Source organism: Sinohyriopsis cumingii, chromosome 10 (assembly GCF_028554795.1).
Source record: "Sinohyriopsis cumingii isolate HCF-2022 chromosome 10, ASM2855479v2, whole genome shotgun sequence".
Lineage (NCBI taxonomy): Eukaryota > Metazoa > Mollusca > Bivalvia > Unionida > Unionidae > Sinohyriopsis > Sinohyriopsis cumingii.
This window is the reverse complement of record NC_142970.1, coordinates 28,136,209-28,280,387: the sequence shown is the minus strand read 5'-3', so window position 1 is coordinate 28,280,387 and position 144,179 is coordinate 28,136,209. Positions and strand designations below refer to the sequence as shown.

Below are 144,179 nucleotides of genomic sequence, written 5' to 3'. Positions count from 1 at the left end.
ATATGGCGAGGTCAACAAATTTGCAGCCAGTGAGTGCCAGGTCAACATATTGATGGTCGAGTCAATAAACGCATGACCAATGCTTAAAAGGTCGAATATTGTTCATCACATGGGTGACCAATGATGGTAAGGTCAGCACATGGACAAACAAACGGTGATATTGTCAACATATAGCAAATAATGTTGGTCAGGGCAACACATGGGCAATCAGTGATAGTCAGTTCAACCTATGTGAATTTGATTATAGTCAGGACATCACATGGTAAACCAATTATGGTAAGATCAAAAAGTGCGCAGCCAATGATGGTTAAATTAGCACATTGATAACAAATTATAGTCAGGCCAACTGTTGGGTGACAAATGTTGGTAGGGCCAACACAGAGGCGACCAATGCTGTACGGTGAACACATCGGCAACTCAAGGTGATCAGATCAACATACGGGTAACAATGATCATCATTACTACACATGGAAAACCAATGAGGGTAAGGTCAACACATAGGCAACTAATCATAGTAAATTCAATAATAAAAGTGCTGCTAATGATAGTTTACCACATAGGCCATTAATTATTGTAAGGTAAACACATAACTGTCAGGTATTCAGATAAATACACAATGATGATCAGGTCAATAAATGTTCGACCAATGATGATCAGTTCAAAGCATGGGTTTCCATTGATGGCTAGGTCAACACATTTGCCATCGATGATTGTTAGGTCAACGCATGAGCTATCAGTGATATTCAGGCAAACATATGGGCAACAAATGTATCAAGGTTAGCATTAAAACATATTTACACAGCAGTTAAAATGAGTTATGTGTTCGAACATACGGAAGGACCATCAGACAATGCCCACATCGCTAAAATATAGGAATAATAGAGTAAACCAAGTTATTATATATTCGAACATAGTGAAACATGTCAAACCTACTGTATGGCTCACACAAGTTGATCGCATGTCTAAATTCAAGCTAAATGAAGCATTGTGTTGCAATAACTACTTTTGTGTTACATGTTATAACTTGGCATCATATGCATATACAAGGAACAGTGTTATGTTCAAAGAGCAATTTTTACATTTACAGCGGTTTTGTCCTATAAAAGGAAAGATATTTCAATCAAAATAATCACCTTTCAAGTTGCCACTGCACATGGTTTCAGTTTAGAAACAGACCCGACGATGGTGCATGTGTTACCCTCTTATCTAACTCGGCTGCGCTGGTATCGCTATTTTAATTCCATTGAAAAGACCCCAATCTCAAACCCAACTCATAAATGTTGCGCAGTAGGATATCTGGTGATAAATTTCACTTCAGAATGATTCACCTTATGACACTGTATGTTGTGTTGTGCATGAAGTGATTGTTAGCCAAACTTTATCCTATTATGTATGACAGTTCATATTCAAATACATATGATTATATTTCAAATAGGTTTCGCAGTCGATATGAAAGAGAAAATGGCGTACAAATACATTTAATTTATTCAAGGTTGAAGACAATTTCAAAGGAATACTAGATGCAATCGGGAACACTTTCGCCAAAATATCAGTCGTACAAGATTAGTTCAAATGTTTGGTTTAATATGATCACTATTTGTTTATATACATTTTGAGTCAAGTGCATTTTAGCAACAGTTGCGCATAAAATTAGTTTGGAGTGAGTTTTTTCTTTCTTTTCGAAACATGAATAGCCAAGTTTCGATATGAATTTCCATGACAATATCCTGCTTAAAACGAAAGTCAGATTTATGTTATGCAGTTATGTCAGATGTCTGATGTTAATGCACAGTTGATATACATAATACATACATAAATAAATGCATGCCTGCATACCTGCACGCACGCACACACACACACACACACGCACACACGCACGCACACACGCACACACACATACATACACACACACAGACACACACACACATACGTACATACATACATACATACGTACTTACGTTAATTTTCTCACGCATGCGACAGAGAAATCTGCTTGTTTTGCTAACCTTACTTTTTCTGTCTCAGTCTAGTCATCTCAGACTAATCGTCTCAGTCAGGGTGTCCACGCGCTCAGAACTACTTTTAAAAAAGAAACCCTTGTTGTCTTCTGCTGTGCCTGACGTAGTTGTACTAAAATCAAACAACAACAACAACACCAACAGCAACACATATATAACAAAAATATAGTAACTTAAGTTAAATCCATGTTTGAGAACACACCTTACAAAAAAATTTAGAGAGAGACAAAGACTAACGCAAATGATGTTGAGCGTTTTGGTATTATGCTTGTTCGTTCCACACAGCATGGTTAATTCAATCCTATACGCAGTCCTAGCTCAGTACAGTTTTAAATAAGCGTCATTAAATGTAGCTAAACCTATCTAACTAATTTTAAATACTTCGTGTGAAACAAAGTATATACTGTTAGCTACATTTAATGACGCTGACCTGAAAATGACTGTGCTACAGAGAAGATAAAATTCTCAATGCTGTGTGAAATAACTATAACAGAAAACACTGATCCATGCATATAGACTATAGACCAATACACTTCATAGCCTCCCAACTCTCTTAACAACTACGGAAAACTTAGTAACAGCCAGAAACGTGTTATATAAAACATGCTTTTTTTTTTAATTTTATTAAGCATCTCCATTGTGCCCCGGCTGAATCAAAAAGATACCTACACTATTTAATGACAAATAATACACTTACCAGCCAGAAGGAATCATTTATCCGTCAGCACATAATTCCATAAGCAAATTTCACTGTAGCGCTTGTCATATTTCCAGGACAGAAAAATAAATCTTCAAAGAATCCGTGAACTTGAATGTTTAGCACCTGGTTATCCGCTAGAGCACGTTTTTTGAGGGTCTATTATTATACACAGAGGTAATTTTACAATCAATATTTAGGACAACACAAGTATGTGACACACAGTTTCACCTACTCCAAAGAAAAGAATAGTTATATACGTCAGTTTCCCGTGAATAATCTAAAGAAAGATGTTACTCTTCGTTACAGCTTGTACCAAGTATAACTAGAGTAGAGCTGAGTAGCCAATATCGTTTTATTATTTACAATATAACTTTTCCAAATTGGAACTGATGAAAATAAAACAGTTTCTTGTAATAAATATTAATTATTTATTGTCAATTTCATATAACATCCATATATTAAATGTGATAATACGTCATTATTATGCGATGTTTTATGTTTTTATTTTTCTTTGCTCACGAGTATAAACTGTACTTCGGACGCAACGGTCACACCACAGCCCTCATTAACATATTTATATTAATGCGTCGCATGTAAACATTGGACGTGAACACTAGTGCAGATTTTTTTTTACTTTTAAAGGAAAATATTGGGTGAGAAAAATAATCTACGTTGAGGTTTGGACCGGACAAGGAAATCTCAGGCGCGGGTTTATATTATATGTCTCCCCACTCGGGCAAGCCTTGTGGGGAGACAAATAATATAAACCCGCGACTGAGATTTCCTTGTCTCGGCCCAAACCCCAACATAGATTCTATATATGTCAGCACCACTGTGATCGTCTGGTTAATTCTTGAGTGACATCCCCATGACAGGCTTTCTCCAATTGATCACACTGAGAGGTATCAATGTGACTTGCATCACCTTGGCGTGACTATGGTCATTTTATATAAATATCGTCGACACCGTTATGCAAGACCACTCCGGTGGCCTAGTGGTTAGAGCGTCCGACCAGTCCTAACACTAACCTCTTAATGCTGAGTGCCAAGCGAGGCAGCTGTTAGTACCATTTTTGTAAGTCTTTGGTATGACTCGGCAGGGGTTTGAACCCGCGACCTCCCGCATCCGAGGCGGACGATCTAAATACTAGGCCACCGGAGCGGACAACACGAAGGCGAATTTAGGAGAGCTAAGGATCCCATTTGGATTCTAACTACATATAAAATATCACTTTAACTACCATTAGGACAAACACATCAGGAATATGGATTGACTATCATTAACACACACACACACAATCACAAGAGGTATGTATTTTGGCTACTGTTAGCGCGAGCACACATACACAATATGTATTATCTACCATAAACAAACACATAAGGTATATATTCTAGCTTCTATTAGCATGCACATTGAAAGATTCTAATCACGCACTTAGAAACACACACATTGTTAAAATTAAAATAGTTTCATACCTCAAGAAAGTCGAATTTTGCAGTGATGGCGACATATGGTAATGTAACGATCAAACTTTTAACATAAATAAGGACTTATCAAATGCTCCCCTGAACGAAGTCAGTTATATTATTTTGGGACGATACAGGACAAATAAACAATAGACAAAACCCATTGTACTGAACCATATTATATTGCCCATGCCCTAAATTTTAAGGGTAAACGCTAAAGACTTCGGGAAGCGCGAGACACGTGGTGCCTGAAGAGTTCAGACCTTTTAAAGTTCGGTTTAAAGCCATACGCTCTGGAAAATGCGTATAATTTTACAGTGAAATACTTATGTACGCGCAAAACACTGACACACTCCAAGATACAAATATCAATGTGTTATATTTGTACTCTAAAGTACAGCTATATGCATATGGACAGGAAAACGTGGAAAAACTAAGCAAACAAAAATTCTACAACACTATTTTTGAAGTACTTTTCAGGTCCACAATAAGATGTCATTAAGTCACTAAATGTTGATCAAAATTTAATGCAAGTCGTGAACATGCGCGTTACATTGTTCTGATGATGTATATTGTTCTGACTTATTATGAACTTTTCAAAGCGCAAAATGCAATACAAAACAATGTTAATAGGCTGACAACAATACGCCATTGTTTTCCAGTCACCCCGTTTGTTAGAGGTTATAGATGTAGAGTAATTGTACTTAACGTAATGACCCCTATTTAGGGATGTGTTTTCAATTTATTTCACCATATTAATATCTCACATTTTGTTGCCTTTGTAATTCCGTCCGTTGCTTTCGAATAACTTAACAAAACATTATGAAAACAACATTAAGGCAATACATAATACACTTATATTGTTGAATGGTTGCGGCAAACTTTGGACTTTCTTCTTTATAGATTGAACTAAAGAAATACATAGCTTTAACTATGATTTAAAATAGACCAGGCCCTAACAATAAGGACTGAGGCTGACCCAGCCCTAATGATAATGACTCAGGTAGAACAGGCCCTAATAATTATTTCAATAGACTAGTCCATAATAATATCGATTCAGGTAGACAATGCCTCAAGAAAAATGACTCAGGTAGGCCGAGTCCTAATTATAATGGCTCAGGTATACCATTCCCTAACAAATAGGACAATAATACCATGATTTTCATGGCCGGTAGACCATGACCTAATAATAAACACTCATGCAGACTGGTCCATAAAAATAAGTACCCAGGAAGACCAGACCCTATTAATGAGGACTCCGGTAGACTATGTCCTAATAATAAACACTCATGCAGAATAGTCCATAATAATAAGTACCCAGGAAGACCAGGCCATATTAATGAGGACTCCGGTATACCATGTCCTAATAAAAAGGACAATACATACACACCATCATATGTATGCCTCAGGTAGACTTGGTCTTAAAAGCGATGTTAATTAAGGATCCAACGGACATATCATTCTTGTTAAAATGTAATATACAGATGAATAACAGCAAAAATAAAGGTGGTGGGGGAAGTGATATGGAGATGGTGGTTTTCCGGTGGGTCAGGGTATATCACTCGTTTTAATTGTATGCATTATGAGTATATTGAAAGAATAACACTACCCAGATATAAAAGAGATTATCAAGTGCCCGGTAGGTTAACTCTTTACATTACGGTGTTTGCTTTAATTCCATACGTTACCATATTTTTTAAATTCCTTATGTTACCGTGTTGATTATTTCCTTACGTTACCATGTTGGTTAATTCGTTATGTTACCATAGCGTGTGTGTGTGTGTGTGTGATTTGGATTTCTAACGTAGTTTTAACAATTTTTCAGTTATATTGCTACGATGTTTGCAGTGTGGCAGTTTATAGTGATGTCTAGCACTGGGGCATCATGCCGCAGACATGTAGCATGATGTCCCACCCAGTCACATTATCCTGACACCAAGCCGATCAGTCCGAACACTAACCTATTAATACTGAGCTACTAGCGAGGCAGCTTTACCATTTTTATGTCTTTGGTATGACTCTGCTGGGGTTCGAACCCGCGACATACCGTATTTGAGGATGTTACCATATTAGAGTACAACCGATGATAAGTTGTAAAATCTGTGAAATTTGATTATGACAATATGTTTAATTCATGATCTAAAATTTCTATTTTCATTTGATGATTGTCTGATCAACTCAACAATTATTTCAGTGTATTTAAATATTATTTTAAATTGAACATATAACAAATTTGAACCATTTATTTTATTTTGGCAACTAATCCTGATGTCAGGCCTTATAGCAAATTTGAACCATTTATTTTATTCTGGCCATTAATCCTGATGTCAGGCTTTATAACAAATTTGAATCATTTATTTTATTTTGTCCATTAATCCTGCTGTTAGGCCTTGAATAGAGGATTCTAAAATTAAAGGGACCATTATTAAACAATTAAATATTCTAAAGATAAATAGATTGACCCTTATGTGTCTGAACATTACGGATTTTCAATTTTAAGTTTTAGAAATGCTTAATTTTATATATTTTTTAAATGATGAACAATAATACTACGACCTTTAAGCCTTTAATCAGCCTTCTCACCCTCATTTCGAACTTCATCGATATATAGGCATTAAATTTTGCAACAAAATACAACACCTGAATGAGCAGAACGATTGGTGTCTGTTACTTTTGAATAGGCCTATTACGAATCAAATTTCCAGATATTAGTATTCAATTGCCATTACTTGTATTGCTTGTCTCTTTTTTAAGCAATGCTTGACATGGCGACGTAACCTGGATATAATATTCCTTTCTTTGACGGCATTATCGAATTTATCTAAATTACAAGTACGTGGGGTCGTCAGTTTAGTCACTGGAGAGAGAGAGAGAGAGAGAGAGAGAGAGAGAGAGAGAGAGAGTCTATACCAAATATATGGTATGCTTGTGCACGAAATCGTGCGTTTAAGAGCTATTCTTTGTGCTATATGCATAATATCGTCCTTATCAAAATAATGAGCTTGGTATATGCATTTTCTATAAACAATATGTTGCAAATAGGAACTGAGAAGGAGGTTATGTGTTCTTTGTATGATATATTCATCATCATCATTGGCGGTTCAGTCTGGTTGACCATGCGAATAGCGCCCTTGGAGTGTCGACTGTCTCTGGGATGTGGCATCGTCTGCTGTGGCTTTGCAGGCCTATGCGCGAGTGACTATCCCTGTTGCACTTGGTGCAGACATACTGGGAAGTCTGAGTTATTGGGGTTGCTACCGCGCTCTTCTTTCTCTTACGTTTCTCTGCCACCATCTGGCCTCTCCTCGCATCAGCGACTGCTATGCCCTTGCTTAGCGTCAGTCTCCAGGTGCCTCGGTCCTCGGCCAGCACTTCCCAGCCGTTGGGTGAAATGTCGCATTCCTTCATGCCCCTCTTACATACATCCTTGAAACGGAGTGAGGGGCTGCCGATTCTTCTGGTGCCAGAGGCCAGCTATAGGATGTCCTTTGGCAGCCTCTCATCCTGCATGCGTTGGACGTGTCCCAGCCATCGAAGGCAGTGTTTGCTCAGCAGGAAGTACATGCTGGGGGTACTTGCACGCTGCAGGATCTCGCTGTGTGGGACGCGGTCTTGCCAACTGCTTTCCAAGATGGAAGGAGTTGAGCCGGCGCACTTGCCTTATGTAGGTGTTCCAGGTCTCACTTCCATATAGAAGGGTGCTGTGAACCCAGGCCTGGTAGAGACTTGGATCTTGGTGTGCTTTGTCAGCGCATTGTTTTCCCACACCCTCTTCTTTAGTTGTGTCATGATGGTGTTTGCCTTTCCAAGCCTTCTGTCCAGCTCCACATCAAGCGAGAGAGTGTTGCTGATGGTTGAACCCAGGTAAGTAAAGTTGTTGCCTGCTTCCATTTTGATGGAAGGGGCAATGGTGGTATTTTGCACGCTGACTTTTGTCTTTTCCAGGCTGATGGTGAGCCCAAACTTCGGTGCGGGTCACAGGAGCCGCGTCATCTGCAGAAAGCAAACAGCATTTACCTGCTGAGCACCGACCTCCCTTTGGTCTTCTAACGCAGTCATACCAGGTTGAACAGCCTCCCGTCGGACCTGGTGTGTAGATATACGCCATCAGTGGATGAGTCGAAGACGTAGGACAGGAGCAGGGAGAAGTAGATCCTGAAAAGGGTTGCCGCCAGCACGCAGCCCTGCTTCACGCTCCTGTTGATTGGGAAGGAGGCTGAGGAGGATCCATCATACAGTTTTATTCCCTTCATATCGGCATGAAAAGAGACTACCATGCTGCGGTGTTTTGGGGGGAAACCGATTTTAATGAGAAGTTCAAAAAGGCCCTTTCTGCTGACCAGGTCAAAGGCCTTGGTGAGGTAGATGAACATCATGTAGAGTGGTTGACATTGCTCTTCTCTTGGAGTTGTCGGGGAGAGAAGATCAGGTCTCTCGTCGACCTACCTGCTCTGAAGCCGCACTTGGATTCCGGGTACACACGGTCCACTATCAACTGCAGATTGTTTGAGTATGTTACGGGCATACACTTTGCCAACGATGTTCAGGAGCTAGATCCCTCTGTAATTATTATAGTCACTGCGGTCGTCCTTGTTTTCGTTAAGGGTCACAATCGTGGCGTCGCGCATGTTTTTGGGGCCTGCTCCTTTCTCCCAGCAGAGGCAAAGTAGCTCATGCAGAGGCTGAATAAATGTTGGTTTCCCACGTTTGATAGCTTCGGGCGGGATGCTGTCACTACCTGGTGCTTTGTCGTTTGGGAGGGAGTCGATTGCTTTGCTGATTTACTCTAAGGTGGGCACTTTGTCGAGCCCCTCCACTGTGGGTAGTTTCTTTATGCTGCTAAGGGCCGCATTGGCGATTAACGTTTCTCGGGAGCATATCTCTGAGTAGTGCTCCACCCATCTGGCCATCTGTTGCTCACGGTCAATGATCTTCTCTCCCGTCAGAGATTTCAGGGGGGCGACCCCTTTCACTGTAGGGCCTAGAGCTTTCTTGAGGCCACTTTACATATCTTGAATGTTTCTGGAGTCGGCACAGCGCTGGATTCCTTCACACAGTTGTTGCTATTACTCATTCTAACGATGCGTTGGGTGTTGCTTCGGGCACTACTGAGAGCAGCATGCGTCCGTTCATTATGGCATTTTTTGTAAGCTGTAAAGGCTTTTCATTTGTCTTCGATTATTCGTTCCATCTTTGATAGATGTGCGTTGTCCTGGCTGGACCGTTCCTTCTTGCCAAACGTGGACATGGCTGTACTGTAGATGACACCCTTCATGGCGTTCCACTTCGCTCTGGCATCGTGTTTTGGCACGTCCTGGAGGGCCTGGTCCAGGGCGGACGCATACTCCTCTACTTTGGATGGGACCGACATCTGCGCAGTGTTTATGCGAGGGCGTACTTTTGGTTTTGGGCGATGTAGTGTGTGTGGCTGTAGGCTCACCATGCTGCTCACGAGGGTGTGGTCGCAGTCGCAGTCTGCACTGTGGTAGGTTCTGGTGGAGAAGACGATGTTAAGGGCAGAGCGCCTGGTGATAACCAAGTCAAGTTGGTGCCAGCGATGAAACCTGGGGTGTTTCCATGACGCTTTGTGTTGTGGCTTACACTACTCTGACATTAAAGTCGCCAACGAGAAATAGTGGTTCTTCTTTGGGGCAGCCTTTGATCTGTTCGTCCAGTTGCCCATACAACTGATCCTTTGTGTCATCTGAAGACGTGATGGTGGGGGCGTAGACACTGAAGATGTTGAGAGGACCTGCAGCAGTGTTGAGGCCGATGGACAAGAAACGCTAAGTGCCACCCCCACCCCCCGTGGGACGGTCAACCGAGGCCAGGAGGTTGTTCTTTTATGGCAAAGCCCACTCCGTGCTGGGGGGAATCCTCAGGTTCTCGACCCTTTCAGAGGAACGTGTTGTTTTCATCTCTGAGGGAGCCGCTAGAAGAGAACCTGGTTTCCTGGAGTGCAACTGTGCTGGTATTTAGTCTGGTGAGTTCTCTATCGATGATGGCCGTCTTCCTGGTGTCGTCCACCTCCCTGAAGTCGTCAGAAATGCATGTGCACATGGTGCGCACGTTCTAGCTTGCGAATCGAATGGCTGGAGTCTTCTTTATTGGTTTCTTGTTTCTTTTGTCTGGTGTGGAATGCCGTCTGCTTGTCATGCTGAGCATCACGCTGAGCTCCAGACACCCACTGGAGCGGAAAGACGATGGCAGGTCAACACCTTGCTCAATTGGGGCTTCCTGGCTTGAGGAGGGCGGTAGTCGGCCAGTGGGACACGATGATCCCTCCCACGGTCGAAGCTGATCCGTGGCGCCGTTTGCCTACGCAAATCCGGTGGGACTTATAACCCGTAAACTGCCAGCTTCCGTGTTGTTTCCTCACTCAGTAGCGAGACTGGAGTGACGTCTGAAAATAAACAGCTTGCTGACTAAATTACGGAAGCGTAGAATTTAGTAGCTACACTATTGATATAACAGGCAAGGGAACTTTGAGTGGGTTGCAAACACCGAGGCAAGATATTTATCAGGGTGGGGTCTGTAAACATTAAAAACAATTGCTAAAAAAAGAGAAAATATTTAGTGGACATGAGACATTATTAAAAATTCAACATACAAAACAACTGCTCTCTTGAAAATCTTAAAATTATTCGCAGTCTTACAAAGAAATGAATGTGCTTAACAAATTAATATATGAAATTAAATAACTAAAATAAAATACACTTTTATTCAAAGTTAGAGTTGAATATTTTACAAAATGTCCAGTTTGGCTAACACGTGACACATGTCATACACATAATACAATTATATATTTGTAATATTCAAACTTAATTTGTGTCTAGTACAACTGTTTTGTGGAAACCAAAACTAAATTTATGTATTACTGTTTTGATAAAACATTTAAACACTTTGTTAATATCATTAAATTCGTAACCAGGTTTCAAGAAAAGTTCTGTACATTAGATATTGTGGAAATTACGCACCTCTAATCGAAATATACAATATATATAACAAAAGTTTAATTCTAGAAATGTCTAAATACAACCCCATATTCGTTGTTATTTAACACGTAGACCATGTGAAACATACACATAGAATTTGGATTCATGATACAACTCATGTATTTTCCTTTTCAATTTTCCAATGAGTCAAAATATCCTATCTTTATGCATAACTGATTCAAATTAGAATATTCCCTTTTAAAACCTTCAACATCGTTTGTATTGACTTTCTGAGTTCCATAACTGAACTGGTTTGTTAGCCTTGCAGTAAACGCTGGTGAATACTTCTATTTCGCGGCAAGATTTCCAAAAAAATATTAGAAACAATATAATGAGTCAGTTGAAGGTAGGTTGTTGTATAATGGACCGTGAAGTAGTTCATATCTATATATTTCATGATAGAAAATACTGGAACCAATGTAATGAGTCACTCAGTACGGAATATTATTTAGTGGACCACCCATAGATTAAAAACTAATTGGATTGAGCCATCCAATTATGCCAGACCTTTATTGTCTTAAACACGATTGCTTGTATCCTTGTATCCCACTGAAAGTCATTATGTGGTTTACAAAAGGTATTAATTTTGCTTGTTATCCACAAACAGAATCATATCATTGCATTTATAGTAAAGATAATTGACATTTATATGTGGAGTCACTGTATTGCTATAGCTCTTTATAGGTCTCACGGTACTAATTCATTTTTCATAGTAAACCGACGCAAATACGATGATACTAAAAACTTTAGACTTCTGAATGCCCATGATCAAACCTATGCTTGACAGTATATACTCGTCCTGGACGACAGCTTCTGTTTAGAGAAAAGGATCTAACATTGCGTTATCTATACATTATGATTTTTATCTTCACCCATTTCCAGACAGGTCCCCACTTTTCCATACCATTAGTACAGTGTGTACTTGAGCTATCTCGTCTGTTGCCTACATTATTCGCCTCGCACTAGATGCACGAAGGCGTAGCGGGCCTATTTTTCGTATCTGAGACCAAATGGCTTATTGGGCCTATTCTACACGCGTGAGACAGCATGACGTATCGCATGTGTACTCTACATATCTTAGACCGCATGGCTTATCGGGCCCCTTCTTGACGTGTGAGACCGCGTGGCTTATCGGACCACTTCTACACGTGTGAAACAGCATGGCTTATCGGGCCCCTTCTACACGTGTGAGACCGCATGGTGTAACTGGCTTACTTTACTGTACATGCCTGACACCGCATGGGTTGTCTTCTAGATGTTATGTGATTACGAAAACATTTTAGACCACTCTTCATGCGACACATCACTAATGGTTCAGAATAAATATTAGAAAATATCACCATTGCCACCACAACTTCCAACACAACTATCATATGAATGTATTTATTCGTCTTAACTCCCCCAATATTTCATTTCTAGCATCGACGATATATGATCTGTAAGTACAGTATAGATGGTCCCTGCAAATTTGGATGATTACAGTCATGACTGTTTAATCGTAAACTTCAGATGAGAAGGGCAGCATATTGTGTTTCTGTGTAAGGTGTTATTTATAACTAAATGAGATACGAAACTATATACATATTTTGTCGATATAGAAATAAGGAATACATCTCCTCCAGGAAACTGCGTTAGCCTCTGTCATGAGACCATATTGTAATGAAAAATATATCTCCTTTAGGAACATCGTGAACCTCTAAAACGAGATCGTATTGTAAGGAAAAGTGAAGTTTCCAAAACAAAATTCAAAGTTGTTTTGAATATTCAAACTTAATGCTATGAAAACTATTGTCTTCACATTTGGTGTTATTATATAGACTTATATGGGGGGTCATTGAATCTTGTCAGATTATATAGACCTATATAGGAGTCATTGAATAGCCTCAGATTATATAGACCTATATAGGAGTCATTGAATCTTGTCAGATTATATAGACCTATATAGGAGTCATTGAATCTTGTCAGATTATATAGACCTTTATAGGAGTCATTGAATCTTGTCAGATTATATAGACCTTTATAGGAGTCATTGAATCTTGTCAGATTATATAGACCTATATAGGAATCATTGAATAGCCTCATATTATGTAGAAATATATAGGAGTCATTGAATAGCCTCCTATTATGTAGAAATATATAGGAGTCATTGAATCGTGTCAGATTGTATAGACCTATATAGGAGTCATTGAATCTTGTCAGATTGTATAGACCTATATAGGAGTCATTGAATCTTGTCAGATTATATAGACCTTTATAGGAGTCATTGAATCTTGTCAGATTGTATAGACCTATATAGGAGTCATTGAATCTTGTCAGATTATATAGACCTATATAGGAATCATTGAATCTTGTCAGATTATATAGACCTATATAGGAGTCATTGAATCTTGTCAGATTGTATAGACCTTTATAGGAGTCATTGAATCTTGTCAGATTATATAGACCTATATAGGAATCATTGAATCTTGTCAGATTATATAGACCTTTATAGGAGTCATTGAATAGCCTCATATTATGTAGAAATATATATGAGTCATTGAATAGCCTCCTATTATGTAGAAATATATAGGAGTCATTGAATCGTGTCAGATTATATAAACCTTTATAGGAATCATTGAATCTTGTCAGATTGTATAGACCTATATAGGAGTCATTGAATCTTGTCAGATTATATAGACCTTTATAGGAGTCATTGAATCTTGTCAGATTATATAGACCTATATAGGAGTCATTGAATCTTGTCAGATTATATAGACCTTTATAGGAGTCATTGAATCTTGTCAGATTATATAGACCATTATAGGAGTCATTGAATCTTGTCAGATTATATAGACCTATATAGGGGTCATTGAATCTTGTCCGATTATATAGACCTTTATAGGAATCATTGAATCTTGTCAGATTATATAGACCTATATAGGGGTCATTGAATCTTGTCCGATTATATAGACCTATATAGGAGTCATTGAATCTTGTCAGATTATATAGACCTTTATAGGAGTCATGGAATCTTGTCCGATTATATAGACCTATATAGGAGTCATTGAATAGCCTCATATTATGTAGAAATATATAGGAGTCATTGAATAGCCTCATATTATGTATAAATATATAGGAGTCATTGAATCGTGTCAGATTATATAAACCTTTATAGGAGTCATTGAATCTTGTCCGATTATATAGACCTATATAGGAGTCATTGAATCTTGTCCGATTATATAGACCTATATAGGAGTCATTGAATCTTGTCAGATTTATAGACCTATATAGGAGTCATTGAATCTTGTCAGATTTATAGACCTATATAGGAGTCATTGAATCTTGTCAGATTTATAGACCTATATAGGAGTCATTGAATCTTGTCAGATTATATAGACCTTTATAGGAGTCACTGAATCTTGTCAGATTTATAGACCTATATAGGAGTCATTGAATCTTGTCAGATTATATAGACCTTTATAGGAGTCACTGAATCTTGTCCGATTATATAGACCTATATAGGAGTCATTGAATAGCCTCATATTATGTAGAAATATATAGGAGTCATTGAATCGTGTCAGATTATATAAACCTTTATAGGAGTCATTGAATCTTGTCAGATTATATATACCTATATAGGAGTCATTGAATCTTGTCAGATTATATAGACCTATATAGGAGTCATTGAATCTTGTCAGATTATATAGACCTATATAGGAGTCATTGAATCGTGTCAGATTATATAAACCTTTATAGGAGTCATTGAATCTTGTCAGATTGTATAGACCTATATAGGAGTCATTGAATCTTGTCAGATTATATAGACCTATATAGGAATCATTGAATCTTGTCAGATTATATAGACCTATATAGGAGTCATTGAATCTTGTCAGATTGTATAGACCTTTATAGGAGTCATTGAATCTTGTCAGATTATATAGACCTATATAGGAATCATTGAATCTTGTCAGATTATATAGACCTTTATAGGAGTCATTGAATAGCCTCATATTATGTAGAAATATATAGGAGTCATTGAATAGCCTCCTATTATGTAGAAATATATAGGAGTCATTGAATCGTGTCAGATTATATAAACCTTTATAGGAATCATTGAATCTTGTCAGATTGTATAGACCTATATAGGAGTCATTGAATCTTGTCAGATTATATAGACCTTTATAGGAGTCATTGAATCTTGTCAGATTTATAGACCTATATAGGAATCATTGAATCTTGTCAGATTATATAGACCATTATAGGAGTCATTGAATCTTGTCAGATTATATAGACCTATATAGGGGTCATTGAATCTTGTCCGATTATATAGACCTTTATAGGAATCATTGAATCTTGTCAGATTATATAGACCTATATAGGGGTCATTGAATCTTGTCCGATTATATAGACCTATATAGGAGTCATTGAATCTTGTCAGATTATATAGACCTTTATAGGAGTCATGGAATCTTGTCCGATTATATAGACCTATATAGGAGTCATTGAATAGCCTCATATTATGTAGAAATATATAGGAGTCATTGAATAGCCTCATATTATGTAGAAATATATAGGAGTCATTGAATCGTGTCAGATTATATAAACCTTTATAGGAGTCATTGAATCTTGTCGGATTATATAGACCTATATAGGAGTCATTGAATCTTGTCGGATTATATAGACCTTTATAGGAGTCACTGAATCTTGTCAGATTTATAGACCTATATAGGAGTCATTGAATCTTGTCAGATTATATAGACCTTTATAGGAGTCACTGAATCTTGTCCGATTATATAGACCTATATAGGAGTCATTGAATAGCCTCATATTATGTAGAAATATATAGGAGTCATTGAATCGTGTCAGATTATATAAACCTTTATAGGAGTCATTGAATCTTGTCAGATTATATATACCTATATAGGAGTCATTGAATCTTGTCAGATTATATAGACCTATATAGGAGTCATTGAATCTTGTCAGATTATATAGACCTATATAGGAGTCATTGAATCGTGTCAGATTATATAAACCTTTATAGGAGTCATTGAATCTTGTCCGATTATATAGACCTTTATAGGAGTCATTGAATCTTGTCAGATTATATAGACCTATATAGGGGTCATTGAATAGCCTCTGATTATGTAGAAATATATAGGTGTACTTATTATTATTATACTTCCAAAATAAAATTCAAAACTGTATGATACATTTTTAGTTTAAATTCTTTTACAAGTATTGTCTACACAATTGACAATATTATGTTGACCTATATAGTAGTTATTGACTTGCGTCCGGGATTTTGGATATACAGTTAAGATTTGAAATTACATGGTTTTTAAATTATGTGTCAAGTACTAAACAGAATCATTGATTTCGACATGTTAGATAGGTACGACATGGGTAAAATTAATTTATAAAACAATCCGTGGTACTGTTTCAGCAAATATTCACCAGACCATATAAACATAAACATGTGCGTCGGTGGGTAGGATCGTACAACTCAAAGCGAATATCTTTCTGCAAGAATAAGTTGTCAAAAAGATCCAAATTCTTTAAATGTTTATGTCTGTTGATTTTCAAAAGACTCATAGGGACTGAATGCACTTACTGGGTAATAGTTTGTGAATTGTCTTCCATTGAACTGCTCATTACTTTTCACCACATGCTTGACACTGTAAATTTCAACTTGTATATCACATTTTCCTTCAACTGCTTAACAGACTGTATTGACATTATCAGCACCTTGCGTTAGCCTAGCCACCAGAGACAGACAGACAGACAGAGATTTAAATGTATATTATTACCTCGTAGGCTCTGTGGCAAATTAATATTAATATAGACTGTCATTGCACTATGCCAATAGCCTGTCTTTGCTTTATACCAATAGCCTATATTTGCTTTATGCCAATAGCGCATTGTTGCCTTATGACAATAGCCTGTCTTTGCGTTATGCCAATAAAATATCTTGTTTTATGCCAATAGCATGTCTTTGCTTTATGCCAATAACCTGTCTTTGCTTTATGGCATTAACCTGTCTTGGCTTACGTCAATAGCCTGTCTTTGCTTTATGTCATTAGCTTGTGTTTCCTTGCTTGTTTTTTGAAGGCTTCATACCTTACATATACAAAACAGATCAGCATATAATTTGCACGTGATGATTAATATCTGGGTGTTTTTCTTGTAAGATGATTCGATTTTAATTGATAGCAATCAATGATGCGTTGTGTACAATATTAACAGCTTCATGTGTCTTTGTCCCTTGTGTTCTACTCATTTTGTCTTCCCCTGTTATAGGTATGTGAATAAAATGTGACCGGGAGACCAATAGGATTTTGTTTTCATTCAACGGAACTTAAATTTATATAAGTTTTGTTGATAATGATAGCAGGAGACACTGGATTAAAAGAACGTCATAGAAGCCATAGGCTCACGGTTTTGACTCAAATTAAAAATTAGATTACATTTTAATAGTTGTTCTAAAATTAAATATTAAAATAGTTTAACCAAAACCTATTCAATCCTGATTGTTGAAGACTCTAAACGTTATATGACATCATAATACAGTCAATGGTAGCCAGTAATAAACTGGGACAAGAAAAGGGGACTTCAGATCTCTTATAACGAATAACAGGATATTACTATTTTGTTTTAAAACGCGCGCTGTTCTCATTGTGGCATCATAGCGCGCGACATTCGATTCGGTTTGTACCCAATCATACCATTGGAATGACCTAGCCCGAAAATGTCTATCATTGAGAAATAAAGAGAGAGAGAGAGAGAGAGAGAGAGAGAGAGAGAGAGAGAGAGAAAGAGATTATAATTTTTAACGTAGCTTTAACAATTTTTCAGTCATATCGCTACCATGTCTGCAGTGTGGCAGTTTATAGTGATGTCTAGCACTGGGGCATCATGCCGCAAACATGTAGCATGATGTCCCACCCAGTCACATTATCCTGACACTAGGGCAACCAGTCCTAACACTAACCTCTTAATGCTGAGCGCCAAGCGAGGCAACTGTTAGTACCATTTTTGTATGTCTTTGGTATGACTCGGCCGGGGTTCGAACCCACGACCTCCCGCTTCCGAAGCGGACGCTCTAACCACTAGGTCACCGGAGCGGTCCCTGACATTGAGTAGTATCGTATGTACTTGTAGAGGAATGTAAATAATGGCCTCCCAAATGAATATAAATATATGAGGATCCAAATAAGTAAATAAAAAGTGTGATTTAAATATATGTGTAATTAAATTGTAAAACACGGCAATCGTTACTGAAATGGTCGCTACTGAATGCATACATGACCTGCATGACTTACTATACATGACCTGTATGACTTTTACTATACATGACCTGTATGATTCACTATACATGACCTGTATGACTTTTACTATACATGACCTGTACGACTTTTACTTTACATGACCTTTATGACTTACTACGCATGACCTGTATGCCTTTTGCTATACATGACCTGCATGACTTACTATACATGACCTGTATGACTTTTACTATACATGACCTGTATGATTCACTATACATGACCTGTATGACTTTTACTATACATGCCCACTTCGACATTGTTATAGAAGGCACAACATATTGTAATGTATTGAAGTGTTTTTCAGTTTATATATTTAAACCTATAATAAATGTCTAAAGACGGATTAGTATGGAAATTTTAAATGTCCGATGGCCTCTCTCCCACCTCTTTGTCTCTCACTGTTTTTGTTGGTAGGCAGCATATTAATCGACCAACAAATAAATAACAAGGATGTTCAATAAAACATACACTTATGGCAAGTCTGCCAAACCCACACACCGCATCTCTCTCTCTCTCCCTCTCTCTCTCTCTCTCTCTCTCTCTGTGTTGGTTGATCTGTCAGCAAATGAGTTTTACCACAGTGTCTGATCACGTTCATTCTCCTGAGCAAGATACATGTGAATGTCCACTGAAGAACGACTGCAGAGTATTGCCAGCTATGTCATGAGTCTGGACCTATAAATGATGTTAATCAAACCGGCCAACGAAAAGGGGAAAAAGAGAAGCGGAGAATAAAAGCATTTGTATGTTCGGTAGCAATATTAATTCATGTAAAATAAAGACTATATCACCTTAAAATACATTTCAATTTCGAATTACCTCTTGTTGGTTTGTCTTTTCGCTTAGTTTATCGTTTCAAATTGCCAGCTGGAAAATGAATGACTTCCCGTTTAGTCTTCAAGACGTCTGCCATGCTTTGTTTGTAATGCTTTACTTTGTCCACTTAAACAACCCTTCGCGCTTAAATAATATGTGTGTTATGTGTATTCAATCAATATGAATGAAAATACAAGCTCAAGAAAGAATAGAAGAAGGAACATGTCATTCTGCAAAATAGAATAGTCGATAGACACAACAGGTACGGAACTACATTTTGTAACGGACAAACTAAGCATGAATGTGAAGAGCGGATTCTCTCCGTCACTGTACAATTGCCTTTAATCAATCTTAGCTCCGTTAGCAACGCAAGTATGTAAGTATGTGTATGCACATGTGATATAAATTAAATTTTCCTGTAGTAAGTATATTGTATCTTTGATGTACATTGTGAATTCAAAGGAAACTCGGCAAGCCTCGTTTCACACATACACACACACTTACAATATATATATATATATATATATATATATATATATATATATAGAGAGAGAGAGAGAGAGAGAGAGAGAGAGAGAGAGAGAGACAGACAGACAGACAGACAGACAGAGACAGACAGACAGACATACAGAGAGCTACCGAGAGAGGGGTACGCTTTTACTTTTGCCCATTACCCCCGGACACATATATATATGGATGAATATATTTGTTCAAACAACAAACTCACATAAAGTTATGAAAATATGATTTTGATCTTTGGAAAGTGTGATATTTTAGACACACAAATTCTTTCAATCATTATTGAACACAGAGGTAGAAATAATGGAATAAAACGTGGAATGCTACTTAAGAACAGCACAGTTAGCTCCCTTATCTGTAGTGCTGGTACAATGTTAACCATTTTAAAGGCACTAATAAATCATGTCACACATGTAGTACTGGTACAATGTTGACTTGTCTAACTACACATTCATAATTCATTTTACTCATATAGTGCTGGAAAAATATTAACTTGTCTAAAACACACACTCATGAATCACTTTAGCATTGTGGTACTGGTATAATGTTGACTTGTCTAAAACACACACTCATGAATCACTTTAGAAATATAGTACTGGCACAATGTTGACTTGTCTTAAACAATCATTCATAAACCACTGTAGACATGTAGGCAATGTTTGCGTACTTACACATTTTTTAACTTCACTGTCTTCTGAATTCATGGGGTAATCATCACAAAATCCATAGTCATTTTCAGGGTGGAGATCTGTGTTTAGAATTGGTTTCTACATCTATGTCCATATCTAGTACAGAATTGATCACTTCTATGTCTCCATGCAGGTTTCATGTACTGGGTTCATCGCTTTTATATCGATATGCATTATTTATGAACTGAGTTAATCATTTATGTCTCTCCGTGCATTTTTACTGTGCTCGGTTCTCTGCTTCTAAATCTCCATGCAAATTAATTGTATTGCTTTCATCACTAGATATCTCGTTAGAGGAAAACGTAAACATGTATAAAAAGAAATTGGGTGGAATGTATAGATCATCTGGTCATGACCCAGTCGTATTTATAGGACGGTCTGTCGTTTGTTATAGATCCATTTGTTATGTATCAGTCGAATTTATAGGACGGTGTGTCGTTTGTTATAGAACCATTTGTTATGTATCAGTCGAATTTATAGGACGGTGTGTCGTTTGTTATAGATCCATTTGTTATGTATCAGTCGAATTTATAGGACGGTGTGTCGTTTGTTATAGATCCATTTGTTAGCACATGATTGTTATCCGTATTCCAGCTAAACTTCTTTGAAAAATGCCATGAAACTTTATACATATTTATCTCATGGTCTATTGGTCATAAATTTAAGTGGTACCACTCGGACATTCAGTATGGCAACCACAGCGGTCATCTTTAAAGTATTGTTATCACTACTATTCTTGAATGAGAGGAGCCATGAATATCATTGTTACATCAATAAACTTTGCATGACACCTTGTAGATTGTAAATGGAGACCGTGCTGGTCCTACATACAATATGGCTACCGCAATGGCTGGTGTTGTTGCCCATGAACTGATTTTCATAGGAGATTTCACTAAAAGACTTTCAAATTATGGATACGTGTCCTAAATAAAAATATTACTAATCTGACATCCATTATATCCACATCGCCCTAAAAAAATAGCGATAATCCCACATTCATTACATGCACATCGCCCTAAAATAAATAGTGATAATCTGACATCCATTATATCCAGATTGCCCTAAAAATAGTACCAATCTGATATCCATTATATCCACATTGTCCTAGAATAAATAGCACCAATCTGACTTCCGTTATATCCATATTGCCCTAAAATAAATAGTGATAATCTGACTTAACATTATATCCACATCGCCCTAAAATAAATAGTACCAATCTGACATCACTCCTTCACTTGCAATCAGTCTTTCATTCATCAGTCCACATTCTATTCCACACGATTACCATGTAACATATCATTGAACTAGTGATAGCAACACTTGTCTATTTCAAGGACAGAAAATGCACATTTCCAAGAAAGACACAAATCTCCTCAGTCACTACACACTTCGTTAGAACTGTACCTAATATTGTACTTTACAGTTGCCTAAAAAAGAACGTTTTCCAAATTAGAACCGATGAAAGCTAAACGTTAAGCATATAAAAGATGTTCATAACTTATTGTTGTTTTCGTATGTCATCTATTGATTAAATGTGATAATATGGCAATAATATAAAATGCTTTTATGTTTCTATTTTCTCATGCGTAGAACTTGACTACTTCATGTCGACGGGTCACCCCATTGCCCGTATTAACATCATCGAATTAATGAGCGGTATTTATAAAATAATAGCAAGTTGCTTCAGACGATCATTGTGCAATAATTCCAACACAAAACAGTTATATATTTTTACTAGTGGCTGCATATATAGCCAGATTCAACCTACATAATTATTAAAAATACCTGAAGACCTTTATCAAAAGCGAGAGGCTCATTTATTCAATATGTATATGACAGCTAACTATATTGCAAAATTGCAGGGTTCTAATAATTTAATTAGAAACGAATGGGTGCGAATAAAATATATGTCGATGTTTTATCAAGGCCAGAAAATCCTAGTCGCTGGGTTACATTATTGGTCTCCCCATTCGGTAGAGCCCTTTGAGGAGATACATTATTTAACGCTTCGACGGGGATTCCTTTGTCGTGGTAGAAGCCCCAAAATATAAGGTATTGTCTAGAATCTCCGGATTTGAGATTCTTAACAGTATGTGCCATTTTTACTCTTTATTTTGCTAGTACAAACCAGTATCACGGGCAAGACCCATGTGCCATCGTACACCTTTGTCGAGTTTTACTCATCATGGAAACGGTTCATGCTGCAGGCCAGATGAAAACTCACCCGCTGCAATACTTTACAATTCTATCATATTGATGTGTTTATTTGTATGCTTGTAAGATGAGGAAGAACAATCAACCAAATGGTTGCGTGATAAACATTTTCTTCTTTCCTATCTATGCCCACCTACCTTCCACGATGAGAGAATGTCACTGAAACGCTTCACTTTCAATACCATCGCAGACTATGGTTTAACTATATAATGCAAATCACTTTAGTAGAGACTGATCGAGGGAGACTTAACTATATAACTAGAATTATGTGAGTCGAAAATAAATTTTCACTCTGGTTCCACCAATACCTTAAACGCAAAAGTTAAGCAATGTGTGTCTAATTGATGGCCGGACAAAGGTAACTATATGCCATACCAATGTGATGGTAAATCATCAACAAATACATTACTCAAGTGGACCATTCATGGTTTCTTATACTGTAAAATTACTCTATCTGAAAATCTCGAAGCAGGTGACTATACCAATGCGCTTTCATGCATAGTATACTAGGCGACTACTGAAGCCTGAGACTGCAGTGGCTCCGTAATTGGGGTGCCGGGTTTTGAACTCAAAGGGTATAGGTTCCCCTCTGGATCACCATGAGGATATAAAGTCTGTGCATGTTACAAAACTTTCATCCATGCAAGGAGAAAGCGAGACAGAGAAAGAGATGAAGTGTGTGTGTGTGTGTGTGTGTGTGATTTTGATTTTTAATGTAGCTTTAACAATTTTTCAATCATATCGCCACAATGTCTGCACTGTGGTAGTTTATAGCGATTTGTAGCACTGGAGCATCATGCAGCAGACATGTAGCATGTTGTCCCTGTTATGTATATTTGATTTAATTTATATTTGATTTAATTTAATTGTTTCTTTGTTAGTTTGTAACCTTTTTATTCCATTACATGCTATTATAATGTAACATTATTTACTGGATTTGACCTTGTTCAGAAATTCAGTTCGGTTCTGTTTGACCTGACTGTTTGTAGTAAAAACTAATAATAAAAACATTGTATCTAATGCTGACATAATTCCTGACCTTGATTCAGAACCAGTAAGAGTTGAAGTAAACAACTTTTTAATTTTTCTAAACTTCTTTCTCAGAATAAGATTAATAAAGTGGATTCGAGGCAATAATTGGAGTATGTGACAAATAACATGTATCAATTAGGTTTTTCTAGCAGACTGACCCACATCCGGGCATAGGTTTTGCGTCGTAGCTAGATTTATTATTGATGTTTTGAGAAAGAATAGTCATTACTTGCCTTAACACTGGAGATGTCCAGGTGTTTTATGTTGTGACCAGTATTTTTTGGCTAATTATTTTCTTTTTCCTCACATTATTTGGATTCCATGAGATTATGTTTCCTTGGAAGTACTTGTGCTCTTAATTAGTTCTTGAACAAAGACATGTTTCGAAATTTACACAGAATTCAAAAACAGGAATATTATGTTTTGTAGTTCAACAAAGAACTGTTGACACATCATTACAACGCTGACCACATCATACGTCATCGCCTTCCATTTTGGATTTAATTGGGATTCGAGCTATTTTTGGATTTTATTCGTGAAACCGTAGAAAAAGAGCCTAAGCAACAAACAAAGTAAATTGGGTTTCTCGTCCTTGAGGTATATTAATTTTGGCCAAAATATTTCAGAAAACTTTGTTCTTGAAATGTTTTAAATCCCAAGTTTTATTTTACATTTTAGGAATCTTAAGTGAAATCAGCAAGCTTTTTTATAATGTCATCAAAAGTGGAGATCTTTCTTTCAAATCCTACCCAGGAACAATTAGACCTTTTGAATAAAGATGAATAGATTCAACTTGCCAGAAAATATGATCTTTCTGACGCAAGGGCCTCCTTAACGAAGCAAGAAATAAAAAATATTTTGGTCCAGTATTTGGTAGAAAAGAATATTTTGGATAACATTGCTTTGGTTTCTATCTGTAAGTCTGTATCAGACTCTGACATAAAAGTAAAAGGATTAAAATTAAAATACAAGATGGAATTAGAGTTAAGAAAGCTGGAACTTCAGAAAGATAAAGAAGAAAAACAAATGCAGTTACAAGCAGAGAAAGAAGAGAGAGAAGAACAAATTCAGTTACAAGTGGAGAAAACGAAAGAGGAAGACAAATGCAGTTGCAAAAAAACCAGATGAAGTTACAAGAGAGAGAGAGAAACAAATGCAGTTACAGAAAGAGGAGAAACAGATGCAAATGCAGATACAATCGGAGAGAGAGAGAGAGAGAGATAGAGATGCAAATACAGAGAGAAGGAAGAGAGGGAATATCAGCTTAGAATAAACGAAATAGGGCTGGCAAGTGAAAAGCACATTCCCACTTTAGATATAAATGCAAGTTTTGATGTTACAAAGAATAATGTTAGTGCCCTCTTTCAGAGAAAAAGAAGAAGACAAGTATTTTCCTAATTTTGAAAAAATAGCGGAAAATTTGAAATGGCCAAGGGAGCATTGAAATCTATTTATTATTACAATGTGAACTTACCGGTAAAGCTAGTGATATTTACCATTCACTGTCACTATAGCAACGTTATGACTATGATCTGGTTAAGAAATGCATCTTAAAGGGTTATGAGGTAGTCCCTGAGGCTTATCGGCAAAAATTCAGTAACTATAAAAAAGAATCTGGACAAACTCATGTCGAATTTGCAAGAGACAAAGAGCAGTTATTTGATATATGGTGCTTAACCAAGAAAGTTGATAAAGACTGTGAAAGTCTCAAATAACTTGTATTACTTGAAGAGTTTAAGAGCTGTGTCCATAGTGATATTAAGGCTTATGTTGATGAGCATTAGGTCGACACTTTGGATACTGCTGCTCGTGCCGCTGACGGGTATTTTTTAGCTCATAAAGTTTATTTTGTAGGCAAGTCGTCCACTGCCTAATACAAGCCCTTCTAAATCTCAGTCTGTCACAACTTTTAAAAATTAAGTTTCTGTTTAGCTTGATCAAAAATCCTTGTCTCTTCCTACGTGTGCCTATTGCAAAAAGAAAGGGCGCGTTCTTTCTGACTGCTACAAAGTGAAACATAAGCATCAGAATCAAAACAGACCGATTCCAAATGCTCTTATCTCTAAGAGGTCAAGGTCACGGTCATGTATTGAAAGCAGTACATTTGTTGGGTTTGATTAACCCAACTGTGACTTTATTATGGAGAATTATGAACCATTCGTGTGGAAGGGTTCTATATCACTCTTGGGTGATTCGGCCAATCATATCCCTATTAAAATTTTACGGGACACAGGAGCTTCTCAGAGTCTTTTAATATCAGTTACTTTGTTTTTTTTTCTGAGAAGTCTTCTTCTAATGAGTGTTCTTATTCAGGGGGTAGGGTGCGGCTTTCCTAATGTTATTCTCCATTGTGTAAATTTGTCATCAAACGTAGTCTCAGGACCTGTGACAGATGGAACAGTGGCTGCTTTACCCGTTGATAGGATTCATTTATTACTATGCAACGACATAGCTGGAGATTAAGGTTGTGGTTAATCCACTTGTAAATGATCAGAAATTCGATCCTATCGAGAAAGAATTCCTTGATTTATACCCAGCTTGTGCAGTTAATAGAGCTATGGCAAAGAAAGCTCTTGAGAATGATGTTGATCAGGAAAGTAATTCTTTAGCTGATACATGTATTGGTCGAGCTTTTGATGAAGTTACTTTCACTCTTTATATAGAGCAATCAAATGGTATTGATCACAGTGAACCTCTGTTAACTAGTCATTCTCATTATTCTAATACGGTGACAAACGACAATCACTTGTGTTCGAACAGGAAAGAGATCCTCAGAACTCCTGTTTGTTTCAACGGGCCGTTAGTGAAAATGAAGCATCTGAAGTACCTATCTTTTATTTCATTAAAAATGGAATTTATATGAGAAAATGGAGACCTCCCGAGGTACCTGCTGGTGACGAGTGGTCAGGGAACTATCAAATTGTCGTTCCAAAATCTTACAGACAGGAAATACTTAGTATGGCCCATAAAACACCTTTGGCTGGTCATGTAGGGATTAATAAGACTTATCACAAGATGTTGACTCACTTACATTGGCCAACAATTGAATGTTATGCTTGTAAATACTGTAGATCTTGTCATACTTGTCAAATGGTTGAAAAACCCAATCAGAGGATACCTAAGGCTCATCTGCAACCTATTCCTGCATTTAACGAACCATTTAGCAGAGTAATGGTAGACTGTGTTGTTCTCTTGCCTAAGACCAAGTCAGGTAACCAATACTTGTTGACCATACTATGTGCGTCAACAAGGTTTCAGAGGCAATTCCTTTGAGGAATATTAAATCAAAAGCAATAATAAAAGCTTTAATAAAGTTTTTTTTAAATCAATTTGGCCTTCCCAAATCTGTCCAATCTGGTCAGGGTTTAAATTTTATATCTGGAATTTTCCAGCTAATTATGCTTGAATTTGGCATTCAGCACTTCAAGTCAAAAGTGAAATTACGGTTTGACAGAACTGCACTGGATAGAACTTTTGAGTCTGGTAATAGTGTTCTGTCTCTAGCTCATTCTTCAAAAATTTCTTCAGATTACATATTACAACCTTTCCAAAGTTGAGAAGAAAATGAATGCGTTAAATTATAATAATTGTACTCTTAATAAATAAATTAAAGGAGTCCCCGTATACTGAGAAGTTAATCATGCAATTAATTTAGTTGTACCTGTCCCACTCAGTGAAGAATTAAGTGAGGGAATACCATCAGACTCTACTGATTTTGGAGCGGCAAATCTTCGGAATTCAGAAATTACAAATGATCTGGACCAGAAACATTCACATTTGAAACAACAAGAATTGAATGAACTTAAACAGTTATTATTTGAATATAAGCACTTACTTCTAGATGTTCCTACAAGAACAAACAAAATTTCCCATGACGTTGAAATGGTAAATTCAACTCCTGTGAACCAATATCCATGCAGGATGAACCCTCTCAAACAGTAATACTTGGAAAAAGAAATTCAGTATTTGCTAGAGAATGATTTTATAGAAACCAGTAAAAGTGACTGGATTTCACCGTGTATACTTGTTCCGAAACCAGATAAAACTTTCCGTATGTGCACTGATTATAAAAGGTGAACAGTGTGACTCAAACAGATTCAATTCCGTTATCAAGAATCGATGATTGCATTGTTACAATCGGAAATGCCAAGTATGTCACCAAATTTAACATTCTGAAAGGATTTTGGCAAATTCCATCAACGGAAAGAGTAAAAGAAATTTCAGCATTTGTGACTCTAGATGGACTTTATCAATATAAAGTGATGCCGTTTGGGATGAAGAATTCGCCAAGCACTTTTCAACGTCTAATGAATATCATTACCTCTGGTCTAGATAATTGTGAGCTAACATCAATGATATCATCGGCTACAACGACACCTGGAAAGAAGATTTAGCGACAATTCGGAAATTCTTGGACAGACTAACTGATGCAAGTTTGACAATTAAATTATCCAAAAGTGAGTTCTGCCGTGATTGTGTAACATTTTGTAAGACATATCGTGGAACATGGAAAAGTTAAACCTATAGATGCTACGGTCTTTGCTATTTCTGAACTCCCTGTGCCTGTAAATAAAAAGCAACTGATGCGATGTTTAGGTATGGCTGGATACTATCGGAAAACTTTGTTTCAATTTGTCCATAATTGCTGAACACCTGATAAAGTTTTTGAGCAAGAAAAACAAGTTCTTTTGGACTGAAACAGGTCAGGAGGCTTTTGATAAGTTAAAAGCCATACTTTAAAGCGCGCCAGTTCTTACAGCTCCAAATTTCAGCCAATCATTTAAACTGTGTGTTGATGCAAGTGATGTTGTAGTTAGATCAGTATTGATTCAAAAAGACGCAAATGGTGTTGATCATGCAGTGTGCTATTTTTTCTAAAAAATTAAATAAGCACCAAGGAAATTAACCAACAATCAAGAAAGAATGTTTCGCTTTCATATTTTCATTACAACATTTTGAAGTTTACATTAATTCAGCTCCTTCTTCGAATATTGTGTTTAGTGATCACAACCTCCGTACTTTCATCAGCAAGATGAAAAATAAAAATCAAAGACTATTAAGGTAGAGTTTTGTTACAGGAATATAATATTAACATCAATCAGATCAAGGGAAAAGAAAAAAAATTAATAGCAGATGCACTCACCCGTGTATATAAATGTATTATTTTATATGAATACGTTGTATAATTCATAAGACTTATTATTTTTTTTAAACCTCATGTATAATTAATCCATGGTAAAAAGAAAGCTTTATTAGATACATCTTTCTTTTCTTTATGCAGGAAAGTGTTATGTATATTTGATTTAATATATATTAGATTTAATTTAATTGTTTGTGTGTTCGTTTTAAACTTTTTTGATTCCATTCCTCAGGCCTAGTGGTTAAAGCGTCCGCCTCGGATGCGGGAGGTCGTGGGTTCGATCCTCGACCGAGTCATACCAAAGACTTACAACAATGTTATTAACAGTTGCCTCGCTTGGCCCTCAGCATTTAGAGGTTAGTGTTAGGACTGGTCGGCCTGGTGTCAGAATAATGTGACTGGGTGGGACATCACGCTACATGTCTGCAGCATGATGCCCCAGTGCTATACATCACTATAAACTGCCATATTGTTGACATCGTAGCGATATGACTGAAAAATTGTTAAAGCTACGTTAAAAATCTAAATCACAACAACAACAACACAATTTAATTTTATTTGCTGGATTTGACATTGTCCAGAAATTGAGTTCAGTTCTCTTTGACCTGACTGTGTTTCGTAAACATCCAATAATAGAAATTGAGTATCTAATTCTGACTTAGTCCCTGACCTTGATTCAGAAACAGAAAGAGTTGAAGTACCAACTTTTTAAAATAAATTTTTCAATTCTTTCTCAGAGTAAAATTCATGAAGAGAAATCGAGGCCATATGTGGAGTACGTGACAAATAACATGTATCAATTCTGTTTTTCCAGCGGATTGACCCACATCCGGGCATCTATTTTGCGTCGTAGCTATATTTATTATTGATGTTTTGAGAAAGAATAGTCATTACCTGCCTTAACAGTGAAGAAGTCCAGGTGTTTTATATTGTGACTAGTTTTTTTGGGCGAATTATTGTATTTTTCTTAAAATGATTTTGATTTCATGAGATAATTTTTCCCTTTAAATATTTGTGCACTTAATTAATTCTTGGACAAAGACATTTATCGAAATTTACACAGAATTCAAAAACTGTAATATTATGTTATGTGATTAAACAAAGAACAGTTGACACATCAGTACGAATCTGACCAGAGCATACGTCATCACCTTCCATTTTTAATTTCATCAGGATTCGAAATCAGTTTTGTCTGGACTTTTATTACTAGGACTTCTATTTTCTATTTTTGGATTATTGTTGGATTATTTTTGGTATTTTATTCGTAAAACCGTAACTTCTTTCTCTCATTTTGACCTTGTTTCTCTGGGGAAAAAATTATTTGTTAAATTGTACAAAGCTAGTTATCTTCATTCTTTTCTTGTTACAGTTTGAAAGAGCCTAAACACGTAACACCATCAAGTCGCATTATCTTGACACCATGCAGACCAGTCCTAACACTAACCTTTTAATGCTGAAAGCTAGCGAGGCATTTGTCAGTGCTATTTTTATAAGTCTTTGGTATGACTCGACTGGGGTTCGAACCCGCGACCTTCGCATCCAAGGCTGACACTTTAAGCACTTAGCCACAGGAGGGTCAGAGATAGAGGTAGACAGAGAAGTATTTTATAATGTATAATCGACCCTAAATCACACAAAATTCATCTGATAAAGGAAAACCATTTATAATTTATATACCAGTAGTAGAACAATAGTGTAACATTATATGTTAATTAAAAAGTCAGAAAGAAAATACTTTGAGTGTATGTGTTTAATAAAATAATGTTTGAAGATAAACACTCAAAGGAAAGTACCACAAACTTTAGATGCTGTCTCCCGTTTCAAACTGGCGACGTCTGGTTTGTCAAGTGTTATACACAGAAAGAAACACAAATGCGGGTGTTTATATATCAGACTAGGTCCTAGGACAGTTATTTTAAAATAAATTTAAAAAATATATATTTAGGGATGAGCGAACTTAAAAGATAGTTGACGATAAAAATACAAAAATGTAGAACGCAAGTTTTGTGATGCTGCCGCGAGTTTCGAAGTCGCGAACTCTTTTCTGGCAAGAGTTACACACAAAAGAAAGAAAAATGTAAGTGTTTATATATAGGATAATATTTATTGAAGATAAAACGTCTATCGCAAAATATAACAACTTTTATGTCATAAAATTGCTCCCAGGGACCCAACCTGTCCCTCCACATAACATGTACAGTGGGGAACGTTTACTTAAAAATACACAATTTCGATCGAAATCATTGGTGATACATGATTTACTCATATACATATACATATTAGTCGTAGTATCACAACGACACAAAAAATTCACCTAAATTATCATATATATTTAGCAATGACCTTTCTTTTATGGCACTGTTATGCCTGTACGAATAGTGTTAAAAGCTCAACAGATAGATTTTATCTTCTACCTAAAATCTACAAACATGGAAAACCAGGGCAAACCTATTATCTCCGGTAACGGGCATCCCACAGAAAGGAGATCAGAATATTTGGATCATTTCATGAGACCACATGTTTTAAAAACATGTTTTAAAAATACCATAATAGCTTCGGGACACGACAGATTACCCCATAAAAACAAAGCAAGCCAACCATTACTGTCAGATACACTGCTTGTTTCCTTAGACGTCACATCTTTATATACTAACATACCACACAGCGAAGGTATACAGGCGTGTAGAGAAGCATGGGAAACAAGAACTATAGACAATCCACCCACTAGCTTCCTAGTCGAACTCCTGGAACTTGTCCTAAAAACTCACTAACTTTGAATTTAATGAAGAAAACAAATTCCAAATCAAGCGACCCACAATGGGTACAAAAATAGCACCTTCATATGGAAACATTTTTATGGGAAAACTGGAGGGTCAACTCGCAGCATCGGTGGACATTGCACCATAACAGTTGGTGCGCTTCATCTATGATATAGAAATGAAGTGGCAACATGCAGGAGAAAATCTGGATGATTTCATTTCAAAGGCAATCAACTTCCATCCTTCAATACAATTCACGACAGAAGTCTCCAACTCAAACCACGTTTTCCTGGACACAACAATCAGACTGGTAGTAAATAAACTCCATATAGACATACGCTCTAAACCAACCGACAAACACCTGCCATCGCAACCAGCTGCCATCCAAAATACTGCATTAGGAACATCCCATATAGCCAGGCACTGAGGATACGCAGAATTTGCTCCGACGATGAAACATTCCAAAAAACGTCTGAAGAGTTATCTACACATCTGACTTACCGAGGCTATGACAAGGACCTGATGGCGGAGGCAATCCAAAGGGCGAAACAAACAAACCGCAATGACCTACTAAAATATAGAGAGAAGAAAAAGGCTGATAGGATACCATTTATCCTGACCTACTGTCCTGAAAACCCCAAAGTTGGTAAAATCATCGGGAAACACTGGCTCATCGTGGAATCGTGTGACACACTAAAGTTGATACTCCCGAACAAACCTGTAGTAGTCTACCGGAGACCAAAAACCTAAGGACATCCTGGTCAGGGCGAAGCTAATGCCAGTCACAAACCAAGACCACACTAGTCAATCTGGCCCCTGTGGCGATAAAAAGTGCAAAACCTGCCAACATATGATAGAAACCAGGACATTTTCTAGCACAGTGACTAGAGACAAAACTGAACATACATGGTCCAAACAAAACGTGCAAAACAGAGAATGTCATTTACCTCATCACATATAATATCTGTAGCATCCAGTATGTCGGAGAAACTGAAAAACTACACAAAACCCAGTCGCGGAACACTTCCCCCCCACAACCCAAATGCAGTTCCGAAACCAGGAAAGAAAATAAATCTTACTAGATACGCCGCCTTAGAACATTGAAACCGAGCGGTTTAAACTAAGAAGACTAGAAAAAGATAGCCATTCACAAATATAATTACCTTTATACAGCCGACATGTTTTCTATTTAATAATTCTCTAAATTTGCTTATTAGTCATCCTAAAACCTATAATTACAACAATAATAATGAAATATCCGAGATATAATTTGCGCGTATATAAATTTACATAAAATAACAGATGTCGATTTCTAGGTAAATATAAAATATCTTCCAGCATCCGCAACAGGTCATAGTCACGTACAATTTTGCAAAGACTACGGTTTGTCTGTTTTATTTGTTGGTCTTGACTATGTTTTGTATTTGCCTTTGAAAAAGACTCATTAAGACTCAAAAGCGCTTAGGCTAGTTAGATACTACTTTTGCACTGTTTATATATATATATATATATATATATATATATATATATATATATATATATATATATATATATATATATGCACAAATCCGACCTTTAGGCGACAGCGTCTTAAATTGGAACCATAGAATACTGAAAGGAATATGAAAATACACGAAAAAGTGGTAAAATAAATTAAATGACAAACATACAATTTTTGTCTCCCATTTACTGTCGCCGAAAGGTAAAACTATGTACGTTCATATATAAAATCAACATTTGGGCGACCGGTCGCCGAATGGTTCATGTGTCGCCCAAAGGTTTAGTTATATCTCGCTCAGGTATAATTTATGTGCCACCTAACAGTATTGTATACAGAGTATTTCGCTATTACGATTACCAGCGAGACGGAAATAAAGTGATCGCATGCGTTGGACGGTCTGAATATCGGGGTTCTGATGTCGGCATCCATACAATATTGGCTTATGTGATCACTTCTCGTAATCAGGCGACTATTTTAGTGTACTTATTAAAAGGGAATGGAATAACTGGCCGTAATCCGGAATAGCGTAATGGTTTTAATTCGGACTGTATAAAGTTTAATTCTTAAAGATAGGCGTGGTTATTTAGATATATATCGATTTTGCAAATATTTTGTGGGAGAGATTTTTGTTTAAGTTTTTTAAGTTTTTTACTGTATATACCAATAATTATGTACATGAATTTCAGATGATTATACATATTTTTATTATATGCTAGTCTGCGAATCAGTGGATTTTCCATTTAAAATATTTTTGCGTAATTCACTGGGGTCAATTATGAATGGGTTCACGGGTGGCCGAGTGGTCTAATGGGCTCACCTTTATTATATCACTGAAACTACACTCCGTCCGCATGGGTTTGAGTCTCGACTCTACCTACGTGGGCATGCGAGAAAGCCTGCCAGTAGCTTCATGTGGGTCAATGATTCTTCCCGGGTTCTTCTTCCACCACAAATACTGGCCGCTATGTAGAGCCACATAAATTGGTGTCATACACGTACACATACCAACCAATCAACCAACCAACCAATCAAATTAAACTGTTTTTTGTCCTAATGTAATCGATACACGTTGATAACATTATGACCAAGAACATCGAAGAGTATTTTCGTAATATTCTTAGTTTAATGGTAAACATATCCACATATTACGCAGGTGTACCAGGTTGGAATCCAGCAACCTACTTTTCATTTTTCGTTTTGATTATGTGTATTCAACGCTGAGCTACGAAAGAGAACTATGTTATTACTAAGCAGTGGCTTTAGCAAACGCGGGGCTGGATTTGGATTATTTTGGCGGGACCCCTGTATTTACGCGAGGGGCCTACTGTGAGCACTGCATTTGGAAATAAACTTTCAAACAAGTTTTATACAATATCGAACTTAACATTTCTTCCATCGATTTAAAGTTATTTTCTCTCTATAGATATATTTTTAAAAATTACTAACGCGCGGGGAAGCTTGAAAGCGGGGCCCGATTGGGTCCCATCGGTCCCATCGGCCAAAAAGCAGGCTCTGTTACTACTACTATTTTCTATACAAATATCAAGAAAAACACAGGAGAAAATAAATAGTGATCAGCTGACATTATCCAGTAAGAGAGCTTCTACTTCAATTTATTATACATTTTGCTAGCCAATACGTTCGAGCGGTACATAAAGTAAAACCGGCTTGTATTGAGTGAACAACAGATATATTCCATCCACAAAAAGTGAAGTAAATGAAATATATCCATTATTCACTCGATAGAAGCAAATACCCTCTATCGATAAACAGCATACCTTTTTTATATCCATGATGGTAATTGGAGAAGTTCTCTGAACTATTTCCAAAGTTGTGCGGCATGGGGACAACCCAAAGGATATATACTATCTTTTAAAAATTTACTGATAAATAACTGATTTTTTTAAAAGTTTTGATGAAAGTTTTAGACTTGGCCGACTTCCAAAGTTTCAAATGTAGTCGTCACCGTCCAATTTATAAACAGTTTTGCTAGCTGTTACAAAAATACACCATAATAACAAGAGAAAGTTTGAATTTTTTTTTCATCAGTACGTGTCCTGATCGCAGCCGTTTCAGGCATCCTGAAATACAATTTTGTATAATGAAGTCAAAACTGCAAAGAAATACAAGAAAACTGAATTATTCGACCGTTAATTTAGCTACGATTTACCTCTTACCAAATGAAACTGGGCAAGATTGGGTCAGAACTTATAGCAATTAAACAACTCAGTTGTAGAAGACGAAGAATACAAAGCCATACTTAAAGTACTGTTGCCAACCATTTTAAATAGGGAATATTACAACCTAATCGAAGAGTTGTGGAGGGAGATTAAGAAGAAAAGTAAATCAATAACCAAAACATATTGTTAAGTCAAACAAAACATAAGACGGGGAAGGCAAGGAGAGTGCAATACAATAATAAATATTTAAATACAAAAAGAAGAGGATACAATATAAGTGATGAAAGTACGAAGCTTTATAAGATTACAAATTAACTGGCACAAAGTAACGGCAGGAGAATTCTCCGTTTTATATATTAAAGCAAGAACGATGTAAATCATGGACGAAATAAGAAAAGGAAATAGAAGGCATATGGATAAAACTGAAAAAGAAAACGTTACTATAACTAAACCAGTACACATAATGGAAGAATTATACAGCTTTTAAAAAGGCTAAACATTACACAAATATATCACATGGGGGTAATAGAAGAATACGCTGGGAATAAAGAATTGTCGCAAATCCCACAGGACTCTAGGTCTCAATGCGAAAAAAACGTATAATATCAAAAGAAATAATTGCAGCATTCAACCAACTCCATATTACCTTAACATATCTCTGAATTCAAGTATTAAAGATATTACATGGTAATATTCTATTAAATAATGAAATGACGTCCACGATGAAAGAAGGGGTAGAAACACTTATGTATAAGTGGAAAGGAGATGTAAAAGACATAACGAGTTGGATATCGATATCGTTTTTCAATGCAGACTATAAAATACGTAGCAAGATCCTTGCTAATAGAATTAAAACATGTATCGGAAACATAATTAACATTATATTCATAACAAAATTCTAACCTTAAAAACAGCGATTGATTTTTTGGAAACTATAGAAGAGGAGGGGGCCTTGATCTTATATATCAAGAAAAGGCTTTTGACAGAATAGAATATAGTTACATAGATATAGTTTCTTATATACGCACGATGAAATTTAATATAGAACGTTCCGCGAGACAGGATTATTCCTTATCGATGACATTATATGTAATAGCAATAGAAGCCCTCCGAATAAAAATAGATAACAATAAAAATATCAAGGGAATTTAACTCCCAATCCTCAGAAAGGAACTAAAAATGGTACAGCATGTTCATGACTAATTCAAATTTTATTTCCGTTGCCTACACCTTCAAACATTTAGAAAAGGAATTTATGGACTTCGGGAAAGCAATATGATCTAAAATTAGCCATGCAAAAAACTGAAATTCTGTTAATAGGTAACTGCTGGGGGAACCACCCTAGTCTCTTCCAGAACTTGTAACGACACGTGTAAAAGGTTGAGGAGTGACTTGTGTGTGTGTGTGTGTGTGTGTGTGTGGAGGGGGGGGGGGGCTAAGCGTATACAAATTCAACACAATTGAGAAAAACTTCGAACTTACTTACAAATGTAGGCACATGCAGATTTGAATATAATGGATCGAATGCAGGTCGCTCAGACATATGTATATTACCATATGGTGTATATTTAACTAGGTAGATTCAAAGGACTGTATGATATACACCTTTGACAAAGAAAAAATCCTGTTCGTATAGGGAGGGAAATTACATTACCTCCGCAGCAAAAATCATAAAATAATGATGGAGGGATGACTAAATATCCCACTTCTTAGACATTATAAATTAGAAAATACTTCAAAAGGCATTATAACAAAAAAAAAACAACTAGATAAAAAGGAGTCTGTGTGAAAAATATATATTTTTTTGTGTATACGTTGAAACAAATGCCTGGAATATACAGAAACAATAACATAACCAAATTAATAGAACCACCAACAAAAATGAGATATATCAAAAATATAGTTCTTAAATATATAGTCAGATCAAGAAAATATGGACTGATAAAACTATTTGTTTGGCTACCTGGAGATCATGTATTTAGAAGATATTTTAAACAATTACCAGTATATCACTTATGTAAAAAAGAAGTTTAAACGCAAAACATAATTCGATATTGAACTAAAAAACAAGTAAAGAGAGAAAGAAATTAACTACAAAAATAACAACTCAGCATCGTACACATCTGATAGAAAGCCCACTATACACAACGGATAAAAATAGCAAAGAGCTATACAAAGAAATAAATAAATGCATTACAGATATAATGATCAGATGTGGTAGAACATGTTTTCCGACTTGAAAGAATAAAATAACAACACGGCATTGTAGAAACCCTGGTATATCTTATACAGAAACAGCCATATTTCTCTTTCTATATGTTCCGGCTGCCAAACAAGAGGTCGCGAGTTTGAAACCTGTAGCGGCATTCGCAATATATTTTTTTCAATTACGTTTTTATATTTATCTTCAAACTTCTTTTAAACACTTACCCCCCCCCCTCATTTTATTTATTAATTATTTTAATTTGTTTCAATTCCCGTCCTAGGATGGGCAATCAACCTAGTCATATATAAACACCCACATTTGTGTTTCTGTGAAATCCAGGCTGGAAAACAAGAGGTCGCGAGTTCGAATTTTGCGGCGGTATCACAATTCTTTTAAAACTTTATTTGTATTTGTATCTTCAAACTTCTTTTAAAGTCGCTGATCTCAATTATTTTACTTTTTTATTACCGTCCTAGGATGGGTAATTGACCTAGTAAATTAATACCGATTGGGGTTTGGTACATTTCCAGAAAGGGCAGTCAGACAAACCTCTCCCAGTAGGAGAGAGGGGCCCTAAGATAGGAGCTGCATCTCTTCCCCGCCAGGAATAGGAGGAAAGAAACAGTCTGAATAACAATTTAACAAATAGAAAAGGAAAATCATGGGCTCAGGTACCCGAGTGGTCTAAGATGCTCGCCTCTAAAATCACAAAATATTTTCATCTCGCTCCCTTCGGGTGACTCGAATCTCGGGCTCGGCGAAGGTGTGTATTTGAAAAAGGTTGCCAGCAATTTCCAGTGGTTCAGTGGACCTTCCCATGGGTTTACTGAGTTCTTCCATCAACATATATACTGGCCACTATGTTTAGCCTATCATGTGCTGAAAAGCCCACAACAACAACTCCAACAACGTCGACAAGAATAGGAAAATTGCAGACCCTAGCATTAAGTAATACGAAAGCTATTTTCAGGAGTGTTCGTAAGAAATGATGGTGCTTTGTCAGTGCTACTGGCTAACGCGCGGTAGTACGGATCAAACTACATAGGCCCGTATCGTTCCTTACAATTTACCTGTCATACATGTGCTATATAACAACTAAAAGGGAAGGGAGGACACTTCCTTCCTTTCTCGCGCGACTTTTTTAAGAATAAACGCTGATATTTCAAGCTACATTTCGCGTAGCGGAATAAATTTGGTACCGATGTTTAGCTCAGGCATTCGACTTTGTATACGTATCCACAGTTTGGCTTGCTATTATACATTTAAGGAATGCCAGACCATTTTACCACGCTACTACTTGATATGGCCATGATCGCGCCCGCTTAATATTCAAGAACAGCGAGCTCAGTGGAATTCTGCCTTCTCACTGGCAAACTGAAAATAAGTTATAAATAAACGCAGGGCATTATTTTCTTTTAACCAATGAGAGGACACGATTTCATTCAGGGGATTTTACGTAGTGATATATTGCAATAAAGATTCTTAATAGAATCGTGGAGATGTATATGAAGACAGATGTGAACAATTATTTCTATTCCTATTATTGTTAAATTTGCTGCACACGAATCAAACCCGAAATAAAACACGCTGTGTGGAGTCTGATTTAATGTTTTAAAGCTGTTACAGTATAGTTGGCAAACTAGTGTTAAATTAGTTGAAATTGAATTTACAGATTGTTTTGTTTTCTGAAATTACGAATGTTGTTGACTAACACCCTTGGCTAACGTGTTTCGCATGCTATATACTACACCAACGTTAAAGCTTTGACCTAAATAAAATTGTGTGGGGAAGTTCAGGGTGGAGTGGGGAGAGGATTATGTTATATGTAAACTACTTTACTATAAAACAATCCAGTAGGTAAACTGGAAGGACTTCCGTCAAAATAGATTCAACTCAAACTCGGATAGAAGGTGATGGAATTGGAAGGTTTTGTGTTGTGGGGGGGGGGGGAGGGACGTGATTATAAAAATCGATTATACCTAAACTCAATCCCTACTCGTACCTAATCACCTTCGACTACACCCCAACAAAACCGGAGCAAACAAAAATGGCCAATTGACCAGTATCAAATATATCTGGGTTAACGTAATGAAATTAAATGCAATGTTTGTCTTGATATCTAGGTAGTACTATACAGAAATAATTGGATATGGTCACTAAGGAAGATGTTTTGGAAATTATATTGTCTCTACCCTCCGAAGATAATAGTCATATCGACATGTTTCTTTCTAACACAGCTGACATTAACAATATTTATAAATAGACTATTATTTCTCTCATTAATCTTTATTTCCTCCATTAAAAGATTTTGCATAAGGCATCGAGTAAGGTATATGACAAAAATGTTACATAGAAAAAGGTTCATGTATAAAAAAATATACACAGCACCTCCACGCCTAACAAAACAGACACAAGACGTTTCCCTTTATACATGTAGCTATGGGAGTGTACTTTTCAAACATACTCAGGGGCCCCGAGTGATCTAAAGCGCTAACCATTATGGTTCACTGCAATATCACCTCTGTCTGCGTGGGCTCGAGTCTCGGGTTCGGCCAATATGGGTATTTGAGAAAGCTTGCCAATAACATCTCGTGGGTCGGTGATTCGTTCCAGGGTTTTCCCGGGTTCTTCCTTCACCATTAATACTGGCCTCCATGTATAACGTCTCTTGTGCTGAAACAATGGCGTTAAACCCTACAACAACAGCAAAAACAACAACAACAAACATACCCCGATGGTTTCCTACATTTCGGCAATCGCTATAATGAAATACGACTATCGACGAGTGACCCTGGATGCATTTCCCCAAGGATCCGAAAACTGAATCAATTCACTTATTATAAATGAACATTAAACTGAAAATATTAGTATCATTTAAGATTGAATATATTATATATGTACAAAAACAACATATTGTTGTTCTTGTTAAAGCTACTCAGGTCAAAAATTAAGAGTCACTACCTTCTCATTGGCCAACTGAAAATAAGCTATAAATAAATACAGGACATCGTTTTATTTTAACAAATGTATTACATTGAGCGGGATCTCACATATTAAGCGGGCGTGATCACGGCCACGGCCATGTCGAGCAGTAGCGTGGGAAAATGATTTGACATTCCTTAAATGTATGATATTAAGTCAAACGTTTGATAGGGATAAACAGTTGGCTGCCTGAGCTAAATATCGGTACCATATCAGCGTGTATTCTTAAATAGATCGCGCGAGCAAGGAGACAAGTGTCCTCCCTTGTAGTTATTATATAGTACATATATGACAGGTCAATTGTAAGCAACGATGCGAGCCCTTATGGTGAAAACGAAATGTCTGACTGCAACAATATTTGTGTCATATTCATGCGCATGAAATGCTTTATATATACCGTGCCCGACGAATCAGGTGTTAGTCCTTAAGTCAAGTCTATACAAATAATAAATTTACATCAACAGTACATTGTCACTTTCTTTCGTAAAAACTTTATATTTCAGTATTAATTATGAGCCATTAAAACTAATATACTCTATGTTATGGTCACCCATTTCTAGACTGGTCCATAGTTGTGCATATAATTAGTACCGCGAATCCAATATACATGTATACCGGCTAATCGACATAATGTCATTCGGTAAAAATTGAATTTACGTTTTGATAGTGAATGTAAAGTGTAGATTCAGTTTGGATCTAATTAGGTTTTACGTAAACAATAAAACGTCTTAGCAGTATCTAAAAGCAGCTTTATGACTTTTCTTTTAACTGTATGTAAACAATCATTTCATGTCTCTTGTAGTGAAAAGTGATAGGTTTGCAGATTAGGATGTGTGTGTGTGTGTGTGTGTGTGTGTGTGTGTGTGTATGGGATTTGGAATTTTAACGTAGCTTTAACAATTATTCAGTCATATAGCTACGATGTGTGGTGGTTTACAGTGATGTCTAGCACGGAGGAAACATAACGAAGATATGCAGCATGATGTCCCACCCAGTCACATTATCCTGACACCAGGCCGACCAGTCCTAACACTAACCTCGTAATGCCGAGCGTATAGATACCGAGGCAGCCGTTTGTACCATTTTTATGTCTTTGAAATGACTCGGCCTGGGTTCGAACCCGCGACTTCCCGCATCCTAGGCGGACGCTCTAACCACTAGGCCACCAGAGCGGTCTCAGAGCAGGATGTACAAAACAGAGTCTTATAAGCTCGTTCTTCGTGTATCATGATACGTTCGGTGCTACATCATATGTCGGGTTTGCTTCATTGCAAAAAGAACTCACTAACTTTTTTAATTAGGTTTCTGAGGATTTGGCAGTTCTGCTTAATATTAAGGGGGGGATAAAGCTGAATTTGTAAATATCAGTTCGTGCGCATGATATCATATATGTATATTGTCTTGATTTATTCTCTGGTTCTTTTAGGCTAGATTAAATTATGGAATGGTATATTTACTTTGCTTTCAGACCTTTGTAGAAAAATACTTATCTTTTTTCAGTCTACGTCTATATCATGGGTTCCAAGACAACTTATCCAATATCGAGGTCATACTTTCTGGCATATAGTCATAATTGGATGTAACAAACCTGGCTGCTCGTTTTCTGGATTCTTTTCAATTTCATCGTCTAAACCCTGGGAATAGTGGTCCCGTACTATACAAGCGTATTCAAAAATATGTCTAACTCAACCTTTGTTAGAGAGTTCTTTCACATTTTATGGGCAAAATGACAAGATACGCTACGTCTTTATTGGCTTAAAGTTCGCATTAAATTTGAAGGTTCCATTTCAGATCACAAGTACTTGTGAACGTTAAATATTTTGTTTGATTGAGGTTTTCTAACATAGCATCTTCTAGTAAATACGACATATTGGTTTTATGTCACTTCTTTCTTGTTCATAAGCATTTGCTGCATTGTTAAGTTGGAATCGCATGCCACATTTTCGAACCCATCAACCAAGATTGTTTAATGTCATTTGCAATATCTTAGTATCAGGCTCTTTTTTATATCACAGTGGAAGAAAGACTAATTTTCTAATAGTACTTAGTTCTATGAGCCTTGAGTTAAAAGAAGAAATATACCAGTGAAAGAAACGTGAGTAGTTGATGTGTGGAAAAATTGTTCGACATCTGTTTATCCTTCATTGCCATTGCTAATGATCATTGTAAGGGATGAATTTGTACTTAGCTGAGACTTTTTACGGTTCTTTCTTAGGTACATGCTTTGATGAACCCGTGTAAGTAATGATAGTGGTGGCGATGGCGTGTCTGCAAATTAAAAAGCAAGGTTGATGATCAGCTGGTTGCATTTATGATTACTATTTGTATGTAATGATCATTATATCATGATGCATGCAAAGTCGAACAGAATATTTGTCATAGGCTAACCAATTGTGTCTTTGTCTCATTTTCTTTCTTCAGATGACGGTATAAATAATCAGTGGATTCTATCAAATAGAAATTGGTTAAACTGTAGGTGCGCTTTGTTCGAGATATGTTTGTTATACAAACAACTGTTAAAATGATCATGAAGTAGAGAATTGTTAAAGTAATGTTTGCTGCATTGAGCTCTCTAACTTGATCGTCAACAATGGTTGAACTCCACGATATATGACCTTTCTCGACAACGGCATGTGCAACAAACTGTGATTATCACTAATACAAATAATAAGTGCGCGTCAAGTTATGTTGTGATATATTTCGTCATTCTTGACATCATGCCGTCGAAACTTGGCGAATTAAAGGAAACATTTGGCATTGAAATAAGTAATTGATACGTCTATGCAAAAGCTTGCAATGTTTCATTTATGTGTAAATATGAGAAATCACCACTTGTGTTATTGAGATTTTCTACCATTTTTGTTGAAGTTTTGCGGCACTATAACGCATGTAGGTGTTTAGTACCAAAGCAAATGGAGCTTTGTCGAAGAACACACCAGGCTGATCCGTTGGTAGAACAAGAACCAACATCATTTCTCAAACGCCAACCAAAGCGCCACCTCAGTTCGTATGTAGGACTATATACCTAAATTATATTTTCCAAAATTACACACATTTAGTAACATGAAAGTCATCCACTGTTGTTAACATAATTGTGCATGTCATTATAATATACCGTTGAAATATAATTTGGTTGCAACAGAGATAAATTCATGTTCACCTGCATTAACATTTCTGTGCCGATTTATGATTCAAATTATCTATATAACAAAGTCTGATGTCAGAGGTAGTTCAGTCGACTCAAACCGAGCTGGCTTCTCCAAGTTTTGTTATAATCAGCATGTCAAGCAGAATCCATGTAAGCATTTTTAATTGTTCAGTATGGTAACCCATATACAGCCACACAGGTAGTTATAAATAAGTGCATCAAAATAATTGTCAGCTATTCCAAAACAGAGTGAGACATGACATTTATAGTGAGCATTCAGTCAAAAATCACACAGAATTTGTTTGACAAAGGAAATGCATTGCATTCACCAGCAGTGACATCATAATGTTAAATTATATCATATAATGGTTTATAAATTCCCTTCGTACTTCCAGGACCATGTATAGCGCAAAATATAACATCCTTAATTCATTTCATCAATCCAACCTGTATCTCCACACAACATATTTTGTGGGGAACGTTTTCATAAAAGTTAAATTTTTGGTAGGGAATCATAGATAATAAATGATATGGTCATATAATATTTCGAAATATGGGGCAATATCAAATAAACCAACAAAAACCTAGGTAAAATGTTAATTGTAATTTAGCAATGGTCTTTCTTTCATGTCACTGGTAAGGTCACACTAACAGCCAAACAAAGAAGATTTACTTCAATCGTATCCAGGCCGTACATAGTTATCATCTGTCGATAAAGACTTTAAATGAATGTTTGGGATGCACGAGAATCTATTTATATTTGGACTTATGAAATAAGTTGAAAGGTAACGCTCTGTTATTAGCACGGTTCCAATAATTGGACTTTATTCTGGTGAGTTCGTGAGTTTGATTTATTTTCACATTCAGAGAAAACATTTCTGAATCAAGCACGTGTTTTTTGGGGTAAGCGGAATGTTACAAACTGTGTCCTCGAAAAAATTGTCAGATGTAATTACTTTCAATCATCATGTTTGGCGAGCTCCAAATTGGTTTAAATGTTTTTCGCTAATAAAGCAAGGTTTCCTCGAAGGTCGAAGCATAACATTGACTATTAGTATATATAATTATAAATACCCCAGTCAGAGTGGAAAGTGCTATCCCTGGATTCTATAGAAGAATGCTTGGTAATATTAGGCATGCATAATTAATATTTGATACAAATAATGTAATAACATACAGGTTAGATTACTTTACACTCGTACTCCACAGAGTATTTGGATAATTATAATTATTTGTATTATATATATATATATATATATATATATATATATATATATATATATATATAAGAACTTGTGTAATTAATTATGTCTTCATCGCTTTTTTTCACCCTTTGAATATGTATAGCCGTATACATGAGTGCATACATTATGTTGATCCGTTAGTCAACCGCTGTAAGTACCTTCTTCCAAGCAGATGTACAAGGTTTTCTTGCCACACACACATATAGGCAGATTCTTGCATATTTGAACTGCTCTTTCTTCAGCCAACTGTAATTAAATATATGCCTCATTATAAATTTAAATAAAAAATGGATAGATACAAAATTAGTTTAACAGCTCAGTCACTGGTTTCAACATAAATAGTTATTGACTATCAACCGAAACTACAAATGGTAGAAAAAATTATTTACTATCATCGTTCTGGCATTTGGGTAGTAAACAAACATTTCAAACATTTCAGCCTAAGTATGTTACATATCTCTAAGTCCGCAAACTCAAGTTCGATTCTCAGTAAGGGACATATTATGTACGCACATTTTCATCGCAACTTTTGAAAAATCTATTTTTTAACGAGAGTTCTTTATCAGTTTGTAATCAGGAAGAAACTTTAAATGTATACTTTCCAATTGTTTCCTCCCCTTTTCTGAGACTACATTGCCTACAGAAAAAAGAGATATTGTAGGCACTGGGCGAGTTGTTTGCTTTTAGCTTTAGATTTGATAGAATCTTTCATATCCAACATCGACAATTATATCTCGCATTTTCATGCCTATTTCAGTATGTAAATTATGCTAGATATCTATATATTGCTTTTTCGATTCTCAGTAGGGGACATATTATGTACACAAATTTTCATCGCAATTTTTGAAAAATCTCTTTTTCGAACGACCTTCCTTTATCAGTTTGTAATCAGGAAGAAAACTTAAATGATTATTTTTCAATCGTTTCCTCCCCTTTTCTAAGACTACATTACCTATTGAAAAAGAGATCTTTTAGGCACTGGGAGTGTTGTTTGCTATTAGTTTTAGATTTGATATAATCTTTCATATTCAACATCGACAATTATATATCGTATTTTCATGCCTATTTCAGTATGAAAATTATGCTAAATATCTATGTATTGCTTTTCCTGTCAAACAAACTGGCTGTATTTGAACCAATCAAAAACAATATGCAGTACAACTGTATTACTCCGAATTTTTTGAAAACATTACCAGTGCTATGTAATGTAAGAAAAATTGGTGCATATACGTTCGTTGATAATTTGAAGAAAATATGAATATAAAGTAAGGAGCATGATTGTTGCAAGAAAGGTGATAATATTATTTAGGTAAGCAATAGCCAGAGGAAAAGAAATTACTCTTGTCCTTTCCAGCACATACGATTTTATGCAAAACGTTTGATCTTTGACTAGCGATCTGGTTTTCATTCTCTGTTGAGTACGAGTTATAATGTTCTAAGCTGAAGGATAATATTATTTGGCCATGAATTTCCATTGCGTTCTAATCTGCATTATCCTACAGGATCCAGTTATAACAAATTCCACTTTGTTTCATTGATGCGTGTAATTTCAAGTAATGTATTTAATTATCTTAGTGTGAAATACATAACATTTTTTGGAAATATTTTTGATTTGTGTTTGATTTCTATATCTTCATATTTAAATAAAAAAGACCCAGATATTTTTCCGTGAAACAAATGCAACATTTCCAATGATACGAGACCTCTGACACATGGAAATTAATTTTCCCCGAATTTATATGACTTGTCACAGTTTCAATCTGTACGAAGCTATGTTCCTTTAACTACCTTGACAACAAAACCCTGTATGCTGCATGATTTCGTCTATATTGCATTTGTTGTTAGATAAGGTAACCTTGTTCGCAACATTTCGAAAATGAAATCTATTGTAACATATCAGTACATCCCAGATCAACATGCCTCTCCAATCACCGATACATTTATGATAATATGCAACTGAAATTTCGATGAACTTGCTAAAAGTAGGGCGAAGGCGATGTTAGGAAAAGTGAGCTTAATCTTTGACGTTTCCTCCTAGAAACAAGTTTGGTATAACGAAACTAAAATTGTATTTTCCTTCGTTAATATTGGATCTAATATACCTAGTAAAACAAAAATATTATTCTTTTAACTCTCGTATTAATATAGGAAAGCAGCCTTGTGGGCTACAATGAGACTGTACAACATCAATGCCTACCTCATCACAGTAATAAATCACCTCTTTGACAAGGCCACCGGTGCAGTATACTTCAACGTCAGCTTAGGGGACTGGTTCAGAACGACAGTCGGGGTCAGACAAAGCTGTCTGCTCTCTCTCACACTATTCAACATCTTCCTGGAGAGAATCATGGCAGACTCGCTTGATAAGTATACAAGGACAGTCAATATCGGAAGCAGAACAATCATCAACTTACGTTTTGCCGACGGCATTTATGGACTAGCAGTACATGAGCAAGAATCAGCTAACTTCGTAGAGATCCTATACAAAATATCTGCAGCCTATGTCATAAAAATTAGTGCAGAGAAGACCAAAATTATGACCAGCAACATCAAGGGCATCATCACTTACATCAGGGTCGAAGGTGCAAAGCTAGAAACAGTCCACAACTTCAAGTGTTTTGGGGCCACTGTAACAGATGAAGGATTGAAGCCTGAATTACTTTCCAGGCATGCACAGACAAAAGCAGCGTTGACAAAACTGAGGCCCATCTGGAAGAACAGGAACATCGCACTCAGCTCAAAAGTCAGACTGTTGCACTCACTGGTGATCTCCATATTTCGCTACGCCTACGAATCACGGACCAGAACAGCTGACTTAGAGAAAAGGATAACGGCCACATATATGAGATGTTTCCGAAAGATCCTAGGCGTCACATACAAAGACCATGTCACCAATGAAGAAATACTGCAAAGGATAAGACAAGCCATTGGGTCTCACGATGACCACCTGATCACATTGAGAAAAAAAATATAAACTGCAGTGGTATGGGCATGTGCCACGATCATCAGGACTTGCTAAGACAAATCTGTAAGACACTGATGGGAAGACTTGACATTGAGTTAATCAATGAAAAAGACGGAGTTCGATATGAATATAGGAAGCTGGTTGTTAGGTTTTGTACGGTGCCCCAACGGTCGTCCAGACTACGGGACTGATGATGATGATGATGATGATGATGATGATGATGATTCTCTTTTCAGTTTTATGTTGGCTGTTAATTATCAGGATTGGCTTAAACTAAGAACATGTGCTTAAATCATTCAAACAATAAATAAAACATTTCTTGTTTGATTATATTTAAACAGCCAGTTTTCTCTCATCGGTAGGCTTGGGGATGTCAAGTAGGCTCGATACGCCTTCATGTACGTGATAATTGGCGACTACTGGAGGTTGGGACAGATGTGGCACAGACTTAGGGCAGCAAATACAGGTTCGAATCCTACCATTGGATTATCTCTGGTCTAATACCGTTTTGTGGCTTTAGGCAAGACGATATCTATCTTCCTCACTAAATGAAATCCTTTTGCTTTGGAATATGTTTGCCAATGTTTAAAAACATGAATTTCTCTCTAACGTTGTTTACGTCTAAACAGCTTTGTGGAAATGCAATTTTTTAAGTCTATTAAACTCTTATCAAAACGATCAAGCATGTTCGTAATGGTTATGAACATATCGTTTAAAATATAATGTATTTAATTTTGAAAAGAGTTTTGGGTTTTGTTTTTGAAAACCTATGTAGAACAGTAACCTTTAGAATTATATATTTCATGTATGTTACGTTTAGCTACCAGATTGCTAAAAGTGTCAATACAACATATGTCATGTTGGGTATTGCATGATAGACACAACGTTAATAGACTTCAATCCACCTACAGTTGCATAACACTTTCAGTATAAATGAATGTCACTGTGACATAGTTCTCCATTGACTGATTTTGGTTCTGTTACCTCATGACCACGTGCGTTTTGGCAAGCTAAATTCAGACTGCATAGCCTCGTGAAACATGTGATGAAGAAAATCTTTTTGATAAATAATTTGCCCTTACTTGCAAGAGAAGACCTCTCAGGCCTGTAACTAGACTGGCATTTTGTGTTTCAAGGTAACTTGTGTATGTACCGTTCATTTCAGTTATGAAGCTTGATAACTTGCTGTATATGCTTGTCCTGCATCTTACATCCAAAGGTTGTAGTAATCTGCATATTATGTTTTAAAAAACGGAACTACTTATTTATTTTTAGCTTATGATGATATAGCCATTGTGCACGATGTATGTATGTTAGTGGTCAGAGAACAGCCTTTGTAAAAGTTGGAAAATATATTAATTTAGTAGTAAAGGACTATATTGAATAAGGGCCATTTCTGCCCCTTGTTTTTATGGGGGTGGGCAATTCTTGTGAATATCACAACTATGATTCTCATTGTATTATTCGATGTATAAATCACCCTATTCAATATGAAATATGCATATACATTTTTATTTTTTGTACCTAAACATGACTTTTGAACATGGTCCGGCATGGGAAATTAAAGATAAAATGCTACCTTTGAGGAACTTGAAACTAGAAATAAGATATAAGCGCAGGCTTGATCAAAGTATTTACACTGATTGATCAATTTTGTTATTTGGTTCTCATATTAAATTACGTGTTCACGTTTGCGCTAATCACTAAAAATTAAAAAAATTCTTCAATTTTGCTATGTCTCATTATCGTTGTTTTCCCTGTTTTCGCCGTAACTGCCAATGTATCACTACGCGTAAGCAATTAGATCCGAATTTCTAGAGTGCGCTATATTATTTCCTTCATTATTATATTAAAAAAATTTCCCTGAATAATAACTATTCAGATATTTTTAAAACAACGTTATCCATTCATTTCTCTCTTTCTTCATTATTTCTAAATTGCCTTGGGAATAAGATTTTTCGAAGAGGCGCTGAAGGGGCATTTGGAATATATGTAAACAAAGACTACGTGGAGTAAACATTAAATGTATTTTTACTTTGCCAATTTGTTTTAAAAAGGAAGATGTAAATAATAGGGCAAGTACATATATATCATTTATTTTATACATTAATAACAGGTTCGTCACCTTTTTCCCTTTCATTTCTTTTTCTTTTTAAGAATTAATATCCATAATATCAACAGCAGTCAATTTAGAGGTTGTAAATAAAATTAGTAACAGCTCAGTTTTCAAAACCAACAAAAAATAATGCACAATTTGCAAATCATTTTAGTTTTATGTCATGCAAGGTAACATTTTTGTCAGTATGTTATTCATCTAAAATGGAACATTACAAGGGTGGCCAATCACGTCTGCATCAGAAAATAAGGGTAGTGGAACCCGTTTTGTGAAGCGGTTATTTTTCCCTTATTATAAAGTATAACTATCATACAAGTATATTTATATTCTTCTTTTTTTCATACTGAATTTTGATCACATTTTCTGGTGCACTCGCCCACATTAAGAATGATTGTTTTAAGACTGGCATAAAAAATTTAAACTTACTTACTACATCAATGATGTTACTAACAATTACTAAAATTAGAAACCATTCCAAAATAAAGCTTTTCTTTCTTATTAATGTCCATATTATATCTTTATTGATAATATATAGTTTATAAATAAAATATAGTTTGACTATAGGCTACCTCAATGGTTGTGGAAGACAATTTATTTTTTTCTTCTTCTAAAGATAGAAATACAGTAGTGTATGTATTATATAGCCAAGAAAATATAAGGATAAAAGTACATCAATAAATAAAGAACACTTCTCATTTCCAGTGAAGGTAACAAACCCATGTATTCGGCGAAGAAGTATACGTAGAGGCTCCTGTTACTGCCTCCTTTACAGTCATATTCAATACTATCTAAAACTCATTTAAACGATTCAAAAATATTAAAAATCATTCATTAATGTTAAACAATACTTTATTGAGGAACAGTTTTTGTATTTTATGATTAATTACCTTTGTGTCAACGTATTTTAGAAACAGTTTTCAGTTGACGTATAGTTCGATATTCTATTTATGTCTACGATGGACCATTTTAGAATAGTTTTAGAAACTAAACTTTATATACATATATATATGTAACTAGACTATATATATTTATATATATATATATATATATATATATAGCTTTATAACGTAAAATAATACAAATGCATATGCAGATTTGAAACTGAGTGAATAGCTCATGGTAAATTAGTATCAATGAGAAGTAAATGGGTACGATGGCTAATTTTCATGTCTTTTTTGTAGTGTTTTGACACCCTGTAACCATGGCAACGGACACGTGAACACAAAACTGATGTCAGAAATAAATGTTAACCACCTCATATATAAAGTATACATAATATAAAGACATTTGGAGAGAGAGCAGAAATGGCCCTTATAACAATACAGTCCTTTGTCATTTTCATAACTAGAGATACAGACTTAATAGGTTACTGTTATGTACAATATGGATAGTAAAAAAAATTGCGTATATATTAGAAAATTGGCATGTATTTATTTTAGCTGCAGGGATAACTGTTGTTAACAAGAATTATCAGAGAACGAAACAAAATATTAACAAACTCAGAAGACATTATTATAAAGATAGTACCTTTTGTTTTTGATCTAATTTGTTTTAAAGGTCAATTCATGCAGGCTATTTAGATCGATTGAAACAAAATATATACACTTGAGGTGATGACCTGTCTTACAAAGAACGCACACTAGGGGTAGTAACATTATTGTTACTCTTCTTAACCGACAGAATTGTACAAGTTAAGAATCAGACTATAAGTTACCTGTTTGTCTTTTGATATTAAGATTGTTTGCCGTAAATCGCCTTACGCTGTGTGACAGATGATACAGTTTTATGAGACGCACCTTCATAGTTCATGCTAATGGAAGTAAACTCAAAAGTGGCATTAGAAATTGTTCATCTATTTTATTGACATCATAATTTAGTCAGTATTCGAAAAGTCTAAAGACTGAACACATTCTATCTACACGAAGGAACCAAACCACGTGATTCATATTCTTTAAGGGTAAAGCGTGGGAAGGAGATTGTGTAGTTTGCTCAGATTGCATTTCTCCAGACAACTGTCACTAAACATATATGATGGGAAGCGACATTATGGTAGATTGATTGATAGGGTGTGTATATGTATGTATGTATGTGGTGATTTTGATTGTTGACATAGCCTTGACAATATTTCAGTCCTATCGCTACGATGTCTGCAGTGTGGCCGTTTCTAGTGATGTCTTGAATTGGAGACATTATGCTGCAGATATGTAACATCATGTCCCACTCATTCACATTCTAACATTAACCTCTTAAAGCTGAGCGCCGAGCGACTCGACCGAGTTTCGAACTCGCTACCTCCCTCATCATAGGCGGACGCTCAAACAGCTAGGCAACGGAAGCAGTCAACTATACTTAATAATAAGGACTTAGGTTTGTAGATGGAGTAATACTGGATTTTATGACATGTGATACATATAACTATCTCACGTCTAGGAAATTGGTTCAAATTATATCTATTATTACGATGAATTTTTGATCTTTTACAAGAGTTAATCATTCAACAGGTTCCATCAATTTGAATTGAAGTACGCACTAGAATAACATCCTTCCAGTGTTCTTATCATTATTGTACATTTCATTATACGCCATTAGCGAAATACACCTTGCTAACAAATTAGACAGCTTCTTCTTCACCAAATCAGATTCTTGGCTCATTGTATGACTCAACTATCTCTGATACACAGAACAAGGACAAAGGTAGTTCAATCGACCAAACTGAGCTAACTGCTTCAAGTTCTGTTATGATCTCATTGTCAAACAGGATACATTTCTGCTGTCCTGAGCATTTTTCTCAGTTAATATCGAAACCAGATACCTCCACATGCAGATATAAAGTATGTATATGCTAACAGGTTTAGGCGTTTAAAGGCAGAGTGATATATCAAATTTTTAATGTGTTTTCATCCTAATTAATACAGTGAGAAAGAGAATTTATAATATGTATTCAGTCCTAATTAACACAGAATCAGTTTGATAAAGGAAAGCAACTTGAAAGTGCATATACCAACATTAGCACCATAGTGTATATTATATCATAGAATATTTAAAATTTCACTAATGCTTCCAGTAACAACTCTAACGCAAAATATATCTGCTTTATTTCATCCTAAGAGCCAAACAGGTATCTCCAAGCAACAACTGGTCTCAGCACACAACAATCGGTCTCTCCAAATAACACAGACAGTGGCGAACATTTTCAACCAATTAATCTATTCCAACGGAATCAGTGGTCATAAATGATGCGCTTATATGCATATATGTTGCATAATGAGACCATATCACAAAAACCTCACAGAATTTCACTTAAAATGTGGTATATATATATATATATATATATATATATATATATATATATATATATATATATATATATATATATATATGGCCTTTCAAAACATGTTACTGTTGTGACCAGGTGAAAACTAGTAATAGTTCAACAAAGAAGATTTACTTCAATCTTAAATTTATATAATCTGTTTATTAATTTTTGAAACGATGTCTGTGAAACACGATATTTGTATTTGGCGTCTCGTTCGTGTCAAATATTTCACATTTTTGAACTGCCGTCCATATTAGGCTTTGACATCAGCAATACTATGTAATCATTCACTTTATGAAATACGTCGAAGGTAACCCAAAGTTAATTGTACATTTACAGCAAATTGGTCCTTTTCTGGTGAGTTCATGAGTGATTTACATTCAGTGGCAACATTTCTGAATAAATCGCTGGTTCGTTGTGAGCAAAAGGTCACAAACACTGTCCTCGAATTGATTGGTATCTGTAATTAGTGTCAATTATCCTGTCTGACGAGCTCCCAAATTTGACTCTCGCAAAAGAAAAAGAATTTCTGAACATAGCACGGCCTCCTCGAAGATAGGAGCAACATTTTGATCATTATCTGTAAAGGAAAATGTACAGACTGAACGTAAAGATATATATATATATATATATATATATATATATATATATATATATATATATATATATATATGTGTGTGTGTGTGTGTGTGCGTTTGTTTGTGTGTCTGTGTGTGTTTGTGTCTGTGTGTGCGTGTGTCCTTTTCATGTGCTTTAAAGAACCATAATATGCATTCATTTCATTTGGCGAATTTGATAACATTATCCTTCTTGGATCGAATACATCACATGATTGTTTCAATTTTATTTATTTTAATATATGTAGTTTTGATCAAGATAGAACAATATTGGGTGTATTTTGACTTAATATACGAATATTCAAATACCCATGAAATAAAAAGATCTCAAGATCCTTTTAATTAAAAATTAATTTGAGTATATTTTTATATTTGTATTAGAAATTGTATTCATTAAACGAAACGTTACCAAAGAATGCAAAATTCACAAAAAATCACACGAATATGGAATAATTGTTATGTCCTTGCCGAAAATGTTCATTACTCGGGCATATAACATGCGTTACCTCATTAAGCCAACCAGGATTTCCATCGCTGGTGAGATCTTGGTTTTAGTAAAACAATTGCATTTTCATTATCCACATATTGTCTTCTCAAGCGAAATATTTTGAAACAATATGCGTTGTATTGCTATCCAAGCGAAATACATTGATAACTAATGAGGTTAAGTTGGTTTAAGCAAAATACGCTGACATGGCATATGCTTTACTGTTGTTCCATGAGGTCCAGTTTAACACAAATGTAGCAGAAAGTCCGTTCGGATTTCTTGAGATTTGCACTAACTATAACTCTCTAGTAAAGCAATCATATTTTCCGGTCATAACTTAGCGCCCAATTAGCTTTTACACACACACTACCTGAACCCTTTCTTTAATTTTGTTTACGTTTTGTTATTTTTTCATTAGAACCTGTATTTATATTATTTTCATTAGAACCTGCATTTATATTATTCGTCCAGTAATATTTTGCATCTTTGTAGAGGTAATTCTCAGGTATTGACGGCTCTTACATGAATTTGGCTCCTATCCATGATGAGTATTAATATTAGTAGTAGTATTAGTAGCAGTAGTAGAAAGTGTTTAATTCGTTTAATCCATATTTATCTGAAAAACTGTGTCAAATGCAATTAAAATATATGCTTTTTTGGCATTCGGTAGAGAGCTCTGTCTCCACAAGGTAACAACAATATAACATCAGGGACCTAGAAGCCGGTACTAAAAAGAGGAATAGAGCAAGAATTATTTTCTCAATTTCAACACTTCATTCAAGAAATCTAGTTAACATGGGGCATTTATCATTATACACAAATATCAAGTACTCCACGTTCATAGTCACTGCACTATTTCCCGATATTACTCTAACTGGAAAAAGGATGCTTATGACCTGTGTTTGCGAAGGTTTTGTGTTTGAGAACACTTTGTAATATCAGTCATCATTTACCTGAATTCGATGATGTGCACAATAATGTTCCGACGTACTCTTTCTAGCACACTGCTACTGTTCCGGTAATGACGAATGGACACGCGATTTTGTAAATGGAGTGAGACCTTTTCAATTTAGGTACCCGTTTTTCTTCTTTATGTTCTTTATCTGCATGGAGCAAATCGGCTTCACCCAATCATGTGGTAAATGACATTTGCATTGTGCAACATAAACTTGTAAACACAATATAGAAATTAAATGCAGCGATCCATACAGACACACCAAACCACATCTAAATCATCCCAAACTTTCGAATCATCCCAGTCTACCAGAAACCATCGAGTCACCCAAATCTTCAAGTTACATGTACTTCTAAATATAATTTAAAAAATACTTTTTATTTACCGAATTAACTGGAATTGACCAGCATACGGAATATAGTTCCAGCTTTACGATTTCATTAAACCGCGGCATATTAAGGTCTACGGCATATAGTTTCCTGTATTTTTAATTAATACGAAATGATCAGAAACATAGTTGTAGGTGCGTTATGCAACGTCAGATATCCAGGCTAAAGGTTGGTTGGTTGTAGGTTATAATGACGTTTGTTGCGTTATATTATAGCGTATAACAGCTTCGGATTTCACTTGAGCTTTTCCATTTAATCAAATCACGCCTCTGCTGTGGGCTAAAATCTCTTAACCCGAAGTAGCAAAGGCACACACTGAGAATCTTTGACCAATATCTGACGTATAACTATTCAGTAGCTTTACTGTATGTTCGAGGAGCCAGGCAGGTTTTAAATCAGCCAGAAGTTGGCTACGGATTCCTGTTGCCTTGCTCAATGAGGCTGGTTCAGAACTAATGTCCATTAAGCAAAATTTAGCTATTTCCTACAAACATGTTCTTCACACTCTTAGGTAGAAACCAAATTTAGGATAAATGTATTCTTAGCCACAATTTGGCCAGTGTCTGTAATGCCCCTTAGTATAACCCACATGTCTGGTTGTACAAAACCAAAATCAAGGTAACTTTGATTAGCCCAAACTTGGAGTAATGTTTTATGACTGATATGTTGCGAAAGTGTTTCAAATCGCATTTAGTATTCTTTGAAATTGTCGTCTAATTTGAATAAATTAAATGTATCTGTATGCCTCTCTTCTTCATATATGCTGCGAAACATATTCAAAATATAATAAAATGTAGTTGAAAAAGATCTGTCATACATACTAGGATAATTCCAATTTTTATAAATGAAAGGGATTTGCTGCAATACGATTGGCTGTAATTGGTCACATGACACTGATCTGGATTTTTTAAACATCGATAAAGTCTGGGTCTGTTTTCAGTTCTTGTACTTTTTACAATATAAACATTGCAGAAACGCCATTGTAAAATGAATGTTTCATCTTTTAAATTTTTTTATTCAACAAATAAAAATAAATTATACCCTTTTTATACTTTTTCAAATATTATTTGATTGAACTGCATAGTTTACAATTGGGCGTTCGTCTGCTACATAGTCGCGCAAAATAACCGATTACGATAATTTTTCAGTGCAATTTTCTGCTGAGGTTTTTGAACAATTAGTTGACAAGCAGTTAAAAGAAATATCAGCGATTGACGCAGATGAAGATGGATTTGACTATAATGTGATGGATATTACAAACGCATAAAATGAAACAGAACAACAGAGATTGATGAATTCTCTCACATAGCACACAATGACCTCGTTCACCCTAGCCATACACAACAATAACAATAATAACGTGAGAACTAGGTCAGTCAATTTTGAGGCCGCTGAGGGATACAAATCAAGATTCGAGAAATTATCTGAGAAGGACTGAAAAGCTATAGAAATAATCAATACTTAGAGGCTACTAAAGGAAACACGAAATGGGGTATTGGCCTTTTTAATGGTATTTTGTTTCAAAAACATTATTCTCATTTTGTTTGCTTATAAAAAAAACGTGAAACGTGTGTGGATGTTGGTGGTTTGGTTGAATATGACCACGTACACACCAATAAAAACAAATATATATGAGCCCATTTTCAAAGACTGAAAAAAGGTTTTAAATGGTTAAACTACATGTCCCCCAATGTGCCTTAACACTATTGAAAAATGTATATAATAATCCATAAAGGTGATGGTTTTGCTAATTTAAATTATTTTGTATGTGTAGTAATTAATTCCTTCCAGCACTCCTGTACTCAACTATCCAACAAAACAAAACATATGGCTGGTTTTGTAAGCAACTATACATTTACCAACTGCACTATTAATTTCAGATTAGATAACTGAAAGGGTTTTGTTAAGTATTAACGCTGACGAAAAAGATATAAAATGGTATTCCTGTATAGGACATACTACAATAAAAAAGGAATGCTATTTTTGATATAAAAAGAAATGTGCTGACACCACGGGTAGTCATTGACTAATATGTAAAGCATGAAGTTGCCGAATAAACGTAACTGTGACAGTAGTTACATTTCATTTGACATTTGATCACTGAACGGGTCTTCACAAGTGTTAACGCTTTTGAAAATGATATAAAATGTTATTTCTGTATACAATTTATTTAATTGTTAACTTTATGCTCGTAAGGGGTAGCATAATTTTGTTCATATTTCCATGTTGTTCATTGATAAAATCCATTATGATTTAAGGTATGATTGGAAATTTGATCTAGCAAATTAGTACATTCCATATCAGTTGTTATTATGTAAGGTCAAAGTCATCTGATGTAGCAGATGGGACTGACTAAAACTGAACAAGAATGTTGCAAATGAACTAAATATGTTGGAACTATCGGTAGCCCTTGCCTAAGATGTCAAACATGAAGTTTTTGAATAAACGTAACTGTGATAGTAGTCAGTATGTTCATGTGATTATGTACATGTTGTTGTTGTTGTTGTTGTTGGGTTTAACGCCATTTTTCAGCACACGATAGGCTATGCATGGCGGCCAGTATTAATGGTGGAGGAAGAACCCGGGAAAACTCCGGGAAGAACCACCGACCCACGAGAAGTTACTGGCATGCTTTCTCACATACCCACATTAGCCGAATCCTAGACTCGAACCCACGCAGACAGAGGTGAGATGGCAGTGATCCGTAACGGAGAGCGCTTTAGACCAATCGGCCAGATTATGTACATGTTATGGCGAATGAGAGGAAAGTACGCGCTATTTAAATTGTTGATGGAATAAGTTGATTAGACAAAGAAAGGACAAAATTGGAATTATAATGATTAAAGGACCATGGTTGGGTATTTATTGATGTGTAAATGTGACCTAATCACTCACAAAGTTAACATAAATTCATTCGGACTTTAGTTACTTTGTGAGTGATTAGGTAAAGTTTACACATCGATAAATTCCCAACCATGATCATTTAATCCTATAATAAATTCAGGCAAGCGAACGTTTCATGCATAACACAGCATATGATGTCACAGAGTGAGTCATTTCGAAGTGAAATGTACCACCAGGTTTCCTATTTTGCAATATTTATGAGTGGGGATTGAGATTGTGGTATTTGTATTGAAATTAGAATAGCGATACAGGTGCAGTCGACTTAGATAAGAGGGTAGTGCATGTACCATAGTCGGGTCTGTTACTAAACTGTCACCATGTGCAATGGCAACTTGAAAGGTGATTATTTTGATTAAAATATCTTTCCTTTTATAGAACAAAACCGCTGTTATTGTTAACAATGCTCTTTGATCACAACACTATTCCTTGTATATGCATATGGTAATAAGATATAACATTTAACACAAAAGTATTTATTGCAAAGTAAAGCTTCCTTTAGCTTGAATTGAGACTTGCTATCTTTTTGGGTGTGCCATGATATGTTTCACTGTGTTCTAATCTATAATAAATTGTTTTACTCCATTCTTCGCAGGCTTTAGAGATGCTGTGTAAATATTTTTTTTGTTGCTAAACTGGAAACATATATCGCCCATATGTTTGCCTGAATATCATCGATTGCTCATGCGTTAACCTAACAACCATTGACGGAAAATGTGTTGCCTAACCATCAATGGAAGTCCATGATTTGAACTGACCATCATTGGTTGCAGATTTGATGACCTGAGCATCATTGTGTACTTATCTGATGACCTGACAATTATCCGTTGACCTCACACGATGCCCATGTGGTAAAATATCACTAGCGGCACTTTTATTGTTGAACTTACCATGACTGTTTGCCCATGTGTTGAACTTACCTTCATTGGGTTTCTTTGTGTTGACATGAGCATTATTGGTTGCCCATCACCTTGGGTTGTCGATGTGTTGACCCTATCATCATTGGTCGCCTATATGTTGACCGTACCTACATTGTGCACCCTAAAGTTGGCCCGACTATCATTTATTACCAATGTGCTAACCTAACCATCATTGGCTGCGAACTTTTTGATCTTACCATAATTGGTTTACCATGTGGTGTCCTGATTATAATCAAACTCATCTAGGTTGAACTGACTATCACTGACTGCCCATGTGCTGACCTGAACATCATTGGTTGCTATATGTTGACCTTATCACCATTTGTTTGTCCATGTGCTGACCTCACCATCATTTGTTGCCCATGTGATGAACAGTCGACATTATAATCATTGGTCATGTGTTTATTGTCTCGACCGTCAATCTGTTGACCTGGTACTCACCGGCTGCTAATTTGTTTACCTCACCATCTTAGTTTTCCATGTGTTGACCTGACCACCATGGTTTGCTATATGCTGACCTTATCACCCTTTGCCTGTCCATATGCTGACTTCACCATCATTGATCGCCCATGTGATGAACAATAGTCGACCTTACTATCATTGGTCATCCGTTTATTGACCTGACCATCATAGGTTACAAAATGTGTTGACCTGATACTAACTGGCTGCAAGTTTGTTGACCTCACCATATTGTTTTTCAATGGGTTGATCTGACCATAACCCTTTGTCCATATGTTGACGTGACGATCCTTGGTTGTTAGGTGTTGATTGTATAATCATTTATTGTCTATGTGTTGATCTGAACATCATTAGTTGCCATGTGTTACCCTTACTACAATTGATGTCAATGCGTTTTCGTGACAATCGTTGGCTGCTATGTTTTGACCCTGCAATCATTGGTTGTTATATGTTGACATGGCATCAGTGGTTGAGCATGTGCTGACCTGACACTCACTGGTTGTCCGTTTGACGCTTGCCAACATTGGTTGCCAATTTGACAATCTTACTATAATTGACGACCCATGCATTGAAATTGCTATCAATGGTTGATCTTGTAAATATTGTCCATCTGTGAGAGGTATATGACTACTTTTTCTTTCCGCTGTGGTAACTGGCAAGGAAACAACAGTAGACTATACTAAACGTGCAAAAAGGCGTGGTATATTTGAATATGCTTTTATAAATCTTTCTGGTTATACTTAGCAGGACTCATAAGATGAAAGGGAGATCTAGTTAGATGGGGACATATTATAAAACGTTAGTAAATCTTAATTTTTCTTCAGTATGAGGGCACTGTTGATGCGGGACCCATATCAATCATGCCCATGTATGTTGCACGACCCAATCACCGATCATATTTAGCGAACGTAAGGGAATGGACACAAAAGCAAGTGAACGCTTGGCTTGATAAGTACTACTTGTCTAAATGAGACAATACTTTTTAACTTACGTTTGACATTGCTATTTAAACTTTAGCACTTGATATAGCCTTGATTCATTGGTTGATACCGCATTTGTCTACGTAGCATTTCCTATTTATATTAAATTCTTCCCAAAGGATGTAACGAAACAATTATTTCCTATATATCATGGACTATTTTAACCCGATAGAAAATGCAACGAGAATTATAATGTTGTGATTGTTTGATCGTGGTTCATTGTGAAATATCTGTCTTTTCGGAGTTTATTTCATACAAGAAGCTAGGTAAATAAGACAATAAAAAGACTATCGATAGGCCTAAAACAACGATCATGATTCTGAATACGTTATTTTCAGTGAATCTCTTAAGTATATTTCAAAATTATTTCTAGCTTAGTTCTTTTCTCACCACTGTATGTTCAATCATGAATTTCGTATTGAGTATTTACCTTCGTGGACATTACTAGACATCGTCATATTAAGGTTACAGTGAACCTTATGTCAAGCTCAACTGACAACGAAAAGTTGAAAACTAGTATCTAACTAGCCTCAGCCTCTTTTTCAGTATATATATATATATATTACAATCAACGCATAATTTGATGAAATTGGTTTAACATGATTTTTAGTTTATAGCAGGAAAGTAGTTGGACACGACCGGGAAAGACCTTGCAGCTCTGGTTAAAATGAAAGACAAGGTAAACGAAATTGCTATAGCATGTATAATTTATATTTCTGTATATTCTTTATCTTTTTCGTGATTAGAGTAATATATTCTACTGAGTTACACTTGTGCGTATATTAGCAAAAGTTAGTTTTAAGTCTTGTTCTTTTGCTATCGCAGCTAACGGCATAACGATTGAAACAATGCCATAAAAAATAAAAACACCCTGAACAATTTCCATGTGTTCTTTCCACTTTTTGTTCAGCAAAAATAATATGCGTGAATCCAAGCAAACATGCAGTCTGCCTACGTCCTTGCTGCTAGAGTATGTTTTCAACTTATGATATCCTCTGTTATTCTTCCTGTCCTACTCGCTTAATTCCCTTTGTAGTTCCTCCTGTCCTACTGAATTAATTCCCTTTGTAAATTGTCCTGTCCTACTGGCTCAGTTCCCAAATTTAGATTTAAATTGGTATATCCAGCTATGTAACAGTATATGGGTTTATTTATTTGTTTCATTTCTTTGTTTCAGTCTTCTGAGTTTTTCTATAGACGTTTGGAAAAGAAGTTAAGGCTAGAAAGTTTGTCAACGATGGACACGTTCATATTTGCCCTTGAGCATATAGAACTATTCCCTTCACCTACCTGCGCGTGTCTAGTTTTCACCAAGATGACAGTTAAAATTGGTAAGATAAGAATAATCAAACTTTTAACAATTGAAGTACGATTATTTGAATCAAAATACAAAGGTATATTGATGGCCAGAGATAGAATCAAACTTGTATGTTGACATATATTCTGTCTATATTTTACATCATATTCATATATATATATATATATATATATATATATATATATATATATATATATATATATATATATATATATATATATATTAAAAATAACACTGTTCTTAACGTGTTTATATAAATCATTTTGATATACCATTATTATTCGTATATGAAAATGTGATCCGCCCATGAGGTAACAATACGCAATAAACATTCATCCCACAGTATGAGATTGATTCTAGATAAATCATGAATATCCACTCATTAACAATTGACGTATGGATATACAGATAGAAAACATGAACAATCCTCGTTCTAAATGAATTTAATATGGAATACAATTTCATTTAAATCCTTTCCACTTCCGTACCCCCTCTCATTCATAAGGAACAAAATACATACAAATAGGGAATGCGAGTGAAAACGAATTTGGGTTTGATTAAAACTTTGAAACTGAATTTATATCAAGTAACCTTAAATAATACGGTTCATTGTAACGGTATGTGTACATTGTCCTTGTGATTTATCTACAGTGTTTATATAATCAATCGTACACAGTTGCAATAGGTTGTCGATAAGAGCCAGCAAATTTCTTGGTTAGACGGCACACATACTGTAATGTATTTTAATGTTTTATCTTTGTTGTCATTGTTGTTTCTATTACCTATTCTAATATTCTAGAAATCGGTTAGCATTAATTAAATCTCTCTCTCTCTCTCTCTCTCTCTCTCTCTCTGGACCATTTTATCTAGATACAATTGAACATCGATGTAAGACGAGCGTTGAGGATTATTGCTTGGATTTTTCCTTGTGTCACACGAAGATGTCGCTGGAGAGAGAGAGAATTTTAAGGTCGGTAAAAATGTTAATTAAAGCAGAATAATGATTTTGATAAACTGTAAGTATATTAAATATTAAATATATTTTTGTTACCCCTTATTGGTTTGTCATTTCGCTTACTTTCAACTCCACACTTATTTCCGTGCACCGGTAAGTGAATGATTGGGAGTTAAGTGTTGTAGTGCTCTACTTTTTTCCTTAAAAACAAATTACATGTTTAAATCGTATGTGTTCCTTATATTGATTCAATCAATGTGAATAAAAATAGAAACTCAAAAAAACAAATCAACCTACTTATCAATATGAAAAGGTGATGGTGAATAGCAACATACGTCACAAAGCTACATTTTTGTATCAGACACACTCGACAAGGCTGTGAGGAGTTTATTCGCTCGATCATTACACATTGGTCTGTAGCTAATCTTCGCTAGGTTCAAAGGGAAAATACGTGTATTTGTATCTGATATAAATAGAATATATGTATCAAAGATATGCAAGGTAAGTACTCTGTATCAATGATATAGCACTCGTTTAATAAATATTTCACTAAAAGGAAACTCGTTAAGCATCGTTCAATTTTAATGGAATATTTATACATTTGGTGGTATATCATTGATAAAGCTTACATTATATATATATATATATATATATATATATATATACATATATATATATATATATATATATATATATATATATATATATATATATATATATATATATATATATATATATATATATATATATCCCCGGAGCCATACATGTAATTTCCCTCTTTTGTAAGCATCATGTGGCAAATGTAAACAACCTATTCATCCAGGTAACGTGGGAAAGCTGTTGCTAAGTATAATTTGCAGAAGATATATTTTCCTGCTTCTGAACAATGTTTTGAATATGAAGAACTTTGTGTTTAACGATGAATATTGTCTTCAAGTCTAATGTACAGCAATGGGCGCAAAAATGAGACCCTTGTATGTGAACATGTATATGGAAATGCATATTATCAATTTTTGAGTTAACGTGGCATCAATGTATTCTTTAAACCTCTCAAATCATCTTCAAGTCAGTGGTGTAGCGTGGAACACAAATATGGTACATTCATATGCAAACGTACGTATGGAAATTAATAACTTCCTAATTACCCCCACAAACTCCATAGCTGGTGTTGATTTATTAATAACATGGAAACAATTGGCTCTAATACATCATTTGCTGACATTATCCACTCCACCATCACAAGATGGAGTAATCATATAAATCCAACAAATAACAATGTAATCGATCCATTGAATGCGAAAGGAACATTGAAACTTACCTGTAATGATAAAATGACTGATTCCCGTCATTATCTTTTTTCTACAAACCTTCATATATGAAACTTATCATCAAAAGCCTTCCCTTCGGTCTATGTGCTCACGTAAAATGTATTTCCTAAACTACATTTCATATAAATTAATGCATCTTATTTGACCACCAGATGAGATTCTGTCGAACCCAACGTGCTGAACGAAAGCAGGGAATACATATGCCAGGACAACCATTTGTAATACTACTTTTGAAATGCCTGTCATCACGAGTCACTAAAATGGCAGCTAATAGTTAGGATCTAAAAATCACAACTGCATTTACGTCCTGATGGTAATACGATTGGTGCCCTCCCAGATTATATAAAAACAGCTGACTTTAGATGATGAATGGACAGTCATATCACTCATACTTGTCAAACGTCAAACTTGTCAACTATTTCAGCTGACAATCTTACTCATTGCATCAAGGCACATATGGACTGACCTAACAATGCCTTATGGACACTGCGTATACGTACGCAAATAAATTATGACTTAAATAAAAAACAAGTTCAAAAGTGCCTATTATTCCAACGTGCGTCATTTACTTTCCTGCCAGTTTCATATCAGCCTCACTCTCCGCTACTGAGACCATGTTAGTAGTAATAGTAGTAATAGTAGTGGTACAAAAGCATAAGCATAACAACCAGTTCTTATGAAACTAATTACAACTATTTTGCATAACACTCAACATAAATATTTGAAAGAGAAAGAGTTCTCGTAACAAGAACAAGCAGGTTTAAGGGAATTCAACAATTGATAATAAGTTTAAATCATTATACCTTAAAATGTAAGAATGAATGGAATTGACGTTGTACATTATACGCTGTTTTTAGTGATTTAAAGAGGTTTATAATTGTGTGGAAACAAGCAATTTTATCATAAACTGATAAAAGATAATATTATTATAAATATACGTAAGCCGTGTTACAAGAACGTGATATTCAGATATTTAAATATTGGTTTCGAATATCAAAAAGGCATCTAATGTATGCCAGAAATAACGTTACTAACGGGCTGAATTCTGTGTGTGATAGGTAAATACTTACATATCCCGAACCCGATACCTGAACGAACACAGACAGAGGAGATATGACAGAGATCTTTACAGAAGTTCGCTGTAGTAAACTCGGTCACAAGAAATTAAGAAGCAAAATTACTGATATGGACAAATCACATTTTCAAAAGCGCACGACATGTGATTTTAATGTCAAACTTACTGAGACAGTTTAGACGATAGATAGTAAAAAAGAAACCATGGTAACTATGTAATGATAAGCTAGATAAGAGAAAATAGAGGATAAATCGAGTAAAATTGTTTTGATGATATATGAAAATAATATAATGTAATGCTGAAATTGAGAACGAATATCAACTTATTAGAACTTGTTCCATCGTTGTTGAACATAGCAAATAGTTTGTATCTTCATATGTAAATACAAATCCAAATATTAAAACAGTTTGATCCAGATATGGTAATGTCAAAATCAGGAACTGTAATTGGTAAAGTCTTGGAAGTTAGAAAGAATTTGAAAGACGTACTTCAAATCTTCCAAGTTAATGCTGTTTATTTTAATATACATGAGTTTTTTGTTTATCGTACTAAAACTTTATAGTTATGTGTCACTGTCACTACCAATAATCGAGAAAGTTTGTATTTACATTTCATTATCTTCTTGTATGCTTCAGTTTTAGGCATATTCATTTCTCTTATGTTGTACCGTATGCTAAGTTTCTATCAAATTTGGGTCGATGACCTGCATTACCAATGAAAAGTATTATTATTATTATTATTATTATTATTATTGTTGTTGTTGTTGTTGTTGTTGTTGTTATTATTATTATTATTGTTGTTGCTGTTATTATTATTATTATTATTATTATTATTATCAATTTTTCTACCGCCGTCTATTTAATAACTTATTTTTAAATCACCGTTTTTCGTAATAGAAATTACATCCTGGGTGTCACGTTTTAAGTTAAAAATAATTATCCGCTACAGGTTACGCACTGATTGTCATCAGCTAGCAATGAGGTACCCTGTATGGTGCTATAATGCTGCTAGCTTGAATAGAAAATTGCTGCATCTTATTAACAGATTATACATTCTATTCTATACATGAGCTATTTCAGGTTATATTTTTTTGTTTGTACCTCATCATTCTGAGTACCGCGTCCCACAAAAATGGAAAACGTATAGTTATTGCTTTTATTATGTCGCTCATATGTTTATGTTCACTATTTTTCCGCACCGCTTTCGATCTTATGCTAAATCACTCAACTATAATAAGAAGCACACAAAAAATAACAGGAACTTTTTTGACCCCTGTTATAATCATATATAGCGATACCTGTTAATTATGTCGGCGTTAATAATAATAAAAATAATAATGATAATAATAATAATAATCAAAAATTATATTTGCTATCGTTTTCTTGTTGTACATATGTATTTAATGAGGTTAGAAATTATGCTGTCATTTTGCACAAAAGGTAATTTTTGGGTCGAATCCAACACAATGTGTATGATGCAAACAGTTCTAATTCTTTAGTAAGTTCTTTACAATATCAAAATGATTGGAAAAACTGAAATAGCATAGAAGAAAACTAAGAATACTGACAATACAATGGCAATTTGGATTATGTTATTACTTATACGAGTGCAGAAGTCAAGTTTGTGAAATATAACAGTGCCATATGCTGAAGACTCGCATGGTATTGCTAATCCAGACATAAGATATATAACTCGTTTTGAACAAAACGTGTACACATTGTCAGGTAACTGGGTTAAGGATCACTTATGGTAGCCTTGGATCATATAAAGGTATGGAAGAATTGACATGTATTCGTGGTGACTCGGCCTTGGCAATATATTACATTTTGCTTGACGTACAGCTTTAACAAACTATATCGTCCTTTGACAAAGACAATATGCTGGAATATATACATATGTCCAATGTATTTTCCCTTGATTGAATGGGCGGATTCGAGCAGAAATTTGCAAGTAACTATGGAGGTAAAATAATATAACTACATATTGAACAAAAAGAAAAAGGACTAGTGTTTATGAGAAAATATCTGGTATTTCAAAATATGGATGCGATATTAAACGATATTAATTACAACAAACTGAATTATTGTGTAGATACAATTTCAGGCATATATCATGACGCAAAAAAGCAGCAGAAAATAATCAATATGGGGCCATCAATTTACGTACGTAAAAGAATGGGAACGCTTGACCCATCCCCCTTCCCTGCACACATTCGTACTTTGTTTACACCCCCACCTGCGTGCGTATGCTTGACGCACCCGCACCCATGAACTATATAGAACGGAGTATACTTAATCGACGCAGAAACGATCAAGGATTAATAATTTTAACATATTTAATAAAACAGATAGTCCACCGACGTTGAATGTCTGGATGCATCAAAGAAATAAGCTGCATAACTTTAAAATGTTTATCTAGTGTCAGAAATAATTCAAATCCCGGCTGGACCCAGTGGAACAGGTTACGCATTAGACGAATTATTATCGAGGTTTCACTAACACCCCCCCTCCGTTTCCTTAGCGTATGTACATTATCATTTGACCCGCCATACGCAAATGCATGTATTTGGATTAACGCAATCTCTCTCTCTCTCCATGCGTACGTACTAAATGGATGGCCCCTTTAAAGAAAATTAAAACTGACTTTAAAACGAAAACGTCATAGTGGTCAACTTTGGTTCAGAAGTTATTGTATATCAGCTAAAAACATATCCTTATGATATCTGCTACGGTCAGAATGCAAGACGCACAAAAATCACTTCTAGATTATACATTTTAGATGAATATTTATGAATCTCTACAACTAGCATGTGAAGGTAGTATGATATGGAACGTAACGTAACCTGTAATCTGCAGCATAGTCTAAAACTACATAGCTTTTTATCTACCTTTTTACGAATGGCATTGCTCGTATGGAGGGCAATATATCATCTGCGCTTTGGAATGAATATTTTGCAGAATAGTTCAGTGCTTCTTCCACCGTTGATTTGATACATTACGCTTCAATATTCCTAATGTTCCTAATACTTTGGATTTAATTGTTCCTGTTAATAAAATCCGCTTTGCACTGAGGGAACTGAAACATGGCATAGCAAAGCAGAGTGGATGCCTTATCATGTGATTAGTATTATATCCGTGCTTCGCAGTTGTAATAATGGTACTAATATTCCTTAATAAACTATTCGATATTGGAGATTATCCAGAACTATGCCCATGTCTTTAATTCCCCTATGGTCCTGATGTTTTTGTGGTGTTATGATGTCAACGAAATTGATAAAGTTAATTTGTCATTTTGTTGTATCCAAGTATACTCTAAAGGAATTGTTTTATAATAAATTAGGAGCAATTCATATGCAGCATATATAATAAGAACGTATGAAAATGACAAAAGACAGATATACTGAATAGTATTACAATGTACCAGTAAGATGAGAAAGTTGAGATTGCTGGGATAACAATGTTAAAATGATTAAATTATTTTGAAAGATGAATGATGAAACTATATGACGTAAAATGTTTATTCTTGTATATGAAACTATTTTGTAAGTTTTTTCCTTGTGTTCAGATTCGACCAGTGGGAAGACCGCCAGAAGACAGTATTCTAAATACTGTTACAATGTACAAGTAAAATGAAAACACTGAGATTGCCGGGGGTAACACTGTTAACATTATTACGATGAAAATATATTCTTAAAATGTTTAGTCTCGTATATGAAACTATTGTCAATTTGTTTCGTTGAGATTCAACCAGTGGGAAGTCTCCATTTCCGTTGGTCATTGAGAAGTTAATTCGCTTATCAAAACTATCAAGAATCGTTAGGAGATAGAGAATGTCATTAATAATAATTCTGAAAATAGGTAATCTGCAAATTATAGGTAATACAGGAATATGTGGAATTATTTGTTTTGAAGAATGATTTGCGTTTAAAACTATTTCATTGTATTACTGCTTTTCAGTTAAAAACGGAGTTTCTGAGTAAATATTTACCCTCCTGTTTTTTATAAAATTCCAGCAGTACAAAAATTTAAGACTTTATTAAAAATCATAATAAAAGAATGCAGATGACTAATTTAGCAATGCTTGCTATGAAAGCCTTAATACTGAGAAAAATGTTTTACTGTCAACTCCTGTTGCAATGATTTTATAAATCGTGATATTCATTTCACCAGACTTAACGTAATGTTGCGTAAGATGCATAAAAATATTCTTAATACGTGTATCCAGTTACTAATAATACAATAATTTGTAAATATTTGACAAAGTTCGGACTTTTTCAATTTGGACAGGTCGGTCAGGGTGACATTTTAGGATAATTATGTTAAATCCTATTGGATGGGTTAAATCATATTAGTTCTTATACGATGTTCGATTATAATAACGCCATTTTGACCTTTCAGGACAGTTGGGCATCGAATATATTCGTGGTTCTGAAGTGTATACAGGACCGTTCATTCTTTTGAACTTTAACATAGCCATTCCATGACTAATTTGGATGAAACATATAATACTGTAACTTCCTCTTAAATTTTTATTATATAACGTTGATAATTAAAGTGTTTCCAGCCTAACGTCGACATTACCAGAGGTCGTAGGTTTCCAGAGCTGACATGAGAAGCGTCTTTGACCTGCTAATGAAGACTATTAAACTATAGTAATGTCAAGAAGTCACGACAGGTTAGGATCAGGTTGAACTTAAACAACTTAAAGAGAAATGTATGGCTCGAGCAACACTAGGCGGCAAATGTACACCACTCACAAGTGTGGGTGTAAAGAAATAAACATCAAAACCTTGGTCACCATCTTCAGCATGGCAGATATAGGCACAACCAGCCAGATAGCTGGCGAACATCGTATGATAAAGAAGGCTGGGCACCAGCAGATAACCTCGACCGCTGTGATTAGTACCGAAAACTGAGGAGAAAGTGGGGAGACCTTGAAAGAGCATACAAATATAGAGAGATTAACAATGTCATTAAAAAGAGCTTCAAGAATGCAGAGGAAAGCTGATTACACGAGAATTGTAAGGAAATCGAGAAAACCCTGAACCTGAATAGCATAACAAGGCATACCAGTTTGCGAAAGCCTGAAAAAAAGACCAGATCCATTACACCCAGGACAAGGCTGGCAAGGTTCTCAAAGTATATCAAAAGATTCCTAATAGATGATACGAAATAAAGTTCAGAGCTTCACAACCAGGATACGTCTAGCGACGAGGCTCAACTCAGTTTCCCACTGACCAGACCATAGGTTCACCCTTCGGTCATAAGGGACGAAATAGAGGCTTCAATAAAGGCAATAAATAAAGAGACGTCAGCTGCGGTAGATAATATGCCATAATAACGTGCTGAAACAGGATGATCCTCCATCGATACGTCCTCACAATAATTTGCAACAAAATGTGGCAAACAGGAGAATGTCTCACTTTATTGGCCAATTCTCTGGTTATCGCTCTCCCTAAAAGAGGGAATCTGCCGCTCGGCCAAATCTACATTACAAGCAGCCTTATCAATCAACCAAGCAAGATTATGCTTAAGATCATTCTGAAAGGACTGAAACTCAAACTGAAAGAACATGCTGGTTTCAGATAAGGAATCTATGTTATTGATCACATCTTCAAACTTTGAATTCTCGGTGCTAAGTACCTGCGACATGAACATGACCTCTTTCGTGGCGTTGATGTCTTGAAAAAGGCTTTCGACAAGGTATGGCATGCACCATCGTAAGCAGTCATGTTCACATATATCATAAAGGCAAACCTCACCATCAAAAACCTGCATTTACAAGCGAATTAGAGCAGTTCTTGTCAATTGCAAGATACAAATTTGGTTCAGAGCCACAGTCGGTGTCAGACAGGGGTTATTCCTCTCACCCTCCCTATGCCACGTCTGCATGAAAATGGTTATGTCCGATGCATTTGATGACCATTATGACAGTGTCTGTGTTAGAAGCAGAGCAATAACCAACCTACTCTTCGCTGATGAAATCGATGACTAAGCAGGAGATTATGACGAACAGGAAGTCATATTAAACCGTCTCAACTAAGCATCGCAAAGGTATTGAAAAGGTATCAGCACTTTAGAATCCAAACCAATGACTAACAACCCAAGTGGCATTCAAATGGATAGGAGAGTGAATGAACAGAAGCTTGGCACAGTGACAGGCCTAATGTATCTGGCTACTATCGCTTTTGATGAAGGTTCATAACCTTAGTTACTTCCCAAGATTGCGATCACAACAATTTCACTGGGTAAAGAGGAACTCTATATGGAAGGACAGCAAAGTCACGCTTGGCTACAAAATCAAACTTATATGCTCCATCGTCATGTTTATTTTACTGTACGCATGTGTAACACGGACCATGACAACAGATCTATGGAGAAGAATACATGCCTTCGATATGAGATATTTTAAATGCATCCTAGAAAACCGATATTTATATCACGTTTCTAATAATTAAGTGCTCATTAGAATACATAGTGCAATTGGATAATATGAAGAATCGTTCGCCACTGTAACGAAACGAAATCTAAGATGATAGGGTCACGTCTCATACTTATTTAGCCTATCAAGACAATTGTGCATAGCACATTGAGAGGAAAGAGAAAATGAGGTAGACGTTAATATAACATCAAATAATGGACAGGCATGGATTTCGCAAAAACACAAAGGACAGTGGATAATATGGGAAATAGAGAAATGGAGAAATGGGATTGTCGCCAAGTCCTCAGTGACGCATCTACAACCAGCCAGGTTACGGGAGAAATGAATGAAACACAAGATGAAACAAATGAAATTATTTATGCTTTGCAAAAGTTGTTGGTTTTGCTTCTTTCTGTTCCTTATAGAAGTAGAGAAATTTCTGATAAATATTAGTATTAAAAGTATTCATCATGTCATTGTAAAATACGTAATGTATTTATTCAAATTGATCGCGAGGATTTCTCAGTTACCACGCTAAGGACAATAAAGAGAAACAAAACTCTATCAAATAGTTTTACTTGGCCGATGCAAACGCTAATTCTTATAAACGGACGAGTAGCATAACGGACATTCGGATAACTGCTAAGGGACCTGACATCCTATATTATGAATGTATTACTATTCGGAAAAGAACTAAAAGCATACATCATTCACATTATGAAGCTCTTTATATACAGTAAGGGCAATATCTATAAATGTATTATCCAATGGACAATTTTACAGGTGTTTAAATGAAGACGTGAATATGCAAAAGTACTTCTTGCTGTTGCCTAGGAATAGGTTTTTACCACTGACAAAGTTTAGGACTTCCAATCACAGACTCCCCTTTGAAACCAGTGGATGATATAATGCACTGTTCGAAGTCAGATGTACTTGTATGATGACAATGAAACGGGAACCATTACGAAGGCATTTATAGTGGGAATACAACGGAACCACTACCTAAATCCACGACGAAACAACACGTTAGTCGTAGTTGAGACCCAGACCATACGACCGTTATCCCCCGTAGCATGCAAAAAGCAGATCGGATCAAACTAAATGATGATTGATGCATATAGAACTAAAATCACAAAGAATAAAACTACTGTCATGAGCGCATTTGATGGTTTGCAAAAGTTAGATGCTATCCGATTTCTAAAGTGGTTAACCAAGTGATGAGACCTGTACCATATGTAGACTGTATGACAGTGAGTGTCATGGGGGTCGGGTGGGTGGAAGACACAGCGTAACCGCTCTCTAAAGCCACAATTAAACCTCGCTGTAGCCCTATCCTTTCTTCCAGATTACCCAAGACGTGAAGATATTTTACAGAAGTAGATCAGATCAATCAATCTAAATCATGCCTTTTGTATATATAAGTGGAGCGACCACGAATAAGTTTCACCATACTGATTCTGGCATGAACGCATTGATTTGCATATAATGGATCTATTTATATCAGATTGGTGAGACCACACTTCATGAAGGGTTTAGAGGAAAGTATGGCATAATACGTTCATGCATGTGTATGTAATGTCCTGCAGCACCTTCCACCCCAGTGTGGGACAGATGACTCTGTCTCATTAAGATAAGAAAATGACGTGACCTAATCGACAAATTCGTGCCAAAATGCCTTTGCGTTTTCCTCGGTATTTACAACAAGTATGATAATATTTTAACAAGTAGGTATTAAAATGGCATTACAATAAACAAAACATGATTGTATAAACTTGGTAATCAGCTTAGTACCTTACTTTTCTACATAAATAAAACGTATGATGATATATGTTTAAGCCAGATTTATTAAGGCCTTTTAATCTCTGAGCTTTTGAATTGATTTAAATAAAACGACACGCGTTGAGCGGGTTTTCTCTTAGATCGAATTCTTTATTAACACAACACAAGCAGTGTTTTAAAAATGGACCTACTAAAGGCAATAAATTTATTAAATCAGTAATAAGTAAAGCATGAAAAATTAGACTTCAATGAGGCTAATGAAATGCAATTTACTACTTGCTTATCTATTTGTTAATTTCAAACATGTTTGACACACATAATTGATTATAATTTATATATTGTTTATTTTTACAATATCCCGTTCATATCTTTCCGTCTTAGTTTTCATCTTTTGACCAAGAAAGCACGAATAACTTTAACACATAAGAATACTAATCAGTCTAAGTACCGTTGCATGTTTTTATCTTTTTCTTATTGCCGACCTATCACTGACAATGATTTTGAAAAGAACAGAAGCAACCTGGTCATGCTGACATGCCGGCAAAGTGATTCATTGGATTATAGGATGACGTGTTTCATCGTTATAAAAGAACGGCGATGTGAATTTCGCTTAAATGTTTTAATATTTTTTTATAATAGAAAGTGTATCGTTCGAAAGTATGTTCAATTTAATTGTGTTTATGTAATTGATTAAATCGTTAAAGTTTACATACGGGGGCTCGTGTTGTTTTATCATATATCCCCGCTATGATCTCTGCTATTCCATCCATTAATTTTTTTTTATTGTATTGTTGATCTGGGCAATAACACCGTGATCAATTTTCTCCTACACAACGATAACCAGAGCATCATAAGGAGTGGGGAACATATATTCTTTGCCATGTTTGAACAACTATCATATATATATAGTTTCACAACAGGCATTTTTGAAACAAGACACCATTATGTGTGGTTATGTAACACAATAATGACGGTATTGGTGGGAGATATAGTGCGATTTTGTCACCATAATAACGATACGGTGACGTATGTCACTCGTGTGTTAGGGACGGTGGATGGGATGGGATGATACAGAGATACAACAGTACATTACTCATTTGCACTGTACACAAAAAAACCTCTCTGCAACCAAATTGAATAAATCAAAGCATCAAACAGCAATGAAATTGGTAGCGGCTTCTTCTCAATGAGTAGCGTTTGTAAAATTAAACATTCTCACCAACCACCGTCTATCTCCATCCAATACTACTTCCTATTTTTAGTCATTTGTAGAAAAAAAATTATATGTAACGGCACGTATATTAGTGTCATAAGTTTCAAAAAAACATTATAACGACGTTTATGCTATTAATTGTGCAAAAATATCTTACTCTGCGAACCTAGGTTATTACATGTATGTTTTTGTTTCTTAAAATGGAGATTAGATAATTCGACTGAAAGTTTCATATCAATCACGATTCTTTACGAAAACGGACTAATTTTATTTTAATAAACCTTACACTTGCAGCCAAATGATTTGGAACTGACAGACTGTGTTGCATCGTGTTATGTATATTTAATATGCATTGTTTATTAATGTTGTTTTACATTATATGGTTTAGATAATTGTGTTTTAGACTTGACCTGGTCCGATATCAAGATCATTTTCTTTCTGACCTGAATCTTTTATTTTTTCTGTATGCAACTTAATCTGAATAATGGACGTTGAATTTACCGTGTTCTTCATTATAAGGATTAGTAACAGACATTTTAATAATAACTAAACATTTAACTCGTAAACACCTTCCATAATGAAATTTTCATTAAGGTTATATTTTCTGTGTTCAGGAAGTCCAAGTTGTGATCACAGGTCACCTGGAAAGTATATAGTATGTTTACTGTTTACGCCTTATTCTTTTGTGCAATAAGATGTCAGCAAAATCAATTGCTCTTTGTGTGTCCAGTTTTTAATTTGGGCTGAAATTTATATAACCAAATTATGTAACTGTTCTTCTCTGAAAATACAAAGTGCTAACAAATAACATTCTCGGAAATAGAGACTTGGAAATTATAGTGACATTTCAGATAAGGATGTATTCTTGGATTGTATTATTGTGATCAAGCTAAAGACTGCTGGCACATCACCATGACGCGGGCTACCACAGTCACATTGACAATTCCAGAGATGGATCCATTTTAGAATACCACTAATTATTGTTCATAGTTTTATTCATGAGGACAGTTATTTCAACTTCTACGATTATTTGGGATTTATTTCGCAATAAGTAGGATATTTTATCATTTTTGAAATAGTCTTGGTAAAAAAATAATTGCTGAATTATACACAACTTGTGGGCTCCTACATAGCTCTATTACTTTTTCAAGCCCATGGGGTCTAAATATTTGAAACAAACTCAGAGCATATCATATTTATAACTTTTGTCCCCGTTTGCATATTTGTTTTTACAGTGATTAATTTGTTTAAGTATCAGGCATCGGTTTTTCGTAAATCGAGTAATCAGTCAGTTATTACATAAAGGTGCAAAATCATGCCTAACCGTATTTACTGTATGTTACGGCCGACTGGATTAACTTTGAAGACTAGCCGCTGTCATATTTCTTAATATCATGCATTTGTTTTATATGCTCAAGTTTGGATGATCAGTAATTTGAGATCGGAAAAGTTCAGTGTATTAGGTGTTTGGGTCATGTTTAGTAATACGTTTTACATTCTGGGCCGCAGGCGGCCAAGTGCTCTTAAGAGCTCACTTTTAGCGATCATTCTAATCTCATCTCTCCGATTCTTGCGTTCGGCCAACGTGGGTATCTAAGAAACCTTGCCAGCATCTTTCTGTGGGTCAGTGGTTCTTACCGAAGTTTTCCCAGATTGCCCCACGAACAGTTTATACGGCCTATGTGGTTATTGCGTCCGCCTCTTATGCAGGAGGTTGCGGGTTTGATCCCCTGCCTAGTCATATAAAAGACTCAGAAAAATGGTGTTTACAGCTGCCTCTCTTGGCGCTCAAATGAAATATTTTCTGTTTATACCACTGGACGTGGAATTCTTTTGAATTGTTAAATTCGATGTAGACTTGTGAGAAGATACATCGTTTCACACTTTCTGTATACATGACCTATATATTAATACATATGAAGATCTGTCTATTATTATAAATGTAAATAGTGCTTTAGACTGTTCTATTTTCTGCACAACATATGCATAATGGTTACCTGTTGTCTACATTTCTACAGCCAATATATGCATACATCTGTAGGATCAGAAAATATTATAAATATTTAGAACAAAATCATCATCCCAGTGGAAAAATGAGTCAACATAAACACTTATTGACGTTTGCGAATGCATTAAATATTGTTTATGTTCCAATAATCTTTGGACTAACAAACTGCCTTTTTCATTCGAATCATGGTGTGCTTAGGCAACAATGTCTCTGATATTCTTACATATACGATACCTGATCAGTTTCAAGATTGGGTCTATTGAACACTGTTTAAAATGAGTATGCATTATTAACACCAAACGTATTCAGTGGCTAAACTGTTATTAAGGGTAATAGTGGCTACCAAACTAATATGTAACCAAGACTGTATGTGCTACCTATCTAGATTTTAGTATCCGACGCATTAGGTGAGTACATAAATTTTACACGATTAAAACTGTCATTAATGATTATTGTATTATAGTTTGCTAAGGACTTAAAAGACAAATTGACTCAACACAAAGGTTACTTTATGTAGCTGTTGCACGTTAAACCTTTTGTGTGTATTTGTATGCACTTCGTACTAAAACAAAACAACTTAATCGCATACATTTCACTCCTTATATAATGCGCAAATAATCTTCAGACCGGACTTTGTTGTACGTCATTTAAATCGAACATATATATGTATCTGTGTGTGCGGAGGGGTGAAACAGATACAAAAAATTAGGTAGAGGTATATCAAGGATCAGTTACCGCTTCCTATTTAAAATGAAATATTACATAAATTGACTATATATATATATATATATATATATATATATATATATGTGTGTGTGTGTGTGTGTGTGTGTGTGTGTGTGTGTGTTTATGTGTGTACGGACTTGTTTTTCTAGGTTTCAACGACATGGGCTGCTCCTCGTCCCTCCCACATTATGATCATGATAGAGTGAGGTTAAAGTCGAGGTCATCGGTTCTTGGCGACGATAGCAATACAGCGATAGAAAATGAAAAACATTCCAATCCAGAGGAATATTTAGAAGACTGTTTACAATGGCTGGAAGAGAAAAATGAGAGAAAGGATATGGCAGAAAACGAGATTCAAAACAGAAAAGAACGTGTTTTTGGTCTCTTGAATATGACGATTGATAGAATTTGCAAAATTCAAGATCCATGGCATGCTGAGGAAAAAGGTAGAGATGATTTATGTAACACCTTCAACTTGATTAAAAAAATATATTGGATGATTGAAAAGATCGGACCATTGTCTATCGACCTTGTTAACAAATACAGGCGTGAAGCCGGTCAGGAACTTTCAAAAACAAAATCCATCAGCGTGATATGTAAAGTAATTATGGGTGGCTGGCACGAATGTTACAGAAAACAAGACGACATGGTTGAAGCCCCCTCTTCTGGCCTAATGCGGGCAGCTTTTTCGGCCTTGTGGAATTTTTCTGACTGCTCTCCTGAGGTCACGTACGATATTGTCGCAGAAAAGATCTTTTTAGAGACTTTAAAAGAAATCATGATGTCACATCTTCGAACACACAGCCAAAATATGAACAAGGTAAATATTGTATCACACTCACAACATGTCTGTCTTCAGCAGAGCAGTGGGAGAAATGTGGAATGTATTGTGTTCGGCTCGACATTTCCTTACTTTTAATCCAAAGGAGGATTTTGTGTATCATATTTAATTTTATTGCAATGAAGAGTTTGAGAAGATAAATAGTAAAAGCACTCATTGAACTGGTTTATAAGAAACATATACTTGATCCATGCTAACCTTTAATATTCAGATTTACTATGAACAGATTATATTCCCGTCAGTATCCAATAACAGCAGAGGATGTTCTTGTTGATTGTATCGACTTCCACCTTGCAAAGTCTGTTCTGTGTCTAATCGATTAAAACATGTTTTATAAGAAAAATAGGTCTAGGAAAGTATACAGGAATATGGTTTATATTAATACTTTTACCATGTGTTTTAATAGTTTTAGATTCAATTACTTATATCTTAATCTGATGTTCTGAAACAACTTTACCTGTTATATTTTATTTCAAAATGCATATCTGCACGTAGGCCAAAGAGATTGCTTTTATTAAATAGTGTAGCAAGTGTATGACCTTTACCGATTTTAATATCTGACTTCTTCGTGACACTATAGAGATATGATTGTGGATATGGGCCATTAAATTTGATACATACATAACTATGTCTTAGTCAATGGAAGTTTATTTGTTTCCATCTTCACTGTTCATATTTATTTCTCTCTACATGAACTACATTTTAGATAATATTCCCCATCCACCTTTTCTTTTAATCCCAGTAACCAACGTTGGTCAAGTATCTCCACGGTTCTGTATTGTAAGAAACAACACTCTATCCTAGTGAACTAGTGAAATTCATAGTGAAATTTCATTATTTAATCAGAAAATATATTTGACGAACTTAAATCAGTATATTAATAAAGTTTATTTAGGCTAACAGGTTGCAATAGAAACATTATTAACTTTATATTCGGAATATTTTTCAGGACGATGACTACCATAGCTGGTTGGTTTATGCAAGTTTGTCTATCATTTATAACACGTCTCAAGTGGAAGAAAACGTAACCCCTTTACGTGATGCTGGGATAGTGGCAGTTATTACGATGTATCTGGATGTTCAATACGATAGAGCACGCTTTACAGCATTAGCTACCCTAGCAAATATAATAGACGAAAAAGAAAGTAAAATTCTGCAAGATAAACAGGACTTATTCCAGTATTTTTTGAAAATATTGGAATATGCATTGTTGGAACAACAAACCCATAGATGTCCAACGGAGAAGGGGATGCCTTTATCTGCGAAGGAGTGCACTATGAGTAAGTGTTCCAGGAAAAATGGTTAGAAATGTTAAAGCATTCTTTCCAGTGGAAGTCGCTTTTTTAATTTTTGTTGAAATTGTTTTTCTGAGAAATTAAGGCCAGAGAATACGAATGATAACGTCCGTTTCACTGCAACAGTGTACAGCCGTTACGTTAAATCTCAATGCTACCCCCCCCCCCCATCGGTTCTTGACTTAAATTATCTTGGCAAAATGTTTTTTAGAACCCTGAATACAAGGATGTTATCGTGTTCAAGTCTTTGATACCGAGGACAGTCTGTTAGTTCACGCTTGTAAAATGAGAAGTGTATTTAAGACACGTTTTATGCAAAACACACGCATACTAATCCTCACCATGTACATAATATGTTACGTCCGTCACATCCACAATAAAATGATTATAAACCATTTCCTCGTCCACGCTGTTTTTCATCTGCGTTATCCTTGGCCTCAGCCAATCATAAATTGATAGCTGTTCATTTTAAGAGGTGATTAAAATAGTCGTTCAACTTCGATGCAAAATTCGAGTGGGAAATAATATCCCTATTCTTTCACAAAGAACACTGTCATTAGTTTCATGATGGCATTTACTTCCCCGATTTTTGGGACTATATTTCATACAAACAAACCTTACTGAAATGGATGATCTCATACATAAATATACGTAATGCCATATTAAACCTGATTTTACCCCAAAGAACGGAGATACAACTACAACGTTTAAAGCAAGGATACTGGACCTTTACCTGGGTCATACAATATTTTTTCATCTAAGTTAATTGATAAAGAAGTTGATCATCTACACCTACGTTTCTTAAAGAAGAAACATGCAAACCAATTTATTCTTAACATTGATGCTGACTAGGACATTGTTGCAAACTACATTGCATATTATAAACCGACACTTATTGGTGCCTTGTGCACTTTTCTGGCTCTTTATCCGCCAGTAAATATACTAATTCGACATGAAGCGACGACCGGGAAGGACGAGCTACCATGTAAAGAAGCAACATGTTATATTTAAATATATAAACGCCGCAAAATCTTACAGGTGCTATAGTAGCTACAAAAGATAAAATATCATAATTTTTTCATATAAAAATATGTTATTTCTATTGAAACCTTTGCGTCATTATACTGATCGCCAATATTGTTTGTTATGTATTTCTTTAGTCCAGGGGTACCGTGCGTGCATCAGACCGTTCGTACCACAGTAAGACGGTTCATGCCTTCTGTATATATCAGTAGTGAAGGGGGATACATTACGTACAATGGAAATTAGCATTACAGACCCCCTTGGGAACATATACGTACAATGGAAATTTAACATGGCGAAAAATCGTGGGAACATATACGTACAAGGGGAATTAACATGGGAATAAATCGTGGGATACTATACGTACAAGGGGAATTAACATGGGAATAAATCGTGGGATACTATACGTACAAGGGGAATTTAACATGGGAATAAATCGTGGGTCACTTTACGTACAAGGGGAATTTAACATGGGATTTTTTTTTTAAATTTTAAAAAAAGGGGTAGGCAATTCAAAGGCTATCTCTTTTCGAGAAATATGGGGGCCCTGAAAAGGGCCTTTGGGTTTTTTCTTCTTCTTCTTTTAACTTCTTAACTTCTTCCACCATCCTCTTATTTTGTCCATCATTCCTTTCTTCTTTTTCTTTTCTGTTTCCGGCAACCAGTCCGGGTGGCCCATGGCCCGGAACTTCTCTTGGATTTTCATCCAGTTTGTGTTCAGTTTTTCTAATTCATCCCTTTTTTTTCTATTTTCTTCTTCTTTTCTTTCCTTTGACCACTTTTCTTTGATCTTCTTGACCTCTTCGGTCAGCACATTCCTCATTAGTTCTTCAGCTTTCTTAAGTTTTTCTAACCCCCACTTCGCGAAACACCAATCTGTCCATTCTACAATGTCTTCTAGAAAGCACCTTGCATTCGTCACATGATCTATCGCTTCTTTTAACTTACCCACTTTGACATACGGTGGGTTAATTAAACCTCTGATTCTCTTCTCCTCATCCTCTATCATTTCTTTTACAATATTTACGGATAAGTGGAGGCTGGTTACTTGTCTTGAGACGAAGTCTTTTGTCACTGCATACCTCCATTCCTGTTCAACCCTTTCTACTACACTCAATCCATCTACCATCCAATACCAACTTCCCATAAGATCGTTGTATAAAGCTGAAGCTGCTGGCATCTTCTTGTTTGCTTATTCCGTAGAATGGGTTCCAATGGCCAACACTGTTAGTTTTATACTCAAAGCGCGAACGTGAAGGAAAACATCCCCTAAAAACATAAAATTGATCTTACCTAGATCATGACCCAACAACGCGCGGACGTGAAGGAAAACATCCCTTACTTTCTCATTTCATATAATAAAACCCTAACTATACTCTTCACATACGCTAAGAAACCCATAATCTACTATTCACACAAACATACCTGAGCTCTTACAAACACAAACACACAAACACACAAACGCATACCCTCACACTATCTTAAAAAAGAGTTAGTGTTTATATACACACTACTCTACCTACACACATTGGCAAATTGATCGTTATTTCTTTTCTAGAGTATTGGGTAGCCCTGAAAAGGGCTGTTTTTTGAACTCCTGATGCACCTATCTAATGGTTGCACCGTCCTGGCCTGGCGCCACACACGCATCTTCTTCCCCAGTCTTCTTTCACTTTTCTTCTGGGGAGCGCAGAGGGAGGATGATTCGCTTCAACACCCCAATCCTCTGTTTCGGGAATATTGAACGACATCCTCTCTTCTCTTTTCTTTTCCTCTTCTTCCCTCTCTCTTCTCTCCTCCTCTTCCTTCTTTACTCTTGCTTCTTCTACTATAGCCTCCGCTGATAGTTCGTTTACTATGCGCCTGGCATATTCCAGGTGCATCTGGAGTTCTAACAGTTTCACTATTCTGCTATTCATTCTTGTTTTGATCAATCAACAAGGGTAGCTTGACTGCCCAGCGAGTTTCAATTTATACTGAAAGCGCGGACGTGATGGAAAACATCCCCTAAAAACATAAAATTCATCTTACCTAGATCATGACCAAAAAAAACAACAACAACGCGCGGACCTAAAAGAAACACTCACTCACTTTTTTATGCTACCCATCACTATTATAAATTTTTTTATAAATCACTTCAATAGACTATCCACATACTCAAAGCAATCCAATCTAACCCAAAATATACACCTCTAACAGCCAAAAAAACAAACATCATTTTAATCTACTATCCATACCAACTTACTTAACCACTTACTAACACAAACACACAAATACATACACTTCCACTATTAATAAAGAGTTAGTGTTTATTTTCACACTACTCTACCTACACACATTGGCAAATTGATCGTTATTTCTTTTCTAGAGTATTGGGTAGCCCTGAAAAGGGCTGTTTTTTTGTTTGCTATGGCATTCTTTTTTAGTTTCTAAGAATGCGATGTCCTCTGAGGATAGACTTTCTGGCGATAGGTCTGCTTCTTCGGAAAGAGAAGAAGAACTCTTTGGTGTCGATACGACAATCGACAAAGCCTCTGTCAGGTTCAGGTTGCTGCTGCTGCTGCTGCTGTTGCTGTTGTTGCTGCTGTCTCTGAAGTCGGTACTTCTCTGTCCATTCTTCTTTCTCCCTGTTCATTTCTTCTCTGAAGAGCTCTTCTACCAGGTCTTCAGTGACTTTTAACATTCTCACATTCTCTATTTCTTCTGGCTTCGGTATCAGACTGTGTCTGACCCTATGCAAATTCACGTACGCTTCGTTGAGCTTAGCTAGTTTGGAGCACATCTTCGTAGGAGGATGAGTCGACAATGGATGGTTAGACTGGAAACAACCCCGGTTCTTAAAGTCAAAGCGCGGACGTGAAGGAAAACATCCCCCACACGGTTTTCGAGCCGCAACGTTTAGTGAGTGTCATGAGAGGGATAGTAAGAAATCAAAGAGCATCAATCCAACATTCTTCTAGCTAAACAAAAGACAAAGACATTTTTTCAAAACACAACATTTTTTATTCAAAAATCACTTAACACTAAACAACAACATTTCTAACATTTTTTAACAATAATCCAACACTATAGCATCAAACAATTTTTTTTCAAAACACAAACATTTTTTTCTCAATAGACAATCTACTTTGAACAGGGCTGACAACGTTGTGAATGAAATTGTGATTTCCACTGTTGGAAATCATTAGGCCATTGATGGACACTACGTTTCCTAGCTTGAGACAAAAGATAAGCATAATGGTCACAAAACCATCGATCTACTTTCACATCGTTTCTAGCAGAAGAACGAGGATCAAAATGAGTCACTAAATGTTCTAAGGAATAGCCCAGGCTGCGATGATGCAGAAAATACACACAGTACTGTCCACACACCAAGGAATCTGTGCCTTGTAATTTCACGTTATTGAATCGGGTGGTTTGAGCATTTCTTCTCATAAAGTCGATGATATCGTCTTCCAAAGGGGGCAATCCGTACGAATCGAAATATTCCACACATCCTTCTTGAGGAAAGTAGACGGCTACCCAGTGGGTTCCTGGGAGATGACTGTCGTCCGTGTTGATCACGTAAGCTTGATGGTCTTTAGGTTTGCGATGAGGGAGTTCATCTTTAGCACAGACGACAGGATTCCAAGAAGCTGTATAAGAACTGTGGTTCAAAAGGTAATAAAGTTCCCAGGTATCCATTGATTTGTGTGTGTTTTTTTCTTCTTCTTCACAGGTAATAATAAGTCGTCAATTCGATCCTGACTTTTTGCTTGAAAATGTCTGACGAATAAACGGTTATTCGTTCTGTTTCCTCACTCTGATTCAGGAGAGCTTCGATACGATGGATCTCTTGAGTGGTTAATGGTGGACAAGAATGTTCACGCAAGTCATTATACCACTGGTGCAACACGTCTTTGTTCGAGATGAGACTCCAAGCTTCATCCAGATACTCGTCCAATTTTTCTTCTTGACTCAACATCAGGCATTTATCGTGTTGAATTTGACTGGGATGATCGTTTTGACATCCATAGCAATTTTTCTTGATCCATTCCGTCATTTTGTCGACCAAGTGTTTGGCAAAACAGGAGACTAAATGGGTTTCTTGTTCTGGCCATCTTGACTTCATCATGATCACTTCTTCTTTTTCCACGGTCTCCTTACATTCCATGTCTAAAGTTTCTCCACTAGGTAAAGAGGGATAACAGTCTTCCATGACTTCTAATAGTCTAGAATGACTTCTCTCAAACTGTTGATTTCTATCGTATTATCAAATTCTGCATACAGGATGACGTTCAACGTTACATCATCATCACCGATTCTGTTTCCAAACTGAATTTCCACACGAATCTGGCCGGATTTTATAGGGTGGAAATGTCCCTCGTCGCTGCCTTGGTCTGGAGTGAAATCGAAAGCCCACAAAGCATAGCCTCCGTCATAATCGTCGTACGTAATGCCGTGACTGGTGTTGGTTCCTAACTGTCCCGTGGCTTCGTACAGGGACAAGTACGATCTCAAGTAATTCTTCTTCTCAAAGTCGGGTTCGAAAGGTCGGGTACACAAGGTCTTGCCATCGCGACTGACTTCGATTTTCTTCACGTTGAAGTGATGAAAGTTGAAAGGATTTTTAGTGAAGGCTCCGTTGAAGGCTTCATTCGAGACCATGCCAACGATCAAACGTTTGGGTAGCTGTCCTTGGAACAGATGATCTTCGATCATGGATCGCTGTCCCTTGGGAATGGTGAAAGTTTTCACTTCCACGCGTCGTATGGGATACTTGGCGGTCGTTCTGCTTAACGTCTGACTGATGTCGTTACCTACTTTAGGTAACACTTCCACACGGCGTACGTAGAGTCTGGCTTCTTCGATTTTGGTTTTGTAACCGTCACTGTCAGCTATTAAATGGAAAGCGGTACTGCTACGATTCAGTCTCAGGCGAACATCCACCCCGTTCAGCAAATATTTTTCTTGCAACCACATGTCCAAATGCAAACGATCCATCAGTTCTAAACTTTGGTTGACACCCATGATTCTCTTTCTTCGTTCTACAAATCCCTCATTGGTGGTTGTTTTTGATTTGGGGTCAGCTTCAAGAGTTGTTTTATCAAATTCGCCCGCTTCGTCAGGTTCCCATAGCACGCAAGCATTGAGATGAGTATCCTTGGCATCTATTCCGTACGTCAAGAGATTTTCCAGGTACGCTCGGTAAGGGTAAGTATCCATGCTGCTGCTGACCAGTTTGTTATTCAAGTACAAGTCCACTGAGCTGAACAAAGAATGCATAAAATTGTTGACGGGAGCTACTGGCTCAGTGTCTATATCATTTCCACCCTTATCTTGAACTTTGACTTTCAAGGACAAGTAACTGCTATTCAAATCGATGTAATCTTCGGGCTGTCCTTTGATTTCAAACTCGATGGGAGCGGAATCGGCCAATGAGGAGACGGGATGAAATTCCACCCATTGGGATTCTTGCATCGTCATCATCGTGGGGGGCATGGCAAACAGATCCAGTTCCGTCTTGGAACAGGCGCAAGACTCTCGGTGCATCATTTTGTTTTTGTTGCTGTGTCTCAATAATCGAAAACGTCTAAGTCTCGAACGGTTCTTCTTTTCTTGGCCTTTCTAGCTTGAAGTCTGGTGAAAGGGTGTTTTCTTCTTCGTCGTCTCTTTCTGCCTTGTCCTTGCTGAATGCCTGATTCGGTAGCGTGCAGGGCATTTATAGGTGTGTCTCGTCGGCCCAAAATGTCTTTGCCCGTTTGCAGCAAGACATTTTTGCCTGCCCTCATGAAGGCTTCTTTAGGGTTTTGTTTGTCGATGATGACATTTTGGAGAAATTCTTTGCCTTGCGTCAGTGCCGCATCTTTCAAGGCGTGCAATCCGCGTGTCACCATCGGTTTCAACACCGGGGCCACCGAACGAAAGGCCGATTTTAACATATCTCCTAAACCGTGTCCTCGCTGTCGAACAACCCCTCGGTACACTGGATACATGACTTACTTACGAGTCGTGAGAAAACCGTTTTCGAAAATGGAGTTTCACCGTGACTTTTCCTTTGGTGAATGGAATATTTTGTCCCAAATCTCCTTTTATAGCAATGTTGACCGTGTCCAAATACGACTTGCTGACCGGTAAATAGTGAGGATGGACAAATTCGCGGTGAACGTGGTAAGTGTTTCCACCTTCCTGGTCACTGGTTGTGGTACTATCCACTTTGAAAGGAATGACACGCAGTAACGGTACGGAGGTGTGTCCCACCACGTTATACTCCACCACATCGGAGTACACGAACATCAAATTCAGTCCTTGGTTCAGTTCTACCGGTTTTCCAAAAGCTTTGTAAAAATCCATATTATTGTTGATCTTGGGGCTCATATTGTTTGCGACCAATGTTGAATGTCCACCCAAAATTTCAAACAAACTACCATTGAACCTGAAGGACACCAGTTGAGAATCCTGAAATTTCATCAGTAAGCGACGAGCCACTTTATGGTACTCCAGGGTGACACTTTTTTTTGATTCTGTTCAGGGCTTTGGCAAAGGCGAACTCGAACCTGTCCGCAATAGTGTCCACCAAATGTTGGCCACTAAAATAAAACCCTGCCGGAATTTTGAAGGTGTAGATTTTGAAGGGTGGATTGCTGGCTTGTTTTGTGTCCCCTGAAAGCCCGATGTCAGTCATGGCTTCTTGTAATTGTTGGTTCAGGATTTCGACCTCAAAAGTGTTTTGCTTTTCGGTGATGTTTTGGATTTGTGTAGGGTGAATCATTTCTACTAAAGCCACTTCCCAATGGGCTTCGTGATCTAAGGGGATGGCCTGAGGTAATTTAGCCGTGTAACAGCACAACGTGTTATTGGGAAACACCTCCATGGAACTGTCACTGGGTAAGGTTAAGTAAAATTGGTTTTGGTGACTCATAATTCCAGAGTTCTGTGGTTGTCCGAGGGGATATTACTGGACGTCAGAGGCGTGTCTCCGCCCAAAATGGGGTTCTGGTTGTGGTTGTTGGAGTGGTGACTGGCACTGGCACTGGACACAACGTTTCCGTTCGAGGAGAATTTCAGGGAGGGATTAGGAAGCAGGTAACCGATGCAACTGCTCAATAAAATGGTCCACAATTGTTTGTCTCCTTGTTGCAAACTCAAATTGGCAATGGCTGCCCCGATGACACAATACACCACGAAGATTTGGCAGAAAAAGACGATTTGCGTTTTAGGCACACGTTCTCCACACCACACCCACAAGGGTTGTTTTTGTAAATCTTGCACAGAAGAACTAGGGGAAGAAGGAGTGGTCGACGTAGCTGCGTCTGCTGAGTGAAAGGGCATGATGGTCACTTCTTCTTTTTATAGTCGATGACTTGCGAAGCGTCGATCCAAGAATCGAAACTGGGTGGATATCCTTTCCAACGTACTTTGACTTCTTTGACACGTCGTTTGCCCACTTTACGGGTTCTGCGTTCGAGAATGCTTTCGATGTCGTACACGTCGTCTTCTTTTTTGGTGACACGTTGTAACTCGGGCAAATAAAACGTTCCTTTGAGCACTTCTCCGTTCATGTCTTCCAATTTATAGACGGCAGGATGACGGCCATGCACTCGTCCAGTGACGCTAAACAGTTCGGTCGTCCAGTTAGGTAAGTAACCTTTGTCGAAAGTGCGTTTGGTTTTGCCAATGCGCACCCAATCTCCTACGGTCAACTCTCCACTTTTCTTGGGGACAGCCCTCGTCGGGGACGTACCGAACAGGCGCTCGAACACCAGCACTTCGTTGTCGGGAGTTACGTCTTGCGGAGCACGTCCGATGCTTCGATGGTAAGATTGGTTGTACGCTTGCACCAGGTGCGGTAAGATGTCGATGTACTTCAGAGTGTGGTGATGCGTAAAATATTTCCACATGCGTTCTTTCAAAGTGCGTTGAAAACGTTCCACGATGCTGGCTTTGGTTTCGGGATTCTCGGTGGTAAAAAAATGAATGTCACGTTTCTTTAATTCTTTTTGGAAAGCTTGGTTCAGAAATTCGGTGCCTTTGTCCGTTTGCCATCGAAGAGGGTGACGACCGCTTTGTTTCATTACCCGTTGCAGGGCTCGCACTAACTCGCTGCTCGATTTGGAAGTCAAGGGTACGACCCAAGCAAATTTGGAAAAGACGTCGATGACACAAAACAAATATTTGTAACCACGATTATAGCTGGCCAAATGAGAGACATCGGCTAAATCGGCTTGCCATTGATGATCGATGCCTTCCACTCGGGTGCGACTTCTGGCAAACTTGCGTCGAATGGGTTTGTGTAAAGTGTAGGTAGCTTGTTCTTGTAACCATCGTTGCACTTGAGGTAAACGGAGACTTTTCAGTCGCGTTTTGGCAGCACGATACAATTTTTGAACTCCTGCGTAACCTGCAGGATGGGAGGGATCGTAGTAAATGCTGGCTAAGACTTTTTCCATTTTTTTGTGTTGGTTGGTGTGTTAATAAGACACCCACTCTTGGAGGATGCTACTCTTTTTCTCTTGGGGTACTTTCTTGGATTGCAATGCTTTGCGTGTGCGGCCGGCAATAGGTGTCGAAGAGGAGAAGGATGTCTGAGCGGGGGATATCGGTTCTTGTTTCACTTCTGTCTTCACTTCTGTCTTCACTTTCTTTTTCTCTTGTGAGGAAGAAGGGGTGGCCATCATCTTTTTAATCCATCCAATTCTGGAGGTAGGTGGTGTTGTTAACTTGCGTACTTTTTCTGGTGGAGTTTGAAACCCTTCCTCTTCTTCTCCTTTTTCTGTCTTGGTCACGGGAACTGGTGGTACTGGTGCTGGTACTGGTGATGGTGCTGGACTTTTCATCAAGGTCTTAAAATCTTTCAGAGTGGGTAAAGCTGTTTCGTCTAAAGCTTTCTGGTGAAAGAGTTGCAGTCGTTGCAAGAGTTGGCCGTACTTTTGCGATTTTTCTGTTTCGGACAAATCTTGGCGATCCATCAAGGACTGCAATTCGTGTTGTAACTGGGACATCTCGCTCAAATTGGGATTGGGAGGTAAATGCGGGGTGCGTTGTTCTTGCCACCGATGGTATTCCATCCATCGTTTGTAAGGCACTAAAGCTAGTTTTCGTCCTTCCATGGGGTTGTCAGGGGTCGATTCTGAGATCTTGGGACTTTCGAAGGCCTTTTTATCTTGCTCCCATCAGTCCTCCCAACATGGTTCCCAAGACTCCTTTCAGTATGGGGCCTAACAAGAGAGGCAAAATGCCTCCACGTTGGACCAACATCTTCTTTTTTTGACGAATGGGAATTTTCTTTTGAACGATTTGGCGAAGAACGTGACGATGTTTGCCTAAGCATTGTTTCTGGTGTTTGGACAAAGGGATCGTGCCTTTCAAAACGTTCAAACAACATTCGCACACGGTATCGATGACCTCTTTGGAGGCCGTTTGAATGAGTTTTTTTCGTAGGGGTGGAGAAGCTTTGGACAGGACAGATAACAGGTCCCCATGTTTGGCTAAACGTGGTGGCAGTCCTTTCCTTTTCTCTCCTTGGGGTTTTCTGGAGGGTGACATCTTTGAGTCTTTTGGAGCACCAAAAGAACACTGATACCCTACTTGGTCACAGGCCTTTTTTATACTGGAACGCGTCGCCACTGATTGTCTTTACGGCGTATCAACTTCATGACAGGCATGACACGTCGTGCAGGGGTACGTAACGGACTAAATCGAGTCAGTTCTTGCTTGGACAAATCCAGTAAACTTTGTAACATGCCCGATCTTTCATGGACTTTGATTTTGGTAGAAGGTAATTTGTGAGCAGCAGCCACTGCCGCTAAATTGGAAGGTCCTGCCACTGGGGAAGTTCTTTTGGGGGTCATCAACGGAGAAGTTCTTGGTGTGATTAACGTCTCCAAGTACTCTTCAGTTCCTGGTGACATCAACGGAGAAGTGGATAAACGTGAGGCTGTCGGAGACACAGTCACCGCTGTGGCAGGTCGTGGTTTGCGAATGTAAGGTTGCGTCCTGGCCGCAGTGCCTCTCTTGCGACTAGTTTTCTTCTGTGGACTTTTCTTTTTCTGGGAACTTTTTCTCTGTTTCTTTTTCTGGGGGCTTCTTTTCTTTTTCCGGGGTGGTGTCTGGTAAGAGGAAGGTCCCGCCACTGGAGAAGTTCTTCTCTTTGGGGACCTGGTCTTTTTCTTTTTCTTCTTGGGGCTTCGTTGGACTTTTGTCTTAGGGATAACTTTGGGGGCATTAGGATCCCATCTTAAGAGTGAGCGAATGATGACCCCTCCTAGAGTACCGCTCCCTCCAGGTTTCAAAATGATTTGTTTTTTGGTTTGAGTGTCGACGCGGGGATCGGCCAGTTGGACCAAAGCGACTTTGTTTCGATCGAAAAAGCGTTGGGTTTGATGAGGAATCTGAATGATTCCTTGGAGTAATTGACGTGCCGTCACCGTGAACCATCGTAAGACTTCTTTGAGACTAGCTTCTAAGACACAAGCTCGTGTTTGTGGATCTTTTTCTCGACTGATGCCATACAAGGCACGAATCAATTTGACGGGAAGATGCGACTGAAGGGACGTCATGTTCACACTGTGTGAGACAGACGAAAAAGGGTCTGAGGTTTTTATAGATTTTTTTATGGGGAGTGAAATGAAGTCGAGGACGGAGACGTGTACAGGACAGGCCCTCCGTCTTGGCACCAGTGGTGAAACAAGTGGGTACGAAATCGCAAATCCTCGGGAGTGGTAGGTTTCAAATCGACGAGTAAATAGGCGTGTGGCGTTTGAGTGGCATCGTCGTACGCCTGAGTCAGCCAAGGCGTTCCTAACTGTTTGGCTAAGACTTGCACTTGCGATTTATCTCGAGGGCTTTTAAACAAGACCACGTAATGTGCATTGAGACTGATGGTGCGATGGGCTTTACTTTGTTGAAACAAATTTTGGGTGATGTAAATGACACTGGCATTACGGTGATGCCCTTTGCGCGTGAACCACAATTTAATTTTTTCTTCGTCTTCTCCTAACATGTCGTCGAAAATGACCAAATGGGTTTGACGGGAGTCAGAGACGATGCCGTCGTCTTCTTTAGGAATGCCTTCCACAAACACGATGGAATCGCCTTGACTTTCTCGCAAGAGGCTGTACGCCGATTGCCACTCTTTGTAACACCACACGATCCGTTGAGGGGGTCGATCGATCAAATGATGTTTATGTTCGATCAAACGTTTGACGAATTCGGTTTTGCCTGAACCGTTAGGTCCAGCAATGAGCATGTTAAAGGGATGGCGAAGATACAAAGCCTCCCAACTGGCACGATCTAAGTGTTCGTCGATGACTTTGACAGTAGAGGAAGAGGGAGCAGAGACAGCAGAGGTAGCCATGGTGTGAGAAATGTCACTTGTGACACGAAAAACAAACAAGACAAGAGTTTATATACTTTTTCAGAACACGTTTATTGAATGTTTTTTTCAAACATGAATACGAAAGACAAAAATACATAAAAGCCAAAGGCTTAAGTACAAGGATAAAAGGCACATGATAACTATGAACGTGGAATAAACACAAGTGTCTGTACAACAACATGTTTTGGGTAATGTTCTAACCAGTTCTATAGTAGGGGGTAAGGTCACACAAGTGTCCTCCCGAAAGGGTCTTTCAGGCCTGTCCACGACAGTCCTGTCCTGGGTGACGGGTTCTTCTGGCACCGTCACTAACACGGGTTGAAAAGTAACTTTTTTCCTTGAACAACTCTCGTGCATACTGGGCCACTTCTTGGGTCCAAGCCTCAAAACTCCATTCTTTCCAGGCACGGACATCTGTCCAATGGGGATGTAAGTCACAAGCTACACACACATCGTCATACACGTCTTGGGTAGCTAAAAGTTGACGAATCTTTTTTTCCTGTTGAGGTCGAGAAGTATCCAGATGAAACCGCAAGGCTTTGAGCAAAAGGAGTTTTTCGTGACCATTTAAGGCCATGGAGGTGGTAAGTACTGATCGTAAAGAGTCCACAAAGAATCGGCTGGTAAACGAAATCCTAGAAAACAAGTCCCTAAGACACACACCACTTGTCGTCCCAAATTGAATGGATACAGTTCTTGTAATAATCGATGGTAATGATCCACGGTTTGAATATGGTCATTGAGTTCCTTCCACGGAATCTGTTGGATGACATGTGACATAAGTCGTGGCATGGCAGCCTGTTTTTATAGTCTCTTTGTTTCGGAAACAATACACGTACTTTCTAGCCAGAGATCTTCGTTCTCCAGTAGGGAATCTAAATCTTGCATACTGTAACCGAAACTTCAGAGTTCGTTTAGAAGTGTCCTCTTCCTCTAAGTAGATTCCACGTAAAATATGTTGATAATCCTTTACCTCGTCTTCCTCAATGTATTGCTGTAGGTGAATCTCGAAGTAACCAAAATCATGAACATTTCGATCATTCACTAACTCAAAGTGTTGAACAAGGTCTGACCACTGAAACAATTTCTGACGAATCAGTTCTCTTATACCCTTCAGGTACCAGTGGTTAAAGATCTGGTGACGTAACGGATGCAATTGTTCTTTACGTTTCACGTGTATTTTGACCAGCTCTCGGTAAATCCTTTCTCTCAACTCCACAGGCAAAGCACGAATGTTCTCTAGCAAAGTATCCATGAATAGGTCATACTAAATCCTCTTTGGTCTGACACAAGAAATGTACTGTTTGCACAAACATGGTTTTAATTCATTGTCGAATCTAAATCGTTTCACCACTAATCTACACATTACAATTCGTTCAGAAGTTTCCTCTTTTACCAAGTTGACATTGCGTGAAAGATGTTGGTAATTCGTTAACTCTTCCTCTGGAATTCGATGCAGTACGTTTACAATGTAGTAGATAGAATCGTCAATACCAAACCATTCCTTTTTATAACCAGGAGGTCGTTGATCAATGTCTGTCCAATGGAACAGTTTCAACTCAATCAGTCCTTGTATAGCATTCAGGTACCAGTGGTTCAAACACCGGTGACGTAACGGATGCAATTGTTCTTTACGTTTCACTTGTATTTTAACTAGTTCTCGGTAAATGCGTTCTCTCAACTCCACAGGCAAGGCACAAATGTTCTCTTGTAAAGTATCCATGAACAGATTATTATGGTAAGAAGTTACTTCAATGTCTCGGTCCCACTAAGGGTAAGTAATGACAATTCGGTGACCATCGAGCATGTTCTACGTAGGCCGAATCTTGCGGTTCCCAGTGGTGAAGTGACACACCGCAACTGAAGCACTTGACTTTATCTCCTTCACCCAAGTAGAAAAATCCGGCTCTGGCTAATTCTTCGGGTGTCGGTCCTCCCAGATACTTTGGCCATTTTCCTTTGAACGATTGAAGACGATTTTCAAAGTCGCAGTATTCCGACAAACGCACAGGGAACGAATATTCGTCTTTCACAGGTTCGTTTCGATGAGGGTTAAGTGACATAGGTAGGAGTTTGCTCAGGGCTGGATGACATCCGTAAGGGGGTAGACGTGAAGGTGGACATTCCCCTTTAAAACGAAACCCAGTAAAATGTCCAAGAGGACGAGCGGCATCACTTTCGCATCCCACAGGTTTGACACGCACAGCATCGCTTTCCATGATAGGGGTAGGGACACTAAAGTTCCCATGATGCTTTACGGCATCGCTCAGGTCACAACGTACAGCATCGTACACATCGCAAGGCTCACAATCGCACTCGTCTGCAAACTCCGTTACGCAATTACAATGGTAACCACATGGACAATCGCAGTTTCCTTCCGGACATTTTCCGTCGCAATGCCTGGGTCTTATCCATTCAGTATTAGTCACACTAGAGGAAGATACAACTTTTTTACAATCCCCAAACTGGAACGATGTCTCTTTCAAAGTATTCATCTTGTTCGCTCTGTCTTGGTAGTCCCAATGAACTATCGATCTTGCCTAGGGTTCCTTTTTATATACAGACCAATACCAACGTGACCGTACGGTAAGGTGAAATGATTGGGAAGTCTCACTCGCTTCTGGTACACGATTTGATAGACTTTTTCCAAGGGTTGACTGACGATGTGGTGAGTGGGTAAACGTACAATCTTGTTCGGTTGATAGGTGGTCACTTTAAAGTTTCCATCCTCTCCCGATTGCAAGGCTTCTTTCAATACTCCAAAGTTGACCACTCGACTGGTACGATAATTCAGAGTCAGTCCTTTCACTTTGCACGTCGTGTGCACTTCTCCTTGTGGGTCCCGGTATTCGTAGCCGTAATTTTTGGGACCACCACTGACGAAACTTAGAATCTTGTCGTCGGGATGCTCGTCTGTCCAGGCTCCTAAACGGTCTCCTTCGATGTTAGGGTGATGTTGAATCGGGTGATGGATGTAAATGCAACTGTCCGTGTCAAAGTACAGGACGCGTTCTTCTAACAGTTCTAAAGCTTCGTACAATTTTAAGCGAGCATGGGCTGTCACGTAAGCCGCAATGATGACATTTCCAAAAGGGTCGTCTTGTACAAAGTCCAGATCTTCTTCGTAATTGACCAAGATCAAATTCTCTCGAACGACGTCCACGTGTTTCATGTATTTGGTTTTGTCGTGAATCATCTGGAAGTAGCGGGAAGGTTCTGTCAAATATTCCGTCTTGGGTAAACACGGTCGTTGTGCCATTTTACCCCACAAGCAATTTAACATCACTTTGGCAAACGATCGCCTGCCTTCGTTTTTATCGATGTGGTCTAAAGTGATGCCTTCTTGTTCGTAGTATTTCTCTTTGAATTTTATTTGGTCTTCGGGAGTGTGACACCAGGACGGATAGCCGCTGGCTTCTTGCTTCAGTTTCAAAAAGGCATCCACGTAGTCTGCGAAAATGCCTTTCTGAGTAGGGTCACCCTTGTGGTATTGTTGTGTCTTGGGAAAGTGGCAAATTTCGTACACTTCTAACAGTTGGTATCCCATGTCCAGAGCTTTGAACAATTCTACGCTGACCCAGGTTCCCGTCAAGGCACGTTCTTCCTGGCTGTGCTGACAAGGTTGGTCTTGGTTGCACGTTTCGGCACAAGTACGGCACAAGGGAAACATCAGTTTGCCTTGACAATGGTGAGGTAAGACCGGATGGTATAGGTTCGTGGGAGGCAAAACTTTACACTTGATCAAGCCTTCGTATTGTCGAATGTTTTTCAGGTCGATGTGTTCCGTGAACAATTGCGGGTGCCCTACAGGAAAGCGACAATATTTGCACACGTAGGGATACAGCGAACACACGTCCAAGTATTTGATTTCTTCTCCTTTCTCTTCGTCGGCTTGGTACAGCAAACAGGTGGCATTGGTCCTTCCTCCGTACAAACTATCCCTCGGGTTCAGCGGGTCCATGAACTGGTAACTTTCCACGAGGCGTTTAAACTCGGGATCGGTTTTCATACGGTGATCGTACTCGTGTTCCCACATTTCCACCACTTGGTATCCTTCCTGTTCTAACTTTAGGCGCCGCTGACAAGTGTCCTGGTACAAGTCTTCCATGGTTCGTTGCAAAAACTGATTTTTAGTGCCACGGTCAGGGTAACAGACGGGACATCCGTGAAATAAGCAACCGTTAAACTCGTACACGATCTTGGGGTTTTCTAAGTCCCAGCCATCGACCGAATACGTTCCGATGGTCTTTTCGCCCCCTCCGTTGAGGACATGTTGAATCCACTTGTCTGCCTTGTCGCACAAGTAATGTAACCAACGTAGGGCTTTGACCGAGTATTGACGTTTGACAAAGTGGGTCGTTTGAGGACTGATGACAGCCACGGTGTTTTGAGGCATGAATCGTTGTCAATACACTAAGGAACACGCTTTGGCAATGGTGCAAGCTTCTTTCAAAGGATCGACCCCTCCGTGTTCCATGAACAGTTCTCGAAATTTTCCACAGCAACGCCGTAAAATGTCCACGTCGGAACGACAATACTTTAGCATTTCTTCCTGAAAGTCGAAAGGGTCCGAGGCGTGAATCTGGTACCAAGCGTAGAAAGCTTCTCGTTGTTCGGTACGCATGTTGTCGGGGTCGTAATAGTGAGCCTCAGGCAAATGGGGTAGAACGGCATGTTGATTGGCTTCCGTATTGAAAAAGTGTGGAAAGTACCCTTTAGACATTTCTGTCATTCCAAATGTTTTAGGCATTCGACTCAAAGGCATGGCCAAGTAACTCATCGAATCTTTAAACTGTACTTGTCCCACTTGCATGAAAATGATTTTGGCTCCGTTCAAAGTCACTTTAGGACGCTCGGTGCCTTGTTCCGTATAGTACCTCAAAAGAAACTGTCCATCGTATCCGGAAAAATTGTGAGCCATCACCGTGGCATGACGATGACAATCTCCGTAACGTTCGATGTCCTCTTGGCTCCACGTCTTGTCGACGGGGTCTAAGACCCATTGGGCAAAATCGGCTAACGTGTTTGGTCCCCGAAAGATTTTTTCACGTCCTCCAGGAATCTTGCTGCAGTGAGGGCAATGACTGAAGATAGGTTCTTGAATGCACTTCTCGCACGCTCGATGAGCCACGCAGAAATTAGGAATGTGAATGCCAGTCTCTTGCATGCATTCGAAATCGAAAAAGATGAAATTGCCTTTCTTCTTGTGACCGTCCTCTTTCTCTGTTTGGGGTTGGTATTTTTGCACGTAGCATTGGTGTTCCAAGTCCACGATGTGGTGACAAATGTGACATTTTTTCTTTCCTGAACATACGTGTGCCTTGGTATTATTGGTACGTATGACTTGTTCACACGTAGAGCACAATCTCAGGAGTTGACAAGCGCATTTTTTCTGTGAACCTTGCGTCTTCAAATGTTGTTGGTAACAGGTAGGGCTGACAAACATGCGCAGACAAGTTGAACAAGGCAATGGTTCTTCGCTCAGACAGGGTGAAGAGGCCAAACATCCTGTGCATTTCGATCCACAATGCTTGTGTTGCTCTCGATTGTTATAACCATGGTCACATTTCTCACAGTAATAACCGTATCCCAGGAATCCGGGGATACTGGTAATGGTATCAAAATGGTCATCGTGATGATAAACATGAATGTATTTTCCGTCCTTAAAATCTTGGCCTCGAAACAATAGAGGCCCGCGCATTTCTTGAGGGTGCACTTTCAAGGTGTATCGTGGAGCTAGGACATCTTGCAATTTTTGCATCTCAGGAATGCCACAGGGTGTGTCTTTGGACAGTCCGGCTTGTTGTAACAGGAGTTCTGCTTCGTTTCGTTGTTTGGCTCGGTCGGAACGTTGAATAGTGTTCCAGGTTCTTTTCCATTCTACCGTGTCGTTCTTGTTGGCATAGGTTCGTCCCACCACGATGGCACGGGCTAAACACATCTGGTCATGAGGGTTGTTAATTCGGACGAGACTCTTTTTGGTGTTGCGAAGGTCGTCCACCAATAACATCTTTTTGCGTCCAGTCCCTTGAGGAGGAGAGACGTGGGTCATGTCCAGTGTGGCTTTACCATCGGTGATGTCAAACTGATCATTAGATTGTTGTACGTGTTGAATCTTGTCCATGACTTTGGAAGCAGTCAATTCTGCAGGGGTGCTAAACTCGATCCAAACAGGGGATTTCAAACCGTCGTGTTGTATGGAAAGTCTCAAGCGATCGTCTTCTTTGGGTTGACATTGTCGCTTGAGTGCAGTGAGCAGAGAATCCCACACCTCAGTGATGAACACTTCTGCTTTCTCTAACGGCACTTCAGCCTTGAAATCTTTAAACTTCACTGTGTATTTGTAAGCCGTGGTTCTAAATTTTCTAGAGGAGCGCTTTTCCGTCTCTCGAATGGAATAGTACTTTTCAGGGTTGACTAAGGGTGGTGAACTTGGTTTAGAGGGTTCGGATTCTGGTTCACTCATGTCCTCTTCAAAATCACTGGCATGAATTTGTGCCAAGATTTCAGCCCTGGTACGAGGCGATAGATCACGTTTCTGCCTCTTACTTTCTTCTTCTTCTTTCTTTTCGAATGAATGGGATCGTTTCATCTTGAAAGCAAAAAGTCAAATGACTCAAGTTCAAACACCATGAGCTACTTTATAGTCATAGCAGACCAGCGTATATAAAAGGGTGTGTGTCTTGTCCTTTCACTATTCATTTCACTCTCAAGCCGAGCACAACGATGGAAGAGACTAACCAGATGGAACGTTTCGTCAGAGCTTTGCGAGGGGTCATTAGAAAATTCTCTTCAGACCAGCCTACGGACTACTCTCCTTCCTTTAGAGATAAAAGTCAAGATACTTGCTATATCTGTCAGAAGAAAGGGCATTGGTCTTCAGAGTGTCCAGATCGTCAAAAAAGAAAAAAAACAGGGGATAAAAAAGACAAAAGTCAAGATACCTGTTATTATTGTAAAGAAAAAGGACATTGGTCTCCAGATTGCCCAAAAAAGAAACAAGAGGAGTCAGAAGAAAAGAGGAATTCTTCAGAAGAAGAGAGGGATTCTTCAGAGGAAGAGAGGGATTCTTCTGAGGAAGAAAGAAGACAGGTGAAGAAAAAGAAACAGGAGAAAAAAAGAAGAAGGGAAGAAAGCGAGGAGGAAGAAGAGGAAAAGAGTGTGACGGTGAAGAAATTCAAAAAACAGAGAGACTAAACAAGGAGAAAAGAAGAAATCAATGAACTTTTCATTAAAGTGTTATGTTGTGAATTGTGAATTGGATTGTAACAATAGATAAAAGAATAAATTAATGATAAAAGGTAAGTGTCTTTGAGTTTTGATTTTAAAATAAGAACGTACACTCACGCACTCAAACACAGACACGTGCTATAAGGGTAAAATGGGTGGGTTTTTTATTGAGTTATTGGCAAATTGAAATTGCATTTCTTTTCGAGAAATGTGGGTGGCCCTGAAAAGGGCCTTTTTCTTCATGGTGAAGGGGTGAGTTTAAGCAATCAACTTTAACTGCCTTATGCCTTTGCCACGGCCAAGGCCTACTTCTGGACTGCGTAATGTTGATGATGATAATGATTGGGTTGAAATCACTAAGGGTGGTACGGTAGGCTTAGTCACAGGGTTGACGTGTTTAGCTCGGGAAGGTCGTATTCTCTTCGGTCGTGATAAAGAAGTCTGATACATTTGTTTCAGACTTCTTAACTCCGCTAAAATGTCTAACAGTACCGTGACCGTTTGATTCTCACCCTCTATTTTCTTTGCTGTAACTTCTTCTTGCTGTTGCTGCTGTTGTTTTTTTCTTACCTCTTCTTCTTGTTGCTGTTGCTGTAGGAGAAAAGCCTGTTCTGCTTCCTTTTGTCGTTGTATAAATTTCTCCAATTCTTCTTTCTGTCTCTGTCTAAAATTCTCCACTTGCGGTAATGAAGAAGGTAACGAAGGTTCCGGAACAAATTCTTGCGAGGAGAGAAAATCCACAAAATCCCAATTCACCTCTTCTGAAAGTAAGTCCGGGTTCCCTTGGGCAGTCTCCCCTGTTGGTGCAGCCCAATGGATCGTTTTCTGAGTTTCCGTCATGTTGAGTCACTGTCGCATAGATTGACTGCACACAAGCGCTAGCGAATCTATATAGACTACGTGACGTCACAGACTGCTCTCTTCGGATTGGATGCGGGCTGACTGAATTCTGTAACGCGTGTTCGGATTGGTGAATGAACTCAATCCGTTTCAATCCTTTCTGTCCTTATAAATAAGCGCAGTTCACTGCATTGATTCACCTATTCTCGGAGCCTCAACATGTGGACAGACGTTGAATCTTCAACCCTTGTGTCAACAATGATGTTCAGGACGGACATGCTCATGTATGTCCGATCCAAGTGGACCGTTGTCCACAGGACCAACAGCAGCCTGTGGATAAGAAGAGTCTATATAGAGAGACAAGGTTGCCTCAAGCGGACTCTGATGTATGGCCCTGCTGTAAGACGAAGTTTGAGGACAAGAAGATGTCGCAAATGCCCTTTATGTTAAGGGCATATTAACATAAACCAAAGGCCCTTTTCAGGGCCAGCCATATATCTCGAAAAGAGATAGCCTTTGAATTGCCTACCCCTTTTTTTAAAATTTAAAAAAAAAATCCCATGTTAAATTCCCCTTGTACGTAAAGTGACCCACGATTTATTCCCATGTTAAATTCCCCTTGTACGTATAGTATCCCACGATTTATTCCCATGTTAATTCCCCTTGTACGTATAGTATCCCACGATTTATTCCCATGTTAATTCCCCTTGTACGTATATGTTCCCACGATTTTTCGCCATGTTAAATTTCCATTGTACGTATATGTTCCCAAGGGGGTCTGTAATGCTAATTTCCATTGTACGTAATGTATCCCCCTTCACTACTTATATCTATCTAATGATTCGTCATAATCAGATATATAAAGTTAAGATCTTGCGCTAGTGTTTTTTTTTTTTTTTTTGATAGCATGATTGATGTCGTAGTCGAGTCTTGATAGGTAACAGAAAAAGGGGAAAACAACAAGTTTATTAAATTAACAAATATTAAGCTGCAAAGGTTAAATTCCATCCCAAATAATCCCAAATGTTATATCACAGGTCCAACAGTTAAGAAGATTCCGATTGAATTCCAATGATCTTGAATATGTTTGTGTATCAATACTTTTGAGTGAGCTCTGTACCAATAGCCTTGAAGTGTTACCATGATATTATCAAAATTGTTTTTCAATGAATTCACAAGAATCTCAAATGAGAGTTTAATGTCGCAACGGTTAATATATATATCTGTGTGTGTGTGTGTGTGTGTGTGTGTATATATGTGTGTTTCCTTTCAAATGGTGTGTGCGTGTGATATTATTTTTAACGTACCTACGAGTTACATAATCCTGGCACCATGCATACCAGTCCTAACACTGACCTCTTAATGCTAAATGCATAGCGAAGCAGCCGTTAATACCATTGAGGGTGCCTTTCGTACGACTCGGCCGGGTTCAAACTATTCGACCTCCGAATCCAAGGCAGTAGCTCTACCCACTAGGACACCGGCTCTAATACGTAAGCATTGTCAGTACTTGTGCAAGTTGCAGGTAAACATCTGGCAAAAGTCAGGCTAACGCAACTCTCAGCCTAGACAAAAGTTAGGGAGGTCCAAATTCTACCCTGAATCATAAACAAGGTTCAAGAACGTTATATAAAATAATGCACATAAAGCTGCTATTTTCGTAATTGTGTCTTATACTGTCCAAGTAGACTCAGTAGAACGTGTTCTGTTTGAAACGTCTGCACCTATACAAATCACGTGAACAATTCCGTCATAACTTTGTTTTCTCGACCAATATATGTATTAGCTTCGAAATGTTGTCAGCTATGTGTCACTTTGTATCCATCAGTTTGGTGAACAGAGCTTTTAGTATTACATGACAGGGTTTGCCTTTAGAACAGAGATATAATTCTTTCCATACAGATTTCGCTAAAACATGTAGCTCAAAGTTCATAATATGGTAGTTCATTATCCATTAAAACAGATTCTATCAATTTAAAAAAGAATATATTTATGCTAGTCTATCTATCTATCTATTTATTTATCTCTCTACTTGTACACAAAAAGCATAGTTGATTGTGTAATACCTACAACTTCTTTATATAAAATAAATGTTTGCAGAAGTTTAGATGGCATAATATTTCCATCAATAGTGATTATCTTCATGGCGTCAACTTCATCCTACTAAATAATCATATTTGTATTTTATCACTGTTTCTGTGCGGATAAAGGTGTTTTCTGTATATATACTAATATGTATATCAAAATACCTTCTTTTTGTCGTTTTCATCTCTTGAAGCAAAGGGGCACATTTCATCACTAAAATCATATGAACTCTCTTACTTTCGAAAACTGTCCACAGCGTGTTCCATTGGACACTTATACTCATAATAAGTGATTTTAATGCATTTCTGTGCTTAGCCAACGCTGTAAGGAAACAGAAAAGTCAGAAACAATCCAATAATTTGTGTGCCCTTACTAATACCACATTGATGATGGTGATATCAGGGTCAGTTGCCTATTGCACGATCTTTGCTTCTCAAATAACGTGTGGAGTAAGCCTGTCTCTATTGTTTATCTTACGATCGCTAGGACCATTTAGGACTTGTAAAGGTGGATAACCAAACACATTTATTATCTGTTAAGTGATATTGTCCCATCACACTTACATTTTCCGTTCTGTATTTGTTTTGACATCAATGGTATGTGGCACTGGCATACAATTGTCAACAAAGGCATCGCAACTAAGGTGATTAGCAATAAAAACCTGGCATAAAGATTTGTACTAATTACCTGAGTTAAAACAACCTAAGCAAGTCGCAAATGTCCTTGGTTACTTGGTTATTATATGTGAGGTAGCAAATGACACCATATGCACCAAGGCTGCAATGTTTGACTTTTGTTAAGGCCATTTACTCTGTAGTCACCCGTATTACGCAGATTTCTTTTTAACAGCAAATAATTTCATAGCACAAGTGTTGGGATTCACCTTTGATTAACATATTCTTCTATGTACAGATAGAGACCTCATGGAATAAATATATAATCTTTTCAGCGATACGCTGTCTGGCCAGAAATGATGCAAACAAGAAACTTCTTGTGGAGATTGGCTGCCTTCCCCATTTGGTTAACTTAGCAAAATGTGGAACAGTAGAAGAACAAAGAGGTAATTATGTTCGGTCCATGTAAATACATATTAATACAGTTAATTGGTGACGTATCAGATAGGTAATAACATGAATAACTCTAAGGAATATGAAAGTGTGAAATGCATGGACGCCCAAGTTTGCACAAACAAGATGTGTACTATCAACTCAATGTATCGACCAACAAAAATGACATACATATGAACACCATACAAAATTGTACCTTATGGACAATTTTGACTTACATTATTTATAACAATAAAAATGATCACAAACATTACAATATAATGTATGAACGGATAAAACTCCAAGGTAGACTAACTCAGTTACAAATGTAGCTATTTCTCGTGCTTCGTTTTCCCTCCCTTACAGATAATTTATATTTTCTAGAATCAAAGGACGATTACATCATGATTATTCCTTTCTTACGCGATACATCAGAAGCGCAAGACGGAGTTCGCCAATACGCTTATGTACCATAGGTACATTGCGATATTGTAGGTAAATCATAAATGTGCACTAACAAGATATGCGTTTATAAGATGGCAAAACTATTTCAGAGAAACTGAAAACATAATTTAGGAAATCTCACGGTCATTGCTCTTTGGTGTTTCTTTTATGAATGAACAGGTTCAATTTGATTGTGTTGTTTGATTCATTATCTTTGTTAAAAATAAATTTGTCTTGCTAAGTTCGATTAAGGTATTCAACATTCGCTTTTGCACTGATGGTCTGTGAAAGTCCGAAAATGAAAGACTCATATTATATTTAAAGTCTTTGTTAAATAGTATGTCCTGGACAATGAAGAGATGGTGACATATAGTCTGAACTATCAATGCAAAGTAAGGAGACAAAGATTTAGAAAAGATACATGGAGATTCGGGATCATTGCTGTATATCATGGAATAATGGAACTCGGATTAATTCTAGCCGGCGAAGATATGAGCATCACATGATAGCAAGTATATTAGCAGCTAGACTGACAAATAAGCCTAATCTCCGCTATCCATCTGATTACCACTATATATGTGATGTGATGTGATTTTGATTTTTAACGTAGCTTTAACAATTTTTCAGTCATATCGCTACGATGTCTGCAATGTGGCAGTTTATGATGATGTCTAGCAACGGGGCATCATGCCGCAGACATGTAGCATGATGTCCCACCCAGTCACATTATCCTGACACCAGGCCGACAAGTCCTAACACTAACCTCTTAATGCTGAAAGCCAAGCGAGGCAGCTGTTAGTACCATTTTTGTAAGTCTTTGGTATGACTCGGCCGGGGATCGAACCCACGACCTCCCGCATCCGAGGCGGACGCTCTAACCACTATATATAATAGGCGAATTCAAATAGTAATGCGATAAATACATTTCAGCTATTTTTCATGGATGTTCAGTAGTCACTACAACATTAACACTAATTACTACTGGTTAAGAGTCCATATAAAATAGTTTGATTTTATATGATGTGCTGTGCTAATGAATCGTTCGTCGTTATATCTACCCTGGTAACATGTCATTTAAGGTTGGTGTTTTCATCCTGTACTAAAAGCATGGTCGCATTATGATTATCCCAGTGCTAGGCAATATAAAAAAAATAATTTACATTTTATACTGCAGTGTAACATCCAGTGGGTTTCACACTTGTGCATACACTATGTGAGTATAATAGATCTTGTATCAAAACGTAATCTGTAATATTTGAGGTATGTTAACGTTTACATTTTCATCCTATTCCACGAAAATATGAAAACATCATATATTCATTATATCTCAAGCTGGTTCCGTTTCTGTTCTTATTATTGCGTTTATTCTATTGGATAGTATAATTTTCATACAACGTATTAAACATGAGGTCTGTTGTATTCAAATATGCATGATTATTTAATACACATGTTTATCATACAATACAATATAATACAATTCAATACGATATAATACGATACGATATGATACGGTACGATACGATACGATAAGTTACGATACAATACAAAACAATACAATGCACCACATCACAACACAACACAACACTATATAATGCAATACAATACAGTACAATACAATACAATTCAATACGATGCGATACGATATTATACGATACGATACGGTACGATACAATATAAAACAAAACAATACAATACAATACAATACAATATAATAGACCACATCACAACAAAACACAACACAACACTATACAATACAATCCAATACGATGCAATGCAATGCAATGCAATACGATACAATATAATACACCACATCACAACACAACACAAAACTATACAATACAATACAATACAATACAAACCAATACAATACACCACATCACAACACAACACAATACAATACAATACAATACGATACGATACGATACGATATTTTACGATACGATACGTTACGATACAATACAATGCAATGCAATACACCACATCACATCACAACACAACACAACCCTATATAATACAATACAATACAATGCAATACAATACAATGCTAGGCGTTTATTAAGTAATTCAGTTTGTCAAGAAATGAAGTTGATATAGTGTTAGACTCAGCTGGCTTTCAGTTAGAAATACGTTGCAGTATAAAGTTTGATTTTAATATCGTTGTATATGTACATTTCAAAAGGAGCTTTTTGTTTAACGTCGCTAGTATTTCATTATGTATTTATTTTGTTTGCCTCCTAGAGAACAATTGATTATCTGGGTCATGTTTTAGGAGCTGGAGTGGTACACTGATTAGCTGAAAGATTCGTGGTTGGGCTCTTTCAAAAGGGACTTGCATGGGTGGGCTGCACTGATGTGTCTCTGCGCATGATACTTTACCTAATCGCTTTGGCACTACTTCGCCTACATTTGTGAGGGTGGTTTAAAGGGCCAAACGGAAACTAATTTAAGGTTTCATTCAGAATGACGTCACTGAGTGGAAAAAATATCGAATATATATTGCGCTCATTATACTGGAAATCTATATAAAGCGTACACCAAATCTTGAAGTTAGAAATGTACAAGTAATGCATATTCTGAATAGCCTTGAAGTTAGTAGATTTACATATTTACTTTAAACTAAGGCCCAAAATATGCATACAAAATGATCTGAAACCCGAACTAACGCACAAAAAAAATGTGCCATGATTATCTGGAGAGTACCATGCATAAATTTATCAATAATGTTTAAAACTGCAATGGTGTTAAAATACATTAAAGGTTTCAGATTTTAATTGTGCAAGAGTAATCCACTGCCAAATCAGAAAAAAAGATAGTGAAAACTGTAGTGGTGTCTGAGACATATTGGAAAAAGTTTTGATTTGGAGAGGGGTGCGATGAACATTAACTATACGACTTCAAAATATTATCAAATAAAACGGTCGACTTATAATGCCACATTTGAGGCGGCAGCTTCATAATACCTATTAGTATTAAGTAACTGAAACCTCCACAACGTTTTGATATACAACTGACTTCATGTTTTATGATTGACAGATTGCGATATCATCAAGCATTCATCATGATTAGTAATCAATCAATCAATAGCTTATTTGATTGTCCTGCATTTTGAACTTGGTCTTATATTAAAAGTTTTGAAAATTGCACCGCTTTTGAGATCATACCAGTGAGCTGGATTTTAGAAGATGTGGCAGGAAACGAAGCGAATCATCACTGATTATTGTCTTTGTGGTGACATATATGTACGAATTCTCTCTCTCTCTCTCTCTCTCTCTCTCGCTCACGTAAATTAAGGTGTACAAATGGATCAAATATTTGTGTTCACTATACTGTTTGTTTCAGGATTGGCTTCATATTATTCAACCTCTTAAGCTGAATAGATCGAAGATGCTATACAGCATTGTTCCCACTGTCTTTTGTAGAGCATGTCTATCATACAGAAAACAAAGAATAATAGTAGACTAAAATCTAAAACAAAACTGTATAAAATCTATCTATCTATCTATCTATCTATCTATATATATATATATATATATATATATATATATATATATATATATATATATATATATATATATATATATCTATTTAATGAAGTTGAACGCAAGTAATAATCTTAATGTATTTCTTCAGCAGAGTTTTACCCGCACATTTCCAAATATAAGGAAATACGTCCAATGTTTAGAGACCGGAGAACGAGAGAGAGAGAGAGAGAGAGAGAGAGAGAAAGAGAGAGAGAGAGAGAGAGAGAGAGAGAGTTTGCAATGCACAAAAGGCATTTATGTCTTTAAGATATTATTTACAAAATGTAATGATAGTTGAAAATATATGATTTATTAATAATCCTAGGTCCAGTGAGAAGTCACCTTGCCAATACTGCAAAAAAAGCAAATATCGATAAATGGATAAAAATAGTATATATATATATATATATATATATATATATATTTATGTGGTAGCCATTGACCCATCTGCATTATTTAGTTAATAATTATCCGTTCAGTTCCCAAATATTCACAATTAATTCAGGATATACTTTTAATTATAAGCGAAAGAATAAACACTAAAATTTGTGTGGTATTAAATGTGAATAGAAGACAAAGAGAAGTCACCCCGTTAATATATATATATATATATATATATATATATATATATATATATATATATATATATATATATATATATATATATATATATATATGAATGAACATTCGATTGGTGGACGAACAAATCATTGTATTCATTATTCGCTTTTCAAAGGGTCTATACGTGTTTTAAGATTCCGTCAAAGGAGACTAGGGCAATTCTTTCTACTGTAAATGTACACAATTGATTCATTCATTTAACAAATTTTCCTTAGATCTTTTGTTCAGACAACGAGAATACCGGAGTTAATTCAAAACTGTGTTTGCCTTTATATGTGACAATAATGTGCGAGGGCTAAACACACTGATCAACTACCGGAACCGTACAAAGACTATTACAAAAAGCGTTGGATTACCTATGCAATTATTTCGTAAAATGAACGCCAGAGTTGAATTGAGAATTTGCAGACGCACTCGACTCTGTCTCAAAGTAATTATCTGACAGTGACAATGGACAACTAATACAACTTTATGCCAGATAAAAATTTGTATCAATTATGTGGGTTTGTTTTGCGAGTATTGAATTTCTTTAGTGACCGTAGAATTGGCATTGCCTGTATTATATAAATTGTGTGTTATCTTAAACGATTATGACATGATTTCATTTGTAAAACAAATGTTTGTGGTAAACTTATATAATAATTGAAATAAACAAATTTAGAATGGCGGATTATTGTTTCATAATGCAATTTTGCGATTTAGAAAAGAGTAATTAATGGTTTTCGCAGTCATTGCCCTTTGTTGACAGGGCGAAATATACACTTATACAGACTTTGCATTCTAAGAGTTTAATTCCTCTGAATATTATCGGAAATTAATTTCAGTTGTGAACAACTATTGATAAACATGTCACTGAATATAGAATAATTTGAACAAAGTTTTGAGCTGTGAATCATGGGTTTCATGTTGAAGCCGAAATGCTGCTAAAGTTAGTTATTTCAGAAAATGCCTCACAGCATAAAGCATCTCTAAATGTTTATACAAACAAATTTAGTGAGTTGCTAGGAAACACAACTATTCATGTACATATAAACTTAAGGAACATTTATATAACTGAATTTTGAATCCTTTATTCCCATTAAAATTCTGACTAGTAAAGTTCGTTACCATTGCCATATTAAATGAGATGGTCTTATTTCTCATATGTGTCCGATGACTTAAACAAGAAATGGTGAATGGTAAGTTATGAATATCTTCCAATTGCACCAAATTAATAAGCACACACATACAAACGTACGCACACTCATACACACACGCACACGCACACACACACACGCATATATATATATATATATATAGAGAGAGAGAGAGAGAGAGAGAGAGAGAGATATAGATATATGTGTGTGTGTGTGTGTGTGTGTGTGTGTTTGTGTGTGTGTATGAGTGTGCGCACGTTTGTGTGTGTCTGCTTTTTAATTTTAATTTTAACTACCAATGCCCTGGTGCAAAATAAATATATTCATTCAAATTATAGTTCACATTGTCTTATTAATTATACTTGCTCTTTGTTATTTCCTTTATAACACAGAGGCCGTGGGAGCCATTTGGGCTCTTGCCTTTGACGAGGACAATCAAAAGAAGATTCTGGGAGAGACGGAACTTAATATTGTAGACCTTCTGATTAATTTGAAAGAAACATCTAATGACAATGAGGTCAAAAAGGCTGCTGAAGGCACACTTTGGATCCTTCGAGGAAAGCTTGAAAACAATGAAACATACAAACGCAAAGGTATCAAGTTGGGGACAACACATGGAAATTGCGAAACATGCGTCATTTATTTATTGCACCCAAAGTAAACATCTGTAACTGGACACCCTCATAGCATATTGCACCATTTCGTAACATAATCTGTGTCACAAACCTTTGTGATCCCATTATTTTTTAAAAAAATTTTCTTATCTTTATATTTGCTTAGAGCAACATGTATATCAGATAGGATTCTCGAATCGCATATTTTTCAGATATTCAGATTTAAATAGTGGAGTGATTCCAAGACTGCTAAAATAATCTAAAAGTGGAATAGAGGTTATTACGTCAAAGCTGATTTTAGATGAAATTTATACAACTGGTAGCATAAGTCCATGCCCTGACATATGGAACTACTTTTCTTTGCCATGACCATGACTAATGTTGCGGCCGTCTTTCCTATCAGTTGCCGAATGAACACTGGGGATAATGAAGTTAACTAGCACAAGTGTGGTTACATATGTCGAAGTATAACCGATGTACTCTATACAGAGTTCTCGAAATAAAAAGTTGACCTTGAGTCAACGCGCAGAACATTCAACTAGGTAACTAAAAGTTTTGAAGAAGCAAGAAAATAGATCATGCTCTCCAGCACGGACATATCTAGTCTATGCAGGAACACGTCTGGCGGGACTTTGTAATGCAGGCAGTCTCATTATTATTGATGCGACCACAAACACCAACTCCAACCTCTAACCAGGACAAGCATATTCTAATTGTCAGCCCATCTGAGTAAATGAGGTCAAGCCTCTTGTGAACAGAATGTCGACATATGTTGCATCCAAGACGACAAACCACATCAGTCTGCCTAATCAAATTAATGCAAATACACACTCGATAAAATAATCTGCCAATCACAACAACAACCTAATGTATGCAAACCGGCCGTGACATAACACTTTCAGATGCGTTAACATCTAGTAATCACTTTTTTACACAAGTAAGTAACAACTGGGATGCTATTTCTTCTGCCGTATACAATACTGCAGCTGCATGACTTTCATGGTCCAAACGACACTTCTTTTCGGTGGAATCGATGTAAACAGTCTCATTGAGGCCAATTCCAGCGGACCTAGAGACAGTGATATCACACGGAAATTTCTTTCGAAGAAAGATCTATTGGTGAAAAATGTATGTTTTTCGTATCTAATGTTCTACCACATGGAAAGGAAGCTGCATTCTGAAATTTATTTGTAAAACAAAACCGACTTTAAATGATATTGCTGACGAATTGAGCAGAAGTGGTCTACTCGTACCTGGTAATACGTTTTCAAACACAAGATTGAAATTAGTGTTTGAAGTATAGCTAAATTAAATGCCACAAATCATATATCACTCTTTCTATCCAGTCTCCTTCCTTCTCAAAATAAAACTGTGTGATAAACATAATCACAAATGAGCAATGATTTTATAGTGATTTTTTTAAGTTTTGCTTGCCAACTCTGTAGAAGTCGGAAACTATTTATCTTGTTTAATACATTTAATAATAAAGATGGGACACTGTTCTTTTTCAGTTGTCATTACTTCAATGTATAGTATCAGCACTCCAAGACACAAGGAAGGCAATAATTCTGAGCTACGAACACGCTATTTGAGCTTCCCGTTGTATAATTCTCATATCTTGTACGTTGTAATTTTTTTAACATAAATATTTTCCCACCCTTCCAATACTGATGATTAAAACAAAATATGCTTACCAAGACGATCACAAGACAGTATATTGCTGATTAACTAATGCCATACTTCGTGAATGAAACAAACTCAGACGAGAGAAAATGGTGTTAAAAAGTAGAGTCTCGAGTGACAATAACGATCTTTATGCAGACTGAGTGATGGATATTGTATGCAGTTGAGCAATGGGAAGGAATCGTTCTAATTTAAGCGTTGTATACATCTTGAAGTGGGAAATATCTGATATCAAGAGTTTGTCAAAGTAACCTAATTTTCACGCTACATTGCAATTTCACATTGTTATCCATCAATGAATTTGCATAAGCTTTATTCCTTTCCCTCCTATGAAACATATGGTGGAGGACATCGTATCCATTCTAATGGACCGAACGTCTATTGTATGCTGCGTTTTCTTAATATGAAATCTCGAACTTCAAGCAATGATATTTGGGAAGCTGCTGGCGATATGCCGTTTTATAGAACCGAATCATTAAAGTCATTAACAAATCACAGTCACAGATGGGTGACAATGTTAAATGATGGTAGTTATATTGGCTAATGTTGCTAACCTTACACCAGACTGAAATGTATTATCTCATTCATATTGCGATTCTAACTGGAATACTCAAAATTACACATAGGCAATATATCTGATAGGAGGCGATCCTAAATTATGTTTATTTATTTTGCATGTTTCAGAGCCAGACTTTGTTGTAGAACATTTCTTGTGCCGTTGGAGGGTAATGTTTTGCATCAGCACGGCAGAGACAAATGCCACAAGCAATCAAAATATGTTGCATCTTATTGACTTTTCTTTTATCCCCAGCCAGTTCCTTTTCAAAGTGGGAGAGAATAAAAGTTGATGGTAAACGTGGAAGTGCGATTAAGGTGGCCGACGATAAGGAGAAGAAGGGACACGTCATGATCAGCTACAACTGGAGTCATCAGGAGGCTTTAATAAGGATTAGAGATAAATTGAAGACAAATGGATTCTCTGTTTGGATGGATATTGACAACATGGGCGGTTCCACCCTTCAAGCCATGGCAGAGGCTGTGGAGCTGGCACATGTTGTTCTGATATGCATGTCAAAGAAATACAAAGAAAGTCCCAATTGTAGAGCAGGTAAACTGTGAAAACAATATATGTATCTCATTTCACATTATTTTGTTCAGGTTACTTCAATAATTAAAACATTTTGTTCATCGACCGGAAATGTACAAATCTGTAACCAACTAAGCCCCAGTTTCACCTCATAACCCCTTACTTGTCAGAAATAGCTTAAAATTATAGTTTGGCAATTATTTTGGTACTAGCTGTCCAGATCAGAATGGTGTTATAATCCTAGCTAGATCCTAGCTAGATGGCTAGTTAATGGTGAATAGTTAAGTGCACGTCGAAATTTATATTATGTTGTGATACTTATGTCAAAGTGTTACTTATACAAGCATTTTAATTCACACTCAGGTTCAAAGCCCAATTAAGACGTCTGAATTAGTCATTGCTCAAATATTATATGTTTGACTATAATGTTATGGCCCCATATTTCGAACGGATGAACCATTACGAATGATTATTATTTATGTCTGCTATTCTTTACGATTACAACCTTTCCTCAGTTTGCATGGGATGAGATTGCTGTTGTTTGTTTGTAATGTGTTAGTCATTTTTAGAAACCGATACATGATATTTCACTTATACTATCTTTGTCACTGGTAAATTGCTTAGAATAAATATATTAAACTAGCAAACGACACTCTACGTGCAAATTGTAACATGCAAATCAGTCTCTACGCATCTCCCCAGTTTCTAATATATATATATATATATATATATATATAGAGAGAGAGAGAGAGAGAGAGAGAGAGAGAGAGAGACATCTAGTTGACTGCACCTCTGCGTATATTTTTTTTCAGATGGAAAAGACATTTAGACCTGGCCCTTCACTCATCGTTAGCACAGAAACTCCTTACTGAGATATAATACTGTGAACCCACTGATTGAGTCTTCACTCTATTTCCTTACCTTTTAATATAACAGTACAATGATCCAGTAACAAGTTTATTATGTTATGTAACTCACACGTTACAATATTTAAAAGACGTTAATATGTGTTACATAGAAATGGAACGAGAGCGCGACATTTGGGTGGGGTTATGGTGGTCTTTGTTAGTTAAAGTAAGAAGTATTTTTGTAGTGCACTTAAATATGAATATACAAGAGTTGAAATACGTATTTATTTTGATGTCAAATGAGAAATGCACATGATGCTAATGGATATACCTGGGTGATGTTATTGGCATGATACTTGAAAGAGAAACTTAAACATACTCATATGTTAAACAGTTCACAAATATTCAGCGGATATAAGCACTCATGTAATTAATTAACTAGTCCAGGTTTAAATAATGGGCAGTTCAATGAAAGAGTTTGCTATATATAGTTTAATTTTTTAGAAACATCCACAAATACTGTAATTATAATTTGCAACAACTTTTATTTGTATTATAAGGGATTATATTTGAAAACTTTGTGGGTTGTTAATAACTGCATATGTATTTGCTGTAACTGCAGGGCCATAATTCAACCCACCCGCTAGCTAATTGAATCATCCTGGTTAAATGTAAGGATTTTGATTATGTTTCTAATAGTTATAAAGGAAAGCTGAAATTGTAAATTAAACGGCGAAGAAGAATGACAATAAATGTATATCAGTTATTAGTTATTCCTTGAAAATCATAATTAAAGTAAAAGTGAAAATAGATTAGACGAAGAGTCAAAACATGGTTATTATTCACCACGATCATTTTGAGTTTATGAGTCAGTATCGTTAGCGCTTTCCTTTTTATTGTTTTTTCTTGTTTATCTTTATGATCGTTATTGGTATCTTTAATTCCTAATGTTGATTTATGTTTGTAAAATGCAGAAGCTGAATATGCGTATGAGCTGAGAAAGACAGTAGTTCCACTTAAGATGGAAGAAGGCTACAAACCAGATGGATGGCTTGGAATTATTATAGGACCAAAGCTATTTTACGATTTTAGTGGAAGGTACCCTTTTGAAGAAAAGTGCAAGGGCCTTCTCAAAGAACTAGCAGCCTGCTTTGCAAAAAGGGAAGTAGCTTCCAAAGTTGTGCCTGCTATTTCCCAAAGAGTAAGCGTCAGCACGACCACATTCACACACGTTTCGATGCACGCATTAACACATACGAATATCCGTAACCAATTGTGCCAGAAAATAATTCCAAAATATGCATGATCTTTCAGAGATGTAACCATAGACGTACATGAGTAAGTTCAAAAGTGTCCTTTCTCTAATTCCAGTACTTAAAAGTAATATTGCATTCCAGTATGTTATTATAAATAATCTAAAATATTAGAAACAATATCTAGCGATGGGTTCATTCATGTCAGTGGATCTATATTTAACAACAAAAACAGAAGAGGGAATATAAATTTGTATTATTGAATAGATCTGCTTTGCTGTATTATTTTGATTCTCCCGTTAGTTTTTCACTAATTGCTATCCAACTTGTAAAGTGTCAATATTTCAGTATTAAATGTAACCACTCGATATTTGAAAATCTGCAAATTTCATTCAGTTATGAGCCATTTGATGTATTTTCTTTCAAAGAATTTTTAAATTAGCTGTCTCTGTTGAGTGCTAACCCCAAAATGAGAATACAATATATGCTTCATAGTGCGATTTTGATTGATGTTGACCGGTCCGTCAATATAGATGAATCTCGACGCATTTTGATAAGTTGTTTCCAAAAGAAACTACGAACGATATTTTACTGTTGAAAAAATGTCCACAGATACAACCGCTGAGATAATTTCAAATTAGTAGCACAAATGCAAGTAAAAGGTTAGAAAGGTAGACGTTAGTCATTCAAGCTATTCTATGACATACACATTACTGTATCTAAGTGTTGTTTGAATTTCTTGCCTTGAAAAACCCTGCCTATTACATGCTGCAGACGATTAAACCTACATGTAGAATCTTCCATGCTTTCGGTGAGTTACTGTGTATAGCTATATGTTGTAATGGTAGTCACCAGGTCCATGTTAAACGATTCGTCTTTCGAAGTAGCACTAACTTTAATTCAATATGCTAATATACTCTACAGTTAAAGTCACACTAATTTGATACACTGCTAGACGCAGTCAGAGTAATAAGATGGATATTTTAAGTCATTCAGTTGACATACTAATGTCAAAGTTAGTTGTAAAATGTGACGATTACGGTCTTCCGATGTAAGAAAAGGGACTAATCGGTATCTGACAAAAGATGCATCTAATACGTATCAATTTGCGAACAACAAAACAAGCCAGTATCCTTTGATATTTAGGTAGAATATCTATGTCAAATTCCTACAGCGTTATTTGTAAACAGATTATATTGACCTGAACACCGTCTTAACCAATGCTAATATCCTGTATGCAAATGCGTTTGGTTAGGATTGTTAGCGGTACGATGATATTTTCTTTAATGTGTTTTATAATATTTCCCGATAGCCCGAAGACACTGTTGACGCTGTTCCCATCTCAATCCAGCACAGGTCGGTTGGACGTCCTGGTCAAGAAACATCCTTGGAAACATTACAGAGATGGACACCAAAGGATGTGAATACGTGGCTTGATGAGCACAACCTGCCTAAGTATCAAAAGCTTCATCTAATTCTTTGCTCTCCCCCATCCAAAATTATTTCGGTATCTATATTTAATAGTTCATTTCAACACGAAACTTTATTTTAAATGCAACTCATTGGGTCATATGTAAAATATAATAGAAAAAGGATATGCACGGAGTGAAAAAAACACTAGTAACAAGTATTCAGTTAATCTGGAGGAGGTATTTGAATGGGCTCTAATAGTGTATGAACAAGTTGGACTGATAGCTGGGCCAAGGTCGATGATATAATGCTGACTTATTCATTAAGTATCGTAAAAAGACCCACTACACTAATAATGTTGTTTGAAATGAGCATCTACAAAGCACATGAAAATTAAAAGAAAGTGTCTGAGCAACCGGCATACAACATGCCTAAAACGGCTTATATAGGGTTTGAGAAGTGGGTATGTGTATCAAACTTGGCTGATAAATGTTGTGTTATACTTCTTTTCTTGAAGTCAGCAGTTTGGACACTTGACCGGAAAGGATTTGACAACGCTGGTGAAAATGAGAGCAGAGGTAAACAAACCATTTCAAAGCTTTCAATTTATTTCAGTTATTACCCTCTTACATCCAGCTATGACAACATAAAAGATCAGATGGAGCTTTCATGTTTGAAAAATCTACCAATGTGTTGAATTTAAAGTAAGTTTTTTTTCCTTCAATTTGTACAGCAGATGAAAACGTTACGAAGAGTTTGAATAGATAGTGCAATTTCTGAGAAAGGGGGAAACAGTTCAAGTTAGTCTTATAGTATTTATTTATTTATTCAGGCTCCCGAATATTTCTATAACTGCCTGGAAAGAAAACTGAAGATCGAAAGTTTTGCAATGATGGGCATGTTCACCGACGCTCTGGAAGACCTGGCCACCTAACCTACAAAAATATCAACAGAGCATTACTTGGTGTTAACTTTTTCAGGCTGTACAATTTATTTAGAAGGGCATCTTGAAGTTTCCTAACATCTCAATCATTATTCATAATGAAATCGTAAATTTGAACTTCCATAACCAATGTGGCAATATGAAAAAAATCATTTGCAGAAAGCACATGTATAACTTAAGGATCCCAATCACCACCTACAAACTGTTAGTAAATTGGTGTCCCAAACAGTTTTAGTTTCTAATAGCTCATATCAGTTGTATCACCGTACGTCAAAAATGCAAGATATGTTATTGTCGTCAGTTAGTAAAGGACGTCCTATAATAGAAGAATACAAGTTAACCAAGGCTTTGATTCTTTGAACAGGGGTGTCATTCTATGTAATGAAGAAATAATATCGCTGAGGCACTATATGCCAGTGTGGTAGCATAAATTAATTGTGGTGACTTTAGTCGGGTACATTGCACATCGTTGTTAAGCCTTTGTATTACCAACCAACTGCTGGCAATCACTGAAGCCAGTATGTCCGCTTCGTTCACAATAATATGATCCGACCTGACAAGGGAGAGCGCATGTTTCTTTCACCTCAGAGGTATATGGACTAAACGTAAAAACAAAGTAATATACTATCATTGACCTTTCAAAATAAAATTCGATCTAAAATCACAGGGAAAAGAAAATAATTTTTATGTATTGGCACTCAGATGAGGAACGCCTGCTATTATAACTATTATAATGTTTAAGATATTTGGGAAGGGGGTATTATTTCCACAAAATTTGAAATATAACATAACATTATATATATATATATATATATATATATATATATATATATATATATATATATATATATATATATATATATATATATATATATATATATATATATATTAGGATGTTATAACATAGTATATTGTACTGCAAATCAGCCAATTCAATATAATATAACATCTCTTGATATTTCAAGTGCTTACAGCCAAATAGCTGTAGGATGACATAATAATACATTTTAATCCTATACCCTCAACAAAATAAGAGGAGAGGTACATTATGAATGGCATGAATTAGAAAATATTTTTTTTTCAGATAGAACTTGAAATTGTGTAGTTTATTTAAGATTTTATGTTTACAATTTAATCAAAATATTTTTTCTTAATATTGCTTGTGTACTTTTAAAATCACCAATCAATCGTTGTAAATAACATCGCTTCTGCTAATGTATTATAATCTTCTTCCATGATGCTGCACTGTGGGATTCAGTGTCTCTCCCAAAAATAAACATGTATTGCATGTGAGACTGGCTTCATTTACATGTGTTATTATATCAAAGTAAATAGGACACGTGTGTCAAATGTACATGTAATAGTTGTGTATTATATATCAACTGAAATGTGACCTGCTTTGCTTTCGTTTCTGCGTACATCGTTATACGAGAGTATTTAATTTATATCCTACTTTATTCAAAATGAGTGAGTTTGGTTCATTTCATGATTTACGAGCAAAGTGCTTGTAATGAGGCGACTATGAACTCGTGTGCTGTGGATTGCACCAAAGCCAGGTCATTATTTACTCCAAGTAATTGTTGTTGTTGTTATGGGGTTTAACGCCAGTGTTCAGCACGCGATAGGCTATACATGGCGTCTAGTATTAATGGTGGAGGAAGAACCGGGGAAGACCCCGGATAGAACCACCTACCAACGAGAAGCTACTGGCAAGCTTTCTCACATAACCACATAAGCCCAACTAGAGACTCAAGCCAACGAGACAGCTGTGAGATGGCAGTGATCCGTAGCGGTGAGCGCTTTAGACCACTCGGCTACTCGGAGCCCCGACCCCAGATAGAACAGCAACTTTACAAGACGAAATGTCTTGTCAGAAAGCTGTCTGATTTATGGAGAAAAATCTTCATGGAGGAAAATCTTCAGTTATAGCTAGTCATTGCTTTTCTCTTGTGGAGTTGACGAGCCTCAATCATCACGTCTGCGGTCACTCATCAATCCCTGAAGCGGCACTTACTCTCAGTCAGGTCCCTTGATAGATACGATGTACAATACTATTCCGCAGAATTATATAGAGAATTTTGTTGGCTACTGACAGCAAGGAGATGTCCCGATGGCTGTCGCGTGGATATATATTGACCTTCCACTTGCACACGTCGACGATGAGTGCATCTTTGTATTCCTGGGTTATATTTAATTAACTCCACTTTAGTTGGAAGAATATGTTCAGTATATGTGCAATGTGCATGTCTCCGGCTTTGTAGATAACAGCTAGTATAGCATCCCCTCCATGTGATTTGCCATTTGACAGCAGGTTCATTTCTTTAACAGTTTCAGTCAGTGCTGGTGGAGGAACTTATGATGTGTTCATTTCCATTTGGGGGAGTCGACCAGTAGCCTCCTCACTGATCAATAACTACTTATGAATGTACCTTATTGCACAGCCATGAGTCTAGCAACTCTGTTAACTTAATTAGACAGTCGCATTGACTTTGCTGTAGCATGCTATTTTGGATGAGGACGTGTTCTTTTCTAAATCAGCCTTATGTAACCGCTGGTTCTCATTCACAAATCTATATATGGCAACCAAATCGTGATGCTTACCTGCGGTGCTACCAGGTGTTTCGTAGTTAAGAACACATATTTCCTAAAGGATGCCCAAACGTCCTGGATATGCTTCGAACTTACATCAATTGTATCAATAGATCTCACATATTTTCGACAAATGACATTCTCCTTTTCAATTGAGAGACATTGAGCACTATTGTCACTTTGTGCTCTTCTTCTTATTTTGCTAAATCTAGATACTGATATTGGATAATATGAGCATGTAGTCAACCCAGTATTCTGTATTTATCATGACCCTCGTCACTTGGACATCTTGCTTGTGTCTTCTTTTGACGATGTGAAGAGCTAGGTAATGTCCAAGTTCAGCAGCAGGAAGGGTGAACAGACCAGAACTTCAGACCAAAATAAAGCTTCCTACGGAAGGTGTAAAAATACAAGCGTGATAATCGCTGAAGTGTGTGTGTGGAGGGGGGCTAAATAAACCAATTATATATGCGCGATAAAGCCATCCTACGACGAGTCAAAATTACAAGCGTTACTGACGCCTTTAACCGGGTTACTTTTTGTGTGTCTAATATATTTTCGGGGGTCGTCATCCCTGCTGTTGGCAAAAATGATAACGGTCCGATTACGTACTTATATCATTAGCATTGATACAATACGCTAACCATGGAATCTCGTGCAACTAAACTATCTCGACAGCGACTAGAGGCAATTAAAACTATGTTCCAGTCCGTGATTCTGGCAACCAAATTATTAGATCGTCATGAGTAGCTAGTGGATTTTACAGAAGATACAGAACAGTTATTTACAAAACAGTGTCGAACCAACAAAGAAAATTGTTACAGAAACTGCGGCAGCGCTCGAAGCTCTTGATACATTGCCTGTTAATTATGTTGTCCGTCTTCAAGCAGCTCAGACATTACCCCAGCAACCTGCTCAACCACAACCATAAGTTCAACCTCCGCAAAAAATTAGGAGGAACATTACAGATAAATTTACAATTGAATGTATTGCCGCCATCAAGGATCCAAACCAATTACTTAATATTTCGGCATTTGCATATCGTTATAGAAATTGGTATGTAAAACCCGAATATGTTAACACTCTAAAATCTGCCGATTGGGTTAAGGATGTATATTGCATCGCTACTAATTCCCTGCAGATTAGATATGATAGAGATGTTAATCAGTTTAAAAATGTTGTACAGCAAGTAGGTGATTATATTAAAAGAGTAAACCAATAAAGGAGATAAAAAGAAGAAATGAAGATGCAGCTTGAAAAAAGCTAGGCGAGGGAGGATATCAACCTTGAAGAAAAGTGAGAGAACCGAAATCAGACGTTGATGTGGCAGCAAAAAATATGTGGACAGCAGCAATGAGGCGACAATCAGTAAATGCGTTGATAACATCGGTGATATGATGACGTGGTTCTCCCAATATGGCTAATAATAAAATTACTGGTCTTGGAGGACCAGAAACAAACGATGACGCTGCAGAAGGAAATACGCCGACAACAGCATCATCCCGATGACGACATCTTTAATGACAATTAATGAAGTATTGCCGACCACGTTTTGTTCTGATTATGCTACTCATGTAAACACGTTTAAGAATTTTAGCAGAAGCACAAATAGAGCCATTAAAGACATTTTTGGAAGTCCAGCTGTCCACGATGTTAAACTCTTTTGCATAAAAAATCACCGATGACATCAAAGAGATTACCGATAATACTACCCCTGCACATGCAATAGCGTCTGGATTAGCATTATGGACACCACTCAATAAATTCATCAAACATTGCACTAAGGTTACCGGCGTTTACAGGTTCTCAGTAATCGGCGTTACAACGTTTACAATATCTGTCACAATTTCACGGCGTTATCCAGTTAACGAATCTTCTGGATCTACGTTAGTGCTATTGGAGCAAAACGACGAAGGAACAGTTGTGGTGGAGATCTAAGAAAAAACATCGACGCGTTGTTATACCACTTGTGTATTGAAATCTTCGCCAAAATATACCACTTACTTAAAATTTAGCAATATAAATAATGAACTAATCTATTGATGTTGAACGGTTTAGATACGAGCAAGCATGTTTATGCCAGACCCAACTGAAAAATATTTTTGTTGCGCATGCAGTAAAACAAGAATAATACCGAAGACGTAATGTTGCTGCTGAAATAATTATATACTCTGCATCCGAGGTCATCGCTGAAACAGTAAAGGTCATCGGCGCATTATCAGCCACATACATAATAACACCAGTAAAAGGAAGTGCTGTTTCACTTGTAACCGGTGTTGCTGATATTCTTATTATCATCGCCAAAAATATAATAACTCCCCGTTGGTATCATTACAACAATTATTTCCTTGCAACCCACCGAATCATTTTGATCTAATATTTGGCCAGCTATGATACACTAGCAATAGTGCTAGTGCTATTTCTTTTGGCTGGAATCGCAGTTGGATAGCTAACGTCAAAGTGAGGTTTGGTTTGGCTGGATGATATCATCGTGGTTGTTTGTTGTTTTGTTGCTCTAGCAATCGAAACGTTTGAGTTTGCGACATTATTTTTTAAATCAAGGAAGATCTAAATATATGTCGTACCCATGTCGGAGACGGTCGCGCAGGTAGATACCGCTGGGTGTGAATTTCCAGTTGCTTTATAGTTAATCTTAATCATTTCTTCTAATTCCTGATCTGATATTATTCCACCACTGAGACCCGACGATATCAGGCGTATGCGCGTGGTACCACTGATACTTCATCTATATATTCGTGTAATTTATCAACTACCATATTTGTGAATCTTGTATGTGATGCAATCGATGGATTCTATCAGATAGATCTTAAAAAATCCAGTCAGGCCCAGCCGGGATACATTTTATATGTATTCACCTCTCAACCCCCGCATGGATTTTGTATTGTGTTAGAACCTGTTAATTCAAAATATATACAATCTCATAATCAAATGTTAAAACGGATGCATTTCAAACTTACTGACCAGCGCGGATATCATTTTCACTTAAGAGGATATTCTTATACAATAAGTTTGTATGTGAGATCCTGACAGTCAAGGAAAGTATAAAAAAGTCCAACCAGGTATGTTCCCATGGAATAATACAAAATTAATTATATTTGTGCGATATTATCAAATGTACCAACACACGAGAGTTTTTGCATACAACAAAGAGGTTCTCGAAAGTGCCGTCAGAACAATCTTGACACTGACAACACAGAAAAGTTTTGTGTTAATATACTATTGATGATTATGGAGATGGAGAATTTTTGTTATCGCAGGAACAATTAAAGAAACTGGAGCGAAAACACATTATCATAAGTGGTTAGTTACGGAGATCAAATTCTGAATTATGCACATTCTTGCCGTAAACGGTCAAAGTTAGAGGAAATACTCGCTGGGTTGTAACTACACATCTTTCCGACGAAACCTCTCATCATCAGAATAAAAATAAAACTAATCATTATGATCAGAATTTAAAAAAAGATAAATTATATTTTCTCTGCTGTCGAACATTCGTTGTTTTTTTTACCAGTTTTTGACAACTTCTGTCATTTTTGAGGGTAAAAAGGTAAAACAAAAACATTGTTTTCTGTTAGATTCTGAAAATTTTGAGGGCGAAAACCCGAAACCCTTCTCTAATTAATTATAGTAGAGAAATTAAAAGGTCTTTGGAAACTCAACCAAAAATCAACGAAAATTGATTTTAAAAAATCAGTAAATAATCGATCAAAATCAGTTGAAATTCATTAAATTTTGTTGACTTTTACAAAGACTTTTCAATTTCTGTAATAGACTAAATTAGATAATGGGGTCTGCTTCTTGCTCTCAAAATTGTCAATATCGGACTGAAGAACAATGAAAAACCTGTGAAAATTGACCACCTGACAAAGTAAGGCAGTGAAAATCGACTCCGAACTCATTAGAGAAAGTCTTTTCTCTTGATGTTACAACAATAAAACTGACCAACTACTGATAAAGTTTTATTAAAAAAATAGAATTCCCGGAAGGAATTCCTAATATCATAACTTTCACTTCGTTTACAATCCGTTACCAGTGATTTTGTCACTGCTATCACTTTCACAATCAGATATAAGTTTATTCAACTCTCTTATTCACAATCCCACAAACTTTCTTGTTTCATATTCCTGAGACAGGTCTCATCGCATTTGTTTTCAATCGCCAGTGGTAGTGAAGCGAATAGCTTAATTTGTATATCATCGCAAATACAGGCTAGCGATTTTTGTCATTGCCTGTTGGAATAATTTAATAAACATGTATGAGCTGCTAGAGTGTATCTACCTTCAGTTTTCGTTTTTCTATACATCAAAATGATTTGTGATTTTTTCAGGATCAATTTGATCAGAACGTTGTATACCAGAGTCACGTAATTTTTCAATCTCAGAAATAATCGCATGATTATTTCAAAATTCATTATATAATAAATATATGTTAAAATATATAAAATATTTTCATTCCTAATATATGTCGGAATGGATGGACGGCAAATACACTTATTTTTGAGATCATTCCGCGAAAACAGTCATAAATAAATTTATGACATAGGTACCTGTTTTGCCGCAGTAAATATTAGATAACCAACATTATCTAATGAACTGATCGTATTTTGGTTTACAATTTCTGATGATACCTTCACGTGATGCCTCATAAATTTTAATGATAGGACGTGTTACAATATTGTTGTTTTTCTATCTATATAGCAAATATTATTTTTCTCAATTATTAATGTATTATTGGAAAAGTAAGTATGATGCTAGCCCCAAAATCTAGCGAGATAGTACTCAGTTATAGGATATTCATTTTCATCATTTTTTTATCATAATACCGTTTCAAGGCTCTGTATTTTCTGCCTCCATAGTCTACATCCGATTGCATATACCTCTGACTCCCTTGTGACATTTCAAACACGAATTTATTCTATGACTAACTAGTCGTAAAATCTGTAGGTTTTATCCAAAGAAATCCGTTACGCATGCTTTATTACAAGGAGTTGCAGATCCAATCATTAACCACTTGCAGTTATTCTTTGCTTAATCATTATATATAATATATTAAAGTTTAATTCAAATACATATTTTCCTTAATAAATTGGAAGAAATTACGAGATCATCTGCAATTAAACCTTCTCAAGGGAAATTCTATATTGACAGAATAACTCCTGCCTGACATGCTGGTGCGACCTTTTTTTTTTGATTTGACGTATCAGACTGATCGATAATATTCGTGAAGCGAAGAAAGAGTTTCGCAACGATGGTGCTGCTCATGAGTGGTCAACGTTTAAAATTAGGAAATGCGATAAACCCAGAATTGATGCTAAGATGAATGACCAGCGAGGAAGGACAATTATTAACCCTCTAGAGGAATAAAGATAAATTTTTATAATAACATTTATCGTGCCGACAGGGTCGCTGTGGTAGACGCTTCCGGCGTAACCTTTATTATCTGTGACAAACGTGACATGTTCGAGGATCACATCACGTTGTAGATGTTGCAAAGTTAAGCAAAACTTCCAAACCAGGAATGTTGACTGGTATGACAAGCCATATTATGAACCGGAATTCCATGTGACTACAGCTGTTTATGCCATATATCGACTGAATAATAAATCTAGTTTAGGTGATCTTAATCCAATGAAAATTTCGACGCTGAATTGTGTTGCTGAACGAATTACAGAACATTTCACAAAACGCGATAAGTGGAAATGGTTTAACGAACATGGGACGCAAAATAATAAATGAATGGGATGAGTATGTCAAGGAACCTGGAGCTACGATCAACGACGTTGATGAGTTGGAAAAGAAACAAAATTTTACAATGAGGGTCAAAACAATAACAGGTGATATTGTGTACGAATCGAAATATAAATCAAAAGGCGTTTTGCAATAGACCCATGATCTAAATTAATCACAAGCATTGGTGATGAATGTAACAATATTATCACGATATATAACTATTAAAATTTATAACGGTCATATTTTTGAGTTTAAAGATAAAATTAGTAAAAGTGATCCTGGATCCGTGAGGTTGTTTCAAAGTTCCGAATCTGAAAATTTTGATCAGTTTGTATTACCTAATGAGGATATTTATCGTGCAAAATCTCTTCATGACAAAATGAAAATGATGATATTGAACAATTATTCGGCAATTATTTTACCGACCCGTCGGCTGCTCCTCACTTCACTCAGGAGAAAATTTCATTGCAACCGACAACATCTGAACTTATTGTCGATATGCAGATGAACAGCTGAACATACGGGCTCGGTGTGTTGTCTAATACTAAATAAGATAACAGGGACGTCATAGGGCGAATGGAGAATAGAAATTATACAAATACTCACGTGTTCTGAATATGCTGAATATATTATTCCCGATGATATTTATTTTTAAAATAGTCTCATGTCAGCGTTGTCACAAGCACCGTCGGTGTATGATCCCATAGCGAAACATAAAACTGTTTATCTTAACGGCTGCGGTGGTTCTTGTAAATCAACGCTTGCAATTGAAGTATTGCCGAATTTTCATATGATTGTTTTGACTCCTACACATAGACTCGCTAGAGAAATGAAAGAGCGAGGAGTGAAATCTCATAGTTATTACATCTTTAAATGGAAAGCAGATGCATAAACTCCTAAAAGAATGGGCGAAAACAATCCAAACAAACGCTCTGAAAATGTTAGATTTAATCTCCCAACGATTGCTTGATGGCGATGAATTGCGGTGTGTCCTCGTCTGATTTTGACGCTATGTTGTTTCATCAGAAATGTCACTGCACCAAGACATTCTTTGCCAGATCAACTTTAGCCATTGTGACCATTGCAGTGTCCTCGTTGATAAATTCGTTCAAACGCAAATGCAACGTCAGTTGCTATTTAAGTTGATAATGGTTCCGCTTCTTTATATCAACTTGCAACTTCAACCACATTTAATGCGTATTTGTATGTGCTCGATTGATGTCTGCCCGTTTTATCATGAGGTAAAACAAAATGTCTGCCTGATGAACATGTGCATACTGAATTTCTTAGGTGGTAAAATATAGATTTGCCTTATGCCTTGCTAACCATTCTGAAGCAACATTACGTGCGCATCTGCCGCATCAGCAAGTTCCCCAATCGCTGCTCTACCCCCTCCAATATCCTCTTGGGCTTTAATACATCGATTCCATTAGTCTAATAATAATTGGCTGACTAATCACTGGCCCTAAGCACTAGTTCACCTTTCGTCACAGATCTTATACAAAATTAGCAAACGATTCTCACAAAGTTTTTCATTTATACAGATTTTAACGTCGATGATGCACCATCGGTAGATGATTTTTATGGTAACAACAATGATTTCGTAGCACACGATGATGTGATGCTAGGCAAACAATCAAATCCAGCTCGGATATTTTCCCGATGCAGATACAAAAATCACTGGTTTATAGTATATGTTTCTCATCGATATGCCTAAAGTAATCAAAGATAACTGCAATCTTCTGATTGTCTTTGATGGTGTTGATACGCACACACTAAGAAACATGCATCATGGTGTTCAGAAGACATGGATATGATACAATTTAGAAGCAAAAAAAAAAAATCATTAGCTTAAGCGATTCCTCACGGATTTATCACAATAAATTTACACGATCGCCAGCCACAATATCGGATACGTCTCGTTAAAAGTTTTGGTTAAGAGGCCGTTACAATTTATTTAAACACCCAGGGGCAACGACCCGTAAATAAATTTATCACACGAAACATAACCCGGTTAGAGGTCTCAGTGACGCTTTTATTTTTTTATCCGTCGAAGGAAGGCTTTATTTCGCAAATACAATTGATCTTCATCTTTATTGACGCTCGTATTTAAACAACATCCTTATGAAGCTTTATTTTGTTCTGAAATTCTGGTCTGTTCACGCTCCCTGCTGCTTGGTCAATAAAGTCTCCGAATGTGTTGAGATTCACTGCCTTGTTGTAAATTTCATTGTTCAACCTGATTCATATCTTATAGAAATATTTAAATGTTATATCTTTAATTATTGTTGACAATCTCTTTCATTGATATTTCCCGTGTTTAAAACTGTATGACATTTCGTTTCTTTACTTGCAATGCTACATTATCTTACACTTTTGTTTTATACAAGTTTAATATAAATGAATGTAGGGAATGTCATGAAGTTTCTGTTGTTGGATAAGCTATATCACACACGATTGGGAACTGATATTGATGCTCTGATTGAGAATTGTCTAACTTGCAAATCTTGTAATGAGAGATCAAGGACATAAGATACATTGATCGTTGACAAAAAATGTATTTGACTTGGATGTTTCATTGGAGTCAATACGTATTTCGTAATAGGTACTCGATCAAGTCTTTAAGAATATATTTGACTCATTTGTAAAAAAAATATACCGAGTCGTCGAATAGTGTGTTATAAAGGAAATAGGCTTCCAGAAATCAAACTTGAATACAACATAGCGTTACATGCCATCTATCGGAAAGCATGTGTCATGTTTGATCAGGATTTAAATCGTATTGTCTCGATACGTAATGTATGTTTCAGTTGCGACTATTAAATGATTTTCATAATGGAAAGGCAAGCATTTCAAACTGACAATAGTATATAACACCGCACTTGACGTAGTCTTGTTCAGCCGGAATGTAGTGGGACTAATGTCTGATGAGTTTTTCTCATAACGCCATAACGTGATTTTAAATGTTTGAAAGTTCTTTGCATTCGCTGATGATAGAAAGTTGTGTCATAACCATTGTGATGACCTTATCACGATATCGACATGGACGTTTTAAAGGAAAGATTAAGACTGACCAAATTAATTGTATAACTATATCCGCTGTCTAAGTTTACAATATAGTTATTGCTAGAAAAATGTTCCATACAATGTTTTCAAACATTTGAGATAGAAAGAGATGACCTTTTAACGAAGCGCTGCATGTAGGTAATATAGATAAATAAAGGGTCTAATCAGACCCACGTGTGTCGAAGATGTGAATGGATCACGTGAGAATCTTTCTGAACGAGCTGAACTTGCGCCGAAGAATCTACCTTGAGCTTATGTTTATCACTGTGTGTATTGAAATCTGTCTCGGTTTGAAAATATTTTTTAAAAAAAAATATAAACTATGACAAAAATCTAAGCAAAACCCTAACTTCAGGATTCAACACTTGTGCAGTGTTTGGTGGATGTTCTTCCAGATGAAAAGATAAATTGAACATTCACTGGCGAAAATAAAAACTTGCTGATTATTATTTTACATTTTTCTCGATGACGATTCCGTTGCCATGGTACAATATCGTCTAGAGACATGATATTGCAGTACAATACATAATAACGACAAGACCATTATGCAGATAAATATATATATGTTAAATTACAGCTCTTGCATTATGAATACAGAATATCCGCTACAATTAAATTCAATAATTGCAATACCTAATGATCTGCAGATTCATCTAACTTTATCACATCCCTCGGCGATAGACGTCAATAGAGAAATGTCACAAGCATGCCAATGACAGAATGAAGCTGCCGACGTCATGACAATATATTGCTAAAGCATACTAATCTAGACGAAAACTTGGATTATGTTGTTACTGAGCGTTAACCTTGTTTATATGACAAATACACTGTATACGTTGCAAGGAAGGTAACCGAATAGTACGTTATTCGCCACCGATGTGGATTGTTTCCTCTTGACATGTGTGATAAATCAAATTGGGTTCGCACATAGTCTCCTTGGTAAACAAAGATGGGAAGAATGGCTAAAAGTAATATGGCTAACATTTGTTTATTTTTTATCATTTAATGAGCATTGTATATTGCAAAATTATTGAAATGCAATACGTTCATTTTAATAAGAGAATGGTCAACATGATTCCACAATTACTAAACAGTTTTCCTGAAAGATAATACATACTCGTAAAATCCATCCTTCGACACCATAAAATTGTTCATATCCATAAAAATAAATGATTCGTACTTTCTAAACTCTGGTCGGTTTATATTTGCTTTCTTTGAGTTGAACACCAAGAGATTTAGATTTTCTGAGCTAATTTAGTATCCTTTATATACCAGGTTCCATTTTAGCTCCGCTTATCAAATGAAGCATATTAGTATCAAGTCCACACATGGCCCTTAAGATATATATATATATATATATATATATATATATATATATATATATATATATATATATATATATATATATATATATGGACCTGCAAGAAAAATATTTTGCGATACACGATTTTAATGATCTTTCTGACGAAGATCATGAAAATCGGGTATCGGCAAATATTTTTCTGGCAGGTCCATATTGTATTGGTCACTTTATATAACTCCTCTATCCCTCTCTCCGAGAGCAAAGCAAAGATGAATGTAAATGTTTACTTTTTATTGTTTCAACATACACCTACTCACGTACTCCATGGATGGCATCAATTCCATTTTATGACTCTTGCTTTGAGAAAGATTAAAAAGATAAAATTGTTGTTTACTAAAGGTTTTGAATCATGATCAGGAACTTGGTCAACATTATATACAAAATTTCTGATACTAATTGTTTACATTATAAAAGTCAGTCAGTATTAGACTATATTCCAGTAAATAAAGTTACATAACAATAGCATGTAATGGGATAAAAATTAAAACTAACAAACAAACAATTCAATTAAATCACATATACAGAAAATATGCCCATACATGAAAACAAGTGTTTATATAATAAATCTTTATTGCCATTTATTAATTATATATGAGGTTTAAAAATTAACATGAGAAGACCTATTATGAATTATACACAATATATATGAAGGAATACATATTTTACACGGGAAAGTGCATCTGCTATTCAGTTATATTTTTCCTTGATGCGTCTGATGTCAATATTATATTTCTGTAGCAGTAAACTCCACCATAGTAGTCATTGATTTATATTTTGCATCTTGTCGATGAAAGTAAGGGGGTTGTGATCCCTAAACGCAATAATTGAAGAAGGAGCTGGACTAATGTAAACTTCAAAACGTTGTAATGCCAATATCAATTCCGAACATTCCTTCTCGATAGTGGAATAATTTCATTGATGTTTATTTAATGTCTTATATAAATAGCACACCATATGATCAGTGTCACTTGCATCAACATACAGTTTAAGTGATTGACTGAAATTTGGACCTGTAATATTTGGCGCGCTATTAAGTATAGCTTTTAACTTATCAAAAGCCTCCTGAAGTTTCTAAGTTCAATGAAACTGGATTTTCATGCTCAATTAATTTGTCAGGTGTCCAGCAATTATAGAAAAATTAAGGAAAGCAATTCCGGTAGCATCCAGCCATATCTAAAACCCGAATTAGTTGCTTTTTGATCTGAGACGCACGTAATTCAGAGTTAGCCTTGACCTCTGAATCTATAGATTTAATCTGTACATGTCCCACGATTGGTCATATAAATGTTACACAAACATGGCAGAAATCACTTTCGGATAAATTAATTGTCAATCTCGCATTTGTGAGGCTGTCAAAGAATTTCCGAATTGTTGCTAAATGTTTTTCCATATGTAGTTGTAGAGGATGGGATCATCGATGAAATCATCACAATTATCTAGACCAGAGGTAATCATATTCATTAAACGTTGAAAGGTACCTGACAAACGCTTCATCCCAAAAGGTATCAATGTATGTTGATAAATTCCATCTGGAGTCACTATTGCCGAAATTTACTTTGCTCTTTCTGTCAGTGGAATTTGCCAAAATCATTTTAGAAGGTCAAATTTGGTGACATACTTGGCATTTCCGATTTTATTGATGCAGTCCTTTTTTGGTAATGGAAAGGAATCTGTTTTGGTAACACTGTTCAGCTTCGTATAATCATTGCACATTCGGGAAGTTTTATCTGGTTTCGGAACAGGTAAACATGGTGAATTCCAATCACTTTTAGTGGGGTCTGTGAAATCAATCTCCAGCAAATACTGAATTTCATTTTTCAAATATTCCTGTTTGAAGGGGTAATAAAGTATGGATGTTGTTTTACACTTGTAGAATGTACAATTTCAACGTCATGGAAAATTATGTTTGTTCTTGCAGAATGATCGGGAAATAAATGCTGATATTCAATAACTGTTTAAGTTTATTCCTTTTTACTTCTTGCAAATGTAAAAATTTATTTTCCAGATCATTCATAATTTCTGAATTTCGAAGATGTGTCGCTCCAAAATCAGTATAATCCGATGTTATTCATTCACTAAAATCTTCACTATGTGGGACAGGTACAACTAAATCATTTGCATATTTAACCTGGTTATTTCTTCCACTATGATGGTACTCCTTTAAATTATTTAGATCCCAGGATCATTATAATTTAACTCATTATGTTTCTTATTAACTTCGAAGCATGAGCAAGAGAGACATAGCTCTATCACCAGACTAAAACGTTCTCTCCAGTGTATTTCTGTCAAACCATAATTGCACATTTGACGTGAATTGCTGGGGAAAATACTCAAAAATAAATGGCTGCAAAGTTCCAGATATAAATTTTGACCCTTCACAAGACTGAACAGGTTTGGAAGGCCAAATTGAGCAAATAAGTTTTTGTTTTAAATTTAGTATTCTTCAAAGGAATTGTCTCTGGAAACCTTGTTGATGCACACATTATGTTCAACAAGTATTAGTTACCTGACTTGGTCTTAGATAAGGGACCAACATAATCTACCATGGTTCAACTAAACGGTTCATCAAATGAAGGAATATATTGCAGATTAGCCATATGCATCATCTGGTTTGTTTTTCCTTCCATTTAACAATTATGACAAGATATGCAGTATTTGCAACCATCACGTTTGATCTTGTCCTAATAGACGTGAGTCAGGATCTTGTGATAAGTCTTCTTAATCCCTATATGACCAGCCAAAATAGTAAGACTAATACGAGTAAGGTGGTTGGAATAAGACTAGTTATCATCAGTGAAGGTTTTCCTAGGTAGGATTATGGTACGCAAGCAAGCCATAATCCTACCTGTCAAACACACAGTCAGTATAAGACACTTAGTATAGCCGTGATTTGTTACAATATTAGTGCATCTAATATTATATTGCATTCGTTAAAATGCAGCTGAAAATCTACTCATTTCATATCTTTTTTTTGGAGGGTACTCTCCCCAGATGATCTTCGCAGAGCATTTGGGGAGGCCCTCCTGCCTTACTTATGTTTGTGTGAATGCTTTATTTTGGACTGGTATATTTATTATTATTATTTTTTATTGATTATATTATTATTTTGTTGAATTATTTTTCTTTTTTTTAAATCTAAAGAGTCATCTTTTTCTAGAAGAAGAATAAATTCTTCTGCCGTTCTCATTTCTTCCTCTTCTGTTAAACGTCTTCTTTTGAATCTAATGTTTCAGTGGCTATTGTTGCTATGGGCAATTATCGTGTCTGTTTGTTCCATATTTTGTTCACTTTGTGCCGTTCTCATTGATAATTGTCTTGTCGTATATTGGTCCTATGCTCTTGTTTGCTGTACTTTTAACTATGTCTCTATTCTCGGTTGTTTGCCCTGATGATTGTGTTGTTATTGTTGCTTTTGGGGCTTGTGCTCTCTAGTCGGTCATTTATTTCTCTTGTATTTTGTTTATTCCCTGTTTTTGTTTATCTTGTTCCTCCTGTTTTCGTTCTTCGTTATTTTATCTAGTTCGTTGTTGCTGCTGTTGGTTCACTCGTTGTTGCTTTTGTGAGTGATGTATTTGTTGTTTTTGTCCGTTTTTGTTTCTTTTGCTGTTTTGAAATTTGCTTGCCTTCTTGTTCCTGATTAGTTTGTTTTGGTTGTTGTTGTTGTTGTATCATTTGTACTGGTAGCGTTTGCTGACGTCGTTGTTCCGGTTGTTGTTCAGTTGGAGAGTTTTCCCCGCTCTCTTCATGCATCTCTATTTGGTTTGTTGGGCATTTATGAGGAGCATGTCCTGTTTTTCCGCATCTATCGCATGTTCGATTGTAGATACAACCCTTGTACCATGATTTTGTAAAGAAGCAATTTAAATAGAACGCCCTTTTAATCTTTCTTAGCTTTGTTTTTTCTATTACAAGTATCCATCAAATATTGCAAATCCTGGGGCTGTTGCTAGTCTATAGCTTTTCACTTTGATAACGAATTTGTTCTCAAAGCATTCTACAGTATCCTCTATCGGAATCTCCACTGGGATATCCGACAGGTGGAGCTCCCCCGTCTGTTTCTTAATCTTTCTCAGAACTTGTGTTGGTTTCTTTCACAGCTACTGTTTCACCCCTAATACGTATTTCTTCGTACGACAGGACTAGTAGCTTTCATCATGATCTTATAATGTAACACCCATATCCCTTTCTGTTTATAGCGTAAATTTATTGCAATACGTCTGGATTCCTGACTTTCAAGGCTATTAAAACCATTGATGTATCCGGTATTCTTTCTCTTGGTATGTTCTTCATGGCCAGTTCTTGTGTTCCCTCTTCATATCTACTTTCTAAAAAGGACCCTTCTTCTGTATCTATTATTTTAATCTTGAAATATTTGTCTAGGTGCTTTACTGTGTTGTGGGCTTACGCCATGGTTTCTCGTTGCCTCTCTTCTCCTCGCTCGTGAGTTGAATTCACCTTTGCTTTTTGTATGCATTTGTATATTCTTTGTAATTGTCTCTTTATGTACATTATTACATGTATTCCATTGATTCCTTATCCTGAAAAGTTAAAGTGAAATACTGGTTTGAATGATACGTGGTCCGGTTGATTTCCTTGCGGTTTGCTTTGTACGTGCCATTGCCGATGATAAAGCAACCGACTGTACTTCTCAAGAATGATTATCATAATTTCGTATCGGGAAAGACAGGACCATTATACAAATGTGTATTAATAATAAAGGTGAACAAACGTCCTATTTCATAACGACATTATAGGTCAATATTTTAGGTCAAAATGTCATGGTATACCATCATCGCATCTTATTGTGTAACACAGCAATAAGTAGGGCATTTTCACTTGTATATTCCGGGGGGAAATCTTATGTATTTATAATACATACATTTCGTTTTAATAGGTAGGATTATTGTAATCTACTATGTGATTTGTAAGCTACAAAAAATCTCCATTGATTAAAAATTATACAAACTAATTTTTAAATTACAGATGAACAAAAAGCCTTGCTGGCTTAGATTGGTCAGATTTTGACATAGTAACCATAAACTATGTGTCTTATATTCACGGATATTGTGCCGTTTTATTATAACAATACGCACCAGGGAATAGCCACGCCAATTAGACAGGTAATGGAGTAGAAACATATGTTACCTGTACTTATCGAGACTCAGTAAAACATTTAAACTTTTTCATTTGTCATTTTAATTAAAAATTGATTACGCAGATGTTCCTATCAGTATCCAAAATATATGACGACATATCTTATTTTAAAAATCGGTTGATTTTTATGAATTGTGAGACTTATAGATTTGGATTGGAAATGTATAAATAATTATAAATAAACTATGATTTATAGTAATTTATCATCCTACCATATCGTGTAATATACCATTGATTGGGACATTTATGTTATATAATACAGGAAAAAAATATTACAATAACTTAAACAGTTAATAGATGTAAGGTCGATTGAATAAGACTAGTTATCATCATTGAGAGTTTCAGTAGGTAGGATTGTGGCATGCAAGCAAGCCATAATCCTGCCTATAAAACTCACGGTCAGTATAATACACTTATTATAGCCGTAATTTCTTACGATAATAGTGCTTCTAATATTATATTATATTGACTAAAATGTAGCTGAAGATCTACTCTATTCATTTCCGGAGAGCGCGCGCGCGAGAGAGAGAGAGAGAGAGAGACAGACAGACAGACAGAGAGGACCAGTATACACAGGAGTATTAATAATAACTATGAAGAAATATCCTATATCATAATGAAATGTCATTAAATGTCGATATCTTACATCAACATTGTATCTTAATTAATCATCTAATGCTATTGTGTGAAATATACCACTGAGTAGGGCGTTTCCACTTGTATATTTCTCAAACAAATTATTACAATATCTTAAGCAAATAATATAAAAAAGATTTTTGGAATAAGACTAGTTATTCATTATCAGCAGTACGAGTTTTAGTAGCTAAGATTATGACATGATTACGGGCCCAAATCCTACCTTTAAAATTCACGGTTAGTGTAATACGCCTCGTATAGCCGTGAATGTTTACAAAGTTAGTACTACAAATATTATATTATATTATATTATATTATATTATATTATATTATATTATATTATATTATATTATATTATTTTATATTATATTATATAGTTTAAATTGTAGGTAGAATGGTCTCTATTAACTACAGAAGGCATCGAACACTTACACACTGAGGTATTTATATTAAATGTGAACTATCAGCCTATATATGATAATATTAAAGGTTAATATTGTAGTTCAAAATTTCATAGAATACTAACATTAGTGTGTAATATACCAATAAGTATGGCATTTCAACTTCTATATTCCCGGGGTAAAATCATAGGCATGCAGGTATGTATGTATGTATGTATGTATGTATGTATGTATGTATGTATGTATGTATGTATGTATGTATTTGTGTATATATGTAACTCATTTAAACGAAACAGAGAATGGTTGGTTGTATGGCATTGTCCGTGTTTTGTAAACAAAATGCACATTTTAAATGCAAAAAAGAAATCTGTTTCAACCGCTATTGAATAAACAGCTTTTTCAAGAGCCACATGAAACTGCAGCGACAAGACGCCTCCATTCGTCAGTTTCGGAAACAGCAACGTTAACATAAACATCAACATTTATGTTAACGTTGCTGGCTAACGTCGTCGCAATCAAACCAATTACTATGTGAATTTGTAGCTACATAGATCTCAATTAATTACAATTTATCCACCCTGGTTATTAAATTACAGAGGGACAAAAAGCCTTGCTGGCTTATATAGGACGGATTTGGACATAGTAATCATAAGCTATATAGCATATATTCACGGATTTTGTGCCGTGTTATTATATTAGCATGTTCCAGGTAAACGCCACCCCAATTCGACAGGAAATGGAGGAGAAAAATCCGTTAACTGTAGTTATCGAGACTCAGTATAAAAGTTATACTTTTTCATTTGACATTTTAATTAAACATCTTTTACGCAGATGTTTCTATCAGTATCCAAAAATATGACCACATATCTTATTTTAAAAAATCGGTTGATTTTTAAGAATTATGAGATTTATTGATTTGGATTGGAAATGTGGAGGACGACATGGTGTTATCAACCGACAAATTTGAAAGATTTGATAAAACAGTTGTCAACCTCAAAGTAAATGAACTGCTGAACAAATAAGAGATGTAAAAACAATCAAATATAGATTCATAATAACAATATTGCTGCAATAGGTGTTGGTAAATGGCTGTTGTTGCTTCTGAGTCCATTGCTTCTATCGCCGCCGAGGGTGGAAACCGCATCTTCGTGCCACTTGAATTCGAGCTGTTGAATAAATATATACCCTACTACCAGTCCAATTGTTCAGACAGCTACAGCAGGGTGATCCGTAGGAGTGACAAGAGCTACTCAATCACCGTGAGTTCTCTCAAAAAAGATGCTATGGACAATTCTTATCTTGCATTCACACTCTTCTTCTGTCAACGTTCGTATGTAAAACGCTTGCCAGTAGATTCCCGTGAGTAGATTTTCTTCGGATTTTAACGGGTTGTTCCTCTATCAATTATACCGGTTGGTATGTCGGACATTGGTGAATGTTACCAAAACAGTTTTCCGTGTCATCTACTTTTACATCTTGAGACTACGCTTAACAACTTACGTAAAAGGGCCCTTATCCAATTTGCCTCTATCCAGAAGAATCAATCTGTCACTTGTGACTGGATTGAGCTGATTTCTTGAGGAGAACATTATTGCTCCAACAATGAAAATTCAATCAGATATGTGCTGTGATAAAATAATAATGCATTTAAACCTGGTGGACGATATTAGGCTTATGCATTTCGTAAAAAATAGAATCTTGTAGCAAGCTAATTTTGACCGTTTATTCACTAGAGTTCTACTACATTATTTCGACTTTCAACTCTTCCCGTACTTTTGACTGGGCTTATGTAGCTAAGTGGGATACGCGTTGCCAGGAACACCATATCACTAGTTCTGTTTGACTGTTTGCTGACTAGAGTTAGATGACCAATGAACCATACCCAGTACAGATTAAGCCGATGTGCAGAACCAGCAGGTGCTTCTGATCTTCTTGAGTCGCTAAGTGGGTTGATGACCAATCCAGCAGAAGCTTCTGACACATTCACAACTAGCACAGATGGAAAAGGTGAAATAATGTTTAGGCCAGCAACTTAATGTCATACAAAACTGTCGGCCAGAATGATTCCTTTTGTAGTTGGTTTCTCTGCTTCGATTGGATAATGTAATTAAGAGTCACATTTTCAACTCTGGCACTTCGTTACGGATTAAGTAGATGATCCGCTCTTCCGGTCCTTTCTGATGTCATCAGCAGCCCTTTTTACTTTATCTTTTGTATGGTCAGGTATGAGCTCCAGTTGCAGCTATCATATTATAAAGTAGCGGCATGTTGTAAACCTGCAGACGAAAACAATAACAAATTATGTGTTAGCTGTACCAAAGTCAAAACTGTCAGCTGAATTGAATTCAAAAATATTAAATGAACCTGTAGCTTAAAATATCAGGTAGCTCTGAAGCTTATAAAAGATCCCCTCCTGTCTTGCTGTTCCATCACGGAACAATGCAAACATCAGCAAGTGTTGAGTCATCTCATGTTCTTTGGCCTCTTATGCACACTATACTGTAGTCCATTGCACCAAAATATACAAGCAGCTAGTGCTAAACGCAATCTACAATTCACAATTTTTACATAGAACAGTAAGATGTGAAATCGGAGTAAGAACCACACCATCATCACCATATATCTTCGAAATGTAATACTCGCCGATTCACAACTGACTGCAAAACACTTGATCACGAGAAAATCAGCTGATTTTGGATGTCTCAAAAATTGAACATTTTGACACAAGTCATACTAATTAGACAATGGATCATTTCTACTAATGTTTTCCGGACTGCATAATAATGGCTTATGCTGCTGTTATATTGACGTTATAGTAATATATGGCCTCTCTTTATTTGGCTCTAACCTCTGTCTTGTAGGATAGATATATGGTGTAGATTAGAAATAAATTAGCCACGCCATGGCTGCATAATAATTACAAGCTGCGCAGTCCGCGAACAAAAGAAGGCCGTCTGAACTGCCGTTTCAACGGGCCTGCCTTGATGGTGAAGAACTGCTAACTAGCGAGTAAAGATAAGACGACCTACTGCTCTGCGAGAAGACCAATTTTTCTGATATATACTTATCCTCACATGAGCAGCAAAAATATAGTTATTGTCGAAATATTTGGATATTTGGCTTATAAATACTTGAAAACATGTTTATAACAATGGAGCTGGCAAATGGTACATTTTTATTTTTGGCGCGGTCATGAACCTACTCATTTGCATACCTGATGCAACAGTCATAAAACACAATCAATGCTATCATTGTGGCAATATATTGCAGTCCGCAATGTCTTACGAAGGACATTTCAGTGATCAAGAAACTGTAAAATTCTCACGAGATTTTTGTCGGGTGTGGCTAAAAAAGCAGGCCATGTAGTAGATTTATCTGAGGTCAAATCAGCGGTTGCAGTTTGACGTTCCTAACCCCATTAACGTGCATCAGGCAGACTATTATTATGCCATCCGACAAAGTTTGGTACTGCATTTAGAAGTATGCGTTGATCGTGGTTTATGTCACCATTTGCTATATTTAGTCCGTGACTTCGTTACAAAAGGTTAGCCAATGTCTTGACCTGTATCTATAATTGGTTGACGCTAAAGTGGCCCAAGCTTCTGCAGGTGGATGCATGCTCGGAGTTTATCGGAATTTTTGGTGCGTTTATATTTATTTAAAGCAGATTTTTTCTTTATGTGCTATACTGCACTGTTTAGTCCACCATGTTACAGGGTTTTTATTGTGGATATTAGTTGTCTTTGGAATGCATCGGTTAGCTGCCTCTATAAGTGTGTATGTTATGTATTCATAATACATGTCAATATTTGGGCTTTCTAAGTTATCTGGATTTACTCTAGCTAGTAATCATTGGAACTGGTCCCAGTCAGGCTGTTAGTACCTCCATTCGGTGGGGTTTCGTTTGGAATGTGTTGATTTTCTTTTTGAATATTGATTGTGATGGGGAAATGGCCACTTCCTAACATATCTTCTTGATCCACCCACCAATTTGTGATTTGAGCCAATTTTGGGGTAGTGATGGTCAGGTCTATGGCTGAGAGAGTGCCATCCTCAGGGTTTAATCTAGTGTTCGATCTGCCATTTAAGATGACCAGATTGTTCTTAGTTATCCATTTTTCAACCATTTTCTCTCTTTCATCTTTCTTTTTATCTCCCCATAATTCACTGTGTTCGTTGAAGTCGCCAAAGATAATTAGATTGTTGTTGTTGGTATTAATGATTGCCCATAGGGAGATTAGGTTGTTAGGGCAGAAGGTACCCCCTTGGCCGTATGCATTTATTATTTGAATGTTTGTGGTTTCTATATTTATCATTACTGACATTATTTCGATGTTATTATTGATGTTTAGGTTAGGGGGTACTTCTATTACTTCATAGTAGATTAGTGTATCTATCAAACAAAATTGCTAGTCCACCCCCTTTCTGCCCCTTGGGTCTGTTTTTAAAGATTCCTTGGGTATAGCCTTGCAGTTTGGGCAGGCGTTTGTGTTCTTGTGTTATGAGGGTTTCCTGTAGGCAGTTTACGTATGGTTTTACGGCCGTATTATTCCGTTTGTTCGCAGCTCTGATAGGTTTTTAAAGATTCCTCTGCAGTTCCATTGCCAGATGGTGATTTTATTATTATTTGTACTATCCATTTTTGACATTGTCTTTATCTTTTAGTCTTGTGGTCCAATCAGCTAATATGGTGAAAATGGTTTTGAGGGTTCTCATTATGCTATTGGGATCTTGTATTAGTGTTCCTGTTGTTAGGTTCATTACTTCCTGTATTAATTCTGTGTTGAGGTGTGTGTTAGATTTGTGGATGTTTTGGGTGACAGTTTTGTTTGTATCTGGAGTGTTATCAGGGAAGTCTTGGTTTGTTACAATGTGGGTTGTAGTTTTTGTTTCCTGATTCGAGGGTATGTTTTGTGGTGCAATGTTTTCCGATCTAATTCTATGTGGAGAGTTTTGGTACTCATTGATTGTTTCAGAGGTAGATTTTGGTGTGTTGGGGTTGTTTGTACAGATAATGTTTTTGGCAGAATGGTAGGTGAGGTGTTTTTCGTTCATTGATTTTCTCTTTTATTACAAAACTGCATTCTGCCGATCTAGGATAATTGTTGTATTTACAGTTAGCACATTTTTGTTTAGTTGTGTGGCATTCTCCTTTGTGTGGACCTCCGCAGTACTTACATCTTGGTTTGAATCTAAATCTGAGGGCATAGTGCCCCCAATGCAGGCATTTGGTGCAAAATCTTGGCATATTTATGTAGTTTTCCAGCTTATAGTACACTCCTGACTGTCCTAGTTTTATTATTGAGGGTATTGGCAAAGTAGCCTCTATAACTGCTTTGATTGTTTTTTGTCCCTTGTGCTTTTTGAGACGATAGACTTTGGTGGTCTGTGTCCCATTTGCTGTGAGTTTATAAAGTAGGAGTTCATTGCTTATGTCCTTGTTGTATCCGTTTAGTGCTATTACTTTTATAAAGATAGTGGTTTTAGTGGGTTAAGCCAGATTAGTTGTGGTTTCACTGTGTTTGGAGTTCGAAGTGATTCGTGTTTTCCTTTGAGTGCTATGGTGCCTCTCAACTTTGATTTTTATTGGGCCTATAGTTTCAATTTGGATGAATTTTTCCACCTGTTGAATTTTGCTGCATTGGACAATCAGGTAGTTTCGCCTTTGTGTTATCAGTTTGAATTGTCCAGTGTGAATTTTGGCTAGTGCTGTCATAATACTTTTGTTACTTAGACTCGTAATTCTGTTGCACCTGCTGCTTATTATATGGTATGTTCGATGGAATGATAATTGTGAATTTTGTTCGGGGGTTCTGTTGTTGTTTCATTTCCTGTTTTGGGTTAACCTTAGTTGTGAGGGGTGGTGGTTTTGGGGTTTAGCTGGCTCTTGCCTTTACATAGGTATGTTTTTTTTTGTGGGGGGGTATTTTCGTTCTTTGGAGTCTTTGGGTTGCCTTATTAGTGATGCTGCTGGGTAGTTTGGTAGTGTCTAATTCACTGGATTTGTTCCCATAGAATGGTGGTTCCTTTAGGGTTATTACCCCAGATGGTCCAGGAGCTTGGCTTCAGTGTATAGTTTCTTTCCTAACGTTTTGATTTATTGTTTTTTGCTTGATTTCCTGTTGGTTTGTTTGCATGTTTCTAGAATTGGTTATTTCATTTTGGTGAATTTTGGGGTGCTGGTTATGGTTATGTGGTCTAGTTGTGGGGAGTTTTTGGTAAGTAGGTCACTGTCAAATTCATTTTTTAGGTTTGGAATAGTGGTGTCTATATCTTCATTTGTGTTTGCTTTTTCCGCTTCCTTTAAGAGGATTGGCGATAGCATTGGCATTGTATTTATATTGTTCTCTGGAGTGTAGTTTTGTATTTCTAGTAGTTTCTGTTGGTGGGGTGTGGGGTGTTAGTTATGTCTGCTGGTTTGTGGTTTGTTCGGTCTGTGTTTGTGACCAGAATTTGGGGTCCCAGTGTGATGTTGGTTGAACTGGAGTTTGCTGTGGTTGGTACGACTTGCGTTAATCTTGCTTGTTTTAGATGCTTTTTTGGTGCTGTTTGGAGTTGTGATACATCCATTTTTTTTACTGATTTGGTGATAGGGTTGTCTGGTGGCTTGTGTGTCTGCGTGTTTGGATTGATCATTTGTTTGGACCTAGTGTGCATTCTTCTACTTATATTGCCTCTAGCATGGAATAATGACTTATCGTTTGATTTTGTCCTAAAGCCCAGTCTTCTCCTCCGCTCCAAGTCTCTCCTTCATTCCTTTGTTTTCTGTTACGTGCTCCTATAGTTCCTCGTCGCAGTCAAAACAATTACTATGTGAATTATTCGCTACAGAGATCTCAATTCATTACAATTTATCCAACCTGGTTATTAAATTACAGATGGATAAAATGCCTTGCTGGCTTAGATAGGTCGGATTTGGATATAGTAACCATAAACATTATGACATATACTCACTGATATTGTGCCGTGTTATTATAGAAACACGTTCCAGGTAAAAGCCACCCCAAGTAGACAGCTAATGGATGAGAAGCATCCGTTACCTGTACTTATCGAGACTCAATATAAAATTTAAACTTCTTCATTTGACATTTTATTTAAAAGTTGATTACGCAGATGTTTCTATCAGTATCCAAAATATATGACCACATATCTTATCCATAAATATCGGTTGATGTTTTAAGAATTTTGAGATTTATTGTTTTGCATTGGAAATGTATAAATATAATTATAAATAAACTATAATTTATAGTAATTTATCATCTATCTTATTGTGTAATATACCATTGATTGGGAAATTTTTATTTATATAATGTTAGAAAAAATATTACAATAACTTAAACATATAATAAAGGTATAGTGGTTGGAATAAGACTAGTTATCATCAGTGAGGGTTTTAGTTTTTGGTAGGATTATGGCATGCAAGCAAGCCATAACCCTACCTGTAAACCGCACGGTCAGTATAATACACTTAGTACAGCCGTATTAAATTATATTGGTTAAAATGTAGTTGAAAATCTACTCTATTAATAAAGGGAGACAGAGGACCAATATACACACGGGTATTAACAATAGAGGGAACAAACAGCCTTTTTCATAAAGCCATTACAGGTCAATATTTTAGGTCAAAATTTCATGGTATACTATCATCGTATCTTATCGTGTAACATAGCAATACTTAGGGCATTTCCATTTGTATATTCCTTTGAAAAATCATATGTATGTATAATACATACATTTCGCTTTAATAGGTAGGATAATGGCACTCTGCTAAATCAGTTTTTAGCTACAGAGATCTCAATTGATTACAAATTATACAAACTGTTTTTTAAGTTACAGATGAACAAAAAGCCTTGCTGGCTTAGATTGGTCGGATTTTGACATATTAACCATAAACTATGTGTCTTATATTCACGGATATTGTGCCGTGTTGTTATAACAATACGTTCCAGGTAAAAGCCACCCCAATTTTACAGGTAATGCAGTAGAAACATCTGTTACCTGTACTTATCGAGACTCTAATCATCTAAGCTGTTTCATTTGACATTTTAATTAAAAAATAATTATGTAGATGCTTCCATCAATATCCGAAATATATGACCACATA

The 144,179-nt window shown here is 36.5% G+C and overlaps 1 protein-coding gene across 1 annotated transcript; it reads left to right on the top strand.

The window, feature by feature from the left end:
- Positions 1 to 77,386: 77,386 nt before the first annotated feature.
- Positions 77,387 to 117,892, top strand: LOC149789814 (uncharacterized). Its single transcript, XM_089971806.1, has 10 exons — positions 77,387 to 77,521; positions 77,990 to 78,660; positions 79,631 to 79,961; positions 103,460 to 103,570; positions 109,671 to 109,871; positions 112,387 to 112,683; positions 114,485 to 114,711; positions 116,076 to 116,218; positions 116,691 to 116,751; positions 117,006 to 117,892. The coding sequence occupies exons 2-10, from the start codon at positions 78,001 to 78,003 to the stop codon at positions 117,105 to 117,107; spliced, it is 2,133 nt and encodes a 710-aa protein (XP_089827932.1). The 5' UTR covers positions 77,387 to 77,521; positions 77,990 to 78,000; the 3' UTR covers positions 117,108 to 117,892.
- Positions 117,893 to 144,179: the final 26,287 nt, after the last annotated feature.

Excerpts from the sequence above, each read along its gene's own strand:
- LOC149789814 (XM_089971806.1), top strand. The coding sequence starts at position 78,001 with ATGGGCTGCTCCTCGTCCCTCCCACATTATGATCATGATAGAGTGAGG. Across the intron at positions 103,571-109,670 it reads AACAGTAGAAGAACAAAGAG|AGGCCGTGGGAGCCATTTGG; the intron begins GTAATTATGTTC and ends TTTATAACACAG. Across the intron at positions 112,684-114,484 it reads AAGTCCCAATTGTAGAGCAG|AAGCTGAATATGCGTATGAG; the intron begins GTAAACTGTGAA and ends TGTAAAATGCAG.